Source organism: Squalius cephalus, assembly GCF_949319135.1.
Source record: "Squalius cephalus genome assembly, chromosome: 7".
Taxonomy (NCBI): domain Eukaryota; kingdom Metazoa; phylum Chordata; class Actinopteri; order Cypriniformes; family Leuciscidae; genus Squalius; species Squalius cephalus.
Window position 1 is genome coordinate 30,050,106 of NC_137128.1, and position 121,896 is coordinate 30,172,001.

A 121,896-nucleotide genomic window follows, 5' to 3' on the forward strand; every position below is an offset into this window, starting at 1 on the left:
AGTTCATGATCCGAGCATGCTAAGTGGTCGAAAAAAAATTAGTTATGATTTTGGTCTTCGGTCAAAATTACCCCCATAGGAAATGAATGGGAAATTGACAAAAACACAAAAATTCTCTACAAATCAGCCACGATGCAGAAAAAAAATGCTCAGCAATGAAGGGGTGAAGCTCTAAAACATCAAGAGTGAAAAACATAACATAACTAATAATTATAATTAATATATGTATATATAATTAATATAATAATTATTAAAATTATTAAAATAATAATTAATAAAATGTTATAAACCTTGGCAAAAAGTATTATTTGAGAATTTCTAAAAAAATACATTCAATCCACATCTTAAAAGTAAGTAATTTGGTCCAAAAACAACTAGAATTCACAAACATCTCCATTTAGAGCTATACAGGCATCTAGTGGTAAACCCATGCAATATCATGTTTTATTTAATTTTATGATTAATAAATTGATGAATTTTTTTTTATTTTATTTTTTTTCTGAAAGCCTAGTCTCTATTTTACCCGAAAATACTGCATAGAATTTTTTTTTTTTTTTTTGTCAAAAAAAAAAAAAAAAACATTATTTTCAATGTCAAAAAATGGACTATAAATATTGCATAAATATTAATAAGTTCAATCAAATTGTCTCAAAATTCTAAATTAAAAAGAATAAATATTATAGAACAAAAATAAATTGCATTGGTTTTTACTGGGATGGAGGAAGTTTCATTTTTAGGTGTCCGGTCATTTATGACCGGGAAGGCCCCCAGTGTGACTGCTAAACGAAGACCATCAGAGGGTTAAATTAGGATAGTGTTTCTGGGCCCCAAACATTATCAGGAAGGTTATTCTAGAGTTAATCCCTTACATTCTATTAATAGGAAATCATCTGATATTAATGAGAAGACATGGCCTAACGAGTCAGCATTTTAATATTTGAATACTATATATTCTTACAATGTAAACGTCCTAAACATTTCTGAGTATTATCAATGTTGAAAACAGTTGTGCTGATTAATTTTTTTTTGTGTAAACCAATGTAAGTTTAATCCATTTTCTTTTTTCTCTCTCCAGGATTCATTTTTAAATAGACCCATCATATATAAACAGTAGTTTACACTACTGTTCAAATGTTTGGGTTCAATAGAGTAAAAAAAATAAATAAAAAAAAATCATATTTTATTCAACAAGGATGCATTAAATTGACCAGAAGAGAGAGTAAAGATTTCTGTTTCAAATAAATGCTTTTTTTCTTTCATTCATCAAATAACCTAGCCTGGGTGCCAGCCCGAACCCCGCCCACAATATTTTTTGGTCGGGAAGTTCGGTCTGGACTCGCTCCGTTGAGGAGCTATTATGCCCGAACAAAAATTGTTCGGACCAATCAAATTGTCAGGGCGGGCTTTATACGATGATGGACAGATGAGCAACGGTAACGTAATCACCTACGTCACCAAAGAGTGCTTGATTTGAATTAGTTTACAACAAAGACGAGTGCAGCTGGAGAATTGAGATTTCACGAGTTCACATTTACAAATAAGTCAGATAGAATAAATGCATATAAGATTTCACGAGTTCACACAAATAAGTCAGATTAAATGCGTATATGACGTGCTGTCCGAGGGCTGTGGGCTCGGTAGCCATACTCCCCCGTGTTCCTGGTTGTGAGAGAACAAGACAAGAGTGAGGATTCGGGGTGGTGGAGGGATGCTGAAAAACTGTCAAGGAGTGTTAGGTAAGTTGACAGAGTGAATATGCTTCCTCATGCTGATATAGGGTAACGTTAGACATGGTATTGTTTGATGACAAGTTGATATTGGATTGATTATTTGTACGTGCTTCTCCCGAACTTTGTTTATGAAACATCATGTGTAGATTCCGCCATCGCGTCTGTTATAGAAGATATCCACAGCGCATTCATTTTAAAAGAGGAACAGAGAGCCGCGACATTTTGTTGGTTGAAAATATGAATGAAGAACATGCGTCATTTACTCCGTTGCTCTGATTGGTTGTAGGTCTATCCAATTGAGTGCAGAGGTTTTTTTTTTTCCTGGTTCGGTTGAGACACGCCCCATAATCAAATCTCTATGGAGCAGTCTCAGACTCACATTCTGACTAGAATATGAGTATGACGAAGTCAGGCTACAAATAACCCTGAAAAACACAAAAATATGAAGCCGCACAGCTGTTTTTAACACTGATAATAATCATAAATGTTTCATCTATGGTTTTAGTTTTACTTATTCACTTATTCATATTGCTCATACAGTGTCATTTAAGTTTGGATGTCAAAACTTTCTTAAAATAAATTAAATAAGTAAATGTAAATATGAGAATTTAAAAAAAAATAAGAAAATAACAGATGCATGGTGATATACAGTAAGTTATGTGACAAAATATTGTGAGAAAATGGATATGAAGTTATTTAATGAGCTTCCTCACTTCACCTGTTTCCCACTTCTCTGGCACCAGCTTTCTTCAGAAATGTTGAAGTCGTGGAGCTTCCCCCCTGTTGTAGAAGGATTATTTTGTTGCTGCTGAAATCACAGAACTATTTTGATCAATTTGTGTTAACCATTGAGCTAGTTTCAGACAATTTTCTCACTCCATGTTGTGACGTCATCGAGTACGTTTATGTTAAATAAATTAGCTCACTTCCAAACTAACTTATTTTTTACAAAACTATCAAAACCTCTCATCTACCCATAAGATGTGATTAAAAGCCTAAACTTTCATATCAAAAGCTCAAGCTATGAAGTTAGCATAACATTACCTCTTCTGAAAACGGTTGAGATGCTAACGGACTTTTTCGAAGACACTAAACCATTTCTATAACGTAAATATTCAACAGAAACATGTCAATTACAAGTAAGAGAAGTGTCAAGAACAGTTGTGTGTATTATTTGTGTGATTTTAGAGACTAAACTCACCTGAAAGCAGTGAAAACAACAGCGAGAGACGGAGATCTGCTGCTTTGTCAGTTGCAGTCAGTGGGGCGGTCTGTCGGTTTCCATGGCAACTCATCTGTTTGAGAGCGAATCGAAGGTTCACGCGCACGCGCCCATTAAAACCACAAAGCCACGCAACATTTATAAACATCTAGAATTATAACCTTAAGGTAATAAACCTTATAATTACTTGAATAAAATGAACGTGGAATGGAATACTAAACAAACAATTGAAACAAATAAAATATTTCATAGAAATGCAGTCTGATAAGATGGTAATGAAATTACGGGCCCGTGACGTTGCAGTTCCGTTGCCAGTAAGTCATAAAATTACCAAGTTATTACGAATAGAGTACGTATCTGGAACGTTGTTGGTTATCTTATAACCTTAGGAGGATGTACTGACGACGTTGTGAGTTGGTAATATGATGGTAATGAAATTCCGGTCCCGTGACGTTGCAGTTACGTTGCCAGTAAGTCGTGAAATTACCAAGTTATTACGAATAGAGTACGTATCTGGAACGTTGTTGGTTATGTTATAACCTTAGGAGGACGTACTGACGACGTTGTGGGTTGGTAATATGATGGTAATGAAATTCCGAGCATACGACGTTGTAGTTACGTTGTCAGTTAGTAAAGTCATGACGTGACCAAAAAGTACGAATACATTACGTAACTGTTACGTCGTGTGTTAGCTGGGTAGCGTGGCATTTTCACTCAAACCACTGACTGCTGCTGCTTCTGATTGCTTTTAGAGGTAAAGCTTGCCCATAACTGCTGGTCAGTTTTCTCCGTAATAACAGCATTGGTGATTTGGCAACCGGCCTTTATGTGTTTGCGCTCTGGATAGCGTCAAAGGTTTCTATTTACAACGCGTTTCAAATTTGTGAGGCCGCGATTAAGATGAGTGACAGCTTTTTAGTGTTTAAAGGGCTCTTTAAAAAAGCTCTTTGTGTGCTTTTTATGCAAAATATTATTATTTATAGGCTATACAGACCTATATTTAGAGTTTGAATAAAACTTTAGTTTTTCATGCTTGACCAGTGGCCACGAATGCGTTGCAAGTTTCGGGATTGACATATGTATATAAAAGCGGGATTCACTCTCGAAATTGCAATAACTGATATAGTGATGATAACCATATAGCAATGGATGGGACAAAAATATATAGGCTATATCGTTTTTAAAGGGGAAAGCGCTTGCGCTTGGAATTGGTTCCCTCCGCTGTGGTGCCAAGTAAATTAGATCTGGAAAACGAGATGTCCTCATTCTACTAAATAATACAAATTCACGTACTACTAATTTTCTCAGAAATACACAGGATTTCTTCGCTTCAGCTGCCATTAAAGTAATCCTTCAAGTTTTAAATAATTCAAATGTAAATGACAAAGTTCAATAAATAGGAAAGCCTATTTTCAGAAATATCTATAACCTACCTCGTCAGACACTGTTTTGTCAGGAATATTTTACTGGGGTCTGTGCAGTTGAAAATACTTATTCTCTACCTAACTTCAGAGACTGAAACTGTTGCATAAAGTAGCCTGAACAGATTGTCTGGTATTATTTATGACTGATGCATCACACTCCTGACAAAAATGCACGCCTTTGTGTAGGCTATTCATGGTCAAGGCTTACATGGTAAGAACACTCAATCAAACATACGTGATTAAATCACCGCAGATGCAATTCATTATTCTGAGTGAATGTTATGAGGTAATTACCAGAAAATGGGATTAAACAAAAACAACAAATCACAGTTATTCAACGTGATGCCAAGCGGCTTCTTGCATTCGTGTTGGTTTTGGCTGTGCTCGTGTGGTCAGACTCCAGCAGAGGGCAGTGTACACCCATGAAATTTTGAACGCATGACGACAAAAAACGCTCAGCGTGAAGCGTCTAGGCTTACGAAATCATGCTGTTGCATGTCATCTATCGCGTAGCTGAAAACGACTCAAGATGCATGTGCAATCAGATCTCCTATGAGACAAGACGTTTTTCTTATAAAAATGTACATAGATTATGAACTTATTAACATCATGCAATTGAAAACAAATATAGCCACAAATACATCTAAAAGCAAAAAATTTAAAAAAACCTTTTGACTGTTTCTTATCAAAATATTTAGTTTGAGCTGATTTGCCTATAAATTGATTATATCTATCTATCTATCTATCTATAGATCGATAGATAGATATATGTAGACCATGTATGTTATGTATGATGTATATATATATGTATGTATGTGTGTGTGTGTGTGTGTGTGTGTGTAAGAATAAAATAATGATATAAATGTCTATACAAAATTAAATGAAAAAATATAAATGTAAGGACTGTACACAGTACATTTTATAAAAAATTGTGAATGCTTCATTTTAAATTAAATCATCACTGTAATGCATTTTTTGATCTAGAGAGCTCAGTTGGGCCCACAGGCAACTAAAACTGCCTGAGGCTCTACCATTATTTTTTCATCTTTTATTTTGGGGTAAATAAATACAGACGCTTTATAAACAACTGGCATACAAGTAGCCTACAACCTTAGGTGGAGTGTGTCAGGTTTTTAATTCATTCTACCACTTCTGGGTGTTTACTCTGAAATGCACATGGCATAGCCTATTAATTACTTACTTTTTTCCTATATATAGTTACAAATTAAAAAAAAAACTTTAATATAGCCTACTGAAAATATCTCTGGGCAATATGGGTATGTCACACTTGAATGGGTTATGTCACAACATGTCACACTTATGATGGATTATAAAAGGATTCCGTGAGTGACCTGTCACATGCTTTGAACAAAGCGCTTCTTTTTGAGGGCTCACTAGTCCAATTTGTGTCAGATCAGGCTGTATAGTTAGTGGCAGCGTGTAAAGCACCTCTGGACCGCGTGCTGCTGGGCAGTGTAGGATATGTCACGATGAAGAAAGTGAGCTGAGTTTGGTGTGATCACTGCTCCACACTCACCGCAGCATAATGCCGCTGTCCTGACAGAGAAGGTGAGTCACCGTGCAAGGCTGCTCTTTCCCTGCCAGGACTCGGCGCCAAAGATTGGCCCACAGACCGACCGAGCTCGCACACTTCTGCAGCACCAGTCTGTGCCCACACCATCACCTCGATGTGTTTTTTTGTTCTGCGTCGCTTTGTCTTTAGTCTCTGTTGTTTGTGTGAAAATCCTCCTCTCAGCACTACGCCCCCTCTCAGTCAGGCGGGTGTCAACGGGAGGCGCTGAGATGGAGACTCTCACGCTGTTTATGGCTAGGTAATGGATAGCATCTCACTCCATGCGAACAAAGGGCAGAAAGCAGCCTCGTGTTCCTCTTTAGGGTTTTGCTCTGTCTTTGAGGAGCGTGAGAGATTCATCTCGCTTCTTTAATTAGGACAAAATGTTGCGTTTTTAGCACAAAATCTGCCTAGTTGAATCTAATTAGCAGTACACTCCAGGTAACCTTTATAGTGCTACTTGGGGAAGTATTGTAACGCTTGAGAAGACAGTCCCAAATATAATGTTTGAAACTTGCTTGCTGTATACCCACTGCGTTTGAGAACTAACAAAGCAAGAGTTTCTCATTCTCTCCCTCACAGATCACACTGACATACAGAGGATTGTAATTTATTGGCTCTAAAATGTTAATATGGCCATAAGCCTTACTCATGAATTTTTGATAAGGGCCATGGCAGTCTTGTCACCTAAAATGTTAATGAGGTGAGATTACATTGGGCGGGAAGGTCCCTGTCAGCAACTGAACAAATAGTACGCACAGATGAGCTACATTTCTAAGACTTTCTGACGAGAACAAGACAAGCAAAGGGCACCGGCATCTTTTCAGGTTGAGCCAAAATGATGGAGAACGGAGATAATGAATTGCACCAAGTGCATTTGCTCAAGGATAATGAATCATTTGTTTAATGTAATGTTGTCATTTTTCCAAGTCTTTTGCTCCACCTAGGCTACATGACTCTGAAATCGGTCACGATGTAGGCCTATTTAATTAATCTCCTCCAGTCGGATGTAGTCTGAGCATGTCGTCCTCGTGTCATGATGGCTACGTCATCAGCCTGGATCTAAAACATTAATCTGTTCTTATCTAAAACTTGAGGGTTAGTTGTTGGGGAATGACGTGCAGGGAACGATTATTCAAATCATTATATTCCTAATGTTCCAGTTCAATGAACTCGACAAATCCATCATTGATTCATCTCCATTGTTTTAAAGCTCCCACGCATTTTCACAGCACTTGCAGTTGTCACTCCCCCATGTCTTTAGCACTTTTTTTTTCCTGAAGGCATTCGTTACCTTATATGCATCCTGTTGAATTAAATATTGATTTCATTAACTATATTCAGCTATATTACTTGTATCCACTGAATTGACCTGTTAGAACATTCCACATCTTTGTGGCTCCCACTCAGATGTCAAATAAATAAATAAATAATAAAACATTTCTGTGCTGCTTTCAGATGTTGGATAAAGGGATAACCTTGAGCGCCGGCATGACGTGACTTTGCTCTCCTCTTTTGCTTCAATTAAGTGGAAGTCTTTGAAAGAAGCTGCAATCCTTCATACTCAAATACCACCCCACCATCTGTCTATTTAATCAAATATCTTAGCAAATGCGTGCAGATGAATCAAGCTTTTTGAGTGAGATGCATTTGCAAGGCCTCGGAGGACATGCATTCTGGTCAGGCAAGAAAAGAGGTGTCGGGCAAGTTCAGGAGCAACATTACACTTTTCACAGGTGAAAAGAATGTGTACTGAATTGATGTTGATGATAGTAAGGGCCCGGGGGTGGGACAAGCGACTTTTTTTTCCCTGAGGCAATAACCTGAGGGGACCTAGTAGCGCACCTGATCATACTAACCTGAACTCATGAGAGAATGTAACTACTTCATGAGTTGATGATGTAGTATAAATTCTTATGATCTGATTTGTACAAAAACATTTTTTAGGAAAAAACTTAAGCATAAGGTCCACCCAAACCCCACCTATAAATATAACCCTCGGTGGGGCGTAAGCAGATTATAAGAAAAATTTACAAATCAAATCTAATAAATTCAAATGAATTCACCACCGATTCACCAAACCGTAAAATAGTTACAAATTGCCTTGAGAGTATGTGTATCAGATGGGCTTTCATATTAGTGGGCTTTAGCAAGAAAATGTTGTCATGAGGTCTAATGACAGGGAATGGTCACCCAAAAAAATGAATTCTGTCATTTACTCACCCTGTTGTTCCAAACCTGTATTACTTTCTTCATTGGAACACAACAGAAGATATTTTGAAAAAGGCTGAAACCATCTTCACAATATCTTTTTTTTTGAAGGTTTGGAACATTAAGATAAGTAGTCTAAATGATGACATAATTTTCATTTTTGTGTGACTATCCCTTTAAATCTTTGGCGAAGTGAGTCTGGCTAGCATGAGAATCATTAGCATCAATATGCTAATGCAAGAAGCCTACAATATGAAGATGAACTTCATCTGCTACTACTGTAGGTTCTTCAATGAAATCTGAATATACGTTTTCTGTTTTCTGCCATTGTATATTTCACAGCCAAGGTAATGTCTGAAATGTTTTCTAAGCACTTTGTCTGCCCACATCACTATGTGGTTTCTGACAGTGGAGACAGTTATTAGGAGACTCAGATCAATAATACATGCTAAAGACCAACTAATGCTCCATGGAGACAGACACCATTTGTTCATCCTGTGGCTAACATCCAATCTTGAGTTTGTAGTGAGTTTGGCAGGCACACTGATTTGGTCCTTCATCAAGCAACAGGTTACAGCCTATGCACAACCGAGATTCAATGCGTTATGGAAATGAGATCATTCTTTATTTGATTAACGTTCCAAAGAGGAAGCCACGTGCCGAGCAATATTTTTGAGACTTTCATAGAATTTATTTTATCGACTAGCGGCAAACACACAAAAACAACGGAGCCAGAAGAAGTGAGAAGAGGTAGCAAACAAGCTTATTGCAGCCTTCCCTCAGAGAAACGCTTTCATCCTCATATTGCTCTAATGCTTCAAAAATCAATACCGGGCTGCCAAACAGGTCAAAATGCAATAAGTGTGCAATCTGTCCGGGAAATAACATTGGCAGAAGCCAGTGCCACTGTCCCGCGGGACTGCTCCTCTCCCTCGGCCAGAGAGCGCAGGGTTAATGCATTTCCCACATCACTGATCCCAGAGCAGCGCAGTGCTACGTCAGGCCACGCCATCTGAAATGCCAGATAACACGAAAAAAGACAATAGTTTGATTATCTCATTATGCGCTGATTGGCCCAACTGTCTGTTTCCTCTTCTGTGACCGTTTTCCTGTCTCATTTCCAGGACTGGACATCTCTGTGTCATGTTCTTTTTAGACCATTAGTCCACAATTAGAGCAAACGCAGAGCGCGCTGCAGAGGAAGTGACCATGCAGCGGTGTTCACAGCTGAGTGTGTGTCAGCAGGTCAGAGTTAGTCTCATGCCTCAAGACTCGCTTAAAACAAACAGCAGCGTCGTACAATTGGTTATCGTCACATTTTCTTTTAGCTCCAATCCTTGATAGCGTTTCCATGACATTCCAAAACATGGAAAGAAAATATAGAGAGATTGATTACAGCAGTCAGAAGAGAAAATTGTTAAATTTGCCATCGCTCCCTCAGCCGTTGTATTAGAATCACCCTCGCTGCAGCGTTAATTCATTTTTTTTTTTGGTCATTTACTGCCAAGATAATATAACACAATATGTCGCGTTATAAATGTTTATTACAATTTTAAAAAATAAAAATGTGAAAAACTTTACTATATTTGTGATACGCCATCACAGTCTGTGAAAAGGGTTCTTTATGTTCAGGATTGGACCTGAAGTGCACTTAATGTGCACTTGCGGTCTTGTGAACTTACAATGGCCACCGCATGTGTGGCCCACAAAACCATAGGGTGTCCCATTTGTCATTTTAGGTTTCAGAAGGGTGCTTGCGAGAGCCCCCTTTACGGCCGATATGCACCCTCAATGCACACTCTTGCTGCGCTTGCACTGAAGCAAGCCCTGCGGCAGACTTCTTCCTGACAGTCATAGGTCCAAATGGAACCATAAGCCCTGGTGATCTTCACATTTGTGACGGAATGGCGGCCAATGTAAGTCCACAAGACCGCAAGTGCACATGAAGTGTGGCATTTGGGACAAAGCTAAGAGGCATTACGTCACAAAAGTGTAGACTTGGAGGAAGATTGCAAAGGGCTTAGGGTTCCATTTGGGAAAGTGATGTTGTTACTGTATGTCAAAACCATCCTATGTTCATACATTTTCTAGCATTTGTTTGGCTCAGCAATGTTCCAAGAGAGCTGAGAATTTTCACTGTTTTTTATCACTCTGCTTGTCTGTTCTTGTTGTTTTCTCAGATGCAGTGTGTATTATGGTGGGGATCTTTCAGGAACTCTTTCTGCAAGTTAAATCGATATACCCGTAACTCACACTCACATATTCCTACTTCCTTATATATAGTAGGTGAAAAGCAATATGTGAGCTGAGTAGTATACCTCATGGGACAGTGCACTTCAGAATCTCACTGGAAGTAATTAGTCATCTGGGTACTTTTCACCTAATATTTTATGAATACTGTAAATTCAGACATACTCATCTTTCACATAATTTTTTTTCACCTATACTATATAGTGGGAAATATGCGATTTCAGATGCAACCACAGTCTTTATGGGTGAATTATTGAATTATTGATTCGTTCACAACAATTACCGATTCTGGAAGGAAGCAAGTGACTGTTGCTATGAGTTATTCCTTGAACTATTCGTTCAAATCGCTGATTCTTTCAGGAACGAATCAAGTGACGGCATTTATGATTAAGTCATTGAATCATTCCCCCAAATGACTTGTTCAAAATGCTGATTCTTTCATGAACTGTATTTATGGGTGAACCTGGAATGGAGCTGGAAAACGACTGGAATGTGGTTACAGACCACTTTGATTACTGTCGTTTTGCATTTTATTTCTTTTAGAGCTGTGTTGGTAGTGATGTTGTGAAGTAATTTTGTTTTTTAAATTAAATAGTTTTTCCATTCTAATCCCACATCAGAACAAGTACTGTGCTTTCAAAAAAAAATAAAAATTGTGTGATTCTTAGCCTCATCGCACTCTTGATGTGAGTGTCTGCGTAAGCCAGACCTGTTTCCAGTGTTTTAACGAGACAGGAGATGTGGGCTTGTTCAGGGAAGAAGATTGTGCTGCCATGCAACAAAAGCAATCAGGGACTCGCTGCTTAGGCAGAGAGAACCATTGTACAGGTTGATTAAGTCTAAAAAAGTGTTCCCAGGGAAACGCAGGTAAAACTATTGAAATGGCTCAACTTGCGACCTTGGGTTTTTCTCATCTGTAAGTCAGGTGGTGAAGAATCACTCTAGCATTTTTTCTCCCATGCTGTTGCCCAGATGAAAACAGCACATATCATGTGAACGAGTGGCATATTCTGCTCTCACTGACTTAGCCTAAAAGGTAAATGGAATAAAGACTATGCCACAAGTATTTTGAAATATCCAAATATAATTCTTTTTTAAATGCATCATTACATTTTTAAAGCTGATGACATAGTTTGACATGGTCAATTCAACTGCAGCAGTCATTGCAAACTCTTATGCAAGTGAATGAGATCTGAATTTCAATTTGGACTGTTTACACAACCATCCCCCCAAAATGCAAATCTTACTGCTTATTAAAATGCAGCATACAATAAAGGAGGATCTATTACAAAACACTGGCAGGGTCTGTTTCTCTGTTATCATTGTGGAGACTGGGGTTAACCTATGAGGAAAAATTTCACCATCTTAGAGTGGGCTCAGAGCCATCAGCAAACTGCCCGGCTCAGACTGGGATGGCATTTTCATTCGACCTTAGGGTGACATCCTCATAATGGAAAGGCATCAAAAAGCTATCTGTAAAATGGAATGGATTTCAATCTCCGATGCCTGCATTGATATGCAAAATCGGTTCATCAACTGGATATAAATCTCTGTTAGATGAGTGTTGCCATTTCTACTGAATAGCCCCATTTTTCGGTCACTGAAGGATGAGACAAATATTTATACAATTTTGAATGACAGATTTTAGTTCATTCTAAACAGAAAAGGATGCCTTTATTTGTAATGCTCATGCCTCAAATTCTCATTTTTGTAGGTAATTGAAAATACAGCATCTTATCATTCATCATTTTGCAATGATTCTTCATATTTATGAACATAAATATGAAAATATGGCATTTAGATGCATATGCATAGGATCAAGAATAAGAATGGGAGTTGTAAAGAACTGAACGATCGGACTCAGATTCCCTTACTGTAGTTTTGCTTGTCTCTTGGTTTCATTAACAGTTTTTACTTTTAAGTTAAATATATATAGATAGATAATTTGCCAATCGAACTGCATTTCTTTGTCTCTCTTTTTGTTTTTGTTATCTGAACCACATATATATATAATTTGGCAATCGAACTGCATTTCTTTGTCTCTCTTTATATATATATATATATATATATATATATATATATATATATATATATATATATATATATATGAAGAGAGACAAAGAAATGCAATTCAATTGCCAAATTATCAGATTATTTAAATACATTAAAAAAAGCTTGCAACATTTTCACTTGAAAATGTCCTATTCAGCATGTCACACCCAGCAAGCAGCAAATACAAAAGCAAAGGAAATGGACAGTAAAACCAAATAAAAATAAAATCATCTAATCACTTTTTGAGAGCCATCAGTCATACTATTATTCTCTTAACCCCACACTTCTCCTCCCCTGCTGCAATTTTCCCTGATGTTTCTCCAAGGATGAGACAACATGAGCCGTCTCAGTAAGAGCAATTACAGAGAGACGTGTCACTAAGAGTTTTTTATTTTCCCTCATGCCTCAGATAAAATTACTTTTATTGCTGTTCTCCTTCTCCCTCTGAAACCCATAATCAAAGAATATTTCCTAAGGGTGGAAACACTTGGCTAGGTTTTACATTTGTAAACTTCATTAAATAAATAAAATGTCTGTCTTTTATTGCCTCATATTGCAGGATTTACAAGAAACAATTAAAGGGCAGCAAATTACAGTAATTTTTTGCAAAGCAGAGAAATGTTTATCAAAGCTAATGTTTCTAGCTTAGTATTTCAGCATAAAGTTTTTTTTTTAGTTTTTTTATGAAATGCACTATAATAACATTCACAATGATCTTTATGAGGTTCTGGGGGTGGATCACATGAATCCAGTTGTGGCAGAATGATTTATTTGAGTTTTATGCTTTCAGATTATTGCATGTAAACGTGGAAGGCAACTTCTGTGTTCCATGTTATGCATTTCTCTATTCCATTTCCCTGGCTATGAGATGTTATGAAGCACCTTTCATTTTAAAGGGTAAATCACCTAGACTATTTAAAAAGCAAAAGTAAAAGAAAATGTTCCCACCTAAAAACTAAGAACAATCATCATCATGGCTGAATTCAATATCATTGTAACAGAAATATGGCAGTGTACACTGTAAAAAAAAAAAAAACATTGTTGGTTTAACTTAAAGTAAAGCAATCAGCAGAAACTCAAAATATTAAGTTGATTTGACAAAAGAAAAATGTTGTGATAAGCCATGTAAATAATTTTTTTTTGTAAATCAAAGTACAGTGTACTTTCTCGCAAAGACATTTAAAGTTGTTTTCAATACATAATTGAGTGAATATGAATACAAAATAATGGATAAATATTACATTAATATCCGACAAGCCTCAGTGACTTATTATTGAAAACGCCAAGACTCCCTGTCTATCTTTTAGGTCCACCTTGAGATTTACTCACAGTTTACAACACACTGTGATCAATGTTAGCCCATTCTCTGTGAATATTGCCAATATATCACTGCATTATTATTTCTCTGTGTTTGAAGATGAAGATCCTCTCTACGGAACAGTAATTGATGTACTTCTTCATGCCACACCTGCTCATGACTTTCCCTCTCTCATCCGTCTAGTCTTCTGAAGCGTTACTATGGAAACCATTTCAGCCTGCATCATATTCAAACCTCATCTCAAAAAGTAGTATTTTTGGTTTACCAAGTAAACAAGGCATCAAAGATTAATATTTGTATTGCATTTACATAGTGTTACAGGGAAATACTCTCAGATGGAAAATATAGGTGCTTTACCACACTCATGGGGGTCATCTCATTGGCAAGAAGAAGGCTTCATAATACATAACTGAAAACCATCAGCAATACATTTGCCAAACATGATGCATATGAGAGTAATTCATTTCTTGGCTCTTCTAGCCTTACCATTGATCCATTGTATCATCTCAGGCTATTTAGCAGCACTGTAAAAACTGTGTGCAAGTGTGTGTGTTTGTATTTAATTGTCTGCGTGATTTATGGCATCAGGAAATTACAGAAATAGAGCCATATGAAACATAGCCTATACTTTGAGCTAATGTGATTGTTGCTTAATGTGTATCCAGTGTATTTGAATTCTTGGTTGTTATTCAAAGCAACATGCATTTGAGGCATCACAAGCAAAGCATTCTCGTAATCTGAACTCAAATCACATTTGACGCCTCGTCACATTTCACTTTACCAATTTATTATTAGAAGAGACTTTGATATAATTTCCCTACATTTGTACAAATTACAAATTATTTTGAAAATAATGTCCATAAACTGTGTAAAATAATGTCAAGTACAAAAGTGTGTAATGATGCTGGTGCTGACAACTGAACTGACAAAGCACAAGAGAAACACAAGGGCTATGCAGGGCCAAACAAACTTAACAAGGTAAGGAAATGAGATAGACCTGGGAGACTAATAAAAAACAAAAACAAAAAAACTACAATGAACTACAACAAGTTATTCAAGACAGGAAGTAACACGAAAGTCCCAAAACCTACACAGATCACATATGACAGAGTGCTGTTGTTACAACCTATAACCTACCGCTGTGGTGGGACAACAGTCTAAATTTATATATTTATTTTGTTGTTATATCATTTTTACCAATCCACATTAACCCCTTTACCCAACTTCACCCATTTTATTTTAGCCATTTTAATTCAAGAAAGTAAAAAAGAAAAACCCGGGACACTTAGGCTAATTCAGCAAATAACAGAAAACAAGCAGAAAGAATTACTAAATAAATACATTAAACATGGACTAACAATTTAAAGTATTACTAGTAGGCTATTACCAAACAAATCAGTGAAATGTTGGTGTCTACAGCTGTCCCATTTTGTTTTTATGGTTCCAGTAGAAGTAAAATGAAGTAGTTTTACGATCCTCCCTATTTGCTCAGACATGATATTTTTAATCATTTAGACGAAAAAGAGAATCTGTTAATTCAGATTAAATAAATTCTGCCCCTTATCATAAATAAACTTGTTGCAAATCAAATTACAAATATAGCTGCAAGCAGCAATTTAGGAGCCACGAGTTATGCAAGCTTGGCTAGGAGCATCATTAAAGACATTTTAGTTGATTTTTGCCAAAATGGCTGAAAAATCTTTAATAGAATCACTAGTAATATGATAATTGCTTATCACTTTTGACCAATAGGTGGCACTGTGAACAAATTTGATGTGGTGTGGTCAGCGTGGGGCGACAATGACACATACAGTTTGGTGTCAATATGCCAAAGCCTTGCTGAGATAAATTGTTGATGCGTTAAACGATAATGATTTGGTATAATTTTTTGCCGCCATGGTCTGAAGATGATCAGACCAACGGTCTAAACGGAGTTTGAAAAAGTAGGTTATCATGGAAATGAAAAGTTTGAGCGACTATGGCATTTTTTTGGTATCATTGTTCTCTGTATGTGCAAATCGGTGTCCTCTATCTGTGTGCCAAATTTCATAACTTTCCCACAAGCGATTCAATGGGCTGCCATAGACTTCCAAGGTGGAAGAAGAAGAAAAAGATGAAGATGACGACAAAGACTAACAGATACAGTAGGTGCCTACACACCATCGGTGCTTGGCCATTAAATATTGATAAATGTTTGTAAGAGTTTGTTTATACAATTTTGTCCAGTATCTTCTAGATGCATAATAAAGAAACTTCTACAATGTTTCTCTATCTGGCTGTAATGAAGCCAACTATATGCTCCTAATGTGTTTGTACATCATACTTATATCAGTTGTTCTGACACAAGTCAGACATTTTCATTCAGGCTGAAACATTAGACAAAAAAAGATGCGTGAGAAGAATGAAAAGTATATAGTAAAAAGAAATATAAACTGGAGATTAAGACAAGTGTGTTGGACAGATTGCGTCAAACTTCGCTCCTCTCATCCGCAGGGTTTTGCCATCGTCAGTCAAGTGGCTGTATTAACAAAATAAGCCTGACTGCAGATGTGACCCCTACTGTCACAAGCAGCACCGAGGTACAGATCTGCGACAAAGGGAACGCTGTGACTGGCAGGCAGCGTTTGGGCGAGACATGCGCCTCGGCAGCGCTGTGTGAAGAGTCATATGGGACGAGTGGATGGGGCTGTTCATCATGTCATCAGACAGGATGACGAATTGGCTGACACTGCTCTGAGAGGTGCTGTCATATTCGTCATCTTTATTGAGCCAGACTTTAAGCAGCTCTTGCTCCCCGTCCAAAATAGTACAACCACAAATACTCTACGATGACGTCATACGTTTTTACATCTAAAAACATTTTTAGAGAGTACCGACATTAACTACCTCTATGAGAAGTCCATGGACAGTTCAGTGATCGACCAAACCGAAGCAGACAGTAAGACTGACGTATTTGAAGAAAAGGAAATGATTGCGTTTGCTCCCGCTGCCCACCTTAAAAATAGCATGCCTAAAATTAGCATCCGGGGTAATGCTGATGTCCAAACCTGAAGGGTGAACATCCCCGAGGATCATAGCCTTTCAGGCTGACTGCTCCATATAATCACCTGCAGGAGAAAATCTCATTATTCCAGGGCCTGATCTCTGTGTGAAGGGCAGAATAGCAACTATGGTTCAGGCTCAATTAAAACATTGACCCGTGCCTTAATCAAGCACATCTGAGCTGGGGTCAATGGCGCCATAGAGCCCACTGGGACCCCTTGAAAAGGCCTGACAAATCCCAAACCAGCGCCAGAGCCAGTTAAGGGCAGGGACCAGATCGCCATTCTGCAGGTCAAGAAGCTGATTAACCATCTGTACTGCAGGCCATGTCGAAACTCCCCGGCTCTAAGCATGATCCGCCTCGTGAGTACGCATCTATGTCTTCAAGTGACACTAGTTGTGGAGTTTCACTTAACTTTTTTCAAAGCAGAAGTGATGTTTTCAAAATGTTCTAACCAGTAGTGATGTGCTCTGTCACCCAGAGGTCAGTAGCGTTGAGAAAAACATTCATTATTCCATTGAATTGCATTTTGAGCTTGACAAAACGATACTTTATAAAGTCTTGAAATTCCAAGGTTTTATAGGCCTTAAAAAATTAGATAGACAGACAGGCAGGCAGACGGAATAAATAGAATAACAGACAGACAGAACAATAGAATGAAAGAACGATAGAAAATTCCAATATTGCCTTTTGTTTTAATGGGAAATCTTTCATTCACCTGGGAAATACAAATCAAAAATACGTGCCTAACATGAATCTTATTTGAATCTGTGATGAGTGTTTTCAGTCAGAGGCAGCATGATCCAAAACAACACCCACTGCATTAAAAATGTATTAATGTGACCTCACAGGAATGATATCGATTTTAGATTAAATATTTCAGAGTAGAAAAAAACATGAACATTTTAAAATCAGATTTCTTGAGGGTAATCTCTCTTAATGCCGTCATCCCAGTGGACAAGGAAATGGCAGTCTTGACATTGCGATCGATCAAATAAATCATATAAATATGTTTTACTCATTAACTGTTCTCTCTAATGTCTATTTATGGGAATGGGAAAAGAGAACAAAAGGAGGATGACACGCAAACAACACTGTAAGTTTTGATACTTTTAATACATCTTGGTGTGAAAGTATGTAAATCAATCAGCATTACACTGCAGCAGATTGAAAAGGAAATACAAGTTGCATGTCTAGATTCACCAATTCATTGATTAGTGTCACTTTTCTTGTGAAGTATTTGACTACAGATTTTTGTAGAATTGTTGTCAGAGACAGATTAGATTGATTAAGTTCTTCTTCGGTGGAATCAGAAGATCACGGTGAAATTCACATTTTTAATAATAAAACTCAGTGAGATCAGAAAAAATATATGCTGTGACATTTAACCTTATGACTGATTTACTCTATAGAAGTTTACAAAATGTGTTCCAGTCATGGTCATGAACAGCACTCAAATCCTGTGCGTGATAAGCAACATCATAAATTACAGTGATAAAAACAAAATGAACATCAAGGCACTTTCCACAAATAAGGTATAAAGTAGAAAATGAAGGGGGTTGTCGGCGCCAATAGCCTCGTGGGGAGCGCGTCCCGTGTTTGAATCAACAGGACGTGCTGACTTCAAACTCCTGACTCAGGATGTACCCAGGTCTTGGCGTAGTGTTTTCTCAATCTGATCTGCAAACAGGAAGAGAAAAACAATAATGGATCATCACATGTTCTCTTCCAAAAGCTTAGTCATTATACAAGCTGTTAAAAACCACTATGCCAGAACTCCATTAGGTTGCTAGAAAAATAATCACCTTCTAACCAATAGGAGTCAAGCTGCTGATGACCAATGATTTACTTTGTTTTTCAATTAATATACAATGGCAGGCAAATATGGTTTTGAAGTAATACATTAACCAGGAGCAGTTCTCCGTTCTCCTTTTCCTGCCTCTAAACCCACAGCAAATCTTCCGGGGTCAGAATCCTATTTAAATTACTTCAACAAGGATTCATGAAATAAATGACAAGGCATTTCCCACTCGTGCCTCTCTCAATAGAGGATAATAAGAGAGCTGTACCTGCTCACCCTGGAGAATAGCAGGCTTTGATGGTCAGTGGTTTGATAAGATTCAGTGCAGTCACATTCAAAGATAATCACATTTCCTAGAGATGTGTGAATATCTCCCAGACATATTCACACATTTCTGGGAGATGTGTGAAGATCTCTCGTAGTTGCGAGAATATCTGCTCTGCTGCCACCCTTTGCTGACCCATTGCGAACTTGAGCGTCCTCAAAAACCCGAATGAAACAGACAAACCCGGTTTGTTTTTGCTGCCTAACATATCTCCTTACCGGTAGCCATCTCTCTCTCCCTCTCTCTCTCTCTTTAATTTTATAAAGGGTATACCTAAAAAGGAGCTGGTGACATTTTAACAGTCATCACAAAGAGGAATGGCTTTCATTAGATCCGATCTCCTCCTTTGAGAGGATTTCATCTGAGCTGCTGCACAGAGCAGAAAACAGCCAGAAATTTACATTGAGGTGCAGCTAGAAGGAAGGCCTCTGGCTTCAGACGGTCATCAAAAGCTCACTTCTGCTCGAGAGCAGGGGAATCCCTACATCAATCATAATTGCATTGTTTCTCTTCCCGCCCAGCTCAATCCAGGCCCCGGAGACACGGGCGCTTGCTTATCCTCCGCCTCATATAATGATGCAAAGTCTCTGATCCTGATTCTCTACACACAACATCACACTTCAAAGCCTCATTTATGAAAAACAAAGCAATCTGCAAAGTCTTTCCATCAAAAAAAACAAAAAAAACAACGAAAGTGATGCTAGCTCAATCCTTCTGTTCAGCTCATCAGTACATACTTGCTTTTCCAATGCAAAACTAGGAAAACATTGGAATTATGTGACTATTTACTTCATACATACGGCGCAAGTCAAATAGTACTGAGCCGGTTTGTTTTGAATTAATTCGCCCGATTCAGCAGCTCTTCACACAGGATGTCTGATCCCTAATAATATAATCATTCTTATCATTATGACAGCTTTAGTGCTACTATTAGGATTAGAAATTTACAAGCAGTAGCCTACAAAACAGGATTTCCATACTTCATACAGTCAACTAATTATATCTAATCAGTTATATATTTGCTCTGACAAGTGCTAGATACTTATTTAAAGGACATTATTTTCTGGAAAGCAGATAAAATGTGTCAAAATTGCATTTAATAAATTTATTTTCTTTTTCATTTGTTTTTTTAAATAGATGTCTCACTGCATTCTCAAAGGTGCTTCCCTGTAAAGGTCAAGATGTGTTTCTTCTCTAAGAAATAATTTAGCATGCTGTCAATTATCACAGAAACACAGATTATTATAATTACTGCCAAAAAGAATCATTAATCGCACCCCTCCCGCCCACAAAATTCCAAATGGCTTTTAAAATGCTTCAGGTGGAAGATCACATGCCATTTAATGTCACCTGCATTATCTCAAAATAACATTTAAATGAAGTGCTCTCCTTTAAAACGGCATTTTTTCCCCCCAGCTGATCAGTAACAATCTTGCTTTCTTTTATCTTTCTGCCCGTGTTGGGTGACTGAGAGAAAGTCAGTCCTCTCTCTTCCCGAGATGAGTGCAATGAGTAAGAACAAGCTGTTAGTCAGTCCCAACAGGTGTCTGCATGAGCTAACTGTTCATTTTTAAACTGCCATGTGTTTGTAAATGGCTGATTAATTTCAATTATCAGATGAGAATATAATGGCCCATAATTCTTAATCAATACTCACTGCACCCAGGTATTAGAGCACTTGTGTCTTCATACTGTGAAACTGCTGCACGATCTTTTAGAAAGTGAAATTGATAGCTCGCTGTTTTATTCAGATTTTCAACCAAATGTGTTTGCCCATTTGCGAAGCAACGGCAACAATCATTATATTTGTCTAAATGCGTCACTGGTCGCTGGTGAAGGAGACGGGTAGGATGCTGTTGACACCATCATGCTTGTCTGGTTGCCTAGAAAACACTGCACAAATACATTCACTTTAATTAGAGCGATCATTAAGCTGGAAGTCCATGATACTATGAGGCATGCAGAGCAACAGTTTTAACTACAGCTCGTGACAGAAGAGATACAGTGGATAGAGTGTAGATTAACAACGCATAACATTTGATTATATTAATATTCATTTCTTAGCTATTTTATTTCTTAGAATATTTCACTATATTGCTTTCCATTACTTTTAATGTGCCTATAACCATAAATAAATAACTTTGTTGTGCCTCTGAAGGACGCGAGCAGTACTTGACATGTACTTTGCTATAAATTACAGATATGGTACCTTGGGACTAATTCTCATTTTTCTCAGTTATTTTGCTTTATTTCCAGATAGGCTCTTATTTAATGGCTCTGGTTCTTACGTACTAGAGCACGTACGTACATGCGCAAAAACAGTACTTTGAATCTCTTGGAAAAACTAAAAGACGTAAATGACTTTTGTATATAGGCTATTCGAAATAAAAGATAGGCCTGTAGATCGTACTGAATGTCAGCATGCTTATTTTGCTCAAGATAAAGATTTAATAAGTCCACATGTCATGCAAACATGAAACCATGCTCCTAACCACAGATCGAGAGCTGTCGTCCCAAACCAGTCTATGTTCCAAACCACACACAAACTTCCAAACCACACACAAATTTGCGATGCTGTTTTCGACTGTTTGTTGGAACTATGGTTTCGGGAAATACCGACTCATTGAACTATGCTGATAACGACAGAAATTGTAACCATAGTAAGCTAACGACTCTTTTGGGAAAGTTGGGAAACGCACCCCGATCAATTTTTGTATTGCATCAGACACAGTGTTTACATTTGTTGGAGGAAATCAACCTGCAAATGACTAACATTAATTATAACATTTAAATTAATTAAAAAGACTTTTAAAGAACAAATGTTGAAATTTTTTTTGATTTTCAATCATAAAAAAACATAAGAAATCCACTCTTTAAGCAACAGTTAGAGACACTTGACGGCTCGATCGTTAACAGAATTTACTTACAGCGAGAATCACACTGATCTTCTCCTCTCGGCATCACACTCTGTTATTTAAAATGGAGACTGCATTTGCATTCAAATCATATTTAAACGGAAAGAGTCCTGAATCAATCAGTGATATAAAAAGGAAAGGGAGCGTGTTACTAGGTAACACACTTCCTATAAAATGGTAAAAGATTAAGAGCAACTTGTCTTCCAAACCAGTATTCATGGAGTCTGTGTGTGTGTTGTTGTCTTTTTTTTGTCTATAGCTCTATTTGGATGGACCTATAGTTTTCAGCTGAATTTGTGTTTCACAAACACTCTTTGTGATTTTGTTGCTTCTGCATATTTATTCACCTTCGTCAAAAACTGTAAAGCTAGATTTATTGTTGAGCGGCCAGGTGCACCTTCATAAATTGATCAACTTTCTGAGTAAAACAACAGTTGTCAAGCACAGCCTCCATAGTATCAACACCAAAGTACAATCTTCACCTTAATTAATTCCTTTCATCTGCATACATAAGATGTTTAAATGTGATATAGTTATTCAAGTATTATGGCAATGGGTTTCGTCATGTATTCGTCAAGCACATGACGCGCACCTCTATACAATAAACACCTTATTTAGATTACAGAGACAGTCCCCTCCAAATTAGTGCATGAAATCACAAACATCCAATTGTAAATTAAATTATGTTTAATAATCTAATTCTGCGTGTGGCTAGCACATATGACTTTTTGTTTGCTTGTGTATGTGTCTAATGTAATTATATGTGCATGTGGGTGTATAAATCGGCGTGTCTCACAGAGGCGTGAGGATAACAGGCTGTGGTTGTAATGGTCATTCATCAATCACACAGACAGCAGTGGGGTTCACACTTTGAACTAGCAACTCTCTCACACACTCTTACATGCTGTGCTGACCATTACCTGCTTTAGAACTGAACACGATTCTGTTTAATAGTTCCCTCACACAGCATTACACAGTACAGAGAAATAGCCCATAATCTCAGCCTGATCAGAAAACACACACTTAAGATGAGCTTAGGTTTTTGTTTAATAATCGGATCAGCTCCCTCCCACTCCCACCAGTTTAGTAGTGAATTTAATGTGATGACTCTCTTAATGTGTCAATGTTATCATTGACTAGTTTAGCGTAGCCACGGAGAAATGGAAAAGCATCAAACCCAAATCTAATCTTCTCATCTTGTTTATATCAATGATGTCATTTCACTTTCTATGGAAGCCTGTAAAAAAAAAAAAAAAAGAATTGTGAGATCAAATTTTAAATAATAAATGTCTCATTCTGAGATATAAAGTCACATCGTGAGATAGTTGCAATTACGAGAAACAAAGTAGCAATATGAGCTATAAAGTCCCATTGCAAGATATCGTCACAATTGTAAGATATACATTTGCAATTGCATAAAGTAAACTCTCAATTGCAAAAAAAATTCAATTGTGAAATATAAAGACGAAAATATGAGGAACAAAAATGCAATTACGAGATATAACAACGCTATCTCAGGACCAATTCGTACGAATTCGAACGAGTGATAAAAAGTTGGCTAATTCGTACGAATTCGTACGACCTCACTCGTACGAATTTGTACGATTTGTCTAAACCCACGTGATGGGTAGGTTTAGGGGCGGGGTCAGGGGTAGGTAATTCGTATTAATTCATACGAATTGGGCAATTCGTACAATATGTACGATTTAGCAAAAATCATACTAATTTATACGAGTGAGGTCGTATGAATTCGTACGAATTAGCCACCTCGTAGAATTCGTACGAATTGCCGTGAGATCAGGCTGGATATAAAGTAAAATTCTGACAAACAATGTCGCAATTACAAGTCACTGTTTTTATTTTCATTGTGATATTGAAAAAAAAAAAAGTACAGCAAAATCAGATTAACAAAGCAAGCTGATATACTGTACATAGGCTATATCACATTCTTTGTAACCAGCTCACACTCTATAGGGGGTGTTGGCAGTATACTTTGTTTGGACTCTGTGCCTCTTGTCACTTGTTATGTGAATGTGAGAGCCATTTTCTTCTCCTCTTTCTGCTGCGGTGAGTAAGGAGTGGGACTTCAGATCATACTGTGAGATTTTATTGGTTCGCTTTGGAGGGATCCCTTGTTCTGGTTTCATCAGAAGCCTGCGCTGGCATCTTCCTCTTTATCCTCCTCCTCTCTGCTTCTATGCTCACCAAAGGAACCTCTCAGCATCTCAGTCTGCCACTAAACAGGTAGAGATGTCCCCGAGCAAGCATCCCCAGAAATAGCTCCCATATACAGCTTTTTATAGTCGCAGAACTTTGATCATAGAACTCGGCAACACATGCATTGCCTTTTGTATTTTTACGCAGTTCTTTGGGCAATACGTTTACATGTGATACCTATTAAGTTTGTGCATTTACAATGGGATCCAAACATCTTAGGCCATATTAGCTATGTTTCCATTCAAGGTTGCAATTTAATTTATGAAAACTAACCAGAATATGCAAAAACAATCTGCAAATAAAGCAGCGTTTCCATCCCATGTGTTCAAGAAAACAAAAGCATCACTTTTTGGGAAATGACAAACAGAAACATAATGTTGTAATCAAATTCGTATGATAAATAAATTAATTTAAAGCACACAGACAATCTGAAAATGATCTAACAAAAGTTGTCTCATTTCGAAGGCAAATGATGTCTAATTTCAGAAAAGAAACAATTTGTGGATAATAGTATAATACGTGATATAATCTAAATTAAATCCATAAAATAAGGTTTTAGGAGTCTGAAAAGTGCAAAACAAAAGCATTTTTTCATTGGTTTCAAACTTTTGGATCCCACTATATGTGTGTGCGAGTGAGGTTGCACATTATGTTAACCTAATATGTGCCTGTGTGTGTGAGAGAGAAAGTGTGTGGGTTTGTGTACACAAGTGTCTTGGTCTTTTACTAGAATGACTAAGAATCGACAGTGACCTTAAAATCTGATGGATGGCTCACACGGCGGCAGAATACAAAGGCAGACATGACTCCCTTTTGGCTTAGCTTATAAGGTCGCCACCAGTGACTCTAGTCTGGGTGTAAAAGACAATTCATTTCCAGTAATTTCAGGAACCCAAGTCTCCCTCGTCTCCACCTCGTCATTGCTAAAGACGTCAAAAGGAATTAGAGGGACTGTGAGTTTAATTAATTTCTAGGGAGGGCAGAGAGTGACATTAGGAGAGAGACATTAGGCACTCTGCTAGATCTTTATTTGGGTCTCCACCATATAACCTCATCCAGCTGCATTCTGATATTTGCCAAAAATGTCACAAGACTGTTTTGGACCATCATTGTGTGACAGCAGTGAACGACATTTCAAAAATAGATACAGGTAACGAGCCTTTGTAATCTAATAAACCTGTAAAATGGGATTTTGTATTGGAAAGAATCGTCTTATTGTAAGCAGTGCATCATGCGCTGAAGAGAGTGCTGAAAGCTCACATCCTGTTTTGTCTTTCTGCCAGACTTGCCTAAGGCTGTTTTGATATGCCACATTTGGAAACTCCTTAAAATAAATGCGAGGATTCAGCAGAATTTAGCTTTCTCGACAGGGAATAATCAGACCGCTTTAAAGGAAGCATGTACAAAAGCAGCTGAAGCTTAAGACAGGTTTCACTGAGCCAAGATTCATATGCCTTGACTATAAATATGCAATACCTCACAGACAGCGTGACACTGTCTGAGAAAACATATGCGAAGGGGGCTCAGTTCAAACCTATCACTGACTTTTACACCTGTTATGAGCCTTTTCATAACAGATGTTTGAACTCTTGGAAAACTTCACACTCAGTCTAAATAATTCAATGGTGAACATATATTTAAAGTCAGCATGAAATAAAAAAAACACCCTAATTACTCTGCTAGCACACATTACTAATCTTGTGGTTAACAATTAATCTGTACAAATACACATAGTAAATGTATTTTTCTTTGTAATCTTTAGTCAAAATCTGAAAATTTGCTATAAAAAAACCTTGCACTCTATTTTTTTTATCATTAACGTTTCACTCTGACATACGTCAATTCTGAAGTCGGTCAACTTCCGGTTCACATAGACTTTAAATGATCAACTGCTTTTCTTGAGGGTCTTCATCATTCTGTTTGTTTCTGAACATTGTAATTTGGGATAGTTCACCCAAAAATAAAATTGTCAACATTGACTCACCCTCATATAGATCCAAAATAAATCTTGAAGAAAGTTAAAAGTACATTAAAAGTCAACAAGTTCCAAAAAAAGACGTTGATCAACATACACAGTCTACATCACCAGATCTAAAGTCGAACCTTATTGGTTCCTACACATTAATGTTTGCAGTTTGCCATATTTAATAGTTTAGGTATGTGTGCAAATGATTGTCTCGCTTCATTATTCTTGGAACATACCAGTTGAGTTGAATGGATTAATTTCACACTACCTTTATGTTCTTTTTGAAGCTTGAATGAACAAATAACATTCTTCAAATATCTTCTTCTGCGTTCTGCATAAGAATGAACGTCATCCAGGTTTGTAACAACATGAGGATGAGTAACCGATGACAGAAATTGAATTTTTGGGAGAACTATCCCTTTTAATGACGTACTGTCTAGGAGAGCATTTAGAAGATCTATTTCTGTCTCTTACTAATACACACACTTACAGACATCAAACAACTTCATTTGCATCTTACATTTACATTTACCTAATTCATGCATGCATTTTAAGGATTTGTAAGCATCATCACATCCTTGAAAGGCACTTACTATTTTTACCAGCCCTTCCCTTTTCTTACCAGAACAGACATCATTAGCACTCCCATGGGAATCAACTGCTCCATGCATATTCCAAAATGAATGGATCGTCCACAGTACTTATTTACAAATCATCCGGTCTGGACTGGAGCGAAGCAATCATTAGTGTGGATAAGAGTGGGAGGCTGTGCAAGAGAACTGGCCTGCAGCTCTAAAGCTCAGGAGGCTGATGAGGCCAGTGTCAATGCACAAGATCAATAAATGACACGGATGTATTTAATATCGTTTCTCAGCCCGTCAGCAGTCTTTTCCCCATATACTTCTCTGGCAGGAACGTTCCTTTGACTCAATCTCTCATTTCAGCCGCTTTTCCCCATGAGAATGAAGGGGGCGGTAGATTTCAAAGCTAATCCTTTCCTAGAGCCTCAAACCTGCATGTGTGTGTGTGTGTTACTTTAAAACATAGTCTACTACCATATAAAAGAATACAACCTATTAAATGTTATTTGTATTGTATTCCATCCGATAACTCAAGGTAATGTAATTGTAATTCTTTAACAGAGGCAGTTTTTTTGAACAATTTTGAGTATAAAAAATGAAAAACAATTAAAAGAAACCAGTACAGTAAGACAAAATAAACTTACATTAAAGATACACTCTCTGAAAACAAACCTAAACATCTTGAGCAGTGTTGCTTTTTAAGTAAATCTATTATTTTCATTTTTAAAAGACAATAATCCTCATGAAGAATTTTTCCTATCAAATATCTTGCTATAAGAAAAACATTTACAATCTGAAATTGGCTCAATTCTCTAATGATCATTTTTTCCCCCTCTGTACAGTTAGTTTCTTCAGATTTGAATTTCTTATTGATTTAAGCAAATTGCATGTGTTTCAGCATGTGTGCAAAAGAGTAAGTGCAATTGTCTATAATATGCACAATAACTAAGTACACACTTGTTGATCAAAACTGATGAGTTGATTCTCAGTGAAATTGTCAAACTCTTCACAATTTTTAAATATTCTTTCATCGTGTGAGCCTTCACATTCAAAGTGATCCATTCAATTATCAAAATCTGTCAGATATGAATGTATATTCCATGCAGTAAATACCTATGACATGGAATGTTTGTAATGTCTGCTAAATTGGCAAATGGCCTGCCATTGTAATGAAATAGGAATCACAATCTTACCAATCAACCAATCAAGTTTGAAAGCATACAGTAGGCTATATGGAGTTTGCCCAGCACAACCACTACCATTTCTGAACAAGAAGGAACATCACAACACCTAAAAAGCAACAGCAGGAGAAATACGTTACATGTAAGCTGAAAATTCACAGTTGCTTGTCGTGGAAAATGGAAAGATATGTAAGAAAGTGTGGTGTTAGGGGAAGACATAATAGAATATGTAAAAATTAACAAGGAACTGTGAATTTTAAGTTTACATGAAACACGTTTCAAAAAATGTGCTATATACAGGTGAAAAATTTGAATATCGTGCAAAAGTTAATTTATTTCTGTAATTCAACTTAAAAGGTGAAACTAATTATATAGACTCATTACATGCAAAGTGAGATATTTCAAGCCTTTATTTGTTATAATTTTGATGATTATGTCTTACAGCTTATGAAAACCCCAAATTCAAAATCTCAGAAAATTTGAATATTACATGAAATCAATAAAAAAAAAGGATTTTAAATACAGAAATGTCAGTCCTCTGAAAAGTATAATCATGCATATGTACTCAGTACTTGGTTTGGGGCCCTTTTGCATGAATTACTGCCTCATTGTGGAGTGGCATGGATGCTATCAGCCTGTGGCACTGCTGAAGTGTTATGGAAGACCAGGATGCTTCATTAGCGGCCTTTAGCTCTTCTGCATTGTTCTGTCTCATGTCTCTCATCTTTCTCTTGGCAATGCCCCATAGATTCTCAGGTTAAGGTTATAGGTTAAGGTCAGGCGAGTTTGCTGGCCAATTAAGCACATTAATCCCATGGTCATTGAACCAGGTTTCGTTTCTTTTGGCAGTGTGGGCAGATACCAAGTCCTGCTGGAAGTCAGCATCTCCATAAAGCTTGTCTGCTGAAGGAAGCATGAAGTGCTCTAAAATGTCCTGGTAGACGGCTGCGTTGACTCTGGACTTAATAAAGCACGGTGGACCAAAGTCCTCTTTTCTGATGAGAGCAAATTTTCATTCTTATTTGGAAACCAAGGTCCCAGAGTCTGGAGGAAGAATGGAGAGACACACAATCCAAGATGCTTGAAGTCCAGTGTGAAGTTTCCACAGTCTGTGTTGGTTTGGGGAGCCATGTCATTGGCTGGTGTTGGTCCACTGTGCTTTATTAAGTCCAGAGTCAACGCAGCCGTCTACCAGGACATTTTAGAGCACTTCATACTTCCTTCAGCAGACAAGCTTTATGGAGATGCTGACTTCATTTTCCAGCAGGACTTGGCACCTGCCCACACTGCCAAAAGAACCAAAACCTGGTTCAATGACCATGGGATCATGGTGCTTGATTGGCCAGCAAACTCGCCTGACCTTAACCCCATAGAGAATCTATGGGGCATTGCCAAACGAAAGATGAGAGACATGAGACAGAACAATGCAAAAGAACTGAAGGCCGCTGAAGGTCTTCCATAACACTTCAGCAGTGCCACAGGCTGATAGCATCCATGCCACTCCACAATGAGGCAGTAATTCATGCAAAAGGGCCCCAAACCAAGTACTGAGTACATATGAATGATTATACTTTTCAGAGGGCTGACATTTCTGTATGTAAAATCCTTTTTTTTAATGATTTCATGTAATATTCAAATTTTCTGAGATTTTGAATTTTGGGTTTTCATAAGCTGTAAGACATAATCATCAAAATTATAACAAATAAAGGCTTGAAATATCTCACTTTGCATGTAACGAGTCTATATAATATATTAGTTTCACCTTTTAAGTTGAATTACTGAAATAAATGAACTTTTGCACGATATTCAAATTTTTCGAGTTTCACCTGTAAGTAAAAATGTTCAGTCCCACTTTAGGTCTTTAACTATGTACTAACATTTAAATGAATAACTTGATACAATGCACTTATTGTGTACATACATGTTTTTACATTGTTCTTGGATTTATAAAATACCTGCATGCAATTACAGCTGTAATTAAATACAGAATTGCACTGTTGACCCTTCTCTTACCTCTTAACCACCCATAAACATACCACTAAACCTGTCCCTAACCACCTGTATCCCCACCTCAATAGCAGCACAAGCGTTCTGCAATACAATATGAACACAATAAGTACACTGTACTTATTTTCATGTAAGTACACAGCAGTTAAGGACACCTGATACAAATCTTTGTGTGCACAGTATTGACTTTTCCCAGTAAATTTTTACCTACTGCTGAAATCTGTATCTTAAAAGCTCAGTGATACAGCTAGTTTTCAGCTAGATAAAACTGACATCATTGTTTAGTGTAGACAACAGACAGTGTCAACTAAAAAGTAGAAAACATGAAATTTGTATATATCAAAAATGTCCATGGTGAAAAAAACAACAACATTTTGGCCAGTGTGGCTCTCAAAATGACAAAAGCCAATTTACTGACACAATAACTAGGTTTTGGAGCATGAATTAAATGTTTTAGGTGAGGGTAACTACACTGTATAAATATTATATGATCAATAAGTGTTCGAAAACTGTTTTGAAAAATGTGCCAAGGCGATTGAGAAAAACTGTAAAACAAAACGTCTTACTGCACTGGTATATTTTTGACTTGTTTATGCTTAGAATAAAACAAGTGAAAAAAATCATCCAGTGCAGTAAGACACAGGAACACAGTACACGTTATGAATATATGCAGTGTTGATTCGTGTTTAGCTTGTTTCAATGCTTTTTAAATATTTTAATTGGTAAATTAGACAAAAATATTCATTAGGAACATGATTTTTGCAGTGTTGTAACAGGTGTATGTAAGGACTTCAAATAGCAGTTTAGCTTTACATAAAGCTAAATGTTCACATGACAGTTTATTACTCTTTCTATTCTACAACTTCTACTGCTCAAAACTCACTTCAAAAGCGCATAAAACAACCTTTTATCTGATATATTATTCATCAGAAAATGTTTTTGTGTAGCTTTCTATTCAGTTCTAAAGGCTAAATCATTTAATGTTTGATTATTAATGTAATCGTAATTAAATTCATTTACTCATATTTTATATTTATTTTCATTACTCCCGAACCCCGTCTACATGTGAGATTGGGAAAGAACCCTAAAAACTAAACCATACTCTTTACAATTGCATGTGAAAATGGGAAAGAAAGGAGAAAAAAATCCAGCGTGCGAGAGCGAATCCGTCATGGTCCATGCACACACCCTGATGACTCATCTGCTTGTCCTGCCTGTTATATATGATAGTGAGAAACTTTATGATTGCAGTGAGCCACAGATAGATGCTAGAAAGTGTTTTGAAACATTTCCCTAATGGGTTTGATGCTTTACTGATTGACATTACAAACTGCTCTTCTACAATTTAGCAGCATAGCAACTAACAGAAATGATGCAATAAGCTCTCTAAATATGTTAAGTCATCTAATTTGCTGCTTTATTGCCTGTCAAAGATAATTACTTAGCCAACAATAAACTTAATCGATGTAAATTTTCTTGCCAATAAAGCGGTAATTGTTTAAAAACACCTTAAAATAACTTCTTCTGCTAAAGTACCCTATAAAACACTTTACACTCACAGCCGGATGGCAGCAAGTTACCACTCTCTTATCAGGAGGTCACCATTAATGAGGAGGAAGTGATAACATGTCTCACCAATTTTACACTTTCAAGTAATTTGCTGGTGAGTAAGTCAAATGAGACCACTGTGACTCTCCCTTTCAGAGGGGTTTAAGGGCCAAAGTGCGTTTTTGCCCGCCCCGTCAATAACTGGCAGGGGTGGGGCTGACGATGAACTCTTAGGACCCATGAGCTACCGGTGACTGAATGACTGACTGATGGGAAATGAATTGATGACAGATAACAACTCTTCCAGTAACTCCTGAGCCACTGTCAGAACCACTTTGGGATTATGACAGCTCTCACCTCTGTCCCCTGAGGCTGTGCGTCTTTGCATGCCGGAGGCAAGTAAATTTCAGGGCTGAAGGGTTTGACATTGAGACAGAGCCGGTCCTGGGCCAAGAGGAAGACAACATATCAAAACTTGAGCAGACCCAGACCCTCTCATTAATAATGTTTTCCTATAAGGCATTGAAGGACAGGATGGTATAGCCACTAGTCAAAGTTTGCAGGGGGAAAAAAATTGCATATGGTTTACAGTTTTACATTGAAGGAGGTCCAAAATTCTGACAATGGTTCTGTTTTTGCCTTTTATTACAAATTAGAGCAGCATTAGAATTTGAGTGAAATACTGAATTGAAATTTATATATTAATTCCAAAATTGTTTTATTTTTGGTATAGCATCCACTTGAGCTGATATGAACTCTAATTTAAACAGAAAGACAGAGATACTGATAGATAGATAGATAGATGGATAGATAGATAAACTTTGTCTCAGCAGTGTATGCCTTTATTTAACAATGTTTTGCTTCTTTGTCTGTGTACAATTGGCTGACATCAGAAGAGTACACAAAGCAAAAATACAGGACATTAGGATGATGGAAACATTGCTCACATAAAAAGTGCTTATGACATCACACTCCTACATCAAGAAGAGCAATAGTCTAGGCGGACTGGAGCATGATGTCAGCTGTTCATTTATTATTTATTCTCAATCCCATCAACTCTTTCCATCCACTTTTTAAAAATCGCTTTTTGGCTTTTTCCCTATTTATTTATCACAAACGAGAGACATGCAGATACATGTGAATCATTTACTAAGTAGTAAAGACTTTTTCAAAGAACATACAGTATGCTCGGAACTAAGTTACCTGCAGTGTTCCAAACAGTTCTCAAGAAGGATTTGGAGGTTTAGGAAAATCTTAGGGCAAATCCACAGGGGATAAGAGTGTTCGGAGCTACCCTGAAGGGCTCTGTTTCTTTTGAGCTTTGATTTGAGTTCAAGTGACTCGGATGAGTTTACATAATGGCCTTCACATATAATGTGATTCTCTTCTGTTGTACATCAGCAGAGGTTGTGAACAATGGACAGTTCATGACATGCAATAGGTACAAAGAGTTCAGCAACATTAGATTTGAGCCACATTATTTGTGCAATCTATTGTCAAGCTGCTTAATTATTGCTTTTAATATTTAGCTTTGGCATTAATTATTTTGAGACTGCACCTTGGTGAAGGGATTTAAGGAAAGCTTTTGTGCTTGTTGTTCTTGCACAAAAGACATCTGTGCTTAATTAATTCAGATAAAGAAGGGGAAAAGCATATAAGACCAAGAGAGTTAGATTTTTTTTTAAATCAACTGTCCTTGGTGACATTCTGTAAAGAATGGTTAATAGACGATTCAACAAGCATTTAATAGCCTTTGTATTCCCTCGTCAGACGGTTCACTTGACACTACAGTCAACCCCCAATCACCCCAGCCTCTGCCATTTCTAGGTGTTTCTTTTTTACTGGCGGTCTATAGAATATAATGGCTTTACTGTGGGGAGGTTGGATGCACTGGCAGCAACATGATGACAACTTCTCCAAAAAATAAATCCTAAGAGGTTTGCATGTATATATATATATGTAGGAAAATATATTCAGACCCACCCCCTGTATATTAATATTACTGATTTAGACAGATATCATCCTGTGCTAGTCAGATGAGAGCAGTCAGTACACGCCGTGGAAGATGGAACCTCTCATTAGCCCAAATGTTAGCTGGTAATCACTTTCAGATTCTGAAAAATAGAAAAAATTATGACCCCCTGCTTACGTCACATTTTTAGTGTTATTAATGGAACAGAAGCGGTTATTTTTAAAACCAAATTCTTGAATTAATTCATTGTGATGTAATATTAATACAGGTAGACTGCAAATTAAAATCTGGATCTGATGAAGACATTTTCTCATTTTTAGCTAGCAAGCTCTTGATAAAAAAAATATATGTTATAAAATCTTTGGTGCCACAACATACAATAGGCTATATGTTCTGATTACATAAATGTTGCTTATAAAACCCAATTTTGTAACTCCAAAGGCTCAGAGATTTTTAGGATGCAGTCTCACAATGATTTCGCAATATAATAACCTATTAGAGCTTTACTTGCTGTGCTCATACGGCATGATCCCCCTCTCACCCTATTCCTCGTGGCTTCGTAAATGAATTTCGCTCATTAGCAACCCCTCCCCCCCTTCACTGAAACTTGCCTTATGAAGAAATGATACATGATAGTCCCAGTATCTCTGCTTCAGTATTATTCAGCGCTCCATCATGAAATGAAAACCTTAATTGTACACAATAAAATACCTTTATTTATTTCACAATGCCGAGGAGTTAATATAGCAATTTATGTTACTATAGTGATGCAGAAATAGTGTAGAACCTGTGTGCGTGTGATATGTTATGGATATTCTAATTATAGCATTAGACATATCTAACCATTATTGCATTCCAGAAATACGGTTGATTCTTTTAAAGCAGCATGAGCACATTTTGAATGAGCCCCCTAACTGTGTTCAAAAGCAAGAATGAAAGCTTAGATTCAAAATTCCCATGAAAAACATCAAGCTGATTCAGACGAAGGAGCTGACGTTTCACGGCAATGCCACTAGAGTTCACTCTAAATCAAAAGTAAAACGAGGCAGGTAACAGATGCATACTCATCCAGGAATATAGAAACATGAAAAGAGGCATAAATCTGTCTTTCTTATACTCTACCAACGCTCTCTGAGAGAAGAATGTTTTGTTTCTAAGAACTGTCTGTTTCCTTGCAGTAATTGGAGCTTCCGTGCGAACACTCAAGCGGTTGAATGTCAATTAGACAAACTATTTTGTAGCCCATCAGAACTTAATTGACAACAACATTATTCCTTTCTGGCAGACTGTCGCTAGTTTTCAGGAAACGACAGGTTAGGAATCAATGTCTGATTTTGACAATTTCGGCGTGATGAAAAATTCTATGAAAACCGTGTCAGATTAGACCTGTAAATCCATATTCCTTTTGCGAACAATGTCTGTTCAGTGAAGCGCCATATAAGAGTTCATATGTTGCCTGAGGTCCATTCCAAACGTGACAAATATTCATTATAAGGCATTAATAATTGAATACCCACTCCCACAGACGCAGGAACCAACTCCACACACACTGCAGTGGCACCAGTGCTCTAGTTTTATTTGAATCTGAGAAATATTAACTAGAACTGACTTGATCTTTTAGGCTGAAGCTCCAATTATCACCTTGCATGGCACTGAGATGTATTCATGTCTGCCAATTAAACTTAAGCAACATTTAATTGGATAGAAGAAGAGAGCTTGAAGCCACCTGGCACATTTTATCACAGTGTGAACATTTATTTGCAGTTTCACACCTGTTTGATAAAAACATACAAATTCTAAATCATTGCAGACAAATTAGTTAATGAATTGAAAGCACTTTCAAGATATCTAAACTAGGAATTTGTGTTCCAATACAACAAGGTATCTGTATACTCTAACGGTGACCGGCACCTCCGGCCGGTTCTTAAAACAGCTATTTACATTCTACTCGTTCAAACACTTCTATTTCGTTTTAACTGAGAGCTGTGGTTGTTTTAGACGGCACGGTAAGAGGAGAGTGTCACCTCTGGGCTCCAAAGAGACACTCAATCAGAGACCTGGTGTAGGATGTTTTCAGTCCAATCAACAATGGACGAAAAGAAGCCCAAAACTCCAACCTATTAAGAGGAACTGACAGGCCCAGAGGTGCAAGAGGGAGATCACTGAGCGAGAAAAGCGAGAGGCTTATGAGTCAACTTATGACCGAGTCAATTAAGTCCGTGCCCTGACCAACACTGCTGACTTTAATAAACTGCCAAGCGTACGAAATCCAATAACTCATGGGATGAAATGGACATAATTTTGACAGAAAGGTGAGCCTGGAGATGAATAGATTCCACTGGTGTTGCTCCACACAGCTGAAGGTGGGCTAAGAAAGCAAACAAATGGTATGAAATAGTTTACTCACTTTAGTCATTATAATAAGACAGGCTCAGGTGGAAAGCTCGATATTGGAAGGCGTGCTCTCGTTAAGCTGAGGGAAATCCTGTTTCATGAGTCTCTTTTTCCACTTCTACCAGTCATTGATCTGCAACGGTAGAAAAAAATACACAAGCCTAAGCGATTTATTGAAATTGTTCTTAAGAGAATGACATTCACACAATATTATGTTTGCTCTGCTGATTTTCTTTTTTGTTGCTATTTATTCAAGAACACTTGAAATACCATAGGATTGCATTTGATTCTCATAAATCACTGCAAATTATTAATTCAAAGAAAGCACAAAGCCAATATTGCATTATTTTCTTCCTTGGTTATTCATGTTAATCAAAGGAAAAGGAGAAGCAGCATAATTTCCCTAGTTGACAAAGCCCTCATCTGACTCTCTCAAAATCATAAGCCACATGACTCATCCCCAAGTAAACAGCCCTTGAGGTGTTGCATTCAGTGGAGGAGAAATAACATCAGGCATTTATCAAAGCAAAAACAATTTCGGATTCAATATGTCATTGCAAAAGATGCGGGTGTCTGGCGATGACCCACTCTGGTTCTTCCTCGGTGGCCTTTATATGACTTTGATTCCTGACCTATTGCCACAAGACCAGATCCACATGGATCGGCTGTCATGGCTTCTGGCTTCCTCCATGACTATTTTATCACCCATTCCTAAATTACTCATGAAGAGTCTTGACTTTTCTACCCAATATTGGTTTACCTTGAAGGTTCAAAGAACTCAGCTCATTTAAAATTGCAAGTTAAAAACAAAACAAATGTATTAGAATGCAAGGCTCAGTCAAGAAAATGACATACAAGCCTAGGAATCAATCGGCATGGTTGGAGGGCAACTCTGGGTATCCAACTCTATCTTGGATCACATTTTTTAATAGTAATGTTGCCAGGCTTGTTTTGGCGACTATAGATAATTAATGAGACCCTACAGCTAGACTTAGCAGGCAAAGCCAACTCTTACAGTTATTCTTTTGATTATTTTGAGTAGACGGACATCAATACAAAACATGCATAAAAGCTCCCATGAGACAGTCACTCAAAGAAGCCTCACTTAAAGGTCCCATTGCATGAAAATTTCATTTTATGAGGTTTTTTAACCTTAAAGGCACACTATGCAGCTTTCCGTTTTTGTCAAACAGCGACCCCTAGAGTCGCTGTGGAGTACTTGTATTTAACATTACTGTCGTAAATACCACTCGCGCAGAGCCGTTGTGGTGAATAATCCGGTCACTTTGGTGTGATGAGTCCGCGCTTAGGACCCAACCAATCCAATTGGTTCAAAGCATGTTTTATGGGTAATCGCTTTAGTGCCTGGTTACAAATCATACAAAATCATTTTATTATAGAAGACGTTTGTACTACGTTATAACGAGTCATTAATGTATTTAATGTATTTTAAATTATACGTTTCATATACTAGTATTTAACCGAAGCTATAGATTGTGAAATTAAACATTTCTCATTGTTAGTGTGTTTTTTAGTTAGCTCAGATCATCGGATAACGTTAGCTGTATGCTATACTATTATCTATGCTAACTAAAAAAAAAAAAGATTTTGTATGATTTGTAACCAGGTACTTACTGTACTTACCTCATGTTTGCATTGGTGAAAGCATTAGTGAGAGTGCAGAAACTGCGTTGTAATAATAAGATCTTCATTCACACGATCAACAGGCTGTCATCTGCTCAATGCTCATCACTGCAACCTTTTATGTGATGGGAATAGATCTAAATACTTAAAAAAACTTCTCACGATTCGTTAATCTCGATAGCTGTAATAGTAAAAGTTTTCGAGAGAGTTGCACATGCAATGCTAAATAATTCATATGCAACCATGTCAGCCAATCACAGCAGTGGGCGTTTACACTGAAGTCTCACAGCAGACACGCCCCTTCAAACAGAGCGTTCATATCAGAGGCTAAAATCAGGCTAGGAAATATGCCTTTTATTTCTAAATTATAACACCTTTTGATCTAAAAACATACTAACATTATAAGGGGACCCCAGGTAACATTCTAAAATAATAAAATAATCCATGGAATGGGCCTTTAAAGCAGGGGCGTCAGACAGGGGGTAATAGTGGAACTGAGTAACAGGGGCCCTTGGCGAAGGGGGGGCCTCACAAAGATATATTGATTGGTGTTGTGAGGGGCCCACCTCTTGGTTCTGTGACCGGGGCCCAACATTTGGTGCTACGCCCCTGCTTTAAAGTCCCTGTAAAGTCAAAATTAATTATGTGTTCTGAGTTTGTCACACCACAGAAAAATGTGTTATTAGCCACCCAGCCAAATTTGAATGATAAAAAAGCCGGCAAGTACATAAAATAAGCTATCAAAATCTTGAAAAAAAGAGCAGTAGTCTCTGCTCTCAAACGCTGGGGGCGTGTCCGCTGGCTGCGGTGAAACCACGCCCACTAGCGGGAAAGTTGCCGTCGCCACACTCAACTGTCACCGCTACAGCCGGAATGGATACTCCTAGCAGCTTAATTGGTTTTACAAAGCCATACATGTTCGAGTCTGGACTACCTACTATAATTATAACATAAGCACACAAGGCAACTTACACTCATTGGTGGGCACACACTGCCGACGATGGCACCAGTTGTCGGTGCGACGGGAGGATGAAGGCCGAGGCGTGAGATAGTCGGTTCGGCCCCATTCACCAGTAACAGCGGATTATCAGTGAATCCCAGTTGTCTCCGACGAAAGTTTATAAAACTATCCCGTGTAAAATGATCAATACAGAGGCTGGTTTTGGCGGTGATCCTCAGCTCTCCATCAAGGTGGCTCTTCACAAAATTAATCCACCTCTTCTTGATGTGATCGTTTTTCGGAAATTTAAAGAAGGACACCGATCTGTTTTGTACGTGATCGCATCCAGGTAGTACGCATTTCCGTAACGAAGGCACAGCTAGCTAGCAAACTGTAGGCTGTAGTAAATAATAGTACTGACAGTAAGGCCCTGTCCCAAATGGAACCCTCAGCACTCGCGGTCTTCCTCTGAGTCCGCACTTTCGTGACGTAATGCCGCTTTGACTAAAGTCTGCTGCGGAGCCCGCATCAGCGCGGATCTGAGATCTAAAAATGACAAATGGGACACACTGCGGTCTCACGGACTTAACGGACACGCGCACGCGGCAGCCATTGTAAGTCCACAAGACCGAAAGTGCAAATGAAGAGTGCCATTTGGGACAGGGCCTAACTCGTGATTGAGCGGCAAACTGATGTGAATGTGCTCTAATTATATTGTTAGGGGAGGGGCCAGCCTCAGTGGCTCCAGTGCGTCATCAAGTAGGGGCGTGTCCAGGAGCTCAGGGGCTCCAGTGCGTCATCGAGCCCCCGTTTTAGCCCCGCCCAAAAAATCCGGAACACAGCAATGGTGAAAAACTGTTTAACGGTCTAACTCCACAATTCAGTACTTCACAGTTCACAGTCTTTCTAATATGTTTTAGCAATACATTTCTAACATTTATAATGCGTTTAGAATTTTTTTTTAGAATTGCCTTTACAGGGACTTTAAAGCTAAATTAATTGTATTGCATTCATAAAGTGAACAGAAAGAGTTTAATTGATCTGTTTTGGACTGTCCATTTTTGTAGTGCTTTTAACCTTTGCTTGACACACGTGGTGAAGATGGCAAAGTTTTGACTGAGCATAGCTGACATCAATAACATCATGAAATTGCAATAATACAATTTAGCTAGGCTAATATTGACAAAATCTCTTTACAATTTTATATCAAAATATTAGGGATTCATGACAATAACATAATCTGCTGTATGAGGATGACCTTCTAGATCACATAACTTACTAAAAGATTGAAAAAAACTACTGTGATTTAACTCTTCACAGATAATATGCTTGTGTGTTCAGAGTAAAGCTACATTTTGTATTTACTGCAGGCTATCATAATGGAAAATTCAGCTGAAATGTCTAGGGCACATATATTAAAGCTAATGAAAATAGTTACAATGTGGATTTGCGTCCGAAATCGCATACTTCCCTACTATATAGTAAGCAAAAAACAGTATGTAAATTCAAAGCTACTCATAAAACAGCAGGCAAAAAGTTCCTGGATGACCTTCTTCTTACGGCGAGATTTCTGTCCATAGTATGTGCACTTCAGAATCTCGCCGGAAGTAGTAGGCCTCCTCGTCGATGGACACTTTACTATCCCATGAGGCCACGGGAGATGATTTGTGAATGGCAGTGAAGCAACGCAACTGATGATGGTAGGTAACATAATAATGGCAACATGGCAGATGTAGTATGTCGGTATTACATTCATACTACACAGATTAATTTAGAACTTAATTTTTAGTGTTAAAGAAGTAATTACTTATTCAAAATAAGTACCTACTTATGGGTTATGGGGGAGTATGGGTGCGTCTCAATAAGTTTCATAGCTCCCGAGCTTGTGAATCAGTATATCGTGTTCATGAATTCGGGCAATGGTAAGGACAGTAAAGACCCTGTCTCACTGCACATTGGGACACTGATGACAATTTCTGACGACGTGACAACGTCCTCATTGTACAACATCACTACTAGTATTTATGAACAACAGCAGAGCTGATAGCCTATCTTTCTCACATTACTTAATGTTATTTAAAGTATATTATGATAAATACTTTTCTTGTTACACATTTTAGCCATAAATAAATTATGAATGTTAGCTAGATTATGTTCATTAACTGTCTAGCGATGTATGTTTATGCAAAAAATAAATAAAAATAAATATATATATATATATATATATATAAAATAATGGTTTGTATTTTTAAAAATATCTATCGCGTGTCTGCACTGTAGGATTTCGCGATTTGAGACAGCTCTTAAAATGGCAGACTCCCTGATAAGTGCCCTGACTACTGAACTAGGGAGCTGATAGTGATAAAGGTTACAGGTATACAGGTTCTAGGCTATACTACATAGTCAATCTCTGAATATTGATTTCATTCCAAATCATTTTAACAAACCAGATCATATTCATTCGTATTAATTTAGAATACAGACAAACCTTATATTACTGTAATTGTCTAGATTGGCAGTTTGTTTAATCTGCCCTACAGTATATTAAACCATTCCTTTAAAAAAAAAAATCTATTTTTTTAAACTTCTATAATTCAAAAATAACATCACAAATCCCTTTACTCTTACTAAGGCTATAAATGACACAATCAGCTTCTGGATCATTATTTAGTAGAACGAAATAACTACATGATGTTTTTCTGTCTCTGTCATTCACTCTGATTGAGCAGTTTAAATCAGTGCATTGACTGAGTGCAGTCTGTCACTGCACAGTAAAAAAATATTTTATTGATTTGTTATCACAACTTTTCACAAATCGTTTGTCATATCAGCTTAGGTTCATTTATTCATTTATTTTCATTTCATTTTCAGGTTCACAAATGGTGTTCAGAAAACATTTTTTTTATTTATTATATTATTTTGAGTTATTATATTATTATTATTTTTAGTTTGTTGTTCAGATAACATTATTTTGAGTTTCTGTAATCTCTTTCTTCGTATCAACTCAATTTTTCAGTTTAAATGAACTCAAAATTGCAAGGCAACCAGGAAAGGCTACATTCATAATATGACATAATTTAACAGGACTTCAGCGAGGAGGCTAATTATTTGGCAGGCATTCGAAATTCGGCACAACACCATGTGAGAAGAAGTGCCAGCAAGAAAAAGTGAGGGTACGCTAAATAGAAGTGTCAGGCCAGCAGTAGCCTACTGCGTATCTGCCCACTTCGAGCAAGTTGTCTAAAACATTTCAGAAAAGCCATTTGTTGGCATAAACATTTTTCTATTAAGAATTCGATTTGTTGCGGGTGATTCAGGAAACATGAAACATCGAATTAAATATCAAGTAGCAGCCTAATATCCTAATATCAAGTCATTTATAACATAATTTACGAAACAATAAACAGTACTAAGATTAAATGTACATATCTCGGCGGAGTTTATTCAATTTAAGCCAACTCTTTTTTGGTAGGCCTAGCCTACTTCAAAAGGCTACTTCGTACGTTTTCATGGTAACATTTCTTCTAATCGGCTTTTAAATTAACTTACTTTTTAAAGCCACCGTCAGATTTGGTTCACTCCAAATGCTCTCTCGGCGTAAGCTTTATCGAAATCGGACATATTGGAAAAAGAAAGTCTGTTTGTTTAATGAGTCGGTGAATTGATGACTAGAGCCGAGTCCGGTTTATGTTTACACATGCACGTTTCGATCGAATCATTTCCATCGATTCACTAGAACTTTTTGAATCAAAAGAATGACGAAAGCTGCATCAATCTAACTGAGATACATCGTCTGTTGTTTTACTCAAATTGTTTTTTAGTTTATCATCCGTCTATAACGTCTTTGCGAGCATTGAGGCATGCTCATAAAACAAACTAGGCCTACTGGTCGGACTGAAATGTTTAGAAAACCTATACACGGAGAACATATAAAGCGGCACCTGCTGTCCTGCTCAACACAACCAGGAACATCACGAGGTTTGAGAATCTTTCCACGTTTTACACTTATCATTAGTTTTCATGTGTTTATGAGTGATTTTTTTTCAATTGGTGTTTGTGCAATACTATCTATCACCCTTATACTAACCTAACCTTAACTGCGCGGCTCGAGTTTCTGGACGCCGAGCAGGCGTTGCATCATTGTGGACGGCTATGTGTTATGTCTGTCATCAGAAAGTTGCCGAAGTTTTGGACCGAGCCATGCCTTTGTGGACTGGAGATGAAGTGAGTTATAAAAGTTGTTAAAGTGTAGCCTATGCTTAGTATGTTGCACCTAGAGCGCTCTTTTTTTATATATATAAAAGGTGAGAAGGTCAAGGATAAATATTTGGACATTTTCAATGGTGTTTTCCATTTCTTTGGAGCAGTTATTATGACCGCCACTAGCATAGCTAGCGAAAGCGGTCATATAGGGATTGTCAAAGTTTTTTTTTTTTTTTTTTTTCGTCATCTACTGAATTTTTCGTCAACGATACCAGGGACACCGAAACACCGGGGAACATGAAATTTGGTGGGCATGTAGCCCCACTAGACTTTTACGGAAAAATTTCGTTTGGTCCCCGGGGGCCACTACCCCCCCGCGCTGGGCCCCCCCAAACCCAAAAAATGCAGTTTTTCCTAAATAACTACCTGAACCGTGGCACCGAGGATGAAGAAATTTTTATGGTATGTTGGTCTTAAGGGCCCACATCAACCTAGCCCATAATCGATTGTCAAAATTATTATTATTTTTTTTCCCGTCATCTACTGAATTTTTCGTCAGCGATACCAGGGACACCGAAACACCGGGGAACATGAAATTTGGTGGGCATGTAGCCCCACTAGACTTTTACGGAAAAATTTCGTTTGGTCCCTGGGGGCCACTCCCCCCCCGCGCTGGGCCCCCCCAAACCCCAAAAATGCAGTTTTTCCTAAATAACTACCTGAACCATGGCACCGAGGATGAAGAAATTTTTATGGTATGTTGGTCTTAAGGGCCCACATCAACCTAGCCCATAATCACTCATTTGTGATTTGCGCCCCTCCCATAAAAAATGAAAATGCAATATTATTCTGCTTTAATCGCCCCTATCTTCAGTTGAGATGTTCAGAACTGCACCATATTTCATGTGTAATTAACTTGACATCCTCTGGGGGTATGCTAAGTTTCGTATAATTTCATCCATGGGGGGGGGGTATAAAATAAATTAATTTATGTGCACATTTAGTGACTGTACACTCATCGGCCTGTAGATGGTGGTGTTGAGCGAAGGGTTGCTGGTTTAGGATGATACTGTCACTAAGGTTGCCAACTGTCCCGAATTAGGCGGGACGTCCCGTATTTTGAGCCTAATTTATTTGTCCCGTGCGTGACCTCCCGTGTCCCGTTTTTTGACAAGCTGATAAACCACTGACTGATACAACAGCAACAGCAGCAGTGCTGACCACGACACTTGAGAATGATCACCGACACCTGTCATCATCCAATCACAGCTTTTTTTAATCACTGTTTTGAGACAAATCATTGTTTGATTTGCGAACATCCTCTGCCGTCTGGTCGCTTCCGCTTCAAGCCGGACTCGTCTCGCGCTAACGGTAATTTCCTTTCACTGTCCACATTTTAATTTCGGCTAATCAATTTTGGCGAATGCAAACAACGTGATTATTGTTCATGAGTCTAACATCCAGCCACGCAAGAAAACATGTAATCTACCTGAGGGAATAATATGCTCAAAAAACATTTCTGATTATTATTAATGTTTTAAAGCTTTTAGAAAGTACATAGAAAGCTTTTGTAACATTATCTTAACTGTCACTTTTGATTAATGTAATGCATCCTTGCTGAATAAAAGTTGGCAATTACTTTCTTTATTTTTTTCCCCCAAAAATAATCTTACTAACCCCAAACTTTTGAACTGAAAGCCTAGTGTATAATGTTAAAAAAGCTTTCTATTTTAGATAAATGCTGTTATTTTGAACTATGGTTTGTTTGTAATGTGACATTTTTCATGTATGACATTAAAATTATTTTTAGAATTAAATACATAAATAGGTTAAGCAATACAAATGTGTTTATGTCTGATAACCTTTTAAACACAAACTTAACTGCAGACACTGAAATGACGTACACTGTGTGATACAGTACAAATATTTTGAGTGTCCCTCATTTTCCTATAAATAACCACGATTGTCCCGCATTTTCCTTTTCTGAAGTTGGCAACCCTAACTGTCACACACACACATGCAGGAATACAAACAAACGCAAGCATGCACACACACTGACATCCACACGCACAGACACACACCCATACACACACATACAAATCCACATGCACAGACACACACACACAAACACACACGCGCACACACATGTACGCACGCATACATACACGCACAGACACACAGACACACACATACACAAACACACACACATACACACACACACAGACAGACATGCACATACTACTACTTTTTTTAGGTATATACATAAACACGCAATACAGCCAAATTGCTCCACGTCATTTATTTTTGTGGAAAGCCAGTGCAGGCCTGAGCGGCGGTCATATTTTGTACCGCCATGCGGTACATCTAGTTTTTAATGAATCAGTCAAACATATTCACAAGTATGAGTGACTTGTAGAATTGGTTTGAAATCAAATTACAATCCTTATCCCATAATCTCAAATGACTGAAAGATCATGATGGAAATATCACGGAAATTCGTTCTTGAAAATGTGAAATGAAAATGAAGTTTTTCATTAAAGTTTTTCATGACCTCCAAAAAAAGCCATAAAATCACCATAAAGTGGTCTATAGGCTTACAAATAAATTCTGATTCTTCTAAAGCCATCCAATATTTTCATCTATTTTAGACCAAAATTTAAGTCATCAATTAGGTTGGACAACAACACATTTTTTTTTTTTTTTTAGAAAACATCATCCATATAAGAGACAAAGCTTCATGAAATAATATAGCATACTTGTGTTTTGTGATGCAGCTGCTGTCAGATCCAATACATTTAGCAGGTTTAGAAAAACTTGAGAGTGAGTAAATGAACAGAATTTAAATGTTTGGGTGAACCATTTAGGCTACCTGAAATAAACAATCTTAACTGTGTGTTGGCAGGTAGCGTGCATTGCCATACAAGTCATGGAATCTGGACAAGTGACAAAGAGAAAAGCAGCTCACTGAATATTCAGGAGTTGTGGCAGGTAATTTCAGTCTAATTAATTTAATATCCTCTTCATTTAACTGTATGTTTAACATTATTTATGACCACCAGTTCCTCCCAATGCTGAGAATTTATAGTAAGCAGCATTACTAGGAGTTTCACATTTGCATGAGTTTGTCCAGGGTTTGCAATAACAAAATTGGAGTTCCTCATATTTGTAATTAGGGCTGATTAATTTATTTTCATAGTCACACTTTTATTTATTTTTTAATTTACACAGAGGTGCATTGTTTTCATGTAGGCAAATGAATTGGTTTATTTAAGTGAAGGGTATTTAACACAATCCATTAATCTCCCTTGTTGAGGTTGTCTGATATGTGCCATTCTCCAGTGAGTGTGTTATTTGTCCATCTGCCAGGCTTATTAATTTTTTGGTACCATGAGTCGTAAAATAAGAACGACATACATGAGCATAAACAGATTGACAAGCAGACATGACAGGATGATGCATGCAGGATATAGTGACAGGGCTGTGTCATCTGTTATAGTCTAGGGCCATCACTCCACCAGAAGGGAATGGTTTTTTAAATGTCTAAAATAAATAATTGGGAATATTTCAATCAAGACATCTATTGAATTATTTTTGCCAGTTTAATGAAAATGGCAGTGTTTACATATTTGGTTTTGGTTGACTAGATCTGCTATGCTGCTGCAGAGCAAGTAGGGACTTGTTACTGCCTATACACAGACACAATGCTATGAGCACGCAACACCACCTGTAAACTCGCACTCGATCGGCCCAAAGTCTGGCATCCGACCAGCGCGGAAGTTCTTTACGTGTTACTGCCTTTTCTCGTGGCAAAGTATTTTTGATTAAATGCAATACATTTTCTCATATGTATTCTCTCGTTATTTCATCTGACTCCATAAATGAAGGCGATACGTCCGCGATATTAATGCGATATGGCTCAGCTTGTCAGTTAACTACGGCTCTTTGTAGCGAATGCCGCTCCATCTGAAAGCAGGTGATGGCGATTTACTACTAATCAAGGAACCGGCTTTACTGACGAGATGCGCCTAACAATGTCATGCGATATATCGCCCAGCCCTACAGTCAGGTTTAGATTTTTTTTATCTGTTGGTATTTGGTAGAATTGATGATACCATGTTTGTGCGACAGTCAATCACTGTTTGCTGAGACCATAGAAATGAATGAGAAGTGCTGTAGTGTAAACTGTATCATAACTGTTGCGCAAATGTCCGTGAATTCTCTGATGACAGCCTAATTTTTTCGGTGTAAACTAAAAAAGATAAAAAAAGATCAATCCAAAACGAATGTCTAGGAGCAAACATATTGAAGATTAGCTGATGGGCTGTCAATTAATTAAAGGCACACTATGCAGTTTCCGTTTTTCTCAAACAGTGACCCCTAGAGTCGCTGTGGAGTACTTGTATTTAACGTTACTGTAATAAATACCACATGCAGAGCCGTCTCTGCACTCTTCCGACCGCGCTTTCTTCGTTTTCATCGTCGACTCTGCCGTGATTCACGTCTGAAATGCGTGCTAGTGTCTTCCATAGAGGCTGCTTCATATGCTGTTGATGTATGTGACGTCGTGCTGTAAAGCAAGTCGTGATTCTCGCGAGATTTGTCGGGGCGCCACCTCTCAAACTTGCACCTCTCAAACCCTGCTTTGCTATCGGGATGATTCGCCCTACTACGAGTTCGTTTACCATCAAAATGATTTCGAAGCTGTTATATTAAGGTACAAATCTTGCATAGTGTGCCTTTAAATGATTAGCTATTTCCTCTCAAAAGCAGTTTATTCAGCATAGTGAAGCCACTCCATTGACATCCATTAAAAAAACTCTTGTCTCCTTCCCTGTGTACTGCAGCGTTAGCAGGCGTTACGATTTATTTGCTAAGGTTGCAGGCTTGCCTTCAAATGGCTTTGATTAAGATAATCTGTACTTAAACGCAGCCTTTGTGTCCTTTTCTGTGGTGACGCCTGAATTCGGCGCTCTGTTTAGAATGTCTTTGTGTGGTCACCGTTAACTCTGGGTTGACTGAACTTACTCCAGACTGTGGTTTAGGAACCTGCATACCTCAGGTAAGCAAGATTGGTTTAATCAACTGAGAGTTAACCTTGCTTTCTGGAATCCCACCCTGGCCAGTGTAATGTGCTGATTCCATTCCCTGTCTTCCTTCTTTTTTTCCTATCTCTTTATTGTTTTATAAGGCTATATGTTTTCCAGCCAGAGCAGTTTTTGTGGCTCATCACCACCCAGCTGTTACCACAGACAAATACTGTCATTAATCCACATATCATGTCATTAATTTGCACAGTTTTATTGAATTGACAGCTTTAGATTTACCAACATATTTTTCAGCTATTTAAAAACTTGTGCATGTGTCCATGAGCAGTAAAGACAGCTAAAATTGCATGATCAAAACAATCTCTTTGTCTACCCACCCACAGCCCAGCCTCCTTATCCCCTGACTCACTGCATAGACCCACTCCTCCAACAGTGAAGTAATTAGAAAGGAGGCTTGTCTCACATTAGCATAATTAATAAGAATAACATACCCGGCCTTAACAGTCACAACACTGTATGGTGATTATTAATTCTTGGTTATGCTGGAACAGACAGTCCATCATCAACATGTGGAACTGGCAGGAAATTAAAGTTAAATCCTGGTGCCCTTTAAATGCAAAAGAGATTAGCATGACACGATTTGCATACCCCATTTCAGGATATGTTTCACGGCTAGAAAAAAGAAAAGAAAATAAGAAGTGTATGTATGCACTGATCAGCCACAACATTAAAACCACTGACAGGTGAAGTGAATATCAGTGATTACATTGTTACAATGGTGCTTGTCATATATTTGGCAGCAAGTGAACAGTCAGTTCTTGTTTTTCATGTGTTAGGCCAAATAGTGATGCTAGATAACTGGGTATTGTGGGGTGTTCCCAGTATGCACTGCAGTGGTTAGTACCTAACAAAAGTGGTGCAAGGAAGGTTGTTGAACCAGCGTCAGGGTCATGGGCTCCCAAGGCTCATTGATGCATGTGTGCAGCAAAGGCTAAGCCCGTCTGGTCCGATCACACAGAAGATCTACCACAGTAGCTAGCTACTAGCTCAAATTGCTGAAAAACTGAATTCTGCCATGATAGAATCTCTCCAGATCCTTAAAATTCCCTGGTCCATGTTGGAGCACTCGTCAGTTCACCATACTAATTTTCTTTAGGGTTTAGGTCAGGGGACTGGGATGGCCATATTTGTTTTGGGTCGTTGTCGATGGAAGATCCAACCACGGCCCACTAAAAGATCTCTAGCAGAGGCAGTCAGGTTTTGATTTTTATTTTATCTGTTGGTATTTGATAGAATCCATGGTGCCATGTATCTGAACAAAATGTCCAGGACCTCAGGCCTACAACATTAAAGAATCAGCAGTATATTTAACCGTGTATTAAGCCAAAAAGCTTCTTTTTTTCATCTGATTCTGACCATAGAACCTGGTCCCATTTGAAGTTCCAGTAGTGTTTGGCTGAATATAATTGTTTGTGGATGAGAGCACGTGATTTATTTTCTTGAAACCCCCTTTTTTAAGGCTTTCTGACCCCAAGACTCAACTTTTGCCACTCAATCTAAAATAACTAATCTCTGCACCGCACATTAATACAAGATGCCCTCTTCCAGGTAGATTCATAACATCTCCAGTTGATTGGAAATTCCAAATTATTGCCCTGATGGTGGAAATGGGAATTAACAATTTTACTTCAATGAAAGGATAGATTTTTCTGAATTTTTGTGAATGAAAAATCAAAAGGATAAACAATGCACATTTATTTTCACAGCCGCCAATAATTCTGAACCTGTATACCAACACATACAATGATTAAAATGTTTTGGTCCAGTTAGATTCAGGGCTCCAGACTAACTTTTTTCACTTCCGTCCTGGAACCGTCCTGAAAAACAATTTGAACCGTCCTAAAGTGAATGTCAACCGTCCCAAAATAAACATGTTGTTTCTGTACTTTATTATCATCTATAGTTGTTAGTTGTTAGTCATATAATAAAAACACCATTAAAATGTTTATGATATATATTATAATATTTATTTAGCTCCATTCAAAGTTGTTATCTGTAAACAGGTAAAAAAAAACAACAGATTTAATAAAAAATAACAGGAGTTAAATGCTTTTTTTGTATTCATGCAGAACAATTTTTTTCCTTTTTTTTTTACATATACGAAAATTAAGAGAAAAATACATACAGCTCAAAACGTTTTTGAGTTGGTTGAGTTTTGGGTTGGATTAAACAATAACAAATAAATACTGGTGACTACATATCTCAAAAATATCATCATTCTTTATTCTTTCAAGCAGCAGACATATTTATTTGTATGAATTAAATATAATGAATCCTTATTAAAGCTATTAACGAGCAGTGAATGTTTTTATCTTTTTCTTTTGTTGCTTGATCAATATTAAGGACACAGACCGCATTAGGTTTATTACCCACTGTCACTTTAAGACATCGGATCATGTCCAATCACATGCGGATCCAATTGCACTGATGCACATCCGATACACTCAAAACTGTTTAAGACATAACCAACATAGTTTACGTGAATACTCTCCAAAACGGACATTTCGACATAATGTTGTGTGTATTTGTCCATTCAGACACGAAAGAGAGCTCAATTCAGTACTCGCGCGCTTGTATAGGTGTCTATGTGCAATGTCAATAGATTTTCGTCATAGTTTTTGTCATTCAAAACTAGTTTTTATTTAGTTATCGTCTCGTTTTCGTCTGTAAAAATAAGCCATGTGATAGATGTACCGCGAAACAAGTCTCCGAGTGATAGTAACTAACAGCATGAGAAGACGTGCTCCGTTGTAGTCAGCGCTTGGTCGGTTAATTTTGGCATTTTCTAAGTAAGTTACCCTAATAGGCTAGTAATAAATGAACAGATATACAAAAATGTCTTTCGTCCTGTAGGCGTCCTGGAGAATATTTCTGTTCGTCCTAAACACATTTTCTATCGTCCCCAGGACGATAGGATGCCGTTAGTCTCGAGCCCTGTAGATTATCCTAATGTTTTTGAAAGAAGTCTCTTATGTTCAACAAGGCTTCATTTATTTGATCAAAAAAACTACAGAAAAACAGTAATATTGTGAAATCATTAAAAATGTTAATTTGCTGTTGCTTTTGATCAAATTAATGCATCCTTGCTGAATAAATTTTTTAATTTAGGCTACTTTAAAATGGGTTTACTGACTGCAAACGTTTCATACAAATATTTGATGTGCAGAGTAATTCTGATATAGCATTGGATTAAACATAATTTATATTCTCTGCTTTACATATCTAACTTTTTTTTCACTCTTGGCTGTTTGATTGACAGAATCTATTTCTCTCTGAAAGACTATACTTTGAAAGACTTTGTGGACTTCTTAGGTAGAAGTAAGGCTGCACAGCAAGAGAAGTCATGCAGCGTCTGAATGCCTCTTCTTTTGTCTGGGGGGGACTGGCTGCTACCACCTCACAGACACTTTTTTTTTTTTTTTTTTGCTGAATCGTTTGGAAGTAACTGTGCTGGCTGAGAGAATGGAATGTCCTTGGTGTTGCCTAACAACCAAGTTCCTGTCAGAGGAGGTGGAGATGTGGCTTGCACTAATTGAATTTCGTCTCTTTCAAACATATTGGGCCTTAGACATTATTAAAAGTGCTGCATTTCTTTGTCTAGGTGAAAACAAAACATTAACATGACGCTTGCCTCTGTCAAGGTTATTCAGTTCATTCCAGACCCTGTCTTTTGTGATTTGTTGAAGTGGATAACTGATGTTTCATATTTCAGACACTGATATAACTTCAGCGATGAAGATGTTGCTTTTCATTGACTTACAGTAAAGCACTCAGGTTATGACCTGCGATGTCGCAGAGAGGAGGAATCTTTGTTAGATGTACAATGCACTATCGTCATAGCTGACTCATAATTATACATCATATAAGTCATGATGACACAGATATGCTAAGATTAATATGGCAAAGTTATATTGGTTGTTTTACAAAACCATGAAATCAAAATCGACCCCTTTTACTTTCTAAGTGCACAATTATGTTCTGATTGCAAATTATTTATCAGCCTATGTTATTCCAAAGAAATAGATTTTGTTATCTTATAATACTAGATATACACGATCCTGGATAAATTGAGAATCACAATTTTTTTGGTTTAAATTAAAACGGAGATCACGATTCTCTCACGATTCTGAACAGACAACAAAACAAAATATTTACTAAAGGCTCTGAAAAATGTTAATTGCTGCAGTCTATTTGAAATGTTTAATGAATATGAATGAATTATTTAAAAAATTGGTTTGAATGAATGATTCATTGACTCACTCATAAATACTCCATTGTTTCATTACTGGATGAATCAGCATTTTTGAACAAATCTCTTGATTGATTCAATAACAAATGCATTTTATATCAATCACTTGTTGCCACCTGGTGGCGTAATGATGTAATCGATACAATCATTATTTGAAGCACCATGTTACTTTCAAAAGGTGATTGACTCTATTTTGTTTGCTTCTGTAGATACCAGTATTCATATCCAAACTATAAACTTTTATCCCAGATCTTCTGTGATAATATGAATATTCGTAACAGAAATAATGATACTGTGTGGTTAAAGACTGTGAAGCTGTTTCATACTTAAACGACAACTGCTCTCTCTGGGTAGCGGCAGCGCCAACGCAGAGCTGAATGTTCTGCCGTGATTTTGTCAAAGTTTTAATAGACACGGGCGATCGTTGTCTTTTTAGGAATGAGATTGCATGGGTGTTTGAATTGTGATCACAGTCTTTTAACAATTAATCGTGCAGCTCTAATAAGAACACAAAATATCTTTCCCTTTCCATTGACTTCACTTTTGCCATGCAGACTATTGATTAATGTTAACAAGTAGCCGAATAGCTATCTAAAGGGGACTGGGGACCTATATTGCCCCTTTTTACAAGATGTAAAATAAGTCTATGAGTGTACATGTGAAGTTTTAGCTCAAAACACCCACAGATATTTTTTTATAGCATGCCAATGCAAATGAGCTGGTGCTCCCTGCCCCCTTTCAAGAAGAGGGTGTAGATTCAAGAGCTCATGCTCTGGAATACCGGCAACCACAAAACCGGACAATCTCACGCACTAAAAATGTCAGAAACTGTCAGTAGTGGTGTTCAGCCTTATATGTTTGAACCGGAGTCTGACAATGATGGAGAGACTGAAGAAGAAGTGACAACATGTACAATGCAACAGGACATTTCTGAATGGTTCATTTATGTATTTGATGAGGTGTTAACTATCTTCAAGTCATCGATTAGCATGTTCCGTCATGATAATCTATAAATTGCTGTAGAGGTGCTCGTGTGGGAACTGTTGTAAGATGCCAACAGAACCAGAGAATATATGCTGCATGGAGATAGAACAGGTATAGTTTAGTTTTATTGTGATTATTACACGGCTTTGTGGAATACTTCATTCTGATTGGTCAATCGCGCCATCGGTATGTTATTCCCAGATAACAACTGCTCAAAACAGATAACGCAGGCTCATCCGGGTTACTGAAGTCAGGAATGTTTTTCTTCGTGGAAGTTTTGCTTTTGGTGAGCTAATAAAATATTCAAACTCAGTCGAATCAATATTTTGTGTACAGTTATTTAATTATGCCATCAAGTATCGTGGACTCACTCTTGTTTCATACAAATGCAGCTGCTGCCATTTTGTGACTTGTTTTGTACACTGTTATTATAGGATAACAAACAGGTACGATTTTAGTTTAATTTGAAATCAATATTTCTTATCCCCATAATTATTTATGTGGCGAAATTCTGTTTAATAAGTGGCATGATACCGTATCCCTTAAATGTCCGTCTAGTTTGAACTTGCTGCGGCAGCAACTGCTCTCTCCACGGAAGCTTTACGTTTAAAGAGCTAATAAAATATTTAGACTCAGATCAATATTTTGTGTCTAATTATTTACTTACGTGGCTAGTAGCCTTGTAATAAGTAGGATAATTCGCTTCGCGTCGGGGTCCTCATCACCCTGTTGGGGTTTATTCTCAGATAACAACCGGCTGGATGTACATTATCCCTTACTTATAACTTATGTTGGCATCTTGCTTTTTATGCTATAGCATTTGTGTTACATACTGCATTGCAATAATGTGACAGCTTGAGCAGACTCCCAAATGCATGGTTGACCATCCTGGACTGGAGCCTGTTTGTTTAACCGTGTATTCTCTTCAGAACGCATGTAACATTTAACGAGCCGACTATGGTCCCTTGCAGCTATGTGGAATTGCACAGTAGTAATTGTTTCTGAATACTGAATGAAATTTTTATCTTTCAGAATCAACCTTTTTGAAAATCCAGACCCTCGTTTGTGAAGCAGTCCGGTGCAAAATGATTGGTGCAAACATAACATAAGACTTTAGTGAATTATTATTTAATTTTTTTTGTGACATTTCCTTTGAAAATGAAATTTAACCACAATGTCTTCAGTGACTCAGGTGGCGGGAGTCTGTGGAGACTCTATTGGTACATCCCAAAACACAACACTTGTAATGCCTCTTTGGCGCAGACATTGTTGTACAATTCCAGCTGCTATAGTGAGGATACAGAAATGGCGGACTGTGTCTATGCTAATAGGGCAAATCGTCACCGGTGGTGGGCGGGGCTTCTCCCTACAATGACATCATTCATTGTAGGGTGGAATCTGAATCAGCCCTTTGAAAAGACTGCTTTTGATTTATGGGAATTATAAAAAAAAATGAGTGAGTGGATTTTTACCATTATAGGCTGGTTGTTCTCAGACACTGCAGACACACTTTGGTGTTCAAACACCTTATAAAAGTGAATTTTGCATAATAAGTATTGTTCTTTAAGCATTGTTTGAGCAAACATTCCTTTGATCAGGCTTCATTTCTGGTAAATCATGCCCACTATTCACCATTCCATCAATTCCCACACTACTTTATTTGTTATTAAATGTCCTGTTTCACTTGGAAATGCGTTGTGAATTTCGAAAATTGACTTTGAAATGAATAGCACTGCTGATCTGGAAAAGAACTGATGGTCTGGCATTTAATAAGCTACCAATGAACTTCATTCAGTTTTCCTTAGAGACAACGTGCCTTGTTTTGTATTCACAGCTAGGCAAATCACTGATGACTTAAAGCAATGTAATATGCTGAGGGATTGTTGCTTGTCTGTGATCTAGACATCGACTCACTGTCTGCATTTTTACTCAAGAGAGAGCTGGAGAGTGTTTGGCTCGGTGTTTGTTCAGATCTAGAGGGGGAGTTCACACTTGGTGAATGTGACATAAATAAACTGGCACGATTTGATGAACATAAGGTGTAAAGACATTTCAACCAATCATGTCTGGACGTGTTGGAAAACATTTTTCTCATAAATGCATAATTCTGCATAGAAACATAGCAGTACATAGATTATATCAAGCAGCTGACATTTCAATATTGGATTAGCTGCCTGTGACAGTTCTTAAATCCAATAAGCAAAATGAACGCTGCCATAAATAATAAGAGTAGCAAGTTATCAACTTCACATTTACTATTAACATTCCTTCTTGCTAGATGTGCATAAATACTACAGGCTTTCTTTGCTTTAAACCAGAGGTTATAAATCTTTTCTGACCTATAGACCAGAGGTGGGCAAACTTTTTAGACCAGAGGGCCACATCAAGTTTTGCCAAACAATTGAGCATACTAAATCCATGATAAAATAACTTTTATTTACACTGGAGGTATGCATGGAAAATATATTATCTGACAGAAATATGTGTCAGATTTAACAACAATTCTTATTTAATATCTATTATTGAGTCACATTTACAACAGATATAATCTCATGTGCACTGCTATTACTATTTACATATAAATCATCATAAAACTATGTCTGATTAAAACTGAGGAAGAACCTTAGTATTTGTCATTCCAAGACATGGTTATTAAAGTGTTAATGTTAGTAATGAGCCTGGTCCCTTCTCCTTGCAAGGGTGTCAAAGTCTGGAGTGATCTTTGATGTAGAGATCCCTCAGGATAGCTGACAAGTGGCTATTTGTTAAATTTGATGTATGGTGGGATTTGTTGTAGTTCATGACTGAGAAGGTTCACACACATATGTGGATCCAAATAAAATGGAATACTTTCTCAGCATATTAGACATACCGTCTTCTGTCCGATACTGGGGAAGAAGTAGCCTATGTTGCTGTCCATTCTTCGTTGAAAACGCCACATTCAGAGTCCACTTTTCTTTTTTTTGCCACACTCATTTTCACTCAATTTTGAACGGTATGGTCCCATGGGTTTTTTATTTCTGTGCCCCTGAGAGAACGGTCTCACATATGGGATTTAAAATGTACAGTGACGTGATATAACTACCAAACTCAAACTCGGCGCTCAGACGGACGCGCTCAGTTGTTGTCATAAGCCTTTATCACAACTATTTGCAGTGTTTTCAAACACAATGTTTCATTTAGGTTTCAGTCTTTTAAATACACAAGCACTAGAAAAACAATACATTTGGACTTTGTAAAATACACACTGATGTCTATTGAAGCAGCAATAGCAATGTATTCAAATATAATTTGCTGATGTGTTTTATTCATATCAGATACACATAAGTAATTATAAAGTTTACTCTATTCTTCTCCTAGTTCAAGGGCCACTTTCTAAAATGTATTTCAGTTAGAAAGAATATTTTAAACTGACGCGTGAAAGGGTTTAAGTCATAAACATAATAGAGTCACGCCGCATCGACTGCTACTGCTAACTGGCGCTGACGAGCCGTGGGGCCGCCATCTTGGACCGGTCACCTGCTCCCCTCAGTGTAATCTGTTTGGCAGGTGCAATGAGCTGTCAGCGCATTTAATTAATCATACCTCACTGAAAACTGAACTGATTTTCACACGTTTTTTTTTTTGCTGCAAAGGTCATACATGATGTAGATATGATACAGGACACATGGTTTCGGCGTATTTTAATATTCATAGTGGGCTAACAAAAATAGAATATTCTGATATGTGATATAAAGTGACCAGACGTCCGAGATCAAAACTGGGAACATAATCCCCGAAAAGGGGGAAAAACAGGGACATTTCCAGTTTGACTATCAATCTGATTGAAAAACCTAATGTTCTGTCTTCAAAAACAAAACGGGGACAGAGGTAGTTTTTTTCAGTAATTAGCCAGGGACAGGCAACCAAAAACGGGGACTGTCCCCTGAAACCGGGGACGTCTGGTCACCCTATTATATGTGATGTAGCCTAGGCTATGATAGGTATTTTGCAAATCACACACTTTAAATATGACAGAGAAGCAGAAACAGATAGTGGCAGTAAAGTCAGATATTTTAATAAGTTGAAGAAACAATATATGATTATATTATTATTACTTTTGTTAGGGTGAATTACATGTGAATTACATGTGATTATTACATGGCTTGGTTGAATTCCAATGTAGAATGCGGTCTGTTATTTCTTGATAACAGACCGCTGCGAAGTATAACACACCGTTGCCATGAAAAACAGAGCGTTGCTATGGACGCAGGATTCTAACCGTAGAGACGGAACGGACTATTTTCTTTAGCGGAAGCAATACAATCGTTTTTAAATCAATAAAGTCCTTTTTTAAATCAATATTTTGTGTCAAATTATTGATTTATTTGGTGGGTAACCATGTAATAAGCGGGATAATGTAGAGCGAGGCGGTTGTTATAGCGAATACAACCCCTTCAGGCTGATTCCGCTTCGCGTCGGGGTCCCGATCAACCTGTCGGGGTTGTATGCGCTATAACAACCGCCTCGCTCTACATTATCCCTTACATAATTTACAGTGTTGGGCAAGCTACTTGGAAATTTTAGTGAGCTAAGCTATCAGTTACTCTGCCATGAATAAAGCTTCACTACACAAAAGCTACCACCCAGTCAAATGTAGCAAGCTAAGTAACACAAACACAACAGTAGGCTAGTTCACTACATAGGAAGCTACTTTAAGTTGCACTAATTTCACATGACAAGAAAAGTGTAGCTTGTGTGGCACAAGCTACTTGATAAATAAAGGAGTTAAGCTACTGAAAAGTTACTTGATTCAGGAAGTAGTGAAGCTACCACCAAAATACTAAGTTACTAGCTAAGCTACAAGAAGCGACTGCCCAACACTGATAATACAGTCTGTGCCACTTGTGTAAAATTCGCTGGCCAATGTTATACCAGTAATATTTGTTTTATTTCTACAATAGCATTCTTGTGTCAGTTGTAATCTAAGTCAGTGTAATGGAATATGACTTATAAGTCTCAGTTCATAGCCGGGTGAACACCGCTCGATGGTGTTTTAAGCCCCCAATGGCTCCTTAGAGGCAGCTAACCCTACCCTCAACCTTAAACCTACCCATCCCCTCGCTGCCTGGAAGGCGCCGTTGGGGGCATAAAACACCAAAGACCGTGAACACCGGCCGGTGCAGCTATAGTAAACATAGCCTAGCTAGCTGGCTACAATTTCAGTACAGTAATATCAAAGATCCTTGCTCCTTCTCAACTCTCTGGTAATATTCTATTTACAAAATACAACCAATACAACCAAAATACACACAATCCCCCGAGCCCTGTTTGCGATGGTCCGCCAATTTGAGCAGGAATATGCTGCACAGTGCTCGGCATCTTGTTTCTTCTGCTGCTACGCAACTAAGAGTATGACCGGTTCAAGATGGCGGCCGCATTTCTTGTGCCCAGCGGCCAATAGGGCGTCTACTCTCTATTATGTCTATGGTTAAAGCTACACTGTGTGATATTTTCCCCCATCTAGCGGTGAAATTGTATATGACTACCCAGTGAATATTAGTTTCTGTTCCTTTCAATTTCGAGGGCGTTTTAACTCCTACGGTGGCCGTATTATTCCAAGATTAACATGGCTTCCAGTTCGACTTCGTCCAATTGCGCCTTTAAAACTATCACCTGTGATCTGTCGCAGCACAGATTTATGTTACAAGGTAAACAAGACTTTTTCACCATTGAGGTGAGGAAAAGTAACGCAAGTTATACTAGAGGTCGTTTTGGTGTTATGCACAACCATGCTATGGTTAGACACAAGCAACTATAAAACACAAATAGGCTGAATTACCTGTCAGGAAGAAAGCAGGCAACTTCGGCGTCCGTTTTAAAATCTTTGCTCCTCATGAGCTCTTTCCATCTGGGAGAAGTTACTCCATTATTGACTTTGGTCTTGCTGATTTGCCTGTCGTGTTGACGTTTTAATTCTCTCTTTCGCTTTCTTGGCGACTCTGCTACATGTCCTCGAAAATAGGCGTGATCCTCCATCAGCAATCTTTCAAATCTGCCGGCAGTTGCGAGTAATCTCCCCCTCGCATTCGTCTCTGTGTCACTGAGTGTAAAGCGCGAAAGGCGAAGCTTAAATTTACAGGTATGTCCCTCTTTGGCTAATGTAGTTTCAAGATGGAGGGGCAACATGGCATTCGAACCCCTCACCTGTATGTACGTTCAATGGCAGATTATAAACTTACGAGAATACTTTATTACTTGAAAGAAGTAAATATACATTAACGAGCACGTATATTTTTGAAAGAACTAAGTGTTTTTGCTAAGAATCAACTAAAAAAATTACACAGTGTAGCTTTAAAGTGACCGAGTGCATTCTAATAATTCTACAGTAGTACAGGTCCGCCTAACTGTACTGCATGCTATAATGCCATCTAGTGGCGTTCGCTTGTATTGCATCTAATTAGTAATTCTGAACCAAAAGCGTTACACAAGTGTAATATATTTTTTAAAACTCCCTCGCGGGGCAGATGAAAGTATTCGACGTTTGCCCCCCTCTGCTACAGACTAACTAAAACAGGGGCCCCTTTACATGAAAATGGCAGATTAGTAAAGTTTAATTTAACATTTTTATTAACGAATATTATACTCTAATTAGTTCTGGTCCTCAAATTTGATTGGTTAAATGATGTTCCGAAAGTGCTTGTATGGTCCCCCAGCACTAGGTATTTTCACAGTTTGTATCACTGGTAATCTGTGTTTTGCGCATTTCCAGATTGGCTTTGCATTAGTGGTGGGGATTTTCTGGTGACTCTTTCTGCACGTAACATTGATACACAACACCAGTAGGTGGCAACTCTCCTTATGATTGAACCATTCCTTCAACCAATTCATTCAAAACACTAAATCATTAAGGACTGTCACTACTAGCCTATGTGTTGCTCGCAGATGCAGCAATTAATTCTTTGACTTTGTTTGGAAATATTTGCATTGTCGGATTGAAATGTAGACAAGGATAAAATTAAATGTTTAAAATATTATTACATTATGCTGTTGACTGATTATAATGTTGACTTGACCTAAAGTGCTTGACATTAGACATTTTCTGTCACCAGATTTTAATTAAAATTGAGACTAAAGCTGCATCGATTGAACAGAGTGACTAAAACCTTCAGATAACACGCAGATTATATCCATACGCAAGTTACTGTACCGCGTTCAGTGCAGAGCTGTTCTCTCGACACTGAAAATGCGGTTGTGAGTTTGTTTCTAGAATGTTGTTGTCACTGCTGCAAACTCCCATATATAAAAATAATTATTTGATAAATAACATTTTTCTGCAGCCAGTAGGCCCCTCCCCTGCTTGCAAAAAGAGAATGCGACAGAGCTCGTTAAAAAATGAGAATCAACATTGGCTTGGCCTTTCGGAGATGGCGAGTACAACTTTGAAATGTTGTAAAAGCAATGCGGAGATGGCATTTTAATTACTCAACAGGTAAGTAAGGTATTTTATTGAGCAGATAAATTGCCATATGTAGCTGTCTAACAGAGTTCATTGTAAAGCATTATCTATTTTGAAGGGTCATTTCATTATGTTGTTGTAGTGCTGTGCTGAAATTATTTCCGTTCTGAAAATGCTGAAATGAGATCCTTTCCATCTAAAATGGTTATATCTCTTAAGCATAGTAGTAGGCCTAAATGTTTTATGAACAGTAGGAAAATATCTCTCTCTTTTTAGTTATTAGGAAGAACCATATTCATCCACACAGCCATGCATAACCGATGCACAACCACAACAATGTTCTTCCGCAAAATGCATGCAGTTTTGTTTAACCGCTAGAAGGTCAAAAGTTACATTGTGTACCTTTAACTTGCTCGACTGGATAAGTAGCATGATTAAAACGTCAATAACAAAAATGAAACAATGGAGGCACTGAAACTTCAGCCACCAAAAATTGTCAGGAGAATGATGCTGATTGTGTTACATTCAATGTAAACGAAGGTTGATAATGGATGATTAATTGTTTTCAGTCATGTGACTCTCACGGGTGCCTGGAGGGCAAAACATCCTTAGAACTGCGGTACAGGACTGTCCTACCTTCCTACCTGTTTCAATATCCTGGTTGATGAGTGATGATCTTTCAGCGCTGTTTAAGATGTGCGCTCCTAATCTATAGCACATGGTAAATCAAGACCTGTCAATCTGAACAAACCAATCCAAGCGCGCTCCAGCTGTAAAACAGTGTCCGATTGGTCTGTACACATCATCCCTACCCACTATACCCACCCACCACACCCGAAATTCAGTTTCCATTGGTTGAACTTACTTTGTGGGAAAACACTGCATCATGATTGCAAAGCGTTTGGATCCGAGCATTATGTCTTAAAGGAACAGCAGCCTAATATTCCTGCTCTCTGTGTTTTTTATGTTAATCAGACAACAAAAGACAAGGAAATCACTCACTGCTCTTGATTGTATAGCTTTTGTATCTTTTAATAAGGATTAATGTTTAATTTATACAGTAAATTATGCAATGTTATTTTACATTTGATTACTTTATTCAATTTCTGTACCTGAAAACTAATGTTAGACCTACCTAAAAAACCTGAAAAGCACTGTTTATTTTATTAGTATCTTTGTATTTATTTGGGCTGTTGCTTGCAGATAAATTATTTGTTCTTATTTCCCTTGTTTTTATTTGACAGTAGTCTTTTTTTCCCTGAACATAGCACATACTGAACCGAACCGTAAACCTAAAACCGTGATACAAACTGAACCATGAGCAATTTGAACCCTTGCACCCCAATCTGTACTAGGATTTTAAAGATCAAAATTTTCATGTAAAGCTATTCTTTTTTCACAGTATGGAAATAGAACACTTCAGCAATATATGTCAGCAAAATTAAGAGCACTTGTTAAGTGATGGTCATATCCCTATACTCATTGTAAAGTCAAGCTTCTAATCTTTAAAACGACGGCTATTTTTATATTTTATAATTATATTTTGTGTCGGCTAAGCAAGTGGTTAAGTAATGTGAAAACATATAGCGCCCCCCACTTCGGATTTAAGAGGTTATGATTAATGGTTAATTGATTTATTAAACAATCGATTATGGGGATTTATGTAAATTGACATCACTAATGTGAGCAAACTTTTAAAATATAAAGGTTTTGTGCACCTGCTGCAGTATTTCAATCATTAAAACGGCATGACATTCTAAAATGCTTAACCTTAATGTATTACGACAGTGATATTAGAACAAATTCGTTAGACTCAGGAGGCAAAATGACGTAACAAAGCATTAATTTATTAACAGCCCAGAAAGCAAGTATTGTGTTATAAAGTTCTTTGGTGTAGGCCCCATCCGTAGCTCACAATCCGAGGGTACGGAATCTGCGCAGCCGGCCCTCCTGGGAGGTATGGGCAGGCACCATCCTGGTGGTGGTGGGGAGGATGGACGTGAATGTTGGCGTCAGCATCTGCGAATTCAAACATGTGTAAGTACCGATCTTTTATACTACAAGAATTAGAACACGATTGGTTAGATGTGAAGGTAATAAGTGACGTAACAACTGAGTCTTCCTGTCAGAACTTACACTAAAGCTTTCATTTTCATGTTTAGAAGTATCAGTGCATTTTTTCCAACATTTTATACTTTTGTAAATTGTTTTTACAATCTCATAAACATACTTTATGCAGTTGTAATTTTGCAGTGTAAATGCATGCCACATATGAGCTTTATCAAACAGTCTGTGTAAATACATATAAATGCCATTTCAGATATAGCTTCAGTGTTTCCTCTGCAGTGGAACAATTGATTTTGTTGATACCAATTTAATCTTATTTTAATTAACACATTTTCACTCGTTTTCATACTCGGAGAGAGATTTACATTTGGTTTTAATCTCTAAGTAATTAAATCAACCACAGAAGAGTTTTTTTCTCTCTTAAAATCTATAAAGCAAATTAACCACATTTATACATAACTTACAATTTCTAATTGTGATTAGTAGAAATTTCTCTTTGATTATCAAGGATCTGCTGCAGTGAAGATACCCATTGTGTGTTTGTTTGCCACACCGATCATTGTACTCTCAATTAGCTGAACTTGTGGCTATTTGCATTCTCACTGACATATGGCAAAGCTGTGCATGATCAACAGGAGATGGCTTAGCATAGCAAATAATGAGATGTCACTTCTCAGCAGAATCAGGACACAGTGAAAAGTCCAGGCATTTTTTTTCTTGCTTGAATTTAAAGGACATAAGTGCCCAGGCTAGCATCAGGAGAACATAAATTATCTGGACATTGTGCGTCCAACAGTTGAGACTCTTGCACCACTGAGTTTGTATGGATAGCACCTTGCTATAATAGGTCCTATTACATATACTGGACTGGAGATGTCTTAAAATGGATTCTGGGAAAATCAATAAAGTTCAGATACTGCATCTAAAAATATCCAAGTACACTTTTATTCCTCCCTCTGAGTAGGTATCTGGAATTTTGAGAATCAGAAATGTATTACACTTAAATATTATTTAGCTTGTGCTTAAAAGTATTCCCAATGATATTTCTGGGTTAATCAAGATTGTTTTTCCCCCCAAAGAATGTGACACATGGAGCCCTCATTAATAAATTTAATCTTGAGGAGACTGTGATCATAGATGGGGTCATGGGGGGCACCGATTCAATTAAAATCTTACTTGACATATGCAAAGTACATCTCCTTGTGCTCTTTGGCCATTGTACGACTAAAAATATAAGCAACATTGAAAGCCTCAGTGGGTGTTGGGTCAATGGAACCGGCTGTTCTCTTGTTAATGGAAGAGAAAGTGGCTCCAGTGGTGGTGACCAGATTCAGCAATATGTTTATCCTGTCATGGATTGAGAGGTAGAGAAAACACTATTTTGTGTCTTTTGTGGATGGTTTAGCACTTTACCTGCTTGCTAACTCTTGAAAATGTGTTTTTACACTGTTTCACATCAGACACTGTGACTTTAGCTCAGCTAATTAGCTTAAAACTAAAAATCAATTTAACATGCCCATTAGGACACAAGAAGATAATTAGCTTAGCATGTCTACACAATTAAATATATATTTTTTATGAATATGTAAGGTTGAAGCCTTCCGATTTATAGCACTTCACCATGATATTGTGTATTGATCAGTGTCTCTGTTAAATGTTTTCTTTCATACAACAGGGACCTGTGGCTGTATGTTAAGTAAGTTGTATTTTGGCATTTTGAACTGTTTCACTGGATCTGTTTCTATTTCCCCTTGACTTTGTGGATTTTCTTGCACGGCATTTGCAAGCTTTATGTGGATTTGTTTCCATGGTATCAGGTAGCTCATGTGGAATTGTCTCAATGGCGTTCTGCAGCTTCGTGCTGCCTCATGTCTCTGCCATTTGATCGGTTCATGCGGATTTGTTTCCATGACATCTGGACATTCTCTCTCAATCCATAATTTACGTGTGTGGAATAGATGCTAAGAGCTTACTAATGAGTTATTTCTAGACCTGACCACATGTCTTTGCGTTTAAATTCTACTCATTTTGATTTTGTCTTCAGTGTGTATGAGTGTGTATATTTAGTGTTGGTTGTGGGTTTAGACATTAATTTGATGTTAATTTGACATGCACCAATTAGGCCTATCAAATGACAATATACATATTGTAATTCCTCTACTATTGTAATTGTTTAAAATAGTACAAAGTTAAGTTGGAAAAATATAATGTGGTACAACCTCCAAAAAAATATTTAAGAAATAATAATTCATAATATCAACATAGGCTCATTGGAAAAATGTGCTTTTATTTATGCAAAACTCCAAAAACAGACCTGTACATAAAATTCATTGCAGTTTCTAACTTAAAGGGATAGTTCGGCCAAAAATGATATTTAACCCATGATTTACTCACCCTCAAGCCGTTCGAGATGCATATGTCAATCATTTTTCAGATGAACACATTTTCAGTTATTTTAGAAAATGTCTTAGATCTTTCAGTGGTTATAATGTGAAGCTATGGGGTCCACCTCCTTCAAGTCCCAAAATGTGCATGCATCCTTCACAAAAGTAATCCATCCGGCTCCATGGGGATAAACGAAGGCCTTCTGAGGGTAATTCGTGCGGTTTTGTCGTAAAAATATACATATTTAAAACTTCATAAATGAAAATATCTTGCCTTCGTTTATCCCCCTGGAGCCGGATGGATTACTTTTGTGAAGGATGCATGCACATTTTGGGACTTGAAGGAGGTGGACCCCATAGCTTCACATTATAACCACTGAAAGATCTAAGACATTTTCTAAAATAACTGAAAATGTGTTCGTCTGAAAAAAGATTGACATATGCATCTCGAACGGCTTGAGGGTGAGTAAATCATGGGTTAAATATCATTTTTGGCCCAACTATCCCTTTAAGTGAACACTAGTGGCAGTAAAACTACAACTTTTATTCCAGTTCACACATTATGATTTTAGAGGCAGATTATTAGACTTCTTATCATGCGGTTCCTTGCACAATACTATGTTATGACCTCAAAACACTTTTACCATAGTGCATGATTTGTAAACTAAAACATTTTGATATTTGCATCACATAGCGAGCTCCGTATGGCTTTTCTGATGTGGTAGCTAAACTTGCTCGGTAGCTCACCTGTTACAGTATTTCACTTGTGATGCGGCACACTCGTGTACAAGTCCTGTGAAACACAAGTCACGATAAAACATCTCCATTCCCTCCATCGAGGAACGAGGGTTACGTCAGTAACCGAGATGTTCCCCATCTCTCAGTCACTACTACGTTATGTCGACTGACAAATGGGATCTCTTTGGGAAGCGGCACGATCACTAACCTGTGTTACAGGGTGTTGAAAAACAGATGCTGGCAAGTTGAACATGCCCTTTTGGCGATTGCTCTCTATCGTAAAGTCGTAAACTATCCAGCACCCCACGTAAGCCCTCAGAGATAGTTTTCCAACCAATGGGGTGAATGGGACAGGGCTTACCGTGGAGACCATGTTTTTTTTTAACCATGACCAGTGTTGTTAACGCAATGGAGAAGCGTACCAAGTCCAGATGGACAGGGACTCTACGGAGCCCACATCCTACCCATAGGGAGGAAACTTGTGACCACAAAACCAGTCCCGTGTAAAAATCTATTTTTTACATTGAGATTTATACATTATCGGAAAGCTGAATAAATCAGCTTTCCATTGATGTATGGTTTGTTAGGATATGACAATATTTGGCCCAGATACAACTATTTGAAAATCTGGAATCTGAGGGTGCAAAAAAATCGAAACATTGAGAAAATCCCCTTAAAGTTGTCCATTTATGTTCGCGATTGTGCTGCATTCACTCACAAAAATAAATGTTTTATATATTTTTAAAGTAGGAAATTTACAAAATATCTTCATGGAACATGATATTTACTTAATATCCTAATGATTTTTTGGCATAAAAGAAAAATCAATAATTTTGACCCATACAATGTATTGTTGGCTATTGCCACAGATATACCCGTGCGACTTGTGACTGGTTTTGTGATCCAGGGTCACATATGTACTGACCTGTGGGGCAGTACTACATATGGAAAGAACTCTGCGGTAGGTCCTACCTAGAAGGGATGGAACGACTACAAGCTCAGAGCTGGGGCAGAGCAGAATCTGCCCAGGGAAAGACACCCGTTTACTGATAGGGAAACCTTACCGTGGAGAATACACATAAGGAATTAACAAAGGGAAGCACAACATATGGGACATCTGGCCCAGTACAAGGGCTGACCAACTGGGCATGCATCTCAAGTACTGGGCCTGACATCAGAGGACTGCTCCGCGTTTGACTGCCAGCAGATGCTCGGAGGAACTCAAACTCCTTAGCTGCAAGCAAAACACAGAGCCAGTCTTTCCATGCATTACCTGTTTGTACATAACACATGGAAAGAAACCGGATTTGGGCACATATCCAGGCAGGGGTCTCAGGATCACGTGAGATGAAGCCGGCCCATATTCATCGCTGCATGCGATTACTCGTTAAATAATGCGCTATTCGATATGCGATACGGTAATGCTTTGTACATGTTTCACTTTCTTTTTGTGAGAAGAAAGCATTCCTAATACTGAAAGAGAACAGCAGTGTTTTACTGTAGCATTAGCTACTAGGGGTGTAAATCAAACGGTTCATCATGATACGATCATCATGAACAGTTTTGGGACAGTGACAGCACCGACTTTCACACTGGCCGTGGGCAGTCCTTATTGTTGAGCCCTGACCGGATGAGTTTAAACGTGAAAGCTTGGCGCCGGTAATGCATAGATGGACATTGTGTGAAGATGTGGAGTGTGTAGAAATATAGGTAAGTGGAAAAATATATATGTATCGAACATCTTTTTGATTGATGTATCGATCCATATCGCTTCGCTTCACTTCAGAAGGCCCCCTGGAGACGTATGGATAACTTATATGATGAATGGATGCGCTTTTTGGGGGGGATTCAAAATCTAATCTAGGGTACCATTCACTCCCATTATAAAGGATAATTTTTTAACATAACTCTGATTGTGTTTGGCTGAAAGAAGAAAGTCATATACACTAAATTATGTGATAATTTTCATTTTTGGGTGAACTAACCCTTTAAGACATAACTGACTGTGTTAACATGAATACTCACCAAGACGGGCATTTTATCATAATTTTGTGTGTATTTGGCCACTTAAACTGCGGAAGAGAACTGAAATTGGGATTACAGGCTGTCCGAGAGGTGGCTTCCTGTGTGCATGAGTAAGCCATACTTCGCCCAGTAACATTAAACATATCACATGTATGTAACAGTCAGGTGTCTAGTCTTCTCTCTGCTGTCTGCGTCGACCAGAGACTTTTTCGTAATCTTTCGAAGTATCAAAATCATTGTTATTGTAAGATATTGCGATATGTACGTCTGTGTTACTTCAATAATTTCGATATATCGTGCAGCCCTATTATGTATCATGCGAAAAACAATTAAATCATGGATGTGTAAAATATTTATCAAACTTCAAAGCGACAAGGGTGATAGAAAAGAAAAGCCTTCTCTTAAACACCGCAATATGCCATCTCATTTTTGCATTTTTAAAGCTTAACATAAAACATGAATCCCTGCCAGGCAGATTTGTTATTCAGAGTGAACCTTAAGGAGATGGTTCAGCTTCAGGATCCTGTGTGTAGTGCTAGAGGGGAAACGACTAAATCTTTAATAGAAACTCTGTGACATCAAAGCCAGAAAGTTGTGTAACGTATGGGCCAGTTAGCAGCTGGCATAATGGTTCATGCTTAAATGGGACTTCCTTGCTCCCACCTCCACAGAGGTTTGAACTAAGGGCAAAGAATGCCCTTATTAGTTGGACGGCTGGAGATCTAAGCACTTAAAAGTCTTTCATTTCTTCACCCTAATAGCTTAGACCCCTGTAGACTTGCACCTAAACTATTCACAGTATTTCTTTGTTGGTTGTTGTTGTTGCAGTTCCAGTGACAGCCTTGCTGTTGTCGCCCACCTTGCCCTCCAAATGAGATCCCATTTACGATCTCTCTCAGAGCTCCGGAAGCACCAGCCAGGGCTATTTCGGCAGGGAGATATATCAGTAATCCTTGCGCAAGTTATAACTTGTTCAGTGTTGTTAAAGCAACAGTTTTTCCATCATTATTGGAGGTTGCCGTGACAGCTTTGCATTCATTATTCAATGAACAAGACTCGGATGTCACTTCTTTCCTGTTCCTTTATTATTCTCTTCCTGCTGTGTGTCATTCAATTAAAACAGATCGCCTTGCTCATTCAACAAGAAAATCGTCTGAAAATTAGCATTTGCTCCATGTTAATGTACTTCGGTTGCAGTGCGGAGAGTGACACGGTACAGTAGTGGTACTGAATGACAACTAGCAGGTTGTGATGGAGCATTAACACTGCAGGACCATCCCACCAGTGCCAAAGTGGCAGAGGGGAGATAAGTGGTGTGACTTTAGTGTCACAGTAGGACTGGATGGCATCTGAGATCCAGAACAGGATCAGGCAGTTGGAGTCACACTTCCCACTAGATTTTCACACATTTATTTCCTCACCTGTAATGGACACCCAAAAAAGAGGAAACGAACAGGAAGTGCTGAGCACATTGCTGTGATCTTTAACATGGCCTCTGTTAGGGGTTGTGCCACCTGTCTATCACCTGTCAAACTTGGCCATAATTTTTGTCCTATAGGTATGAGACTATATGAAATGTGAGGGCAAATGTTACTGTTATTAAAAACTCTTGCTCCTGATTAGGGAAGGGTATCGATACAGGTTTCCTGTTTTGTTTCGATTCAGAAGCATTTCAATTCGTTTTAAGTAGCAGGTTATTTGAGTATTTTTCAGTTGTAAGGTCCATTTTCATTACACATTCTTTGCCTACTCAGTCTTAAACTCTGCCCTGTATTACTTCCAAATAATTTAAAGAATGAATCAAACCTGGAATTAGGCTACACTGGTCAAGCTATGTTTATGATTCACTTAGAAGAACCAGCTCATAAAAGTCATTTGTTTTAGGCATTAGGCTACAATGGTCGTTTTTATTTTTAATTCACTTAAAAGAACTGGCTCATAAGAGGTATTTATATTTAGAATCATTCTGTAGTTGTGCTGTGCTGTATGTTTTTGATTCACTAAAAAGCAACAGCTCATAAGTGTAATTTGTTTTAAGAATCAGCTTACTCTGGTTGTCCTACATTATATGCTTTTGATTCACTATAAAGAACTTGCTCAGGTATTTGTAGTGATAAGAATAATTCGTTTCTGATGATTGAATCATTAGTTTCAGGAATCGGGCTTCACTGGTCATGATATACTCTATACTTTTGATTCACTGAAAATAACTGCCTCGTAAGTGAGCACAGTATCTACATCAGGGAGCCGCTATCAACAGTTTTAATTGTAGCGTCCATTGTCCAACTGAATGGTTCTTGTTTCTATAAAAAAGCAAAACGACAATAACGGTGCCGTGGTGGGCAAGTAATGTAAATGTGTATGGTCGAACACCATGTAACACAGACTACCGCAGCAAGCCTAAATCAGACTAGTCACTTTGTTTTTGCATGCAGAATCATTGGTGTTCATATGTTTCGGCCAAAGATTCAATTCACAGGAAATTAATCAGCCATTTGTGAGCATGTCAAACTAACACGCTTTTCCACTGCATGGTACGGTACGGCTCGGTTCGGTACGGCTCACTTATGGCACATTTCCACTGCATGGTACGGTACGGTACGGCTCGCTTCGGCTCGCTTTAAATGGTACCACCTCAGTTGAGGTTCCAAGCGTACTGTACCGATACTAAAATATGACGTCAAAACAATGCAGATCACTGATTGGTCAGACAGAATCGTCACTACCAGCGTCATTGTATTTGCGACACGAGACACTAAACTCGTCGGGCAAATCGAGTGATGTCGTCATCTGCGCTTCGTTGTAAGAGTTCCCAGACTCTTTTGTTCTTTTTAGCAGTATTTTGTTTTGCTGCCATCAGCCTCATTTTAAACACATTTCTCCGTCTTGTAGTTAAAAACATCCACATGCCGAGAATCAAGAACACCATCCCCTCGATAGGCTCCATTGTTCCGGTGTTGTGCGTTTGAAATGTGGCGCGTTTACGATGATGTCATGGCAGTAGAGGCGGCAACTATAACGATCAGTCCCACCCACTTTGAAGTGGTACTAACTGCAGTGGAAAAGCAACCGACTTAACTAAAATAAATGCAACATTAAGTGAAATTGTTCACAAGCTTCACAAGCAAGTTTTAAGCTTATTCACAAGCAAGTTTTATTTCCACGGTTGAAGCACAGATTGAGTGATTACATGAGACATGATACAGATTTCGGTAAGTTGTACTGTAACTTTCAACTTACCTTCTGATATTCATGCATGTTTTTCTAGATATAATTTGTATTAAAGTGGAAGAATAGACTCGCGCTCCGCGCTGCTGCTTGAACTGATGCACTGTCACGTTACATTTAAGAGCGTCAAAATGCCATTTATTGTTTGAATTTCGTGATAAAGATGACACTTTGATTCTTTTTAGAAGTAACAAAGCACAGAGCTATTTGCGATTAATTGGGTGAAAGGCGCTCTACAAATAATGTTTAGTATTGTGAAAAACTGGAGATCTGGCAACCCTGGCTTGATTCATAGGGTCAAATTGAGTCTGCTTTTATGTAGCTGTTTTTAGCTGTTAATGCGTTATTGTCACTTTAACTTTCCCTAAGAAACTCAACACAAGACATTTTCTTCACACAGTGTGAGTTGCATGTTTTACTGCACCCTTTTGATTGACAGGATATAATCAGCCCTGATCATCGGCTGATTTTAAACAATTGGCCAATAGTGAAAATAATTGCTTTTATTGGCCGATACCGATTGTTGGCCAGTATATCGGTGCATCTCTACTTATACTGAACAAAATTATAAACACAACACTTTTGTTTTTGCCCCCATTTTTCATGAGCTGAACTCAAAGATTTTAAACATTTTTTATTTGTACACAAAAGGCCTATTTCTCTCAAATGTTGTTCACAAATTTGTCTAAATCTGTGTTAGTGAGCACTTCTCCTTTGTCGAGATAATCCATCGACCTCACAGGTGTGGCATATCAAGATGCTGATTAGACAGCATGATTATTGCACAGGTGTGCCTTAGGCTGGCCACAATAAAAGGCCACTCTAAAATGTGCAGTTTTATAACACAGCACAATGCCACAGATGTCGCAAGTTTTGAGGGAGTGTGCAATTGGCATGCTGACTGCAGGAATGTCCACCAAAACTGTTGCCCGTGAATTGAATGTTAATTTCTCTACCATAAGTCGTCTCCAAAGGCGTTTCAGAGAATTTGCCAGTACATCCAACCGGCCTCACAACCGCAGACCACGTGTAACCACACCAGCCCAGGACCTCCACATCCAGCATCTTCACCTCCAAGATCGTCTCCAAGCCACCCGGACAGCTTCTGCAACAATCGGTTTGGATAACCAAAGAATTTTTCTGCACAAACTGTCAGAAACTGTCTCAGGGAAGCTCATCTGCATGTTCGTCGTCCTCATCGGGGTCTCGACCTGAGTGCAGTTTGTCGTCGTAACTGACTTGAGTGGGCAAATGCTCACATTCTATGATGTCTGGCACTTTGGAGAGGTGTTCTCTTCACGGATGAATCCCTGTTTTCACTGTACAGGGCAGATGGCAGACAGCTTGTATGGCGTCATGTGGGTGAGCGATTTGCTGATGTCAACTTTGTGGATTGAGTGGCCCCTGGTGGCGGTGGGGTTATGGTATGGGCAAGCATATGCTATGGACAATGAACACAGGTGCATTTTATTGATGGCATTTTGAATGCACAGAGATACCGTGACAAGATCCTGAGGCCCATTGTTGTGCCATTCATCCACGACCATCACCTCATGTTGCAGCATGATAACGCACGCCCCTATGTTGCTAAGATCTGTACTCAATTCCTGGAAGCTGAAAACATCCCAGTTCTTGCATGGCCAGCATACTCACCGGACATGTCACCCATTGAGCATGTTTGGGATGCTCTGGATCGGCGTATACAACAGCGTGTTCCAGGTCCTGCCAATATCCTGCAATTTCGCACAGCCATTGAAGAGGAGTGGACCAACATTCCAGAGGCCACAATCAACAACCTGATCAACTCTATGCGAAGGAGATGTGTTGCACGTGATGAAAATGGTGGTCACACCAGATACTGACTGGTTTTCGGACCCCCCCTAATACAGTAAAACTGCACATTTTAGAGTGGCCTTTTATTGTGGCCAGCCTAAGGCACACCTGTGCAATAATCATGCTGTCTAATCAGCATCTTGATATGCCACACCTGTGAGGTGGATGGATTATCTCGACAAAGGAGAAGTGCTCACTAACACAGATTTTGACAGATTTGTAAACAATATTTGAGAGAAATAGGCCTTTTGTGTACATAGAAAAAGTCTTAGATCTTTGAGTTCAGCTCATGAAAAATGGGGGCAAAAACTAAAGTGTTGCGTTTAAAATTTTGTTCAGTGTAGTTTCCATTTTGTTGTTGTTTGACCTTGTGTCTTAAAGTAATACATTTCTAATTCTAGAGCTGTGCTTGCCTTTTGAAGTTAGGCTATATGTATCTAGTTACACTCCTGGAACAGTTAATTCCATCCGACTCTTCCCCTTGAGATCTTTATTTAAAAAGCATGAAATACTCCTATATTCTGCCTTTGAACACGATCCCCATTCATTTTCAATTTGAGACACTAATATGAATAAAAGTAACTAATAGTCATCATTAATTAGTCATCACACTGAATATGAAATGGCCTCTTTTAGAATTGATATGAGATTATAAAAATATACTCTTGACCGCCGGGACTCCCTGTATGTTCAATATATCAGATAATTTCCGGAACATTTTCTGGAAGATAGTTTCGGATGCCTGGGAGCGAGAACCCTATCTTTCACCAGTCCTACTTTTCATGTCACAACTTCCTTCACCTCCCCATGAATTTTTTATTTTTAAACCACTGTCTGTTTTGTGACAAAGCATTGGTGGAGCACAAATAAAACAGCATGCAGTTCAGAATGAAACACCAGACAAAGTGAGCCGTGGAGATGAGAGAATGCGCTGACTCGAAGTGCTGGGCTAATATAACACCGCAAAGCAAAGAGCTCAGGAGGGGTCAGTCAGTAAGTGTGAGTCATCCTTCTGGTGCGTTTCCATTTATTTTCAGCACTATCGGAATCTTAGCTGGATGTTCCTCGTCTCAGACTTTGAAGACATTTTTTTTAATAGCAAAAGCTGAACCTTTTGTCAAGGTGTACAATCTTTTAGACTAGAGCATTCCTAATGTTCTCTCGTCTCCAGAAAGTTCAGTAAATATGTTTGTAAAACATGACTTTGTTTTACTGTAAGTGAATTTGAAGGAAATCGCAGGTTATAGGAGTGTGGTTAGCATGGTCCAGTTAACCACCCTGCTAACCCCATTTTATGATGTTACTATCAATATTTGTTTTCAAAAAGCATCTTTCTCTATCTCTAGCCATTTAAAAGTTGTGTATTCTGACTTACACACACAAGTCTGATTCACTATCTTTGTGGGGACTCTCCATAGATGTAATGGTTTTTAAATTGTACAAACTCTGTATTCTATCCCCTTACACTAACCCTACCCCTAAACCTACCCATCACACAAAACTTTCTGCATTTTTACATTTTCAAAAAATACTAATTTTGTATGATTTATAAGCTTGTTTCCTCATGGAGGCCTCAATTTAGGTTCTCCTACTACGGTGACACGAGTCCCCATGAGTCCGTGTGCATTCAGGTTGAAGTCCACATCGGGACAGAAAAATGTGAACACACACACACACACTTTATGTAGCATATATAGTCAAACCAAAAATTATTCAGACACACATAATTTTTTATATTTTTAGTGGGTGCAGGACAGTATAGTTAATTTATGTGTTTTTTCTTTAATTGCTAATGCAACCTTTTTATACCACATACTGAACAAAATTAAGCATTGCTTGGTAATTTGTTGACCTAAATTGGTATTATCTAATTGTGTACTTAAATGTAACAGCTGACAACTGACAGCTATTCAACCTTATTGATTTGTGAGACAGTCTAACAGAAGGATGGCCAAAACTAGTGAAATATCAACTGATTTGATGAGTTCTTGTCATATTTTATTACCATTTTTTAAACCATAGCAAATAAACTGTGATAATGTGAGAAATGTTGAAGGTGTCTGAATACATTTTGGTTTGACCATGTATGTGTGTATGTTTAAATTAGGGGTGGGAGAAAAAATCGATGCATCGCAATTCTCTCTGAAATGGATTTACAGGATATTTGCAGTGTTGACATGATGTTATTCTCTGAGTATGTGGCTCCAGTGGCAAGTCTGGCAACTGAGCAACTGCCAATGGGATGAATGGGAGTGCTAACTTGTATTGTGGCTTTCTCCAGATATTATAGACCTGCCAAGGGTTACAAGACTAAATTAATAACTTGTTTTATACCACATTCCCCAGTTAAATTAAAACATTAAGACAGAGCTTTTCATTCTGCGGGAAATTACAGCTGTTTCATGATGGATGTGTTGAGAAGGAACTGTGCTATTACTCATTAAAGCAAAGAGGAAAATGGTGGTTGAGCTTAATAGATCTAGTGATGGTTGGGTTATCTATTTGCGTGATTGTGTGGGAAGGGTTGGCTAAGTTTTGATGAAATGATTCCATAGCTTAGAGGCTGACTAAACAAGGTCGAAACTCAAAGACAGATACTTTTAATTTTGCCTAAAAGGCAGGAAACGACTCTGGACCTCGTGTTCCTCTCATGTCCTAATCTCTTAGCACAACTTTAAAGATTTTGCATTTATAGAAAGTGTATATACACTTCAAGTTTTGAATGTGTTTGAAAGAAGTCTTTTATGTTCCCCAAAGCTTCATTTATTTGATCAAAATAAAACATTTGATCATAAACATATTGTCCCTTGACGTAGCTGGTTATGCTGAAATGGCTGAAATGGCAAATACTGTAAATGGCAATCATTGTAAAATTCTGATTGTACAAACTGAATAAAAAAACAACTGTTTTTAATATAATTTAAAGTGTAATTTATTTTTCATTATCATCAATGTTGTGTAAAAGTATTAATTTCTTTAAAAAAAAAAAAAATCACATCAAATGTCCTGTTTTACTCACAAATAGATCAATTTAGAGATGAAAATATGAACAGGGTTTTACTCAACTTAATGGTTTGGGTCTTTTGAGTTTAGTCCTCAAGGCAAATAGTTGAAATTCCTTTTCATCCTTTGGTCTCAGAATAAGGTAAAGGTTTGAGAGCTGACTCTGAAAGCAAATGAAGTATTTGTAGACGACTGCAAAATAAATAAAATAGTTTCAAAAGGTTAAGTTTTTTTCTAAGCTGTTTCTGTGTCTGCATTTTAGAAATGATTCTACGGATGAGATGCAACACATATCAAGGCTGCATATTGTCCAAGGCTGAGTCTCTACAGATGGCATTCACAGTGTGTGTTCAGTGGTTGAGATCTGAATACCTGTTATTGATGGACAGACTGCAACAGATGCTGGTCTTTTAGGATTTTCATGGTCAGTCTGATAAAGACATGACTCTGCAAGCAGACTTTACTGTAAAACTTTCCCTCGATGTAGCTGGTTGTGCTGAAGCCCCACACATCTGTCAAATAAATGATACTCATTCTAAAATTCAGATTATACAAACTATTAATTTATTTGTCTGAGATTAGAAAACTCATCTGTTGTTTAGCCTATGTTATGAAACGGCAATGTATTTCAAAGGTTATTTCATCAGATATAATTGTACATCACTTGTTGTCTGCATCTGCTTTAGTTGAGTAGTTTGTGTGTTTCATGTGTTCGTTTCATCATGCTAAGAACACATACTGTGTTAAACTTGTGAGTTGTCTTCTCTTTGCAAATTAACAGCTTCCTTTTGGCTAAAAAAATAGATGGTGTCAAAAGCTATTCATTTTAAATACGCTGTCTGTGAAGCTGTGAATGACTCACTGTGTATGACATCACAGGAATGGGTGGAGAGAACATATGAATGATTGAAAAAATGAATGAGAGAGACGATTTTACCATTAGAGGATTTTTTTTAAGTGTTCTAAGATGTTTGTTAACATTAGGTAACCATGTCTTTAATTATTATTAATGGTGTTGGTGTTTTCATGCGGAGATAACACTGTTTCTTTCTAATATGATAATTTAAACTCTAAATCTACAAACTTTCCACTTGATATTCACAGTTTCAGTGTACAGTACTTCTTTTAAGTTTATTTTTTTTAAAGGAACACTCCACCGTTTTTTGAAATAGGGCTTATTCACCGTCTTTCCTACATTTAGATAGGTGGGCAAACGCATTTTTGTCTCAGTGCATACATTGTTTTAGTTTGGCAGCGTCGCCGATAGCTTAGCTTAGCTTAGCATAATGAATGGAATCCTTTGTTGCCAGCTAGCATGTCATGAGTAAAAGTGATAAAAATAAATAAATAAATAAACAAATTACTTCTTTTGGCCTGCGTATTCACAATGAGTACAAATAGCAATGCAGATTAAGACTAGGGCTGTCAAAATTGCTCAAATTACGTTCGAATATTCCCTCTAAAAAACACACGAATATTCGAACTATTCGAACATCTGGTTGCGCATTTTGTCAATGACGCGCATTACGTCAATAACAGGACAAATTAATACAAAGAGACATAACTACTTGTATAGGTAGTAAATTTAAGTTTAAACATATTTGACAATGTATTACCAACACAAAACCAAGTAAATAAACTAATGGCCAAGACCGCAGACCTCACTCTCGCTCACTCGCAGGCACTCTCGCTCACTCGCAGGCACTCTCTCTCTCTCTCTCTCTCTCTCTCTCTCTCTCTCTCTCTCTCTCTCTCTCTCTCTCTCTCTCTCTCTCTCTCGCGCGCTCGCGCTCTCTCTGCGTATAATGGTTTAAATTAACAACAACAATAAGCACATGTTGAGTGCTGATCAAGAGTTTTGTGCAAGCAATTTAAGGTCGCGACTCTTGTCCCAAATATAGCAGGCTTTATTCAGTGATTGAAACAAATGTATTTACATTAATTAAAGTTTTACAGTATAGAACCGACATTGAACGCTCCGAGCGAGCTGTGCTGTGGTAAACGTGGAACTTTTCTGTTTAACGTTAAATAAAATGAGGCACACAATTCCGAGAAATGTGACAACAAAGAAATTTTACCCTGAGGTTCATAAAAAATAAAGTGCTATTAAAAAAGAAAAAGGCTACTTACATTCTTGGTGCTTGTATTTAAAAAAGGAAAAACTGACTGCAATTTATTCCATTGTCTTTTTAGTGCACTGTCAACTTTCAGCAGTGACGCTGTGCTAGACAGTGCGACTCGTGTGACCTGTCCCTCAGGCAGCGCGCGCGCCCACTCGCAAAGCAGACAGCCGCGCCTTCACATTCGAATATTAATTTCCACGTTCGAATTCCTGTTTTTTAAAACTATTCGAATATATATTCGAATTTAGAATATTCGTTGACAGCCCTAATTAAGACTAGGCGATTTCCTTGACTTGGGACTATTGGGGGGAAGCACAGGCGAAGCACTGCTACTTGGGCGCAGAGATATCACACAACACCTGAAATCCCCCAACTTCTGTCAACATACCAGCGTGAATAGTAGCCGGCTATTTTTCCTACAGTAGACATAGTGAATGGCGATGAACATGGCAGATTTTGTGAGAGATGGGGAGGGTGAGTTCTCAGACAGTCAAGAGCTAGAACCATACCTCTATGAACCAGAGTTTTCAGAAGAAGAGCTGCGTGCTTTGGAAATTGAACGACAGGAGGAGGAGGTTGCGATCGCTCAACAGCCTGAGGACGTGAGGATGAGAGTCAACACGAACTGGTGGTGAGTGTGATATCTCTGTGCCCAAGTAGCAGTGCTTCGCCTGTGCTTCACCCCAATATAGTCCCAAGTCAATATCTGCCTAGTCTTAATCTGCATTGCTATTTGTACTCGTTGTGAATACGCAGGCCATAAGAAGTAATTCGTTTTTATTTATTTTTTTATCACTTTTACTCATGACATGCTAGCTGGCAACAAAGGATTCCATTCATTATGCTAAGCTAAGCTAGCGGTGACGCTTCCAAACTAAAACAATGCATGCACTGAGACAAAAATGCGTTTGCCCACCTATCTAAGGGGCTGTTTACACCTGGCCACTTCATTCGTTTTCTCAGATTGTATAGATATCCGATCGTGAAAAGACCAGGTGTAAATGCCCTCCGAAACGCATTCGAGACGGATTTGAATCTGATCGCTCAAACCACTTCAGGAGGTGGTCTGGGCCGCATTCCAGACGAAACTGGACAAGTGTAAATGCATCTGGTTGTTGAAACCACATATGTAAATTGTACTCCTCCCAAAAATGCTAAAAATAAATAAATAAAAAAAATAAAAATAAAAACTTCTGAGATGTTATATGTAATGTTATAGCCAGATATGACGACGGTACTGGAACACGCATCACCGCAGATGAGCAGCTGAGCATCTATTCATTAAGCCAACGTGCAAACTATCGCAAATCAAAGTGAAAGTAAGTCGCAGACGCTTAACACACAATCATCATCATTAAAAGTAAAGAAACGAAATGATCTTACCAGGGCTGTTGCCGCTCTCTCTTATTGCAGTCTTTGATTTTGAAATTTTAGCTGATGATCAATAAAATGCAGCTCATATCTGTTGCTTTCGGTGACGTGCACTCCAATAAATCTGCATATAGCGCGGGAGTTGAAGATCGGATTTAAAGCCGTTTCGCAAAAACACATTTATGTGACCAGGTGTAAATGGAATCGTTTTGATTAATCAGATAGCAATCCGATCTGAGAAAACGCATGAAGTGGCCAGGTGTAAACAGCCCCATTATATAGGAAAGACGGTGAATAAGCCCTATTTCAAAAAACGGTGGAGTGTTCCTTTAAGTTTATACTCTCTGATCAATTAGATCAGGTGCTCACTGCTAAGTTTTAGGAGTGAAAACAGCATCTACAAAAAAGAAGTTAAACTTAAACATCTTTTAAACAAAAGGAAATGTCACTGTCCTGATATATATATATATATATATATATATATATATATATATATATATATATATATATATATATATATACACAGTGGTGGTCAAAATTGATGGCACCCCTGATAAATATGATAAAAAATGGCTGTAAAAATAAATATTTATACACATACATACTGAACAAAATTATAAACGCAACACTTGTTTTTGCCCGCATTTTTCATGAGCTGAACTCAAAGATCTAAGACTTTTTCTATGTACACAAAAGGCCTATTTCTCTCAAATATTGTTCACAAATCTGTCTAAATCTGTGTTAGTGAGCACTTCTCCTTTGCCGAGATAATCCATCCACCTCACAGGTGTGGCATATCAAGATGCCGATAAGACAGCATGATTATTGCGATTTCAAACCACGTTTTTGAGACGGTCTTTGGTTTACTGCAGTTTTAAGGAGAAAATATTCAGCAATGGTGTTGACTTATGAATGACTTATGACTTTGAGTTTGTCTTAAAGCATATTAAAAACACCACATAGACATATAAACAACATTAAAATCTCGATTTTTAACCACAGGGGGTCTTTAAAACCTCCAAAAATCGTCCCCATTAATTCTAAATGCCTCAAAGTAAACTACATTTTTGATTTCCTTAAGAAGAGGCGAGTCAGTTATTTTCGTGTTACTCAACATTATGCCGCAAAAATTTGTCAATTGAGCCTTTTTGCAAACATTGCAAGGACCAACAATTTAACCTGTTTAGTGGAGCTGTTTTGGACAAAAGTAAAATTATTGATTGGAGATGCAGATTTTATATAAATGCAATTATCACAACTATATATTTTTTTATAAATAAATACGGTTGTACGATGTGGTAGTCACACCTATAAATTACTAGACTATATGTGTGTGTTTGTTTGTTTGTTTGTTTGCGTAGCATGCCATGTACAGAGTTTAGCAGGGTCTTGTATAGAAATCAAGAAGGAACTTTGGGTTAACTTAGTTCTTGTCTTTTAGGAAGCATATCCTTTGCATACAGAATATATTCCCTGTAACAATGATTGACATTCGGGTTGCTTTCTTCAGAATTTTTGCATTTTAATCCAAGGTTTTTACTCCCCTAGAGCTGTATTTAATGCAGTCTTTCTATGTCTGCACATAAAAGCCATCTAGACAACAGACGACTGCTTGGTGAAAAGTCTGATCGATCCCTCATAGCTTTGTTAGTGTGCTTGGAGGCCGTGTACAGTACAAGTGATGTTATGCGTTTGATGTGTCCAAATGCACTGGAGTGTGTACTTCATAAAAATGTAGGGGAGGGCCTTGTGGTTCATTTGATCCTCCTTCACTTTGGATTGAAGCTGGAATGGACGGACAGCAATCAGCAATCTAAAAAAAAAAAAAAAAAAAGTGTACATACATACATACATACATACATACATATACAGTATATATATATATATATATATATATATATATATATATATATATATATATACATATACAGTACTGTGCAAAAGTCTTAGGCATGTTAATATCCCCACCCCAAAAATGGTTTTAAGTCAGTTATTTATATCTTTTGCTGTAGTGTGTCAGTAGGAAATATCAGTTTACATTTCCAAACATTCTTTTTGCCATTAATTGTAATAATCCAGTGAGATTTGTGTATGCACAAGGAATCTGACAACAGCCGGTCTGATCTGATCTCACCATCATCGAGTCCGTCTATGATTACATGAAGAAACAGAAGAAACTGAGACAGACTAAATCCAGAAGAACAGCGGGAACGTCTTTTGTAGTGACGACACTGAAGTGTTGTGAAATACATGAAGACTGATTTTTTTTTATATAGGCTTTATAGACAGACAGATTGAGAGTGACTCTTGAAGGACCAGCACCACATCCGCTTCTACCACTATTTGAAGAATTCATCTTCCAGAATACGTTATAATAAGTTTTGGGAGTTTATTTTTAGTCCATCTCTGCAAAACGGACTTCAGGGTAGGAGATGGACTAAAAATAAACTCCCAAAAAATGGGTCTTTTCTTCTCCACCTGTTTTTGTCTGACCCTGCTGACCCAATGAGTATTTCACTTTCCAATGGTCATGCCTTAACTGCAATTTCTAGTATTGCATTAGTATTGCATCCTTCTCATGGGGATTTAATAATTTTTGACTTTTCAGTCTGAGTTAAATCTCTTTTTTGGCTTATTTTATCTGTAAAAGAAAACATGCCTAATAATTATGCACACCTGAATATAAGGCGTTTTTCATTTCCAGCCTTCATGAACAATTATATATCTCTTATAAATGATTAAATATAAAATTAATAGTAGTTATTATGATTAATGTGGTTTGGAATTGGTAAAATGTGCCTGGGAAAAAAAATGATCAGAAAATCAACGTGCCTAATAATTCTGCACGCACTATATATATATATGTGAATTCATTTTAATTTATCAAAACCAATTTAACTAAAAAAAAAAAAAAAACATGCTTATCATAGAATTTTTTGGAAGTAATTTTATGTTTAAATTGCCATTTTATTGTAGTTTTGAATAAAATAATATCCGTACAAAAAATTAGAACACAGTCAAGCTTACCAAATAAAGAAAAGCAGCTTTAGGCAGAGAGACTACTGCACAGCGTGGACTACAAAACACATTTGTGACATTCAGCCCTAACACTTTAACATCTCTGCATTCCTAATCATTAAAGGGATCATTACTTAGAAGCTACTAATGAGAAGACACTAGTGTTTACTGTTTGATGTGTGATACTGATAGGATGACATACACCACAAGCCCTCCCAGCATGCAACAGACTGCGCAGAGCAGTGACTGCGCCCTTGAACTTTTTTTTTTTACTCAAAAGCATGGATCAAAGTCCAGGTCTGAACGGTTCATAAGTGTTAAAAGACGAATATTCAGCAGTCTGCACAAGGTAAGCAACATTTTTAGCACAGTTTCCAGAAGGTCTGTGCTGATTTGGTGGTTATGATTATGTGCTGCGATGAAAGTCAGCTTTAAAAAAGTCTGCAAGTGCTTTTTTTTTATGTTTTGCAGACAGGAAGGCTCGTCATTGCAGATTTTGCTTGCTTGCTTTTGGCTAAGCCATTTATAGCCTTTCTATTCTCCTGCGTAAAATGAGACATATGCTGTTCCCCTCATGAAGAGCCGAGCTTTCTATTAGGAAAGGCTGCTGAGGTGCGCTATCAATCACTTGAAACAAGGGAGGAAATGCGGGGTAGGAGGTGTGGCTAATGTATCTCAAATTGTTCTCTGCCCTTCACTGGAATTTCTCACTCCGTTACAAATCTCTTCCTCCTCCATCACAGCCCATGAATACTTATACAGCTCCTCTGCCCCATTCATAACGCGAAGCACGGAGTGCGTATTCGTTCACACAACTATTAAATTCCCACTCTCTCTTTCTTGACTTCTTTCTAGTCACTTCCTCCTCCTCTGTCAAAAGATGTAGGGATAATCTCTCCAGGACAGGGATATTTGTATTACATCCATCTCTCTGTCCTCTGAGGGTGCAGCACAGAGACCACAACACACTTTAACAACAGCCCTAATCGCTCAACAAGGCCTTTGGTAGCTCTGAGAAACGTGTACAAGAGAGGCTCCCTCTCAAATGCTCACCCCCGGTTTCACAGACAAGACTTAAGCCTAAGTACTAATACTTTTTGGGCTCAACAATTCAACATTTTCTTATTACCAATGATCGATAACTGTTCATTCTAAGCGCGTGCTGCAGTTTTGTCATCTGCCACTTTAAATGAAGTGGAATGGATTCTGATTGGCTGTCAATGCTTTTATCATTCAGCAGCTGAAAAAAAAAATCGCTCTGAAAGTGAAAGTCGTTTCTCTGTGCCATTATCGTTATATTTGTAGTGTGGACTCTATTTTTTAAAAATATATTTCGAATAATTTTTTTAACTACATCTTTATCATTATCATTATAGTTATCATACTTGGTGTGAACGGGCCTTTAGCAAGGAAAAGAGAAAGGGATTCAGGATTGCGATTGTCAGAATAACAGATTACCAATATTTCTGAACGGGGAGTTCCCCCTCACTGCGGTTGTAACGTGTAAGCAGGGACGAGGCAGAGAGAGAATCTAGATGCAAGCAGAAGTTTTAATAGACAAACATAAACACGAAATACTCCAGGAACAAATGGTAAAATCCACAAAGAGAAGGCTGGAAAACAATGACAGGAATACACAAACAGCAGTAATGACCAACAAACAACAACTGAAGCACAGGTTTAAATAGACTTGTTAACAAGGGGCTGAGGGACAGGTGTTGGTGACTGATGTCATGGGAACTAATGAGGGTAACTATGGTGACAAACAAGGTACAAGGCAAAACAGGAACTGAACACAGAAACAATGGGGAACTAAGAATATACTTCAACATAAAAGTCCTACAAAACACAAGACAGTACAGGGATCGTGACAACGGTATGTCACAAGTTCAAAAGAGACCATTGAGGGGATTCTCGACCCAAAATACTCTTCCTGATAATGTCATTTATGTTAAACTAAATAAAAGTATTCATAAATATAGCTGCAAGGAGTAATGTTTGGGGCCGAGCAAGTCAGAAACAAAGTGACAAGTTAAGCAAGCATGGCAGGGAGGATCAGAACAGTAGAATAATCTGCTTCTGCCATCATTTACTCAGGCATATTATTAAAACTAATTTAATGATACAGACTGATACTAAAAACATTGCAATTATGGGAACAATGGCAATATTATTTCCCTTTTTGGCAAAATGTCATTCCGAGTAACAAACCATGGTCATTCAGCGTAAAGGATATATTTTTGTAAAAATGAAACAATACTTATTCTGTCCTTTAATTATTAAAATATATAAAAAGAATATGTGATCATCATCATACTAAATTGTATTACATTTTAAATGATTTTCACTTCCTTACAAAAACTTCTTGCTGACAAATGGGTAAAACCTAGGGGTTTGAAGGATATTAGCAAAGTATAAAGATTTACAAATTACAATTAATTAGTATTTGATGTAATCCTAGTCTTGTAATATAATTTTAATTGTCATCAAATGATTCCTGTTTTAAATATGCCTAATAAGATTTTATGATACATATTGTTACATTGAATCATATTTTAGTAAGTGTCTATACTATGTATGTAAGGGATAATGTATAGAGAGGCGGTCGTTATAGCGAATACCCTGTCGGGGTTATTATTCGCTATAACGACCGCCTCTCTATACATTATCCCTTTATACATTATCCCATTATACATTATCCCGCTTATTACATGGCTACCTACAAAATAAATAAATAATTTGACACGAATTATTGATTTAAAAAGGAGTTTATTGATTTAAAAACGATTTTATTGCTTCCGCCAAAGAAAATAGTCCGTTCCGCGTCCATAGCAACGCGCTGTTTTTCATGGCAACGGTCTGTTATACTTTGCAGCGGTCTGTTATCAAGAAATAACAGACCGCATTCTACATTGGAATTCAACCAAGCCATGTAATAAATATATATAATATAATATAATATAATATGTAAGGGATAATGTATAGAGAGACGGTCGTTATAGCGAATAACAACCCCGACAGGCTGAACAGGACCCCGACGCGAAGCGGAGGGGTCTTGAATCAGCCTGAAGGAGTTGTTATTCGCTATAACGACCGCCTCTCTATACATTATCCCGCTTATTACATGGCTACCTACAAAATAAATAAATAATTTGACACGAATTATTGATTTAAAAGGGAGTTTATTGATTTAAAAATGAATGTATTGCTTCCGCCAAAGAAAATAGTCCGTTCCGCGTCCATAGCAACGCGCTGTTTTTCATGGCAACGGTCTGTTATACTTCGCAGCGGTCTGTTATCAATAAATAACAGACCGCATTCTACATTAGAATTCAACTAAGCCATGTAATAAAATATAATATTATATATAATAGAAGAACGTAACTGTACTGATATATTTATAGTATAAACATGATAGGGAGTTTAAACAGACTATTTTTGCACCATTCAAACGTGATTATATCCAGAGATTGCAGATGTGATGAGGATGTCACAAATGTCACGCATTGGTTGGTGAGACTGCCTTGCACACTCACACATACACAAATGTTTAATTGGCTAAATGGTGACATACAGTACCATACATTTGAGTTCATTTTTCAATTTAGGCAGATTTTTTTTTTTTTTCACAGATTTAGCTTTCAGACAGTATGTGCATATCCTTTGAATATTCTATTATTATTTTTCCTTTATACCTTTTAATTAATCGTAAACACAACTGTTCCCTTTCCATGTTCACCGCAAGTATGAATGCATCTTATTGACGGAAACAAATGTGAAGGCAGATATTTTCTTTAGCCATATGTCTGAGACAGATGTGAACAATATTTTAGTGACAGCGTCACTCTGTGTGCACATTCTTTACACACCAGCCTCATGGCCCACATCCTGCTGTTCAGGATTATCAAACAAAACTGTAATTATTCTACTCTTCTATCCCAGCACAGACATGAAAAGTCCTCTGGAAAAACAGCAGCATTGATTACAGCGTCGTCTGTTAAAACCCCCATGCTCTTTTACCGGCTTCACGCCAAGCACTAAAATAGGCAGTGTGCATTTCGAGCTCGATCCTCAGCGCTATTCTAAGACGAGCCGTTCTTCCTGACCTCAACAGAGGAGAGAGGGCCTGCGAATTAGCATCTGCCCAACAAAATGCACACAGACTCTGGATCAATATTGACTTTTCTTCACTCTTGGCAACTTGAATACCCTTTAAAGCAAGGCTGCTGATCGCATACGGATAGCTTAACGCCAATAAAAGCGCAGGTGCCAGAAGATATATTTTCCAGCACGCACGGAAACAACCTCTTCCCAGTCTGAAATGTGTCTCTGTATTAGTGTCTGTCATTTAGATCTGTTATTTGGAGAGATAATTGCCAGCATGGGCCATGTGTTTCCGGAAAGTCTGACTCACCAATGAAAGTGACAGTTTCACTTTTGAGGGCTTGTCAGAGTGGGCCACCTTTTAAGGCACAGAAAGTGTGTGGAAAATGGAAGTAACCCCTGTGAAATATTTCTAGAGATCCTTTCGTTATTCGAGACATCTGAGTGCAACATTCATGAGGAGATTTAGGAGGTAAGGAGACAAAACAGGCAGGCTACTTATGTGACTAATTTTCTGATTAGGTTTCCTTGCAGCAAACCCAAGTAAATCAAAATCAAAATAAATTAGCGCAAAAAAAAAGAAAGAATTTACCTTAGTCCCCACACTCACCCAAATCAGCCTAATGTACTAAGATTTATACATCTGCCTTATTTTATAGCACAGAACAGACCTGGAAGGCAGGACTTCTATTACGTTGACTGTAAATCCATAGCACAAATTACATCCCTCTAATAAAACGATGATATTGAAGTCATCCAACAAACATAATTGGCAGGGGTGTCAGACTGAAACTCATGGCTGCTCTGTAATGCATGCTGCGAACGGGGAGAGCGCACTCTTGTTAACGAAAACAAAATAAACATCCCATTTTGTTGCCAAATTGTCTAGAGGAAGCAAAGGCAGTATGTTGGATGAAATGTTAAAACCTGCCCCGCTGTTGCACCCCAGACATGCTTCTGACTCTTGACACATTTATATTGCACCCTCAAGATGCGTTCGGTTTCAGCTATCCTATCTAACCACAAATGTATTTATCATCCGCCATCATCTTAATTGGTCTTATTGCCGTCAGATATCCAGACAGTAAGATCATTTCTTTAATAGTTTGATGATCTTATAGGTGAATTGTTTGGTGCTGCTGTCACAGTTCGCTCTTCTATATCTCCTCGCTCATTAAGCAGCGATGCATGCTGGTTCATAAGCTAAATGAGACCCTCTACTGTTAGAGATAAGGCTGCTTATGGCTGTTGAGACCCCCACAGCCCTGGTACCACTGCCCTGCTGAACTGGATCAGATGTCAGCTGTCTTTCCACCAATTAGCACAATAGAGGGATCCTGGGGCCTAATTAGGAACCCTGACATTTGACTTCACTTTAAAAATGGCGTACTGAAGGGATTGTGGACATTTCGCATGTCCTATTGTGGAATTTTTTCAACTAGCTGTGAAATACTTCCCAGGTGAAAATTTAACAAGTCTATTTCTGAGCTAAAATGTGACATTAGTTTTCCTCAAGATACTTTTTTATTTATGCAGTGTAATGGTCCACTTGTGTTCAGTGTAGATGCTGTGTATTAGGTAATGGCGGTCAAGCAAAGCTGAAAATTGGAGCAAGAAGATTGCATGAAAACTGATGCGAAAACCGATTCTGTTTTTGCATGGATGGCAGAGTTTTATTCATTTTTAATCATAATTTTTGTGTCAGAGTTGATTTAAATTGAAATATAATCAAATAAAAAATAGGAGCAAAAGTACCTAACATTTGATAGTATTTAATTCACTGCCTTATTAAATATGAAAATTGGTAGGTTATGTAATACACTACGTTCAGTAGTTTGGGGTTTAAACTATTCATCACAAAATCCTGAATTGTTTTCACAAAAATATTAAGCAGCACAACTGTTTTTTACATGGATTATAATAAGAAACGCTTCTTTAGCGTCAAATCAGCATATTAGTAAGGTTTAATTTCCAGAAACATGAACCTTTTTATGATTTATACAGTGACCATGATATAAAATGAATCATACTGTAATATAAAAGTTTGGTCATTCTGCATACCACACTACTTGCCACTTTAGCACAAAATAATGACTATAAAAAGTATGTGTGTGCAAAAAGGGATCCTGTTTGTGGCCCCTGAGCTTTACAAAGTTGTGTAGTCCTGATTTAGTGCTTTCAAAGAAGGGGGAAAATTCTTCCCGAGCTATCAGGAATTAACAAGAGGCAGCTGAGAAAGCTGAATTCATGCTCGGAAAATCGAAATGCAGATGATTTGTGATTCATTCAGTCTTGTGTTTTGGCCTCTCAGAGGAGAGGTGACACTGCTTATTTCAATGTTTTATTGGCTCTTTCTGGTTAGATTGTATTAAATGCATGGGTTTCCTGTAGATGACTCATCGACTGACAAGATCAGTGAGCCTGAAACTTGCAATGATTTTACAAAGCTCACTTTATACACACTCAAGAACGGATTTACACTGCTTTAGCAATTAATTTCCTTAATTAAAATGTGCATAATATGCAACAATTATTGTCTATATTTTCACAGCCTCATTGCTTTGAAAGAACAGGAATAATTTCTAAATAGTAGATGTAGTTACAGCAATGCCACTTTAACACTATCTATCTACTACTACAGTAGCTAGGTGCTAACTGCAAGCGATTCAAGTTGCATCTAATTTAACTGTTTTTCCATTCAATTTACACAACACAAAGTATTTAAGATGAGTTTAGTTTAATGTTTAAAGCAAACCCAATTCCAGTGCCCACATTTGAAGTTTAGCCAAATATTTTTGTTGTATGATAAGTCTTTTTTTATTTTTCTTTAAAAATCTGTATTTTGAGATATATTTTGGAACTACAACTTGCTTTGTATTACAAGTTCAGTTCCATGTTGCACCCCACTTTGCACATCGATCTCACTGTGACCCAATCCCTATGTTTGTCGTAAGGCAAATAAGCCTCACTGCATGGGTCTCAGGTTTGTTTAGTATGCCTTGAGCAGCTTTCAGCTTGCGAAGGATCTCAATGGAGGCTGGGGCCAGTCGCAACCACTGACCTTTCACAGACCTCTCAGCATTTTCCCCACACTGTTATTTCTTTGTCTTGCTTGTGTTCCACTGAAAAGGAATCTATTATTTATTTAACTCTGGTGCAAGCAGAATGTTTTATACATTAGTTTTCACTGACTGCACACACGGGGTGAAGGATCAATCTGAAATGCAGTCTCTCTCAGCTGAGATGTCTTACACACAGCCGTATGAGTCATTTAACATCAGCGGCTGTTTTTAATCAATCTAAAAGTTCTTATAAACCGATTTGGAGGTTGTATTGTGCTTGTTGCTAAATTTGGAAAAATATGATCAGGTGTTTTACTGGCTTAATAGTGTAAACATATGTACAACTGAAGGCATAAAATTGAAAGTCATGAAATGCACGCTTAAATGCTAGTGTCTGCATATAGGGATGTGGTCGATACGGTAAGCTGATAATTATTTTCATACTGTGACCAATTACTGATAAATGGCTAATGAAATTAAAATGTAAATTTTTATTTTGCATTGCTTACAAGAAGTTGTAGAAAAGGAGCCACAGTTGTTTGTGTTTTTGATTTTGCAGTCATTTTTTTTCCATCTTATACTGTGTTTAAAATAGAGCACAATCTACTTTTAGAGAGTGTTTTTTGTGCACCATAAATGTTCACTTGTGTGCTTAGTGGCAATATTATTTTAACATAACAGTGCTCTTTTAAATCATGTCAAGTAAAAAATTGGGCCATAACAACACACCTATCTTAAAAAACTTGCATACATTACATTTCTGCCAGCATTAAGGACATGACAGGTTGTGAGATGACAACCAAAATTGCATGCCTTACCCATCATCTCAGTGGCTGTGATGCCAGCCCACACACACACGCACACACACACACAAACACAAACAAACAAACAACATACCAAACTACATACTGGTTTTGACACGGTAATATAGTAATTTTCAGCAGGATATTGCGAGTTTAACTAACATTTTATGAAGATATCAAGTTGTCCAATAACGTCTAGCGGATCTCTTTCATCCGAACACAAATTGCATGTCTGTCAGAGATTTTTGCTCCCTCCCTGCCCTATCATGACTGATGCCACTAAAGTCAGACGGCTTGTCCTCCTCGAATTAATCTTGCTTTAAGGCGCTCAGCTTGGTGACAGGCCAGATTGTGAAAAATGTCTGCTGCAAGCCAGTCTGACTTGCTTCCTCCCAGGCCTCTCGACTTCTTTCTAGATGTAAGGGACTGAGTGTGATTTATTGGCCTGGGCTGTGCGTGGGGTATCTGGATATTTGTGGGCTGATTCGGCCGTGTGCACTCATCAGTACTCTGGAGCTGGAAATATGGCATGAATGTGAGTGTAAACAGAATTCCTGCCTACAACTACAGGTCTTGCCTCATTAGATTGTGTAAATGAATGCTGCTCCATGCTCGGGTCAGAAGGCAGGACACGTCGAGCGAGCCACTGAGACACTGGTACATGCACCCATGCGGAATAGCAATGATATCGTAACTCTATCAGATGCACAGACCTCATTTGTATGTTGCTAAAACACCATAAATATGTACACGGTGACTTTTGGTAAATGTTAGGCAAGCAGGATTTTAATCAACCTTCTTTGCTGGAGCATTACAATAAAAAAAAACAGAAGCTCAAATGCTTCACATGTACTTTTTTAATTAAATATGCTGTTAATTAGTTTGAAATGTTTACCAACAAAGCATTCAGGTTTCAAAGTGTCACGGCTCTTTCATCCTGAATTGTTGGTTTAAAGGAGGGGTATGCGGTAGGGTTTGATAGTTAATTACTGGCGCATGAAACAGGATGGGGTGGGTGCTTTGATATCTGCAAACCAGTGGGGCCGGGGCGGCAGCGGGGGTCTTAGCTCGGCACGGGGGAATCAGTCGGAGTATCAGTGGGCTGGTTCGGTCACAATGCTCATCACAGTTACACAGTTATCACAGTGTCTGTCTTCACATCGTAACAGTTCTGTTCCAAGTCTTCTTGAGGAGGGAAAAGGTGTGATTCCAGAGACTGTCAGTTCTACGGACAGTAACCTCACTGCCCGAGTCATCCAATTATACGTTACAGGGGTTTTCAAACCTGTCCTGTTGCACCTCCAGCACTGCACATTTTGTATGCCTCCCTTATCTGACACACCCACTTCAGGTCTTGCTGTCTGCTAATGAGCTGATGAGTTGAATCAGGTGTGTTATATGAGGGAGACATACAAAATGCAGTGCTGCGGGTACATATACATAAATACATACTATATATATATATATATATATATATTTGCTTTGTGCGAATTATGGGAGTAACTTCCGTTAAACTGTAAAAAATTAGTGAGAAGCTAATAAGAAAGAACTGGGTACAATGAAATGACATTCTACTCACCTTCAACCATCAAACATTAAAAGGAAACTTAAAAGTGTAAAAGCCTTACTAAACTGACAAAAGCTTGATTATTTCCGCAGAAATACTACGGATGGGTTAAATATCACTGTAGTGTAACAACTGTCTTTATTTTGTAACATATGTTGCCCTAACATATATAAGACCCTGCTGACGTGTTATCTGGTGCGCCCGAGCTTCGTTTACAGTCTGAGGGAGATGCACGCTGTATTCAAGATATTCTACATTGTTTGTATTTTGGTATTGCTATATTTTTTAAAATGGTGCGTAAGTGTGCACGTCAGCAGCGTCTTACGTCAGCAGGGTCTTGCGTCAGCAGCGTCACTGCGGAGTCGTGAACGCGGATTGACAACAGAACCGGAAGAGAATACAATGCTGAATAAAGTCGTAGTTTTTGTTATTTTTGGACCAAAATGTATTTTCGATGCTTCAAAAAATTCTAACTAACCCACTGATGTCACATGGACTACTTTGATGATATCTTTATTACCTTTCTTCCCCCCTTGGTCTGTTCGCCGTGGGGCCCCCTCAAGGTTACACCTCCCTAAGGACGGCCCTGAGTCTGTGATGCATTTTGGTGCATGCTGTACACGGGAAAAGAACAGGTTAGACTTTATGTTGCCAATTGAATGAACAGACAATATAACAGTTAAACTGACACCTAAATGATTCATACCAAATTACATTTTTCATTTGCTGTCTTAAATGTCACATTTGTCAGTGATATTTGTTGTTTTTGTTTTGCGTGGTAATTGCAAACTACTGGTTTGGAGGACAGTTTATCTGGGCATCACATGGGTGGCAGGGCAGACTTGGCCTTTATGTCACAGGCTATGCCTGATCTTCACTGGAAACCTGTGATGACCCTGCTGCTTTATGGAGATCCACCAGGGCTGTGCCAGATTACTCTGGGCTTGCGATGAGATCAGACATTAGTCACTGACATCCAGACAAGGTCAGCCAGAATGGCCTGTGCCAAACTGGACACCACAGTGAGAATTCTCACCACACTCAACATTTGTCATGCTGTAGTCCTCCTGCTCTTCATGGACATTCTTTGTGTCTAGAAGTCATGATGCAGTCATTATTGCTTGCTAGCTTCTAATGTTTTGCATACCAGATGAGGTTGAACTTAAAACTGCAATGAAACTGAAGCAATGCATTCTGTTGGAAAATGTGAATATACTGCAATTATCGAGGGATGGGCTGGACATAAATTTGTGTGTATGTGTATATGCATGTATGTTGTTGGTTGTAATGGGCCAGCTGTTTCAGTCCCACACCATCCCTGTTGTAGTCATACATATTGCAACAGAATATCAAATGATCTCAGAGTAGAAAAGAGTTGAATTGCCTTGCAGAGAGACCTGCTTATAACGTCAGATAATGCCAAACAAGAAAGATTCCCTCCTCCTGTAGATTTTAAAGTGGAACAAAGCCTTACTTAACCATCAACATATGACTCCAGAACAATGAGAAGCACTCAGACATGAAAGAACCAAAGAACAGTAAAAAAACTCAATTCTTCAGAGAGGAAAGTTCACCTTGGCTTTATTCATGCCTTCTGTGTCCCAAAGCACAAACACGGACAAGGTCAGTTACTATTGAGAGTAAAATTCATGACCCACAGTGAAATGAAAACGAGAAAGAAGGAGAGTGAAAAACACAACTAGGTAGGTGTAGTAAAAAGGCTTATTTGTCTGCAAGATTTAATAAAAATGTGGCGGAAGCAGAGAATATATTTAGAATACATTTACATAATTCTATATAGATGTGGCAACTAGAAGTCGAAACTAAAAAACAGAAGTCACTAGAGTATCAGAATTCAATTTATTAGCCGAAAACACTTAAAATGTTCTTGAGAATGAATATATATATATATAATGTATGTTAATTGTAGTTTACTTTACTTTAGTACAGTATTTATTATTTTGCAAAGTTAATCATGACTTTAAACCTTTTTTTTTTTTTTTTTACTTGTATAGGTTTAAGTTGAAGCATAGAAGCATGGGAGGCTGACAGTGGCATTATATTTCATTTAGCTTGCTTAGGAATGTACTCTTTTGTGGGATATTTTGCTTTGCAACTTAACTCAGACAGTGTTTGCACAGACGTGCTTGATAATGGGATCATTGACATTACGGCTCTCAAAGGCAGAAGAAACTCCTGTTTTAGTACTAATTAAGATAGCCAACTGCACACTGTCCTCTCTCTAACAATGTGTGTGCCACCCCACATCAAAAGTAATTTTGTTCCCTATACATCATTCTATGCTCACACAACAGACTAATTATTATTAAGCTCAATGTATCATACCTCCGGGAGACCATAGATCTTGTCAGTCAACTTGCCTTCTCCTTTCAGAATAGGTATTTTGGCATGTGAAACAGCTCAGATTCCTGTGCAGTAAGTAATGAAATAAAGTTCCTTCACAGTTTGTGTTTGCAATAACGGGTATTAGCACATCAAATTTCACCTCAGAGAAGTGGGACTAATATCCATTATTACCGTATGTGCAGGATCAGCCATGGGAACGACTTTGGTACGTGCATGCCTTTCAGACAAACAGCCTTCCTGCCAAGTCAGGCAGATGCACGCAGATTCTCTGTATATTTCAATGACTTCTTTCACTGGCACAATGCTGCCAATGGCCCTGAGCTCTGGCTCCAAGCTTCAGAAAAGTGAGTCACAATACCCCAGTTACACAGTCATCTCCCTCTGCTCCACAGTGACAGCAGGCCTGTACTGCAAGGTGAACAGTCTGGACCAACATGAAGAGAAACATTATTGTCTGTCTTTTAATTACTCTCAAGATAAAAAAAAATAGGAGGAGGAGGAGAGAGTTTCCGGGCAAATTGTCCATCTGTTCATAAATGAATTGCACCGTAATTCTACAATTTGTGAATCCTAATTTGCGAGTTATTTATTGCACAAACATTATACATGTACCTTAGTTTAAATGTACATACTGTACTACTGATTGTGGAGTTATATAATTAAGCATATATTCAAAATACAGCAGGGCCTTTAGTGCTTTATTACCTTTAGAAACAGTCAGTTAAACAATATTTTAATAAACAAAATTTTGTGGCTTTTTAGAAACATGTAAAATATGTTACTTATTAAAAAAAGTGTTATCTTTCTGCTAGAACAGAGATTTTCAAACTAGGTTGTTGATGCCCTCATGAGTGCCACTATAGGGGGTCTGTGCAAATGTATTTATTTATTTTTTTCTCTTCTTTTTTTTTTTTTTTTTTTTACAGCTGCCAAAGTTAACATGTTACTTTCATTAAATTACTTTTTACATTTATTACTGGAAACAATATTACAATTTAATACAAAAATATTTGCCATAGGTATAGATAATAACATATAGATAATATGTTAATAGCTGCTTTGGCTTTAGAACAATGACAATATATATAAAACTATTTTTGAGTTTTGAAATCATTGTTTTATGTTGCATTATGTTGCAATATTTTTCTCAGATAGGACTGTAGGTTCTGTGCACATGAACATAGCTGTCTTTATACTTTAAGAAGGGGATCCTCATATATGGGTCCTTTGCATTAAAAGTTTGAAAACATATAGCAGAAAATAGCAAAAACTAACTTAATCAATGATGATAATAATCAAAATAGTCAGGTTTTTTGTTACATATCCTGGTTCGGATTCACTCCAGTGCATTATAAAGTGATAAAGGAAGAGGTCTAACCGAAGATATTGCAATATGACACTTGACGAGTGTTTTCAATATCGTATCACTCGATCCTAATATTGAACAGCTATCTAGCACAGTGTATTAGATGAGAATAAGAAGCCGAGGCATTACGGCCATGCATAGGTGTAATACTTTGATGAATGTGTGTGCTCTGGAATGTTCCACCGGAATAATAACCATCACACCAATCCTGCTCCATCATCCTGCTTGTGTTGCATGGTTTCCGTGGAAACAGGTTATTGCTACCAGAAACAAAGAAACTCTCCAAGGGCAAATGTACTGTCTTCAACAGGTTTCATGTCGACACTTTTCAAGACCTCCCCCAGAAAAAAAAAAGAAAGAAAAAGAAAAAAGATTAATGGAGTCATTTTGTCTAAAGCACATTTATAGCCCCTTTGCCCAAAGATAATGGTCATATGGTGGCACCTGCGCTGTTTTCTACACCCCAGATCCTTCTAGTTGATATCAAGCTGTTTTCAGAAAGGATTGGTGTCATCTCTTCATTTGGTTTGTGCTACTTGATTTGCACAAACTGTTCATTCAATGTAATTCTGGGGGACTGTAACAGTTTTGTGACTTTCCAAATATTGCCATAAATTGCTATAACATTTAATGTGTGTTCTAATGGCAAGATGAAAATTAACTGGGGAATAAAACGAGTCAATATGTTGCTTTCTGAATTTCTCTACGGCCCCAGGTTGCTGTACTTGCTCAGCATGAGGTGAGCAGTTTGTCGGCTCTGACTGTGGTTCTCATTGCTTGGCTCAGAGTAATTTCAATCTGTTCGACAGCTTTATCATCCGGCTTGTGTTAACATGAGGAGTGATTTGTGCATTGTATGATTCTGTCTGGACTGTGTGTCTGAACTACACGGATGATTTCAAATATAAACAAGAGCTTGCTTCTTTATTGATTTTTGAAATGTCAGATTTTTTCAGGAAAAAAAGGGAAAACATGGATGCAGGGGCGGATCTACCGGGCTGGCAACTGCCACCCTAAGAAAAAGCTTTGCCTCCCCAGAATTATCAGACTAAAATATAATTGTAAGCAGTGTTTTAAGTACTGCTTTTCAGCAGCGGTGCTTCAATGTGATGACATAAAAAAGCAAAATAATGGAAAGAAAACACGTCTTTCAATAAACTTGCGCATGCAGCACGCCCAGTGTAGTCAGCTTCATTAACAAATTACTCTTATGAACCTAGTTCACTTATACAAATTGTTTTTCCATTTGTTTGTGAATCGAAAAATGAATGCTTCTCGGCTAACTCAGAAGTCCTCTGAGAAATCTAATCCTGTCCGTATATGTCTGAGATTCATTTCGTAATTGTTTGGAGAGCTGAATTTACGGCCCTGTGCTTTACTTTCATCATATAGGCCATTTTGCCATTCGACGAAACGATAGCGTGGAATCAGTAAGAAGATCCCGATCACAGAAACTAATAGAAGAGTTGGGTAAGAATCTAATTGTATTGCAGTTTTTCTGGATTGCTAAAACATTATAACTGACTCAGTTGACCCAATTTCCAAAACCATTCATTTAGTTCTCAAAACGAGACACATTTCTCAAAACGTTTAACAATGAGTAAACATTAGGTAGCAAAACTGACGACACAACAATCAGAATCTCTGCATCCTGGAGAGAGGGCTGAAAGAATCATCTACAGGGTAAATGTTACAGTGCGGTATAATTACAGTACACAGTACCAGTACTTTAGATGAGGGAAATTTCACTATTCTATTGTACAGTAAACTTAGCACATGTTGCACTCCCTCAAACTTGTGATTGTCAACTTTATTTTTCTTTTCTAGTGCTTTTCATCTACTGCAAGATCCCTTTACAGTAGTGAAATATATTTTACTGTATCTGCATCTGTAAACTTATTTGTTGTATACTGTAAAAGACATTGAGCTAATGGACCCAATAGTTTGGTCAGTTAGGCCAGAATAGATAGATGTTCTGGGTGTTTGCTAAAGTGTTGCTAGGTGGTAACTAGGATATTCTAGGTGGTTGCAGGGCTCTTGCTATACAGTTGCTGGGGTGTTGCTAGAGTATGTAATTGATAGGGTGTTCTAATAACAGAAACTCAAACACTGTTTTCAAAACTGATCCAGTCTCAGTGCTTTGATATTATTGTATTTCTTTCTAACGTTAGGAAATTCAAAAGTTTTGCTCTTTAAATTGTACCAAAACATGTGATTTTTGGTGTTGCCACCCCTTTGCCACCCTATAAATAATTTTCTATATCCACCCCTGCATGGGTGGGCATAATGTTTCATACAAAGTAAAAGCTGTGTAATTATACTAGGCAGCTTCAGAAGCAGTAATTGTTTCAGGATTCCTCTGAAATTCTTATTCAACGTCTACAATAAGTGAACGGACTTTCTTATGCTATAGCACTGCATTTTTGCATGGTCTGCCTTGTTAATTCCTTATGAAGTAGCCATACGCAAGGTTTAAAATCATGTGTCATGTTAACAGTCCCGTTTTAATGCTTAGAGTGAATTACTAAGCATATTAGCAGCTAGCGTATATGCAATATTGCGTTTATGCAGCAGCAAACAGATATTGTTGCTATGAGGATACAGTGACAGACCATTGCTGGCATGTGAACTCATTAAATTGAAATAGGCATTTGGTTTTGTATTCGCATATTTCAACAGAGCTTACAGCAATTCTTAGTACTTTAGTTCAGCAGCAGCATGTAGCCTATAGCAAATTCAGATCGCAATGTTAGCAAATATCAACAGCAACAGCTAGATGTTGCGGTGAAGTATAAAACACTGTTGTGTCTTGCTTAATTGAGTTCAATGAGATGAGTCATGTTTTGGCTAATGACGAGTTGATAGTGCAATGTGAATATTGTCACTCAATATGAAAACAAACTATTTGAGAAGGTAATAAAGTTCCAATGTTAAGCATTAACTGCAACAGTTCACATTTTCCAAAACACTTTATTGCAATGTGACGTAGTTACACGTTACATGTACTTATAGTAATAACAGTAAATTATGCATAATTACAAGCAACTAACCCTAAATCAAACCCTAAGCCTAACCTTAACCCTATAGTAAGTGCAAATAGTTAATTAATAGTTCATTTTTCTTTGTGATTTGTGATTATAACAACGTCACCTTAAAATAAAGTGTAACCAAAAATTTGGTCTGAATTTATCTGTTTAGGTTTGAGCTTGTTTTTATGCCAGATAAATGCTGCTCTGATTACAGAATTAAAATATTCTGAAAATGATATTGCCCAATAGCTTTGTGTCACGGTTCTGTTCAGTTAGTTTCCTTTTCATGGACTTTTAGTTTGTGATTTTCAGTCACATGTTCTCCTTTGTCTTAGTTTCCTTCCAATCATTAGTTTCTGTGTTCTAAAAATGGTTAGTCGTCACAGCTGCTTATTGCTTATCATTTAGTTCATTATCTGTGTCTGTTTAAGTTCCTCTAGTCTAGTTGTATCAATCATTGTCCAGTATTGTTTGTGCATAGCACACTGTGTCATATTGTTGGATCGTTGTTTGCATTTCTATTCTGAGTTATTTAATAAATCTAGTTTTATATTGCAATCATCTTCATCTTCCTTGGATTAGTGTTACACTGTGGTGTTGATGGTCATTTTTGCTAGATGTTACCTTACAGATGTCTATCTTATTAATATTATTATTATCCCTTTTTCTTTTTTTACAATTTCTAAGCACCAGTACGCCAAGACAAATTCCTTGTACATGTAAACCCATGGTACTTGGCAAAAAAGGTGATTTTGATTCTGAATCTAATTCTGATGTGGGCATTGCACTCATAACTGAATGCGAGCTTGCAGGGAAATGTGAAGAAGAGGGTCGTGATATGAGTCGTGATATTGATATGAGTCGTGATATTTTGATAAAAATTTACCAGGTCAAAAAACCCAGTAATGTCTATAACATGCATTTATAAAATCGCTTTTAAAGTCAATTTCTCATTCTCATAACTTTACGGAATATCTTATTTACATAATTAATTTTGACTCTTATACAAGTAGATCGCCTTTTTCCTTCATAATGTCTCTGGCGGTGTAGAAAGGGCACATGTAGCTAAACTTGGTCCAATTTTATCCCCTGTGCTTTGTTTATGTGTGATTTTAGCAGTTTCATCAGTAAATAATGGATGAAAGCATTAGTGGTTGTTTCTTTTATATTCGTGAATGCAGCTTTTTTAACTTCAAAACACACCAGGTTCTCTTCTTGATTCTAGCTTTACTCCAAATTTTGCGAGTCGTGATTTTAGCGTGGGGACGAGTGGGTGTGAGAGAAAGAGAGAGAAAGAAAGACTGCATGCAGTTGGGGTGGGGGGTGTTCGGTTTTCTCTGATGTAAAATGTCACATGCAAACTCTCAGCGAAGGATTCCCGTTAGATTAGTCATGAGGTGAGAGGTGGATCAGAGCCAGACGTGACGTTATGAAGCTGTGGCAGTGACCACACAGAGAGGACCAGAGTTATTGATACGGATGCTTTTTGTTCCTTCGCCTACAAAATTGGTCGTCTTTTGATATTTGCGTCTTGCCGTCAGTTGGAGAATTTTGTGCATTAAATTGATCCCATATAGCGAGCTCAGAATGATACAGACATTGTAGCTGTGTGACATTACACAAAATCGATACAACACTATGTGTTAGTGACCTTTATTGCCGCAGTAGGTTATGTCAAACCTGTCAAGAATATACACTTTGAGGCCGTACCACTCATTTGAGTGGCTAACCTCTGCCACGGCTATAGACAGATCGTCTCTGGGCACCAAAGCAAGCGTCCGTGGGGTGTGATGCATCTGGAAACGGTAATATTTCACGGTCTTTAGGGATGACAACAGGGGCAGGTGTCATATTTTACTTGGAAAAGCTTTCTTTAGAAAGTGCTTCATCTTCTCATACATTTTTTAGTGCTGCCGTTCCATTCGTCTCTCATCTCTGCGTAACCCGACCATCAAAGGACTGATATTATCAGCGACTGTGGGTGCAGTGGCCATTATCCGTTAATGCGGCCTTTTGACTTCATTGTCATTACAGAGGGAATGATCTCCTGTAGACAGCCAGCCCAGGATCTGTCGTGTGAGATGGAATGTGTATCGTTCAGTTGGGACTAAAACGTGGGTTAATGACATGATGTTCATTTTTATTTTTATTTGATTAATTTATTCAGAAATACATTAAAATTGCAATTTATTCATGACTTTTATGATGAGTATGTCTTTGGTATTTGTATTAAAAATCTTTTTGATAAATCTTTGGCGGGGACTTAAAGTCAAATATTCCTGGGTGAAACAGCTGCCCTGATATCGTAATGAAGAAATACAATTCTTGAAAAAAACTAACCTTAATTAAAAAAACTAAACTTTCACCTATTATTATTTTACTGAAAAACTTTTGTCACCGAAAAAAAGAAAACATAAAACGGAAAATTATATCATAGAGAGGACCCCTGCAGACGCTCATGACTATGTCAAGGTCAATAAGTCTTTTATAGATAATATCAGATATATTTGATCTTTTTACGAGAAGTAAAGTTTAGCTCGGATTATAAAATGTCATGTGGTATGACCTTCTAAAAACATGAAATTTATGAATTAATAATTCATGATGTTTGTAAAAGGAAAAAAAACAAAAACGTTTACCTTGAAATATATATTTAAAAACATATTTGAAAGTAATGATTTCATTTTGTACACTCACATGCATTCAAGGCGTAAGGTATAGTAAATAAACTTAAGAGTTACCCCACCGTTTTTTCAAAACCAACATGAATACAAGGAGCTTCTGTATGAAAACTGGAGTGCGAGTTACCGGATGGAAGGCAAATTTAGGGGACCACTGGGATTGTTTAATTAAGCATTGTGAAGGCAGATATTAGATGATGAACAATTTATTCAGAAAAAAAAAACTATTCACTATTTATTCAGGGAGAGAGAAAAAAAATCTAAGATTAAAGCCAAATATGTGTTTCTTAAAAGCCATCAGATAGACATAACCTTTAAGTGAGCCATTAGGAATATATTAAAATAATAATTTCCTGAAGTACTGCCAAGGATGAATAACTTAAAAGTGAGAATGGATAATGTTGTTGAAAGCTCTCACCACAGATTCCCTTGATATTGTATATTCAAACACCTGCTGTTGATGATATAATGGCCATTAGGGTCTGTCTGTGTTTCTTGATGGCTGCCATCCCCCCAACCCCCCCCCCCCCCCCCCCCCCCCTTCCTTCACCCAGCACAAAACTTTTGTAATGGTTAAAAGAGCTATTTCGTTTTTGGTGTGTATTTTCTTGCATTCATTAAAATTACATGTGTGCTTTTGGCTCGGAGCTCTTTTCTCCCATCACAGCTATTTTTCTGGTGTCAGTACAAAGTGTCAATGGCTCTGTGATCCCTTTACACCTTCGGTGAGAGACGCAGAACACACACTTTTGATTCCTCTTCTCACTATGTCTAAGTAGTCGACAGGAGCCATCTGCAATAGCAACTTGTCACATGGGTTGCTCAAAGGCATTCTTTTTGAACTTGTCTTAATTGTGAACTTGTCTTAGTTCATTTGGTTAAAGTGGAATTTTAATTCTGAAGAAGCTTCGACTTCTGCATTTACGTTGCATTGTACAAACCAATGACTCATTTTCTTTTTCATTACATAGAACTTAAGAGTGTGTACAAATTACGAAAGAGAGAGAGAGAGAGAGAGAGAGAGAGAGAGAGAGAGAGAGAGAGAGAAAGTATATGTCTAAAACTATGATCATGGCGTGCACTCAAAGTTGTGAGGAAAACAAGAGACCCTTAAGCGCCCCGAATGTTCGACGAGCTGGGATTCCACACAGTGGAGCTGACGCATGTAGCGCAGAGGCGTGGAACACAAACACACTGTTCTTCTAGGGTGCAACCTCCACCACATTCCTCTGTCACTCAGTATTGATCCTGTTTATTAAAATAGTACAGCTAGAAACACATTTTAAAAAGCAATCTGTCTTTACGACAGACATTTTCTTTTTTAATTGAATCTGGGGCCGTATTCACAAAGCATTTTATCTTACCACTAGGAGTACTCCTGAATCGCACTAAAAGATTTTAGCTAGGAGTTTTCTCTTAAAAGTTATTCACAACGCCTTTCAAACCTACTCTTAGTAAAGAAAAATGACAACTCCTAAACTTAGAGTGAGTCTTCGTTGCTATGGATGACGTCATTACTCATGCACGAGCTTGACTGAAGTGACCACCTTGATTGGCTGATGATTGTAACGCAGGAATGATTCCAAACACCTCCCCTACGATGATGAGTGACAGGTCTGAGAATGCGTGCGCTACACAAGTAGTGCGAAGGACGGAAGATGATGAATACCTGAATAAATAGCCTAAATGAATAAAGAGTAAGGCAAAACAAATAGCCTAGTAGCCTAATGAAACATATGGATTGATGCAATATCTTTGCAACATTATTGAATTAATCTGTCACTATATGCCTCTGCCTACGTTTGCAAAGAGAAGAACATTTTAATTTGATTCACAATGAAACATTACAATTAGTTTACATGCAATGAGTAGCCTAGTTTTGGTTGTTGTTGGTGGCGTTATTGCATCCCTAGTTATGCCTACAATGCAAAATTGTTCCCTCGCGATTGGAAGCTCCTGTAGCGCCGCATACGCATTTCAAAACATTGCAATGTGAAATGGCACAAAAAGCGGTTTGTGAATAGGTCTTAGTGAGTTAGGAGTCCTCTCGACTTCTTTTAAGCTGTCCCAGGCTTAGGTGCTACTTTTAGGGCTAAAATGCTTCGTGAATTACTCTTAGTCAAAAAAATTAGGAGTCCTAAAGTTACGAGTGACACGCCCATTATTTTTAGGAGTTGCTCCTAAATTCGCCAGTTAGGAGCTACTTTTAGCCTTAAAATTCTTTGTGAATACGGCCCCTGATGATGATTGAATACAGCTGATTATGCTTCACGGATGTGAGAGTTGGACACAAGCAAAGGGAGCAGCATTAAAGCACCAAATAATATAGGGGAGAGTGGGGTAAGCTGTGCCAGGCAAGGAGAAATCTGAACTATGTGCTAGTTTCAGTTTATATCATCAATTGAATTTAGAAGAATGAATGTATACTGGCCCAGTGAGACGATTCGTTGCACATTAGGGGTAACCTGTGTCTTGTCAAGGGGTAAGTTGAATCATTGGAGAATAATGTGAAAGATTTACATTTAATGATAAAAATAAGAACATTCAATTTTCTTTCTTATTAAAGGCACAATATTCAAGATTTTTTAGATTCTAAAACAATGTCATATATTTTGTTAACTTGTGTACTTACATTATCCCAAATGTTTCCAACAATGTTTAAATCCTGAGAAATCAGCTATTTTAACCAGTGTAACATCCCGTGTCATTACGTCACCTGTCGATGACTTCATATCCGCGCTACCCTCGATTTCTCTTGAAACCATGGAACCACCAAAGAGGCTTTAATATGTTATCGCTGCGTCCGAAATCGAATACTTTCCTACTATATGCGAAAAACAGTATGCCAACAGAGCAGTATGTCTGAATACATTTGTGATTTGTGAATTGCAGTGAAGTGACATATAACTGACGCTGGTAGGTTACATGATGACAACATGGCAGATGTAGTACAGACGGATTACATTCATACTACACACATTCGTACTATAGAACATCCTTTTTTTAAAGTTCAAATGCAGTACCTACTCAGTACGCTAGGCCTATTTCGGACACACCGTATGTGTTTTATTAGACAGGTGAGCAACCGTTTGGATACCTTTATCAACATATAACAATTCGTTTTATGTTTGCCACTTGACAAAATAGTATAGTTTGGGTACCATGTTTGTACCCAAACTATACTATTTTGTCAAGTGGCAAACATAGCATAATCAGTAAGAGCTTTATTTGTTGTAACATTATGCCTAATACAGCATTTTATCCTCCATACAATGTTTTAAAATGTATTGTATGTCATTTAGCAACACAAGTCACCCAGCTTTTATTACTATGATATTCTAACATCGATCTAGCTTACTGCAATGTGCAACAAGTGTCTCATACCAGCCACAGAGCAAACGAACAGAGTAACATTAACATAAAACAATCATACTGAAGTTTGTTAAAAGTTGACCAAGTTTAAACAATGCTGCGTTACCCCACAATATTAATTAATCAATTATGTCTGTGTAGTAGACCTGTATGAGTAGTACTTCAGCACTTGGAAAAAAAAAATAAAAAAAAAATGTAACAAACTAAAAAAGTTCAATTTCAGGGAAGGAGGCTAACGTTAAATGTAACTTTAATCATAACTTAAATCGTAAAATAGGCATAAACAAAATGAAAGGAGCAGCAGCGGCCGTCTGCAGCATATAACCATAATAAAAACAGCAACGTAAAATTTCCCAGGCTCTCGACCCCGCCCTTCATATCACTGTAACGTTAATAAAACTTGAATGCATTAGCCCGACGGATCGCTTTCCATCGGCTGTGGAGGTGAAGACGACAACTTCCACTATTTCACGCTCATTCAAGGCGCCATCAAGCTACGCCTTTATTGTTTTTTTGAATAAGCGACCTCTAGTGGCGAAACTTACAAACTATGCCTTTAATGCACAAAAAGAGTTTTCATTAAAAGCATTTACACTGCCATACTATCACTAGTTGTTCAGTGTATATATATTTTGACACTATCATTCGAATGTTTGGGGTCAGTAAGATTTTTTTAAGAATTTAATACATTAGTTTCAAATGAATGCTGTTCTATTCAAATTTCTGTTAATCGAAGAAATATTAAGCACAACTGTTTCAAACATTGATAAATAAGAAATGTTTCTTGATCATCAAATCAGCATATTGAATGATTTATGAAGGATCATGCCATCACATGAAAAAATGACATTTTAATATATATATTAAAGTTATTTTAAATTTGTAATAACGCTGCTTTTACTATATTTTTGATCAAATAAATGTGGCCTGGGTGAGAATTATTTAAAAAAACATTAAATACTAATTTGACTGAAATTAATTAACACACCGAATTTGAAAGCAATCTAATCCTGTTCAGATAACACAAAGTGGCAGAATATATGACCACCTGATCTAAGAAAAGGGGGGCTGTGACATGTTGAGGTCTCACTTTATTTTAGTTAATTATAAGTTGCTTTTGTTTACAACTCGAGCATTTTTTTTTACTTTTTAAAGCAGCAATCTGAGTTAACAATTGATTGCAGCAGCTGATACCAAGTGTTATAGGCAGATAGAAAACAGTTAGGTGAAAGACGAGAGGCACCTTTCTTGATAGTCATGTCAGAAGAAAGATTTGCTATGTGAGTCAGTGAACAGAATTTGATGTGTAAAAATGGGGGATTACTCTTTGTCGAGGCAAAATCCTGTTTTACATATTGATTTTTGGCAACAACTTGTTTTTAGCACAATGGACGTTTCCTGCAGCAAAGGCCTCAAATGGCTCGAATCAGTATGGACATGTGATTATCCTAGAGATTAGGCCTATGTTGTGGTTTTCAGGACCCTAATTTGCATCCAGTTACCAGAAGGGTGGCTGGCCGGTGTGACACCCAAGATGGTCTGATCTGGTGAGCTGTCGGCTGGAATGGCGCTGTCATTTCACAAATGTCCTGGGACTTCAGATGCTGTATATGCTCATCATGCATAATACAAGAGGGTGCATTTTGCCCCCAAATAGCACTGATAATGAATTATTTAAAGGCCATTTGCAGAATATATATATATATATATATATATATATATATATATATATATATATTTATGCGTGTATGTATGTATGTATGTATATATGTGTGTATATGTATATATATATTGCCATGCAGTTGATGCAATGGGAAAACGACACCATGCGTTGTAAAGATGTCAGATCTTACATATGTATATGGATTACAAACACATTTGCCACAAGAGCTACCTTGGGAATCTGCTAGAGGAAATGAGAAATGCCATAATCACCAGTGAATGCTTGGTTTTATGATCATTATGCACACTGGATAATATTCTCAGTGTGATCCAGAGAGACTCTGTTCGCTGCACCCCAAGTTCAACAGCAAATACATTTATTTTTATTACTAACCTCCATTGAAATGAATGTATTGCTTTGTCATATGCATACGTTTCTTTAATGATTTATATGGTCAGACCAAACAAATCAAGTTCATCGTCTTTGACTAGCAGTTTAACATGCATTATTAAAGGAAGACTAATCAATATTTTCAGAGGCAATGACAATAAAAACAAATATCTTCTTTATTCTCTTTCCGAAAGGAAATATTCACAGTTAATATCCCATAACAGAGATATGTGAAAGAAATTAGTTTGGTGATTTTATTTTATGCTTTTTGGAAATGTTCTTCCTAAATTAGTTTTGGGTCTCATTAGTTTATGCATATTTTATGATATGTGATATCAGGTGTTAAACACAAAATGTATCTCTCTTGTCACATTTCTTAATTTCGTGTGTATTTCTGGATTAGAATCACTAGATGCATTTACAACTACATTTAAATGTAATTGTAATGTAAGAATAAGACATATAAAATAATATTGCTTGGCTGACTGTGTTAATTTGAACATTAATGTGAATGAAAATTTTGTCATCATCTTGTTCATCAACTTCTATGACTTTCTTTCTTCTATGGAACATAAAATAAAATGTTTTGAAGAATGTTGGTAACCAAACAGGTTTGGTGAGCTTTTTTTTTTCTTTTCTTTTTTTTTTGTATGGACAAAAAAAAAAAAAAAAAAAACCCACTGAGATATCTCATATCTTCTTTTGTGTTCTCATTTAAGGGTGAACTATCCATTTAAGTAAATTTGTTTATTTTCTATGTGTCTTTTAGTGAACAGTCAGTCCAGTTCTTTGATATAGCTGGTCTTGTTTTTTTATGTTTTAGGAATTTCAGCTCAAATCTCTGAGTGAGTTTCTGTGTTAATAGCCCTGAGCAAGATGGATCTGCAGAGGAGTGACTGACATTTGGTCCGCGCAGTGTCGGCTCAGGTACCCTGGTTGAATCATAAAATTCATTCATTGAGTCTCAGACCTGTGCAAATTATTCCTTGTACTAAACCCAAGCCCTTGGCTATAGGGATCGTTCCTCTGACTTCATCAAGCTTAACTCACACTTTTGTATGCAGGACTTGAGTTGGCGGGAAATGTCTTGTTTTGGTCTAATGAACGTCCCCTTGAAATTCCAAACAAGACTGTGTCCTCTGGGATTCGTGATTCCGATCAAGTGCAATATGCCTCACGCGCAGATACACTCCCACACGTTCTGAGAGCTGCGGTGATGAATTATTTAACGGACCAATAAACACAGAGGTGAATGTCGAGGCTGAGAGGGGGGAAAAGGAATTGCTTGTAGGTAAGGGCTCTTGTTCAAAATCACAGTATATGTCACAACCCAAATGCTACAAGGAATAAACCTCACGTTCAGCTAAGTACACCAGGCTACCCTTCCAGGATCCAGTTACCGGCACCCATACCATTTATTGCTTGCTATAGCTATGATGTAATCCAAAGCTAATGGCCTGAATTGTCTATTAAGTTAACCTTTCTGTCTGCAAGATGGATCTTATTTAGCCATTTTGAGCTTTGGCTTTGTGTATTTAGCGATAGGGTGCGGGTGAGTCTCTTTTGTGGTATTGGCTATTTTCTGGTTGTTTTGTGTGGTGTGGTGTACTCCATCTCTTCCATCTGCAATGTGTAACAAATGGGGAATCAGTTGAAGTGTGTGGCTAATCTAAGTTATCAGGGGACCCTGAAATCTCATTTTCTGTGTTGACCATGTCATCAATGGTCTAGATGATTAAAGGCTTTAATTTATTCAGTGTCTGCTGCCATCTTGTTCATTAAATATTAAACGACTAGCTGTCCTATTGCATTAGGCTCACATCCACAATCAAGTGCATTCATTACTGCAGGTGACTTTATAAAGCCAATCAAAGTGTTGATCTTTTTTATAAATCAAATTTGTAGACCATTTAGTTCCCCCTGTTGATACTGATGAACGTTTGCTGTTTCACAAAGTCTTGTTCATTAAAAATGGTCCTGTCATACAAATCATCTATGAAAAATTATACTAGTATGTGTTTTTGAATTTACTACTTTCAAATATATATATATATATATATATATATATATATATATATACTCAACTTTTATTGTTGTTGTTGTTTTTGTTATTAATTAATATTTATACAATAATACATTTATACAATAATAAATAAATACATACTGAGTTACTGAAACAATCGTTGTCATAGAATACACTTGTTTGTTAACAATGAGTTGACAGTTTGAACGTTCTTGTTCACTTTTATTTAGAAGATCTGAGGTGAATTGTTGCTTTCAGTTGGCCTATGGCTATAAAAGACACAAAATGATATGCAAACTCACACAGACGCTTTTAGCATTAAATAAAGCACATAAACAGTAGCCTACCTGAGATTAGCATACTTTCTGTTCACCGCGATGTCACGGAAATATGAACCGTTTCTAAAATAGAATCGTCATGTGTCGCCGTCACGGCTGGTTAGGACAAAAACCCGGATTAACATGGAAAAGATACCTTTTATCACGTGTCGCGGCTGGTTAGGACACGGTGTAATAAATGTAGCCTGTTGAAATTAACATCTCCTCTCTTGCTGTATCAGAATCTCAGATTTAATTTATGATTGTCAGTGTCACAATAATGTGTCTATTCCTAAGATCAAGCTGCCTCATTCTTTCAGTTTTTTGATTACATGACCTTGAGAATAACTTATTTTTGAAATACTGTAAATGGTTGATTATAAGGCTATATATTCTATGCTGATGTATGGTATTTAAAAAGGAAAAAACATTAAAAATGTATACCGAATCCAACCGAAAACCGTGACCCGTGATTAGGGTTGGGTATTGGTTAGGTTTTATCCGATACCAGTACCTACTCGGTATTTTTCAAACGGTTCCGGTGCTTAAACGGTTCTTGAAACGGTGCTTAAGAAAACTAAACCGCACACACTTTATCAAAAAAATAATATCTGTGTGTGTGTGTGTGTGTGTGTGTGTGTGTGTGTGTGTGTGTGTGTGTGTGATTTTCTGAAAAAGATTTTCTGATTTCTGATTAAATGAAAAATTGTGCCCTTTAAAAGGGTACTGATGTAGCACAAAACACTTAAGTTAAGATCAAAATTTTGTCTTCTCATATTATGACTTTTACAAAACAGAGAAATATCTGACACTGAGCAGAAATATTTAACACACAGTATAGCCATATAAATATACTTGATATTGATATCCTTCATACTTGATATTCAAGATTTGCAGTTGGCATTAAAATACTAGACTTACCCGAAGAGGAACACTGGCAGCTGAACTTGAACTTTAGTCAAGCGTGTCAGAGGTTTTGGGTTCTAATCCGCATTCGTAGTTTTTTGTTTATTTTTTTATTTATTTTTTTTAAACCGATTATGCTCATCAGTGGTTGTATATCAAGCAGGGACACTTTGTGTCCATTATATTTTGAGATTTCACCAGAACGAATAGATATGAGGCGCCGTCTAGGGCTTAAATCAAACTTCATTCACGCACATATGAAACCCTTGCATACACATGTACTAGGTAGTCACACATACATGTATACTACTGAATACTCAAACTAATACATATGAAATGCACAACTTCTAAAGTCGCTCACGCACACACACGCAAACTCTACACACACGAGACGCGCGGAACTCTCCGCGCACATACTCATCTGAGACGCGAGCACACACACACACACACACACACACACACACACACACACACACTCATCTGAGACGCGAGCACGCACACACAAACTCTCCGCGCACATAATCATATAGACGGCGCCTCATAAATAGATCGATCTCCGCAACGTATTGAAGCGCGCGTCCGAGTGAAGCCAAGTGTGTGCGCGAGCCAAGAGAAAACACTGTATCCGCGCCACTGATCGCAGCGGCAACGAGCACTTTGATCACTTGATTTAAAAAACACATTTCAGCGCTAGATCTCTTATTTAACAAACGAACTAAATGAATGCTCTGCTGGTTAACTGGAGATGTTTTATTATTGGATCATTCGTGCCGCGAGATGTTTTATAGGGGGCGGTAAAAAACGTCAGGCACCGAAATCAGGCACCGAAAGTTTCGTTCTTATTCGGTCTGGTTACTACCGTTTACGTCGGAACCGGTTCCCTATTGGAACCGAGTTTCGGTACCCAACCCTACCCGTGATACAAACCGAACCGAGGATTTTGTGAACCGTTCCACCCCTAGCACAACAATAAATAACCCACACTACAAACTATCTTTGACATGGCAAATACCATATAGAGCCCTATGATTTTGGATGCAGAAAACGCAGATGAAATCACGTAATCCAGTCACAAATCAAATTTGCTGTATTAAAGGAATAGTTCACTTAAAAATTAAAATTCTGTCGTTTACTCACCCTCAAGTTGTCTCAAACCTGTATGAAGATATTTTGAAGAATGTCAGTAACCAAACAGTTGATGGACCCCTTTGACTTCCATAGTATTTTTATCTTCCTTTGTGTTCAGCAGAAGAAAGAAATTCATACAGGTTTGAAACAACTTGAGGGTGAGTAAGTGCAATATAAAACTGCAGTGACGGAATGAGCATTATGGCATCAGACACAGGGATCATCAAAAATCAATGCATTTGTCAAGGGGCTCAAGAGATCCTTCATAGTTCAGCAGATTTGGTCAGCCACCTTAATGAAACATAAATGAAACAGCTAATTTTATAGACAAAATTGGAGAGGTGATAGACGTTTTGCCTAACACAATGCAAATTGGGCTTCTAGGAACTTGTTTTGCCTCACTGTTGTAACAAACGGCCTGCTGGTGATTTAGATATATGGGTGATTAGCTCACTATATGCTTCTCCAAATGATGCAGACATCCTTATTTACTGTCTGACAGCAAGCTGTGGGAAAAAGACAAATCTTGCTTTGTCTTGACGTTTGGCCCCTTTATTTTTAGTGATACCAGATCTGCTCATTTTTTTGTGTGTGTTCTGACTGTAAATGAGCATTATAGTGAAGATGGAGTAATGCAAACTTCCTTCATTATGTGCGTGTTTTCACTAGTAATTTCCATCTATGCAATATTTCATGAGACAATAAACCCACCTTTCTGTCAGGCAGAAATTTTCCGAGCTTGCGTTAAGACAAAACTGGGCCCGTATCATAATTTATTCTGAATCAAAACTGTCAATCACAGAGATTGATAACTGTGAATGTTGTTGTCTCTCATATATGATTGAGTGAAATATTTCTGGTTCCTGCTGAGTGTAATTAATATTCCCTCACTTTCCTTCCCCTTCTCCTTCTCCTAACCTTTCTTCATCCCATCCAGTTTATTTGTATCCTTAAAATCAAACAGGGCTGGGTTTTTCAAAAGCATTGTGAGCAAAGTTGAAGGTAGAGACCATTGATGACAGTGGTTCTGTGATACTTAGGCTTACAATGCTTTTAAGAAACACAGCCCAGATCATTTTTGCTACCTTTTAAAGGGATAGTTCACCCCCCAAAAATGTCATTTACTCTAATGTTGTTCCAAACCTGTATGACTTTCTTTCCGCTGTTGAACACAAAGGTGAATTTTGGAAAGAAGGAAGGAAGGAATTTCTTTGCTGCAGTTTTCAGTGAATAAGGCCTGAGGCTGCCAAGCTTCAAAAAGGTTGCAAAAGCAGCATGAAAATATCATAATATTTTGGCCCTGCTGTTCATGTTCAGAAAATTTTCCAAGCTGAAATACACCACACAAGCTGTTTGGTTACGAACTTCAGCAAATTTCCTAAAGTTGGGATCCTCTGGAAGGCTATACAGACCCTCATGTATACCACACGTTTGGTGGATGTTCTTTATTTACATTTAATCATTTAGCAGACGCTTTTATCCAAAGCGACTTAAAAATGAGGAGAGCAATAGAAGCAGTAAAACTAACAATAGGACAACAATATGTAAGTGCTGTGACCTTCCCAGTTTAGTCTAACGCAGTGTTTAAAAAAAATAAACAAAATCGCTATAGAGTAGAAGAGAAGAGAAAAGAAAGTGTTAGTATTAATGGATCAAGTGTTGTAGAAAAAGATGCGTCTTCAGCCGTTTCTTGAAAATGGCTACGGACTCAGCAGCTCTGGTTGAGTTGGGCAGGTCATTCCACCAGCAGGGAACAGTCAAGGTAAAGGTCAGAGAAAGAGATTTAGTGCCTCTTTGAGATGGCACCACGAGGCGACGTTCACTTGCAGAACGCAAGCTTTTGGATGGCACGTAAGTCTGGAGTAATGAGCCAGTGGTTGTTCTGTAGGCAAACATCAGTGCCTTGAATTGGATGCGAGCGGCAACTGGCAACCAGTGCAGTTTTGTGAGGAGAGGTGTGACGTGTGCTCTCTTCGGCTTATTAAAGGCCACTCTAGCTGCAGCATTCTGGATCAGTTGCAGAGGTTTGACAGTGCAAGCCGGAAGACCTGCCAGAAGAGCATTACAAGTCCAGTCTGGATAATACAAGCGCTTGGAGTTGTGTAGCATGCTCTGATAGGAAGGGCCTGATCCTCCTAATGTTGTATAAGGCAAATCTGCAGGACCTGGCAGTTCTAGCTATGTGTTCTGTGAGATTCTGTGAACTCCAAGGTTCCTTGCTTGACCTTGTTTTTTATATCTTAATCTTATTGTTTGTTAAAGTTTTGAATTTCCAAAGTTACAAACTAGAAGAGTTTGCATAAGCAAATTCGAAAATATGCTTTTGAGCAGTGTTTGGAAATCTACTTTGAATCTATAGCTTGCCAAACTACCAACAATGGGAGTTCCAGGAACACATGATTCCATGTGATTCCATGGTTCCAGGAGATGATTCAAAAGGATTGTTCAACTGAACCAATTTGCTTAAATTACATCAGATGTTTTAGTCATTTTCTTCAAAACACTGGATTTGAATGTTTTATATATATATATATATATATATATATATATATATATATATAAATTGTTAAAAGAAAAATGCTACGTAAACTGTAAAATGTACAGTAGTGGCCAAAAGTAATGTCCGGAGGGGATATTTATTTTTGATTACACTAAAAGTTCGATTAAACCATCAAAATATGCAAACATATTTGGGATTTTTAAAATATTTTAATATGAGGAAAGAACAAAACACTAAACTTGTTTAAGGTATTTATCTGACAAAATAATTAGGTACAGGTTATTATTTTACTATGCAACAAAAAAAAAAAAAAAAAAAAAAAACATAGAAAAACAAAAAGCTCACAGGAAAAAGCATACATAGTTATCAATTTTTCGTTGGTTCTCTCTTGTTTTTGCATATGTTACTAATATCTGTGTATGACAGCCTGGCCAAAAATGATGTTCGCACAATTTGGCATGTTTAATTGCGTTATCACAAATAAAACAATTGACTCAAAGCACAACTATGCAATATGCTTACAAAATCTTTAACAAATTATTTATAGTATTTTAGTAAAGGGTGAAGATGTAAATTTTCCTATGCAGGACATCACTTTTTGACCTCTACTCTACTGTTTACCAAAGCAACTGAAAACTGGAAAGTTGTTGTGTTCTATTATTGGATGTCTTATTATTTTGTATCATCAGTTAAAAGACAATGTTTTGAATCAGAACATATCTGGGTCATCATAAAGAATGGGAGTAGTGGTAGGGTTTTAACTGATCACTTTGGACAAGGATCTAGGTCATCACTTTTATTTTGACTGAGCTTCAAGAAACAAGTTGTGACTGCCACCTTTTCAGAAGAATTGTTTTGACTAACACATTTCCAAAAGAATTTACGTCAGCCATGACTGATTCATTTGACATTTCCAAGGGAGGTATCGACAGGGATTCTAAGGTCTCTTAGGGTGACAAGGTTTTTAAGATAATTAGCCTCATTAATTAGTCTTCATTAATATCATTCGATTGCATTCTCACCATGATCATTTACAATGAACTAATTGCCATGACACTTGTTATGTTGCCAGGACTTTATCGGTATAGTTCATGCTCTTTAAATTGCATCATGTGGTATTGGTCTATAGTTATAGTCTACTTTGGGATGCATATTTATGGACGGCTTGGGAACAGTGAAGTAAAAGCAGATGCAGCCAGTGGCGGTTAGACACATTTTGTGATGGACCTATTGATATGAATGCATAGAAATACACCTACTCATGATTCACATATTGTACTATTTTGAGCATTACATTTTCTATAGTTAGGATGTTTCTGTTATAAGGGAACTCACTGTTTCTGCAATATGTCGATCAAAATGGAAACTGATTGTGTGCCCAGCCACCAAACCACGGAAAGGGCATAAAAAGTAAAGATGATTGTTTACAGAAAACTTGCATATTAATAAAAAACACCTCCAGACACAATGTCAGATTCAGATATTGGAGTAACAGTGTTAATCTTTCATAACTTATGTCAACAATATTTTCAAATAGCATTTCAATAACCACAAAAGTTTGATCTCAAGAATGCATGCATGCAAAAAAAAAAAAAAAAGATTGAGAAGTTGAGGTAACCATAGCAACAATATCCTCTGTTGCTGTGGTTACCTCACAACAACTGTGCTTACCCTTAAAATCAGTATTGATATGTGCTGTTTATTACTTTTACTATAGATTTAATTTCATTTGTACTTATATAGTAGTGGCCAAGAGTGATATCCGGAGGGGATATTTGTTTTGAGGAAAATATTTTGTATGTTTTAATTATTTAAAATATAAGGGAAGTTCAAAATATTAAGGTATTTATCTGACAAAATGATTTGGACAAAAAGGCAAACTACAGCTATAGGTTTTATTTTATATGCAAATTCATAGAAAAACAAAAAGCTCGCTGGAAAAAACATACATAATCATTTATTAACATTTCATTGGTTCTCTCTTGTTTTTGCATATGTTCATAATTTCCTTGTATGACAACCTGGCCAAAAAATATGTCCACTCAATTTGGCATGTTTCATTGCGTTATCACAAATAAAACAGTTGACTCAAAGCACAACTACACAAGATGTTTACAAAATATTTAACACATTTCAATAAAGGGTGAAGATGTAAACATTGATTGCCTCTTGAGTGAGTCATTGAATCATTCAAGTGATTTGTTCAAAAACACAGATTCTTTCAGGAACAAAATAACACTTATGTTGCTCAGAAATTTGATTATTTTGACTTTGTGTGGAAATAATTTATTTAGCTTTGTAAAAATAGACTGTAACTGGCACTATTGTGTCTACAAAATAAATTGCTCAATATTAACTTACTGTTTATTGAACTTTTGTATAAAAGCTTAAAAATTTTATAAACATTGATCTCCCACTGTTTTCATCACTGTGCATATATCCCAGTCTTGCATGAAAACATACAGGCCTAGTTTCACAGACAGGGCTTAGATTAAGCCAGGATTAGGCCTTAGTTCCATTAGGATATTTACGTATCTTAAATAAACATGCCTTAGAAAAAAACATTGATGTGCATCATGAGGCAAAAAATATATATTTTAAGATATGTCAGTGCAAGTTGCTTTCAGTTAAAACAGCTCAAACATGCATTGTTTTTCCTTGGGACTAGATTTAAGCCTTGTCTGTGAAACCGGGGGATAGTCTTTTACTCTCAATATATAATTTAACATGCCAGCTTATCATTTAATCAAGTCTAGTTTCACATCAGGCCAGGCCAGACCAGTTGTATTCTTACTTTACCCAAAATGTTCGGGCAGAATTAGTGAAGCTCTGTTGTAATATGTTATAGGTCATGTTGTTTCAAAAGTTTATGCTGTTGACTGAGCTTCAAGAAATAAGTTGACTGCCACCTTTTCAGAAGAATTGTTTTGACTAACACATTTCAAAAAGAATTTACGTCAGCCACGACTGATTCATTTGACATTTTCAAGGGAAGTATCGAAATGGATTTTAAGGTCTAACTGTTTTTAAGATAATTAGCCTCATTAATTAGTCTTCATTAATGTCATTCCTTTTCATTTTCACCATGACCATTTATAATGAACTAAATGAATTAATGAATCAGATCCAGTCAGATATTTTCTAACCATCTCTTCAAACTGTATTTATAAGTATTATAAAGTCACCGTCTTGTATTAAAAACAAGACAAGAATATTTTCACATTTTTTGTTACTAATGTTCAATTCCTTTCGAATGTTTGGAGTCAGTAATATTTTTTTTTTATGTTTTTATAAGATGAGTCTTATGTTCACAAAGTCTTCATTTTTTAAAAGTCAAAAACAGTAAATATTATTACAGTTTAATGTGCAGCTACATTTTCAGCAGCCATTCCATTTTACAGTATTACATGAACCTTAAAAAAGAATTCTAATATGCTGATTTGGTGCTCAAGAAACCTTTCTTATTATTATTATTAATAACTGAAAATGTGTGTGCTGTTTAGTGAAGTATGGAAAATGTGGAAGTCTTTTTTACGGATGGTGAGCAAAGTTTGAAAAACAGCATTTATTTGAGATGAAAATCTTTTTTAACATTATACAGTACATTACTACTTTAATTTTTTATCAAATTAATGCATCCTAGCTGAATAAAAGTATCAATTGTTTAAAAAAAAAAAAAATTTACTGAGCGCAAACTTTTGAACAGTAGTGTACATACAGTACTTTGAGAGTCAACAAAATATTTACTGCACTCCATTGACATTTAAATACATATTTTCAAAATGTAGCTAGTCTTAAGGAAACATTGTATGGTTTGGGTTCACCTGACCTGAACATAAGTTACATAAGCTTTAAAAGTAGCTAGATAGATTGGAATAGAGTCAATAGAATGGGTCTCGTGAAGATTTAACTCAATAAAAATGGCGCAAGACACTTCAAAGACTGGTCGAAGACTGCTCTTGTATAGATTGAGATATTAATAGTAAGTGGTAGTAGCTGTAGTACCACCTTGAAGATGAAGTACTTGATGAATTTAAAAACGCAATTTTTAGAGATGAAAAGATACTCGTGCTTGAATCAGTCATAGTCTTGATGATGTGACATGCTCATTCATTCTCCGCGTTTGATGTAACCTGTCTGATTGGGTGAGAGAATACCCGCAAGAAAGCACTTCACAAGCATTTTATACATTTTTGATAACAAAGAAATGCTTCTTCAGATTGAAAGCTGCTCTTTCTTGAGTTTTCAATAAATGAGAGACCCCTTGCAAGAATCAGTCACCCATTAAACATTGATTTTAGATTTTGAACACTGGCTTTGAGCGTATCATAAGTCACTTCATCCATTCTGATAGCTGTGTTATCGGGTAAATTGTGCAACACCGATTCAATCTCTGCTGAAGTAAAAGGTGAAGGATCAGGTACATAAGCCAGGGCACTTGTCAATATATCTGTTTGCGGCAGTAGGGGTCGAAGAAAGTTGCTAATTATTGCATGGCCTGAACCCTTTTCCGATTGTCACTTTGTGCTTTATTCCCAAACTGGGCTTCACTGTATTCTGGATATAAAATAACAACTGAGGCAGGTGTTCAAACCACAGGAAAACTTGTTGTTTATAGTTTTTTTAAATCTGAATTTCATCACTGTTGGGCAGAAACCTTTACTCAAGAAACACTATATAAATATAAAAGCTAATGTTTTATGTATTTGAGGAGCGGAGAAGAGTGTCTTGGTCTAGCATTGGTCGTTGAGTCATAGCCAATACTGTGTTAAATAGCCAGTGCATAGCGCCTCATATTTTATAACATGAGATTTTGGCCAAATGACAGAAAAACACTGAGTGCCCACATGGCTACAATAAACTTAATAACCTGTAAGTTGATGAAAACATAATGTAATGCACTTACTTCCTCAGATGCGGCCGTTCTAATGATGGACAAAACACATGTGTCTGACTTCCGCTGGTCAAAAACCTCGTAACTCCGTTTGAGCTTGATTTTGGTAAAATGTTAATAATATAATGGCACATGCAAGTGTCTGACCATATATAAAGCCATAATATTTTTTTAGGACAATTTTGGACATACAAGGTTTCCGCACAACAGATTTGCAGGTGTATTTTTAGGTCATAGTCTTGTTACTGTATATGATTGAGTTTCAGCCTGACTTTAGCCCACCTGATGGACAGATGGTCTCACGTTGGCTCTAGAATACTTTACTGTCAAGAAGAGTTTGTGTTCTATTCAATGACTGCAAAGTGCTCAAGTCCTGTGGCTGTAAAACAAGTTCAGATCAACACGTCTCCATCACTTGACGGCTGGTATGAAGTGTTTGTGGCTATACACGGTATGTTCTTGCCAAACATGGTGTTTTGCATAATAACCACACATTTTCACAATGGACTTGTCTGCCTGACGAACATTATTCCAGACATTTTGATATTTTTTCTTTCACCTTTGTGAACCTAAACTGGTCTGCTATTTTTTCATTTTTGAGAAATGTCCTTCTGTTCATATTAGTAAAGACAAAGGCAACTGCCACTGAACGTTCTTCATTTGCTTTTGAGAAGGTGGTCACACTTCCTGATGATCAAGTAATTAAGTGCTTTTCATTATCAGCCACTGAATTCTAATGACCCTCTTAATTCTTTTTGAAGCAGTCAGGGTGTACTTAATTTTTCCCACATGGTTTCTGATTTTTGCCATGGGTTTTATAAATAAATAATTGGCATAGTGAAATGCCGTGTGCTGGAGGTTATGTATGTCTAATTTAAGTTGCTGAGGACCTGTTGCCAGTCAAACCTCTTAAGTTTAGAATGTTTTTTTTTTTAAGTCCCCCGTAGTCAATAATTGTATCCCTTAAAACTCACCTTTGATCACCAAAGTGACATATTTAAAAGTTTTTTTCCTGTGAAAAACAGTAAAACTATTCCTGCCTTAAAATAGCTTGAATGCAACTCTACACCCTTGCTTCATTTAGTATACATTGATCCATTGTTAGGGGATTTACAGTTAAAGACCCAAGGACCAGATATGATTAATTTAGACCCGGAGTCAGAAGTGCAGTCAATTTAAGACAAGAGTCAGAATTATAATAAATCAAAGAGAATTTTTACTGAAGATAGTCAGAAGTCAGCTTCAAGACTCACACAGATTTCGTAGGCTGCCCCTCTTACAGTTACAAAGATCACAGCAATTATACCCTTCACCAAGGTCTAAGCTACGTCCTTGCTTCGGGCTGAATGATTCTGATTGGCTGAGAAATAGATAAACACACATTTTCCACACATAGACAGATAGGCAGTAGCATATTCCATTGATTGTGCGGCTGGCACTCGGACCCTGAATTTAGGCATGTTGTGACCTTCCAGGTTGCAGATCTGGGTTGCTGAGCGCCAACATGTTGAAGAAAACAAGTCATTCAATCTCCAATAATGCCACTTGTTCCTTAACCTGTCTTCTCACAACATCAAGATAACATGTTATTTCTCTTAATGAGATGGCACTTTACTCTAACAGTAAAGTAAAGGCTTTAGCTAAGAAATCACTTAACTATTGGTTCCAATGACAGTGACCTATAGTCATCATGGTGAGCTAGAAGAACAGATATATGTTTTAACGCGTTGAAGACCTTTCTCAAACAAAACGAGTTCATATTTCATTTCTGGAAGCTGGGCTAAATAAGCAAGCACTGTGTATTCCTAGCATGGGCTAGACCCACAGTCAACTCTCAGATATCAAATACAGACATTAGAGAATACATGAAAAGAACATTTCAGTAAGCACACTGGTAACTTCTATAATAAAGTAAAATCTCCTAGAGAAGTCATTCAACTCATGTGATATTTAGAAGGAAAAATATTGATTAATACCTTGATTATAATCACTCATTAGATATATATTGAAGCAGCAGTGGATTCCAGAATCCACCCCTTCACATATGCAACTGAGCCCCACCTCCACTCACTCATACATTGTCGTCTACAAGTTGATGTATCAGAATGATAATGCAGTGCACTTTATGTATCGCTCTCTAGAAGGTCAGACACATAACAGTGTAATTCATATGATTAGCCTTTGGCTTGACTACATTATCAAACAGCTAATAATGTGTTGCTAATGTTACACAAACCATGTTCCCATTGCCATCTCAGAGTCAGACAGTTGCCTTCTAAAAATCAACATCCTTACAAACGCTTTGAACAACTTAGAACATCAGTGGAGAAAGGCATATAGTTCATCATAACATTGTGATATACATCATATACATAATTCACACCCGCTATATTGCTAAATGTACACGATCTTTCATATCAACAGAAAAATATACCGGGATAACCTGGCTTCTCTTGAGACTCCCCTGCTTCGCAGCTTAGTTAATGATATGCTAAAGCCCGCCTGTATGTTGACGTGATTGGTTACAAGGTAGTTTGTGACGTAAGAAACACCAGTGATTTCAAACCGCACATTTAAGACTGTCTTTTATCACTGCAGTTTAAAGGAGAAAATACAAAGCAATGGTGTTTACATGAATTTGCACATGGTTTATCTTAAAGCACATTAAAAACACCATATAAACAACACTAAAAACTTGATTTTTTACCTCAGGAAAACTTTGTAGCAAATGGGCCCCATGCTCTGATATGTAAATCCATTAAAGTGACATTATTTCTTGCAAATATATACTCCCTACATATTCTGTGCCAGCTAAAATCAGTGCTTGGTGATAAATGTTAGAAAAATGTGACACTTCTGTAATTCCCAATTCCCTACACTTTTCAGCTGCTTTTATATAAATGATCTCCCAACAGACTGCTGTGCCACTGAAAAAATCTTGCTTTGTTTTGAAGATCAAGGGTAACTGATTCATTTTCTTCTTGCAGGGGAAATATTACTTCCATTAAAGCTGCTGCAGTGTAGCATAGAAATGTATAGCCATTATTCGAACATGGTGAATGCAAGCCAGACAACTTACTCGCATACTTAGAGATGTTTTTTTTTTCTTCATGTCAAAGTAAAGAAATTTGACCGTTTAATTTTAAAATAAAACAAATGTTCTGTAGATGTAAATGTTCTGTTCTACAAATGTTGCAGAAAATGTGCAACTATAATAAAATAGAAGACATTATATTATATTATATTATATTATATTATATTATATTATATTATTAACCTTTGGTGTTATACTGAAGAAAGATGTCACGTGTAGGTAGTAGATGAGATGCATGATGCAGGTAATCCAAGATAAATACTTTATTTATAATAACGGTGAATATTCAAAAGGGAAAGTAACACATTCCACACTAAATCACGACGAGAAACGACAGATTATCGAACAAAACGGAGTACTTATACACAGATAACTAAACTAGAGACAGGTGGGATTAATCAGTAACTTGGGTAACAAACAGGGAGCAATTAGTAACTGTGGAAACGGGAGCTAAACTGAAAGGAAACGCCGCAACATGAACAAAAACGCATTGAAACGTCACATGACCATGATATTAGTCCTCCGTGCGAGGCACGTCCTTGCACTG

The 121,896-nt window shown here is 37.5% G+C and overlaps 1 long non-coding RNA gene across 1 annotated transcript; it reads left to right on the forward strand.

Annotated features, from left to right (window-relative positions):
• The first annotated feature begins 42,370 nt into the window (after window positions 1-42,370).
• Window positions 42,371-107,886, forward strand: LOC307161363. The gene is made up of 3 exons (XR_013821713.1): window positions 42,371-42,538; window positions 107,353-107,414; window positions 107,552-107,886. It is a non-coding gene; the product is annotated as an uncharacterized lncRNA (long non-coding RNA).
• The last annotated feature ends 14,010 nt before the right edge of the window (window positions 107,887-121,896 follow it).